Here is a 105,735-nt window from a genome sequence, read left to right as displayed (position 1 = left end):
AATAAATATGTAGCGCTTATATAGTGGATGTAATTATAGTACCGCAGATATTTCCAGAAAAATGTCAGCGTCGCTAGTATTTTGAACATATGACGCTTAAGTTATTATTTTAAAATATAAAAGATTTGAATAAAAAAAGGGGTTTGAATATTTCCGGTGCACAAAAATAAGCCTAAACAGTCTCCCCCTCCACGTTCTTCTAAAGATAAAATAAATACACCACTCGGTTAGTTTCACGTGTGGTGTTTTTTTAAATTGTAGGCGCTTTAAAAAGATTTTAAAAAACCCTCCTCGTGTCTATTCCAAAATGACTTTAAACGCGACCAAATCCTTAGTATTTTGAACTAGTCCTTGACCTGTTGTTAATTCCACAGTTAATCATCAACGTGCCGGAGTCCTCTCACATGGGTGAAGGTCACATTTTGGATTTGGTCGAAAACAAAAAAAAAAATCCACTGTGCTGCTCTTCTATATTATCCCGTTTCATTAGTATTTTTCGTTAATATTCAGGTGTTACACTAATACGCTAATACAGTGCCCTGCTCCACGCGGGTGCTAAAGAGAGTGTGTGTGTGTGTGGGGGGGGGGGGGCTCTGTGGGAGAATTATCGGCCTCGTAGGTCATGGAAAGTTGGGGAAACTGTAACACCTCTGGACTATCACTCAGAATGGGTTTGACATTAGTTCAGGCAGAAATGTATCAGAAGTGTAGAGCCTCATTAATGGAAAAAAAACACACACATTCCTTCTTTTGTTCATCTGTGATTGGAATTACAAGCTGCCAATAGATTCCGCACACGATTAAGCACACAAACAGCACCAAATGTTTCTGAGCTTTCATCAGTGGTGGTTTTTGCTGAAGTCACTGATCCTTGTTTGAAGTCGAATAATGAAGGAAATATCACAAATCCAAATTCATTGCATCTTTCTTAGATGAAACTAATTATTTAATCCTTAAAATATTGAGGTTTCATTTCTGGTGATGAAAACAAATGCTTCCTATAACGTTGGCAACATTATCATTATGGGGGGAAAAGAAATAAGTTGCATAATCAGGGTATTGTAGCCTTTTACTTTTGGAAGCCAGAATATTGCTTCCATGTGGTTTCTAAATCCTCTTATAATTCTATAATGGTCACGTGGATCCTTTGCAATCACGTCAGTGAGAAAATAGCTGCAAGCTGATAATAAAAGATTTTGAAACCCTTCGTTAAAATAAATGAACTCATGTTTGTTCTTCCTTAACAAGGAAATTGCTAAAAATTCAAGCTGGACACGACGTGCCCAACGCGTCTCCCCTGTTGCCACTCGGCTGATCGATTAACCTCCAGCGTTACATTTCACACATCCGGGCGTCATTCCTTTGCTGGTTTTGACGAGGGCAAACGCTAAATGATAAAAGTGTAATAAGTCAGTTAGAGAAGTGAAAGCACAAACACTTGCATATAAGCAAGGCCCCAAAGTGACACTACGGACCAGTTCTCTGGTACACATGCTGTTGGTTTTTTGGGTGCAGGGCAGGGGGATGGAAACAGGCCTGGGAGAGGAAGGCGGAACTCCTGGAACATTCCTTCAAACACCCAGGAGTTGTTGGCAGGAACGTGTTAACTTCAAGTTTCAAATTTCATTCAGGATTTCTCTTTTTTTTTTTTTTTTTAACCAAAATCTAAAGATCCACTTAAGAATGTCTTTTTGTGGGTCCCCTTTGTACACAAAGAGTGCACAAAGTCAAACAAAAGCAGCGCAGGGCAAAGGGTCAAGCATGTGATTCATCAAAATAAAATTAATAACGAGAAAGTCTTCTTCTGAGAAAGAGCCGGAGGGGGAAAAAAAAAAAAAGAAAGTTTGCTGCCAACTTGCCTGTGGTGACAGTAAACATTCCAGAGCCGGGCTGGAGTTCGGACTCGCCATTATCTGCCACAGCTGTGACAACGCCTGTTGGCCGCAGGTTTGTGGCCCGGCCACCCTGTGTTTACCTGGAAATGAATCTGAAAAGCGCCTGGACTGGGAAGGCACACAGAAGCGAGAGTGGTCACTGCAACGAGACGCCGCGTGGGAGGGAGTCCAAAAGTTATTGCACTGGCCCCCAGTGGGTCAGGGCGCAAACACAGGCGTAAACGCACTAAGGACATCCTCAAATACGCACCTTTTGATATTGAGAGGAATGTTGGTCGAGGAATGCCACCCCGATATGGTTCATGTTGACTGTATCCACGGCATTGAAGATTCAATACTTCTCCCCTTGTCATGCTAAAGGAGCCTAGTGTTGACCACCGCCCTTCGTTTATCAAACAAGGTGACAGTTTATCTATTAGACCACAGGAGGAGAGTCGGACGCTGGGATCCCGGGGAGATGCTCGGATCAGATGACACTTAAGAATGCACGTGCACAAACAATCAGGGCTCTTTAAGAGCTCAAACCCTGGTGATACAGTGTTTAAAACCAAAGTGGCTACCACTTTTTGATTAGACACCCTTTATAAATAGGGGTCGTGTTTTAAGTAATCACTTAACAAGTCACAAAAATGATAATCACCGATGAGTTATATCAGTATTGATAACACAGAGTGTGAAATATCTCTTTAACTAGTTTGGCATTGTAATTGTACAAAAGCTCAGATTAAAGTATCTTTATCAACATCGTATCAACATTTATAACTGTGTTACTTGAAAACTGCTGGTGAACCAATGAACATTTATCAATGATTTGTAAACATTGGTACATATATTAAGGCATGACAAATAGGCTTTGCCAACCTGACGACCAAAAATGTGCCTCAGAATGATATGTTATCGTCCATTAACCAATAATAAAACATCTAGGAACAACTTGTAAGCATAAGCATCTATAAGTAAAGCTCTAATTATGCATTATTTCCGGGTGTAACATTTTATTAACAGCATGTATGTGACTTATAGATTTTATAGGTGAAATAAGCAATTGATTGAATGAACTAACTAATATATTTAATAAAATCTGTTTTCCTCCCAACCTGAAAAGCTCAGATGGTTTCCTTGTAATGTCTGAACTTTCTGAGCAACGAGGACGGGATGCGTATTAGAGCCAAAAGATTTAATATCACCAAATCAGCACATTGTTATTCATTAGTGGACCAACTGCAGAGTCAATACACATTTAATCACAGACCGAAGGCAATTAAAACAGGAGGGGGGCCAGTGGTGCTATGTTAATTAAAGTGCCGGTCTCCCACGGGAAGCCCTGCGTCTGAATATCACTACAATCAAGCCCCGTGCCATAATCCAGGATGAGCCATTGCCGTTAAAACTCGCCGTGCTGTCAGATGCACGTCAGCGGAGACGAGAGGGCAAACCCGGCGCCTTGATTAAAAAGTTGAATATCAGTAATGGTCTTTCTAATCCTAATTGACTCACGGCATCAACCCATTTTTCATGGTATAGTTTAATTTAGCATCTCGAGCATCAAGTTTTGGAGAGACGTAATGTTGCAAAATAACAATCCCGTTAATCCCTATCGCCCCCCCACCCCCCTCCCCCCCCGTTGCTCAACATCTGCAACCATCTCTGATAGACCAGAAAAAACACACATTCCCATCTCCGCCCGACAATCTCAGAGAGGCTTTTGGTCCATTTCCTTTTTCCATCAGTCGCTCCGCGAGTGAGGGGCGTATCTGCTGCCGTCTTATCTGTATTCCAGTGCTGATGGGGAAATTCAAGTTTGGGATTACCTCTGACTGCTGACCCCGAACCCATCTCAGACAGCTGGCCGGACCTGCGCTATCGTTCTCCTGCGTGCTTCACAGCACCGTACAAGCAAACACTCCCTTATAATATATGTATTATATATATAGATCTGCCGAATGTGCTGTGATTCATATGCACGAGGGTAGAAGTTAAAAGCCGATAATGCAGAATATATATCCGGTCTGCGTTAGACGAGAACCTGTAAACCCCCCCCCCCTTCTCCGAGGCACGTTGTCTCCTTCCTGTATGGACCGACGGCCCATCCATATGCAGATGGCTAATTTGTAGTGTTTACAGAGGAGCAAAGAGGGGGCGGACAGCTCATGAGGAGGACTGAAAAGAGGCTGCCTACGTGTCACCCCAGGAGCCCGGTGGTAAAGCCTCGCCTACCAGAGCGACAACATAAGTGTTCAATCTGTGTTTGCTTACCCGCGGACACCGATGGCTGAGTCCTGGCCTGGGGCCCGTAAATTGTGCTTTTTTTTTTTTACAGGCACTGACAGCTAACAGCCCATTGGGAAAAGGGGGCCCAATGACACAGCCACTCAACAGATTAGCACCTCATCAGCCTCCTGCAGCTTCGGACAAATACAGTCCCTGCCTCCTCTAAGACACAATGGGGCCCGCCACCGCTGAACAGCCCCCTGCCAAGAGAGCTACCCCCCCCCCCCCCCCCCACCCTCCGCCCAGTCACAAAACTTCCTGGTCTGGCCTTTCTCCGGGCCACAGCTGCATCAAGGGTCCTTACCCGGTCCCCCGAAGGCCCACCCCAACCCCAATTGCAAGATGTGTGTATTTCAGGTGAGCAAATATTGCCACTTGCCTGAGAGTTCAATGGCTAGTCCTTTCAAGGGTGGGGGTGGAGAGGGGTTGTGTATTGCGCTGGCCTCCTTTGACAACGGGGGGGGGGGGGGGGGGTTACATGAGGCCTCAGACACCAACCAGATCCATAGAGGACGGGTCAGGGCAATTCTCCAGGCACAGCTGGAGTCAGCAAATCAAACATACCTATATAGCCCATCTGCATTTCGCAGACTAGTAAACCGTTTCCAGCTTTAGTTCCTTTCTCTCCTCCGCTTTTTTACAACAACAGAACGTCTTGATCTCCCCAACAGCCACACACACACACACACACACACACACACACACACACACACACACCTTTGACCCCCTTTCCCCTGCAATACACTTCTTTTTATCAGCATCCAAAAAAAACCCTGCAAATGGACACACATAACTTCCACAATTCAGGCCATTGAGTAATAGGTAAACACAGGGTAAGGGTTAGGGTTAGATTCAAAGATGATCTTGTTCATAACCTGACACTTTTGTTTCCTGCACATGCATGCTTGAGGGAATGCCCTCTGTGGTTGCATTCATTTTTTTTTTTTTATCTTAATGTGGAAATTACAGATAGGGAAAATACATTGTGTGCGAGATTGTTTAGAGATTTCAGATAGGAGAGTGTTTCTCGGTACTTGTGCCCTTCATCGAGGACAAAGGAAGAAAAAGCCAAACAAAGTCTTGCTTAGTGGGTTCCAGTCAGTCACAGGCAGAGGGCTCTGGACTGGTGATATGGCAACAAAGCCTCCAGTTGTCCACAAGCCATGAATGGGAGTGTAACTTACTGGGAGAAACAGCTCAGCAGTTACACATTTTGCTTCATCGTCGCGCTTTTTACCGACGATGCGATGTCATAGGATGCCGGGTGGCGGTTTTAAAGTCACATTTACCGGCTGCGTGACTGAGAGGCGGCACTGGGAGGATTGAAAGGCCACCAGCTGAATGCAAACCAGCGAGGTCCTCACAGCTAAAGAGCACAGGGCGGCTTAGGTAAAGGCCACAGGCCCGCGGACGCAGCCAGCTGTGTATTGGGCCGGGAGATGATGTGTCAGTGCCCGAGGACCACCTTGATCCCGACCCCCCCACCCAAAGTCAAACAGAAGTGTGGGTAGCCGTGTCCAGGGAGGCCTTCTCTGCCATCACAGTGAAATGGAACTGGCCCAGAAAGCAAACAAGATCTCGCCCCATCTCCTCCCCCCCCCCCCCCCCCCCCCCCCCCCCGCCCCCTGTCACCAAGCCCAGATCAACCGCGTGATGGGTTTCTGTGTTGTGCTGTTTGTTTGCTTGTTTGGTCTGGAGACCATGGATAGCGCAGCATGGCGTGGGGAGGAGAGCGGAGGGATGGAGGACGTAAGGAGAGGTGGTTGTGGGGGGGGGGGGGGGGGGGGGGGGGACGTGGCACATGGACCTCCCCTTGAGGTGACAAGGGATCTGCCCGAGAAGAGACCCGGCAAAGCTGCTCGACAAATACACACAGACACACGCACAAACACTGTTTCAGAGATCTCCGACAAGACTGCGACTATCCTATTAGATCTTTACTCTTTATTCTATTCGCCTACACTTAGTGACACCCTCTGGCTGCAAAGAGAACTGTGGAAACAAAACAAGGTCACGCCACGGGACATTATATATATATATATATACTGTATATATATATATATATATATACATACACACACAATAAGCATGGGCCCCTCATATCACTTATTTGTTTGGCTTTCTGTTAAGGTTTACTGAATCAACGATAAATCTTAGGAAGGTCATCCTAACGCACATCTGTGACCATTTCCCGAGTTGAGGGAGGACTTTAATAATGGCGTGAAAGTGAGGCGTTGCTTCGGTGTTGAGGTCTTGGTTAAAGGTGGCGCTGTGATGGACAGCATCAAATATTCTTCCTGTCCTTCCAAATCATATAAAATGAAAGGGGACTATGTGAAGAAGTTCTCACTAAAATAACTACGTCACTGATTGTATGTCAGGACAAATGTATTGGATTGCTTTAGATTGTCAGGTTTACCCAATAAAGTGAACATCAAGTGTATATGCACCTTTTTAAAATAACTTTTTTTAAATGGCATGGGTAGTTAAAACAATTACCATCTTAGTCCTCCCAGAAGAGGGAGACATTGCCCTTTTTTCCTCCATGCCACTTTGCTCTGGCCTCCTTTCCTTTCCTCCTTTCCTTCAGGTCTAGCCTTCAGTGTTTTTTCGCTATTCTTCATTCACCGCGTAATGTGTGACTAACGACTCAGCGAACTCGAGGAGTGTTGTATATGTGCCTTTCGCTCTATAAAAGGGTTAATTGGGTCCTCTGGCCTGCAATGACAACCCACATCTTGAAAACATCCAGATGCAGGAGCACATTTGGAGAAGAAAAAAAAAAGTTTCATCAACCTTTCATCAGTGGGTATTAGATGAAATCATTGCAATAATGCTAGCCTTGATTGCTAACAGTGGTCAGCCGGTATGGACAGGCAATAGTGGTGGAGAAATCATGGAAAGAACACTTCAATGATTTGGGGAAATGAATGACAGCGCTCTATTCTCTATAGCTGACAGTGAAGTATCTAAAATCAATAGTCCCATTCTGAAGAGAAGTCCGGGAATGAGACAATTTATTCATACTGCTCGAGCTGAGCACACGTCTGATACTGGAAGGGACTCCACGATAGCGATTTCAAAGTCTTCCACAAACCCCCACTTCACCACCACCCTCTTTAACTATGTCATTACTCCCTTGTGGTGAGGCGGCTGGCTCGGTAAAAACGGCGATGTGTGGTGCAACAATCGCATCCAGCTGCAGAGAATGGGACCTGAAATGTAAAAAACACACACACACACACACACACACACTCGATCGCTCACGCACTGTGATGCAACATGCACAAACGTATAAGCCAGGGCTGCTTGTGCATGGATGCACACTGAAATACACAATCTACTGTTAGAGTCGGGGGGGGGGGGGCGTGGGCAGAAAGACATTCACGGTTTGAAGAAAACCTTTTTTCGTTTTTTCAGTTTCAAAGTTTGTTTTTTTATTCCATTGGTAAGTACTGAAATATACAAAACACTGACACCTGCCAATCCAGCGGCAACATAGAGGACAGAAAGAGGACCACAGGAGACAGGAGCACCCCCCCCCGCCCCCACCAAAACACACCAACAGAGCAAACAACAAAACTGCAGTACAATGAAACCCCCATAGTTTCTACTATGTCCAATGTCTAGACAGAAAAGGGCTATTAAAACGGTCCAGACGACGCCATGAACAAGGTAACTCACAACGATATTTTGTTCTACGTAAAAAAAAAACGGTGCCGATACAACACTTCGAATACCTAAAAGTCAGAAACACACATTCCAGGATTGAGAGTGCTTGAAAAGTCACATTCGAGAATACCGTGTAAGAACAGAGAAGGACGCGTAGAAACACGACGCTCTAACATAGAGTCCATGCCGCTCTTGCTTCACGTTGAACACAGAAGAAATGGCTCCGTCGTTGCATTTAATGACTATTCAGTGACTCGGGAGATGAATATCCGGTTAAGAAAAGGCCTGGAATCTGATCAATACTTTTGGGCCCGGTCGGTTTGTCCCAGTCTCAAAGCAAATAGTGTTTCTATTCGAATGCTTCGATGTTCAAATGATCGCATAGTGCAAAATTAGACCGCATTTTTTTTTCTTTCTTAAACATGCAAACATATGCAATAGTTCCAGTTTGATGCCAAAGGACAGTCTCACAAGTAGCAGTGGGGAAATGAGAAGAAAAAAAAAAAAAAAACTTAAATTCTCACACCGTATTCTCTTGTGAAAAGTGCCCTTTATTCCTGGAGAAAGCTCTGTATCCCGTCTGTTCTCTCAGGTAAAGAACGGACACATATTATTGCTCAAAGTTATGAAATGTTTCGTGAGTCTAATAAACTACACGAATACGTTCACCTCCTTTTGGTTTGTTTCTAACGATGAACCCTGCTCGAGGGGATCCATGGAATCTGTTTATTGTGCAAAAAAAAGAAGGCGAACACTCTCTTCTCCTCCGACTGGTTTCTCAATGCGTCTTCTGCGGCGCACGCATCTCCACCTTTTCGACAACCTCCACCTGGGTCGATGGGGCCGGTAAATCCGCAGCTCCCAAAAGTCTCCCTGTGAAAGTTCTGGTCCTTTTATTTTCTTTAAAAAAAAATAATAAAAAAAAAATACACGTGGTGCAGCAAGTTCGCCACTAGGGGCCCTCCTCCATGTCGTCCAGGTTGGGAGCCATGATGAAGTGTTTTGGGTAAAGAAGACTGCGCTCGTCCGCGTACTCCTCCCAGCGCGCGTCGTCGCTCTCGTGCGTGATGTAGCGCTCGCCGCGCCGCGTCTCGAACTCCCTGAGGTCCAGCCACGTCTGGTAGCCCTGGAGAAAAGAGACATCGACATAGCCCCCTTTAAAAATGAGTCCAGTGTGGTGCTCTTTATTTAGGCGGTGTTCCTGATGTGAGGTCATTCAATTCCTTTGAACTTAGAGTTGTTACATCTTCTTTGTCCTACATTTTTAACCTTGGTCATATAGGGTCAGAGAAAGTAAGCTATCATGTCACCTGTAACCAGGGATGGCTGAGACACTTGTCAACGCTGTACCTCTTCCTCATCTTGACTTGGAGAAGATTGTTGATCAGATCGGTGGCTGTGAAGGAAACGAGCAGAATGTATCTATAAGCTGACCTTTAAACCCTCCGCCGTCTCGCCCCCACGGCTCACTTGAGGACCTGACTCTCAAAAAAAGAGAGGCTCAGAAAGAACGGGGGTTCCTGAAGTCGGTTTACCAAACAGCACCCTCGGTTCTTTCAACTTGTCATATCTCTCGAGTGCGGGGGTGGGGAGCAGCAGCGTGGGCCGCCAGGGGGGGGGGTTAGAGAGTGACTCAACCTCAGCCGCAGACACAGTGGGAAGACACAGTCCCGAGTCTGTCTGATGTTAAACTACTACAGGTCCAACCAAGCCTCCAAGGGAAGGATATACCATTTTAACCGCCAGATTAGAACAAGCTTTGGCGATTTCTTTCCTCCGGGAAGACAAAGGTAACAACAGAGTGACTTCTTCGGTCTGCTCACCCTCTGCGGAGATGTCCTTCCACGGCGTCGAGGGGTACATGAAGTCGGCGTTCTGGATCTGGTCGTTGATGTCCTCGTCCTCGTTGAACGGGAAAGTGCCGCTCAAGCTCACGTACACGATGACCCCCACGGACCACATGTCCAGGGAGCGGTTGTAGCCTTTGCTCCGCAGCACCTCCGGCGCCAGGTAGGCCGGCGTGCCGACCACCGAGCGCCGGAACGACTTCTCGCCGATGATGCGGGCGAAGCCAAAGTCGCACAGCTTCACCTGTGGGGGGGGGGAGCGACATGGTCAACGCGTCCACAGACGCAACCGCCTGCATCGAAACATGCACACACACACACACACACGCGTGTGTCTTTTTCTTTCACCTGAGGAAAAGGCTCTGCAGAGGCCAGGAGAACATTCTCAGGCTTCAAGTCACAGTGAACGATGTTTTTGAAGTGCAGATGTCTCAAGGCCACCAGGATCTATTGAAGAAAACAAAAAAGCACAGACTTGAAAAATCCATTTGACAGTAATGTAAACTCTAGCCTCTAAACATTTGAATGCATGAGGTGTGTGGTATAAACAACGCTTGCATGGACGCAGCCCCGATGGAAAAATACCAGCAGCACAAGCCCCCCGATGCCCCTCGAGGGTTTCCATGCCGACCAGTGCCTCCACATTAGGACACATGATCTCATCTCACCATCCCATCTATATTCACGAGGCCTGGCGTAGGAGGGGAGCTGCACGCTCGTTTGCCTACAGGCCCCCCGTACCAAAAACCATAGCGGGGCCTGGCTCCCCGATCCCGCCCCCCCCCCGACTTAAGACAGAAGGCCTCCCGGGGCCAACATCACAGGCCGGGCCCCCGCCGCAGCTAATGGGGCAGACGTTGACGGGCCCCGCTTCTGTTTGGGCCCCCGTGATGGTCCCGCGGATGGGGGGGGGGGGGAAGAGTTGCTGCTCTTCTAATCAGGCCGCGAAGCCACCAGAACCCTGCAGGCTGTAATCCACGGCCAGGGGGGGGGGGGGGGGCAGTCACGTAAACAATTCCCCGCAATCAGCTCACCACAAGAATAAACTGGCCCTTGAGCTGCAGCAGACACCCCAAATAAAGACAGAAACAGAGAGAGAGGGAGAGGGGGGGGGGTTTGGTTTGGGGGGGGTGATGAGGATGAGAGCCGCGTTCCTGCAGCACGGACCTGTGTGACCAGGAACTTGGTGACGCGTTCGGGCAGTTTGCTCTTCTCGCTGGACAGGATCATCTCCAGCATGTCGCCGTGCAGCTTCTCCATGACGACAAACACGCGCTCCAGCGTCTCGAACATGCACTCCAGGTTGACGATGCCCGGGTGATGCAGATTCTGCAGAAAAAGACAAAGGAGGTTGAGTCTTCACCCTCGGGGGCCTCGTTTGCAGAACATGCCAGATCTTTTATTCCACCGATACCTGTAATATGGCCACCTCATTCCTTAGCTGGCTCTCCTGCTTGGTAGGAAACCTCATCTTGTCAATAACTTTGATGGCCACATCTCTGCCGCTCTTTCTGTGTTTGCCTAAAACGTTACGGGACGTGGTGTAGTTAATAACTCTGAACAAAGGCGAAACGATTCACAGCGATCTCACCAAAACATACCTGCGTACACGATGCCAAACTGGCCGGATCCCAGCACTTCATCGGAGAATATTTGGTACACGGAAGCAATGTCCTACGCCGGGATGATTCGCATTGTTAGTGCTGGGGCTTTGTCATTGCTCAACATTGCCAATCCATTAAGGTTACAAAAGGCAGGGATTTTTTTGTTTTTGCTCTTTCAAAATGTTTCTGGTATTGCCAAATCGTTCACTTTCACTCAATGCAGAAGTGCAACCGAGATGGAAATCCCTTTACCAAAAATATGGGCCAGTAGCTTCCCTATTCGTGCAGCATAATAGCTTCCGCTGGAGGTTTTGGTAAAAAATACATCTTCAGATTTTAGCACAACAGATACTTTAATAGCACCAGAATGTGCAGGCTGTGCTCGGAAATTGTTCAACAGAAAGGAAACGCCACTCACCACATTCTCCTGGATCTGGCAGTTTGACACAGATATGCTGATGGACAGCTCTTCTGGAGGAAAAAACACATCATGATTCCGCATTTAAAAACTCAAATAACTTGTTTTCATCAAAGCATAAAAATTGCTCTACGAGCCACACTGCTCAGATACTTTTGCAGCTGCAAGAAATATGTCCCAAGCCCACATAATTAGGCATAATGTTACAAAATAAACCGGCTATAAATTTCATGTGAGAAGCGATGTGTGACTGGATGGTGCAAGCACGCACAATGCATGTCATCACCCGGGAATTTAAACACCTGCAGTTGCCACTTCTGCATGCCGTCCAACACAAAAGCCTGAGATGAAAGAGAGTAGGAGACACCATTCGGCTGATGCTACACCCCCCCAAAAAATAAGTTTTGGTTTGGAATGAGAGATTACAACACTATTTACATCTACAACTACTCTATGAATATAACTGTATGGATGAAGACCTCGTTGTCATTATACAACCTTTAACAAGGTTATACAATGACGGCTTAACAACACCAGACTACTGTGGGGAGGCTGAGTTGTGTCAGTTAAGTTCTCTCATCAAGAAGCCCTGAGTAACTTCTAGTTTCTTGTTGAGTCAGGCGAAAACCCTGGATGACTATGTAACCGAGAGGGGACACAAGGCCCCCCAGTCACAAGCAACATTCTCTGCTGATGTCAGAATGTAGTTGAGTTTTTTATGCCAGAAGAGTAGATCTGGATCCTGGCATTTCGTTACAGACACAACTAGCTAATGACATTTTCAATGAAAACTCGAAATGAAAAAACGACTTGATTAAATTTCGGTGCCCGTGCCGAATTTAATCTGATTGAACGTTTCAATTCCTTCACAATGCTAATAACACTTTTTTAGATTTTTTTTCTCCATCATTCCACAAGAGAGAGCCCGACATCTTCTACTCACTGTGGTCTCTGCCCTGGCCAGCAGCACTGGCCACACTGGGCTGAGGGGTGACGGGCATCAGGGCCTGTCGGATGGCCTTCTCCCAGCCCTGAGCCACATCCATCCCGACTCCCGAGGCGGCCAGAGCCGGGCTGTGATAGCGGCTGCAGTTGTCCTCCCCCACGTAGTAGACCATGGTGGCCGTGATGATCTCAAAGCAGTGTGGGTTGCTGCCCTGGGCCAGATTACTGTAGTCTCCGGACTGTTCGACCTGGAGGATCTCGGACAGGGGAATTTCCTGCGGGGGGGGGGGGGGGGGAGATCAACAAACTGTCCGCGAAAAAACAACAAGATTCTGATGGAGCAACAACAAGTCATTACCTCTTGAGAATGAAAAATGCTCTCATTGAATCATTGGACAAATCCAAAATGTATGAAAGAAGCAGAACTTATAAACAAAAACATGAAAGAAAAAGCAATGTAACCGGTAGTAACACTCACACACTCCACCGTTGTAATGTTGGCTGTAGAGTCCCGGCTCTAACTTTCTCCTATACCTCATCTCTCTCTTATGAGCACATGCAGTGAGCACCGTTTCGCAACCCCCCCCCCCCCCCCCCCCACCCCCTTTCCACGTCCAGCCCACTGTCAAATCAAAAGGGAGGAGGGAGGGCTCGAAAATTTAAAAACACAGAGAACCTCCAGCCAACAGGGGGGGGGGGGGGGGTGGGGGGCCTGCGGAGGCGCGCGCTGTCCCCCTCCGTGCGGCTCACCACAGAGTATCAGATGAAGTGCTTGTGGTCAGAAGGGGCCGGGTCACGTGAGCGGTCCCTGCGGCGGACTGAAATGCTCCGGGTTCCCTGATTACAAGGCAGGGGCCAGCCGGAGGGGGGTGTGTGTGTGGGGGGGGGGGGGGGGGGCTCCGAGCACGAGCCGCTGCCGCTCGCCACCGAGGAGAGAGACACGGCGACTACTGTTCCTTCCACAGGGTAGCGAGTGGGTGGGTCAGGGGTTGTGTGTGGGGGTGCGTGTGGGGGTGTGTGTGGGGGGGTGTTTGAGTAGGTGAAACGTTTAAGCGCGACAGGACTCAATCTGGCAGAGACAGCGAGAAGCCCCCCCCCCCCCCCCCCATGAAAAGGTTCTTCAGAGAAAGCCACAAGTACAGGGGTCTCATCTTCAAACGGATAGCGGCTATGGCTTCCAAATGGAGAAAATGGCTGCCATGCTGCCAAAAAGAGGAGAGGGGAGGACGCTGGCCACACACTGATGAGCAGCACGCTACGAGAAAAAAAGAAAAAAAAAAAAAAAAAGAAGAAGAAGAAGAAGACGGAGGGTTTCCCAAACAGAGCACATGGAGAATATGTGGTTTCGGTGGAAGAACCCCTCAGAGAGAAGCTTCTTTCTTTTTTTTTCCTGTTTCTACTGTACGCACAGGAAATCATCTCACTTTATCCGTCATTGGACGCATATCTGCTACTTTGAAGCAACGGCCATGGAACAAAACAAAAGAAACTTTGGAGCACGTGAAAAAAAAAAAGAAGAATTTATAGCTCGCCTTCAGTTCCCGAAAACGTTGCCGAGTGCCAAGTTGATAAAAAAGAACCTCGTGAAGCTGCCAGTGAACAGAACCGAGGAGTCGGTCCTTAGTGGCAGAATAACTGTTAGAAGAGGGTGAGTGAATCAGAATTTTTCCTTCCCCATACTTCACATCCAGCACTAAAGGGAGGCAGTGAGAAAGGAGGACTTTAACAGCAGCTGCGTATAAAACCACCTGTTTGACACACACACACACACACACACACACACACACACACGCACACACGCACGCACACACACACACGCGCTCAGAGGTGAAACGTGCCGACTCGCTCCCACTCGAAACATCCTGCTGCAGCACACGGCCCCCGAAAACCGCAGCGCGAAGGAGGTGTCAAAGTCTCCGGACGCACAAAGTTTTGCCATGGACAATAAAATGATTTCGACTAAAAACACCAACACACATGTGGAAGTCTTTACGGGCTCCCTCCCTGGGTCCTCAGCGTGTAATTACTGCGCCATTAAGCCCCTGCGGCAGTGTAATGACTGACTACGGCGCTGGCAGCGAGCGGGGAAGCGCCACACACTCTCCGCAACGGATTTTACATATTGAAATTACAATGTTTCACATATACTTAGGAGTGGTGGGGGGGGGGGTTTTCTTCTTCTTCTTCTTCGTCTTCTTTATCATCACAACCACAAATATTACCATGCTATAGAATAACCCGGCATCAAAGAAAAACTTCAGTCAAATCAGTGATTCTCAACTGGTGGGTCGCGACCCGGGCCCGTTTTCAATGGATCGCGGGCCTTTCCATGGGAAAATAAAAAAATATATATATATCACAAAAAAATTCATCCTGTGATTTTATTTTGAAGGGACTTTTTTAATGCAGCGGAGTGTCGATTTTTTTGCCGGCTCGTCCGTCCATGTTCTCAGCAGCGTTGGCCAGGTTGGGTCAAACCATTCTGATATGGGAGAGACACTGGGTTTTTAGGATAATTAAACATCCTGAATATAAAAATATAAAATTCAGCTCATGAACTTGATTTTGAATAAATTTGAGATGTTGAGAATGTTCCTCGATTTGGGTCGCGGCTTGTCATTGAGGGGTGATGGTGGGTCCCGGAGCCAGAACCAGTTGAGAACCACTAATGTAAATCCACTGTTCTTTTGAAACTGAGGGATCCCTCTCTGGTCTAAAGTACGACGACTCTTTCTTCAAAACCCCTTCAATTTCCCCCCCCCCCCCCCTCCGATTTCTAACTAGAGATAGAGAGACACGGGCGAGATGAGTGGCACCGATCATTTGCAAAAAAACACTCGGGTGACAGCTTCATGCTTACTTTGTAGAACTTGGCTCCGGTGTCGTTCTGGAAGAGACTCAGACTCTTGCTGTCTAGCCTCCAGTAATGTCTCTTCCGCTGTAAAAGTGTGTGTGTAGGGGGGGGGGGGGGAGACGACACAAGAACGCAAAGTCAGTCCAAACGACAACTAGCACATCACCCGCCGATGTTACAGTGCTTTAAAAATGTAGTTTCATGAGGAAAATACCTTCTGTGCTGAATTGAACACATGTGAACAGCTTTGGAGAAGGAGTTTTCCCCAGCATACAGGCTATTTTTCAGACTGGGCTCCGTGGTTATCAGTCTTACCAGGTTGTCCCGGCTTGTATAATGAACCATCCAGCCCTCCTTCACCACCGTGGAGCTCCGCCTCTTGGTGTGTTTGATGGACTGGACCACCCGCATCAGAGGGATGTTGCTGCTGGTGGAGGGACTACACAAAGACATTTAAAAAAAAAAAAAAATGAAAATGAAAGATGAAAGAAATATGACAATTGCTTGTACTTGACCTGCAACCAGCTCATGAAACCGCTCATGTATATTCTTCTTCCTGTCCCTTTCTACTCAACCGGCCATAATGTTCAGACTCAGAATGGAGTTGCGTTGGAGAAATGAAAAATGCCAAAGAGGATAACCATAACCCCATACTTCACACCTAATAGTCTTGATGGGCTCCTCGTCCTTCTCTCGATCCAATAAGGGAGAATCCATGTCAAACATCCTCTCATCCGGGGTGGAGGGTTCCTCTGGGTCGTCCAGTCCTCTGCCGCCATCCAGGTCCCCGCTGTCCACCTCCATGTTGTCCATGGTGGTGTCGGAGTCTGGGCCGGGGCTGGCTGGCTCTACACACACGGAACATCAAGTCGGCAAACGCGGCAGACACACACACACACACCACCGCTGCGACGGGGGAATTCGGGGCGTGGGACCTCACCACCGTTGAAGTCCACCTCCCCCAAGCAGTCCCGAGGTACCTTGGAAGCGCATCGCTTGTGGCAGTTGAATCTGCAATCTGACAAATATTTAAATAATATATCAATAAGTGTGTTAAAGCATCACTGGCACCTTTTCAAAGATGATAAAGACCTACCTTTACACTGCATGCCCTGGCGAAAGAGACCCTTGAGCAGACGCTTGCAGTACTGGCAGATGGTGGGGCGGGTGTAGGTGTGGATGGCGAAGGTGTGCGGCACCTTGACCCGTCCCAGCACCATCTTCTCCATCCAGATAGGCCTGCCGCTCCAGGACAGGATCCTCTTCCCCGCCTCCTGATGGGACCTCTGCTACAGGGGTTGGCCAGGGTGAAAGGAAAAGAGAAGATGGAGGGAATAAAAAAAAAAAAACATAGTCAGGAAGGAAGTGAAAAATAAAGGAATAACTGCCTCAAAAGGGAGTATTTGAGTGATAGGGGAAAAACTGAGTAAAATAATGGCATGGCAGTAAAAAAAAAAAAAAAAAAGAGATCCAGCCTTACCGAGCCAGACTTTGCATAGTTAGCGGTCGATAAAGGTGATTAGATTTGTCAGGTTTGACCACATGGGAGCATTTAGTTACGATTTTATAGGAACGAACCAAGATCCTTGTAAAAAAAAAAAGAAAAAAAAGCTTCCACCGTGTTCATAAAAGAGTAGATATATAAACATGGGCTTTTAACGTCATCGGCATGATCGCGTTTCCTCACGATTTATTCGTGGGGGTCGCAGACAAAGGGGGAATATTCCAGAGCGAGCTACGTTTAACAGTTGAGACAAAGCGGCCACACATTCTTGGCCAGTTCCACCGTCTCCCCCCCCCCCGCCCCGGTCTGGCTCAGGACGACGTCTGAACTCCGGGCCTGCGTCATTTTATATGCGAGGACGATAAAAAAAAAAAAAACGTGAGCTATTCTTCCCGCTTCTTCCTCTCTCTCCACTTCCGCCCGAGCACGTGCATTCGCGCCCCCCCCCCCCCCCGCCCCAAACCAAAGGCCGGAAGCTGACCTCGTCCTGGACGACCACGGCATTCTCGGCGGGGGCCGGCCGGGGGACGGAGAGGCAGGGTCCGGGCAGGGAGACGTTGGACAGTCGCCTCTTCCTCACGCCGGTGCAGTTATTTGGGATCTTGAAGGCGCAGCGCTTGTGGTAGTTCAGGCCGCATCCTGAGGAGGTGTGAATTAAAAAAAAAAAAAAAAACGTCACAAAACGCTGAGGCAGCAGAGACGCTTTTAATCCGTTCGGCAAACCAGCCCCCCCCCCCTACCCCCCCGAAATTTGACAAGGTGGGGTTTTTTTGTGCGCTGGGGTCTAACCTTCACATTTGAGCCCCTGCCGGACGAGACCCCACAGCATCTCCCCGCAGTAGTCGCAGAAGGTGGGGGCTTTGTAGGAGTGGACGTAAAGGGCATGCGGCCGGATCTGGAAGTCTTCGACCGTGGCTTGGGCTGGAAACAAAAACACAAGACGGTGAAGCTGAAAGGTTGGTGAAAACCAGACAAATCTGTGAAAACGGTGAAAAAAAACAACAACCAGACAGAGGAATCAAGAAGAGACGCGAGGCTTTTATTATAAAAACCAATATCTAGTCTCACTTTTTGCAAGTGCTACAATAAGAAAACAAATAAACGTGCTATGTCTACACTGCTGCAACAGAGGGCGCCACATCTGCAATAAACCGTCATACGTTGTAACCGTGTGAAATTGACAGGGAACTCCCAAGAGACGCCAGTCAAAATGCCAAATGATCCTGTTGTATCGGTTCGTCTTTGTTGTCGTTCAACACAATCAAAACCAACAAAGCCGAGGACGTGTCCCCATGTCTCTCTCTCTCTTTCTCCTTTTTCTTACACGTCTGCGCTGTTTCTCGTTAAGCACACACGCAAGTCATTGTTGGAATCAAGCGTCGGTTAGTCATGGCTGTGAATCATCAAAGATGTGAGGACGCGTAAGATGTGGAGGAGACAAACCTGTGTGTGTGTGTGTGTGTGTGTGCAGCGAAAACTTCAGAGCGAGCAACATGCCGCTTCTGGTTCCTTTTCAATCATTAATGAGGGAAAAGGCTCGTCCTTATTCTGGCGATGATCCACAATCACATTTGCTTTTGGACCACTGAGGAGACGTCCTCAGGTGCCGCAATGAGATGTCGTCCCGAAACAAGGAATATGACGCGCGGCCTCCACAGACCCAATAAAACAGGTCAACTCAGAGGGGTCATCCAAAATAACAAACCTTGTTTTTATTGTCTGCGAAGGAAATTATCCATAACATTCACTCTTTTTGCACACTATCAACGCACGCTTTCTTTTCCCCTCCTTCTCCATTTCGGGTGGTTCGGGGATTTTCTTTTTTTTTTTGGTTCTGGTTTGGTGCTGTTTTGAGAGAGAGAAGAAAGAACCCCCCCGGGCAGGTCACATGTCTCGCCGGCGAACACAGACTGATGAAAGGCAGCATTCATGTGCTCCCTCGCCACACGTCCGCAAGACAAGTGGCCGCTTCTCAGCCGCCGCGCCCTCCCCCCCCCGTGGAACGCTCGCCGCGTCGATCGGCACCGAGCAGCACCGAGCGAAACCGCCACACGTTGGGTCTTTTTTTTTTTTCTTTCTATTTTTCCCTGCGCTTCTCACGAAATCTGTTTGCCTCGAGGCACAAAGTGTTCGTTCGGAGGCCGCAATCTTGTCGTGCAAGTCATGTAAAATAGCATTTAGCACACTGCCAGCACTGTGGGGGGGGGGGGGGGGGGGAGGGCCTCGTCACGGCGAGGGTTTGAGGGGAGTGAAGATGGGACCCGAACACCTGAGCGTGTTCACAGTCAGCGCGTCTGCTACGCCGAGATGTTCAAACCCAGAGATGTTCAGGAAGACTCAGCGGAAGATGACGGGAGACAAACAGGGGAGGGGTGGTGGGGGGGCGGGGGGGGGGGGGGGGGGGCATTTCCTCTGAGCCCGTAGATGGTCTTGGGTGGATCTCCGGCATTGTTGCTTCTAAAACAAAAAGATGCCTAACACCACACCAAGCGCCTCTGGGGTTTAGCTCAGTTTTTTTTTTTAGCAGTTTTCATCAGCCATTTCCCAGCCTGTAATCTGTCAAGCTCCACTGCCGGGGGCTTACACCTGCAGATGGGATTTGTGGAGGTAAGGAGGGATTACAGTGAGAGAAAGTGAGGAACGGGGGGGGGGGAGGGGGAGAAAGGAGAGAGCGACGCAGACCGACAACAAAAGACAAGACAAACACAGACGGCCAGAAACAAAAAGCAGGAAGTCCTCCAGTCTTTAGTCTACACTCCTCGCGCCTTGATGCTCAGATCCTGAACCCATACGATCATCCCCGTGGCTAAATCCCCGCAAACAATACTCTCATCACCCGGAGAAGAAGGGGGGGGGGGGGGGGGCGAGATTTTCAGCACAGGTGGCGTCAAGTGCTTCCCAGTGGAGACAGATGGAGCAGGAGAACGGATTAGGGCAGAACACAGACCCCCTGAGTCTCAGGAAGCCGGGCTCATTCAACGCAGTCAGACAAGGTGGGAAATGTAATGAAAACTTTGAGGTGGGGAGAAGATGAAGGAGATGATTGGACATCAGAAAGCAGGTAAGCGAGCGGGGGGGTTCACCCGGCAGCGATTGGATTCAATTGAAGAAAAATAAAGGTTTCATTTAGACAGCAGCAAAGCGTCAGGGAAAGCAGAGTAATCAGACCCATCGAGGTCGCTTTGCACAAGCTTTGTCAGCCATGACGAGGTAAACAAAAAAATGAAGCTTCCTCCAGTTTATTGGTTTTAGACCTGCAGCAACGTATCAATGAATTGTCCACTATTATGATACTCAATTAATTGGTTGTGTCATTCCAGCTTCTTAATAAAAGGTGAAAATGTTCTGGTTTCTGAATCTGAACATGTTAAGAGTTTTGGACCAAAAAGTGATATTTGTCAACGCTGATCAACATTTTTCACAATAATCAGACATTTCGTAGAACCGACAACGAATCGAGGAATATCATAGAAAGTTTAAATGACCATGAAAATAATAGTTTGGACTTTGTTTACAGCTTGATGAGTTTTCATCCATCCTTTCCCCTTTTCTAAATACACAGTTCACATCTGCTCGAAGCATTATGCTGCATTTCTGTCCCATTGGTAAGAACGGCATTTAGTGTCAGCAGCTGCTTTTCAAGCTACGGCTTTCAACGTTTAGGAAGTACGTCCCAAAAGTCCCAAATGACCCGAGCTCCCATGGTTAGGGACAAGGAGCTTCACGAAGGTCAGTTGTTGTTGTTGCGTTTTTACCAAAAACGTTGAGCGACAATGATTTTATTTACACAGTTCCACTGCAGCAGACGTACCAGAGAGCACCACCTCGATGAGGTCTCCCTCATGGATGTCCTCCGCCGAGGTCAGCCTCTGCAGGATGTTCTCGTCGCTTAGGTCGTGGCGGAACAGCAGGATCTTGTCGTACATGCCGAAGAAGCCGCACTCCGGGAACTGGAGAGAGGTGGAGGGAACACAAGCGATGGCGTTAGTGGAGCCGTGAGCTTGATGAATAATCATTTAAAAAGGGTGAGCAGAGTGAACGCGCTGTTTGGGGGTCAACATCTGATCCAGGTACTAAAAAGACAAAAGGACGAGACGCTGATCAACACATTTCTGCAGTTCGCCTCCGGTAAATACACAAATAAAGCTGGAGAAAATGGCAATAAAAAGGACCCTTTTGTGAAGGAGGAGTAAGTCATGTGATCATGTATCACTTGTATTGTTTAACAGTGAAGAATCATCTGGATTCCAAGACACCTGAAAACGATGTTCCAAGCCGAACCAAAGTGACGCGGAGCCGAGCGCACCGACGTTAAGTCACGTGATCACGCAAGGGGGGGGGACGGGGGGTGGGAGGAGGAGGAGTAGGTGGTAAACATCCTGAGAGGAGAATCAGCTCGACAGGAAGTCGAGCGGCAGTCAATACTGACTGAGTCACGTCCTGTGCCGAGCCCTCAGCCTCTCAGAGAGCGATGGTCTTGTCACACAAGAAGGAAAGAGCTCCAAGCAAAATGATACGGAAAAAAAAAAAACACGACACAATGCACTTTAAACCGCGAACGGGCGTCGCTTTGGGGGGGTCACGGGGTCTTATATTTGGTTTTTTTCGTGGTTGGTGTCAAAAGTGGGAACTGGGGCGCGGGTCACATCACGCATTGGGCCTGGTAGTCGCGGTGCCATGCAGGCTGGTACTGGAGGATCCACCAGCTGTTTCCCCTCTGAACCAGGGTCAATCACAATGGGCCACAAAGAACAATGCCAGCATCGGGCAGCGGGGGGGGGGGGGGGGACTTGGCAGAGCGTCTCGCCACGGGACACGCAGGACACCTGGAGCCGGCCCGACTGCCAAGAAGCACAGATACAGAGACGCCAGGCGGGGGGGGGGCTCTTCGGGGCGACTGGCGAAGAAACGAACTCTGCGGAGAAAGCGAGGAGTCCCGAGGCGCCCGCTCCGTTCTTTCGGCCTGGTGGAAACAGAGAGTCTCCAACAATGGACCTACCCCCCCCCCCCCCCCCCCCCCCAAACCTACACTCTGCTCTCCCAGCGGAGGCATACATGTTCCCTCGGTTCTTGTACAGCGGTGGGTTTTCCCATGAAGGGCCCTGCTTAGAATAGCATCCATGAATTTGTCTGAAAGTTCACTCTTGGGATAAAGAACTTGCGGCCAAAGCAGCAGCGGTTCTCAGTGGCGCCGCACTGGACCAATCACTGGATATCACTCCAGGAAGAGGTACTCCTGCCTTTGAGGTGTTCATTTCACCAAAACGTTTCTGCTCGTGCTTCTGCGGTGGAACATTTCCAGCTCGACACACTGACATCCTAAACCCCCGTCGCCCTCTGCGGTGATTAATGCTGCGTGGCTCAAACCAGCAGCGCGCAGGCAGCGGGTGGGGGGGGGGGGGGGGGGGGGGGGTGTGGGGGGCATCCTTCCTGCGCCCGGCGGCGGTGTCACAGAGGGCTTGTTCCAGCACGCAACAGCGGCCCAAGGCCCGGACCCGGGGCCAGCTGGAGCAACACTTTCCACTGCACAGAACCGGTGTCACTCCAGAGCTGCGCAGCATCTGCGCGGCAGCGCGTTCAACTGCTGAACCGGGCCCCCCCCCCCCCCTGTGCTCCATTAAAGCGAGAGGAAACCACAGGTGTGCTGGAACAATAGAGGGACACGTTTTAGGGCACATTTTAACACAAGTCATAACTGACGGCCAACCTGTGGGTGCAAAAGCAGCTCCCCAGGGGGAACCATCTGCAACCTCACCCACCACCACCCACCACCACCCGCACGGGCTACTGCGCACGTCTAAGCGCGCAGTGACGAAGCGCGTCTTTTGTCATCTACGGAAGCGAATCCATTCAGCGACCACACACGCGCACCAAAACAGCCCCGGCGCCGAGGATCTGTGTGTGAGGTCCACGAGTCGGGCTGGGAGGACGAGTGGAAAGGGGGCTTTGCAGGAGTAAGCTTCTGTTAAACGAACTAATCCGCCATTGATATGCTAAATCCTGTTATAAGGAAAGAGAGTGAGAGGCAGGAGGGAAGGAGGGAAGGAGGGAGATGAAGAGAAGTGTGTGTGAGGGAGGGCGAAGGGGGGGAAGGGGGGGGGGGGGTCCTATTTCATTGGGAGCCAAAAACAAAATATCTCAAGACAGCCATATGAAGAAAGGTTCTGGTATGAATAACCACATCTGCTCTGTGGCTTAGATGGTACCACCAGCTGCAAAATGGCAAAATTAGGGAAACAAACTCATGAAGCCAAAACTCTTTCACTTACATTCTGTTGAAATGTCTGCTCTGAACCAGAATGTGAAGACAGGTACTCAGTCCCAGGGGGACAATGGAAACTTTGTTGTCAAAAATAGAATATTGTCCACATGACTAACCCGGGTAGGGCGTTGTGTCTCCGTGCGGCGAGGTGGGTGGTGAACGGGAAGCGGCGCTGAGGGCGGCGCGGAGGGCTCTGACAGATTGGCCGTGTGATTGCTGCGAGGGAAAAGTATGCTGCCCGACCTCCGGCTGCCTTTGAACCTTTATCAGTCCGGCAGCCGCCGGAGAGACGGTTGCAGAGAAGCGTCCTGCTCCACATCAGCCCGCGTCCGCAGGTAAAATAAAGCATGCATTAAAAAAAAAAAAAAAATACAGCTGGCAGTGCAAGCTGATGTTTTAGCTGCTACTACTGATTCCCCTCCTTTTTATGGATGAACCTTTTTCATTATTTGATGTTTAAAATGCATCCACAGCTTCACAGACGTCATGTCCTCAAAAAGCTCTTTTTCACTTAAATCATCACAATAAATCAAAATGCATTAGTTGGCGAGCCTTTCATGCACACTAACTAGTTAGAACAACAACTGTTCCTTTCACAAACACTGTGAATGCATTTCATGCATTGCCGGTTTTGTTGTTCACTGCATCACTTCCATAACGTTCTTTTTTTTGTTTTTTGTGGCGGGGGGGGGGGGTGATTCGTATAGCGCTTATAACATGAGAGGGCCTCCCTGCACGGGACAGAGGTACTGAGCTGCTGTGAAACACTGAACCAGTGTCGGGGAGGCCGAAGGCCGTTGTTGATTTAGCTGGAGGAGGCCCGGATAAGAACTGTCACAAGTTTGGCGTGATAAAAGGCCCTTTTTCTCCAGCGGATAAATAAGTCCATTGACTGATACCTAATAGGGCCGCGGACGCGGATCACACTGTCCCAGAAGCCCAACCCAACCAGAAGCCACAAGATGTTGGTCTCTCTCTCTCTCAGTCTGAGACTTTGAGAAGAGACTTCCGCCGAGAACACGCCAACAGGAGAAGCTGGCCAAAATCACACATGCATCCAAACGACTGCCGGCCAAACGACTCGATGGGCGCCGCGTCGTGAAACCCGAAGGTTCCACAGAGCCGTAAAAGAGGGTGTCACAAATAAGAAAACACGCCGAATGCGACGTGGAAAAAACGGTTGTTTTGATTTCTGAGGTGTATGCCCGACGACCACAACAGAGAGACATATTCTATTCGCATTGGAAAATCCAATTATGTGCTCACGCGAGCCCGTGCGGAGGGGTACGGGGGGGGGGACTGAGTAATTACTTTGTTCAAGTCACATCAAACGCTGTGTGGGAAAACTGTGTTCATTTATTAAAGTCAACAGTGGAATTGTATTTGTTTTCGTTAGGTGTCACTAATGCGATGCCCAGCAAAAAGTTTTCCACGCAGCACAGAATGAGAAACACACGCACAACCAATCACACGATTACAAGCAGTGGGCATAGACGCATTTTATTTGTCATCAACAGAAAGCACGGTGGAGACACTGTTGCTTTTATCCACAGTCTTCGTTCAACATCAAGTGCTTGTGGTCCCCCAGTTTGCTTATAATTCTGATGAATTGACCTAGTCCTCACTGTCCTGGGGAGGGAATGTAGCGACCCTAACGACACACACATGGACAAGCGAGCACATACTGAACCGGTTAGGAACTATGAGATGGAAAACGATTGCTTATAAGCATATTAAAGCATTAACCCCCGCCATATGGTTTATATTTCAAGCAGGCTCATCACATCGGCAATACACACACATTTAAAGCATGTGCTCCTCTCTAAGTGAGGCCTTTTCCGCAGAAGAAGCTGCAGATAGAGAGGCTGCACGAGGCCGCGTCATTGTTGAAAACAACGGCATGTTCTTCGAAAACGACAGAGCCGAACGGCATGTGATGCTCCTCGTCGCTTTAGCCAATCGTGGGCTGGAGCTTTACTTGGCGCGACGTTCGAATTCCAACTTTAACCCCCACCCGGGACGAGCTGAGAAACTCCCCCCCCCCCCCCCCCCCATCAATCAGCTACAACTTCTGCTTTGTGCAAACAGGACGCAGCGCAGCGACGGAACAACATCTTGTTATTGCAGCCCAAACCACTCCTCGCCCTTCGTCTTTTTCCTGCGTGTTTGAGAGAAGGTTGAATCCTGCAAGAAGCCTGAAGAACGTCCAGGTGTTCTGGTTCAATTCGTTCACCGCTGGTTTCCTTCTCGGTGTCAGCAGGCGGAGCTTAGGTCCAGAGCCGTGTCCTCCACGTCCTCGGGTGTGCACCTAGTAGAGCTCTCTCTCACCTGCCGGGAGACGCTGACAGAGCTGGTTCAACAAAAGCGTTTTATCCTCAAAGAGAATCCTGCAGTCGTTTCACCTGACTTTTGGTTATTCAAATCCGGGGGGGGAGGGAGAAGCAATACCGTTCTGTGGTCATTTTGAGTTGAGGTATTACAGCACTGGAGTGTAAGCGAGATAATGGGGATGAGGTCAGCGTTTGGTTGCTCGCCACTGTATCACCAATGAGAGCTTGCGTGATAGAAACAGTCTCTCTCGGATGACTTCACTCGCGTGGGTGTTTGCTCACATGCACACGCCTGCATGTGTGTGTGCGTGCGTGCGTGTGGGTGTTAGCGTGAGTATTGCAATGCATCAACATTGTCCAGAGGCCAAGCAGAGAAGAGGAAGGCTGAGTCACAGGATCTAAAGGCCTCTCGGGAAGAGAGCAGTGTGATCTAAGACATGCTCGGCCGGGCCCCCGCGCGCTGCCGATGAGTTACGGCCCCGCCGCGATCCACCGCCTCCCAGATACACTGCACCGCACACTCCGGAGCAGCTGCCACATTCACCTCGATGCAGGGCAAATAAAACAGGTGAAATTGCCGGGGGTGGGGGGGGTGGGGGGGGAGGGACTGTACTTTTTCTTGTAGCAATAGCAGGATGTAGGAACATGCTGCTGTTGCTCAACAGAAACATCAGCAAGTGCTGCGGGTTTTGGTAATCCACTAGTGTTGCACCAGTAGCAGCTTAAGGTTTTTCTTTCTTTCTTTCTTTACAGTTGCACCTACGTAACTCTACTGGAGACTGAAGCAAACACTTGGCGTAGCCAAATTCCAACACTCAAGCCGTCACCTTATTTAGTGCACGTACGGTGCAGTGCGAAGCCGTTTGAACGAAGGCGCACGGGCTGGACAGGCTGCAGAGAGAATATGGAAACAGGGGGGGGCGGCTCTGAGGGGGGAAAAGGACTCGCTGATTGTTTTTCCCCGGTGTTCAAAACGCTCAAAAGTGCAAGTCCAAAAAATATAAAATAAATTAAAACGTGAAATTGTAATGTAGCTACTTATACGTCCATTCGGCCTGTGGTGCTTTCAGGGGCATTTCTGCAAAACCTTTTGCCTTTACAACAGAGTGGTATAAATTACGTAATTGTACTTCCCCCTGCCACCTTCCTATCAGATTGACAGATCGCTCAAAGACAGGAAGGGCAAACGGTGCTGAGGAAACAACACAAAATGAGACATTCTGCAACATGCCCCTGCTGCAGGGATCAATAGAGCCTCGCTGATACGATGATCTGTAACAACAACAGACACCATGTGGTCTGAATTACAGGATGCCGGAAATATTTCTAGCACTATAACACATCTGCTAAGATGAGGACTGTGACACATGTTTGGTAGCGAGCCCTGTGAAGATAGCGACTAACCTGGTCAAACAGGCCACAGCATCTTGAAAAATGGGGGCAAGTGGGCATGTCAATCGACCCCCTCCTCATCGGCATTTGTCATGGTTGATGCGCTGAGGTTGAAACTCGAACCGTTCATGAGTAGATTAATAAGGGACACATGCCTGTGTTACGCTTCAGTTATAAATTCATGAATGGAAACTCCTTCAGGAAGTGGCCCTAAATCACCCCACATGGTTGGCTTCTCAAGGACAAAGTCGCTGGGATTGCTGCGTATTAAACGGTTCAACGTTAGCGCTGTCGAACCACTTCAGCATAATCACAATCAAAGCCCGACCAGCCAGCACTAACAGAGATTGGAGTGATGCAAGATCACCCCCCCCCCCCCCCCCCCCCCCCCACCCGGCATAAGTCGAGTATTGTGAAGGGCATTTGGGCAGAAAATCCCCCAGCAAAGCCACCATTGGTGGCAGAAGCGGGCCTGAAAACTTGTAGCTCTGGCACACGACGGAACTACGGCAGGACACCAGCCGTAGGATGGCCGCGACACCCTTCTGTGCAGCCAACAGGGCCCCCCCCCCCCCCCCCCCTCCCCTCCTGTGCAGCCAACCGCCCCCCCGTCCCCTCCCCTCCACCCCCAACCTTCCCCCTGCTCTTCTACACTCTGTCATTCCCTCTAACGTGCGTGGTCGGGTCCCGCGTTGCCGCTTCACATTGAGAGGAGAGCTGTGTGCACTACAGATGGTAGAAATTACTTCGCTCACTTAACTTCAGAGATATTCCGCCCCCCCCCCACCTTTTTAGTCTCTCCTCCCCCCCTTTCCACAAATTACTCCAAGACCGGGGCAATTGATAGATTCCTTCTGCAAGTACGCCTTTAAGTCGTACACAGCAGGGGTTTTTCAAAAATAAAAAAAATCAGCAATCCCAATTGTGATATCGGTTTCGTCATTTCTATGGCTTTGGAATAAATCCATTTGTGCTTAAAAAACCATTTACATTTTTAAAGAGGCCAGAACCAAGAACCAACAGTGAATGATTTGACTTGAGAAAGAGCTAAATATCCATTCCAGGAAATGTCTGGCCTCATGTACATCACACATAAAGCTCTGTGCCGTTGGGGGTGGGGTGAAATATGGCTGCCAGCTCCATAGGAACATGCAGATGTGGGCTTACGCTGTCGGTGGGAGGGAGCGAGACTGTGGTGATTTATTTCCCAAGTGCTTGAGTTAGTTTTGGTGGATGTGAACTGCAGTCTCTCCATTTTCCATCTGCACCCTTCTTTCTTTGCTATTTTCCGTTCTCATTTTCTTCCCCTTATGACTGTTTTTTGTCTTTCAAGCACTTTTTTTTATAGATACCGTTTCCCTGCAGGCCAAGTTTTCTGACAAACCTCAACCCCTCATACAGATTTTAGGGGAAAGGACCAGTAAGATTGCAGTCAGATAGTAATCCTATAACTGATAACTTGATCACGAAAGCTAAATCTTCGAATGCAACACTATCAAGCCAAACCCGAAAAAAAGGTCTGTTCCCACCTTTTCAGCATCAACGAATTACTCTTGAAGAAGGAATTTTGAGCTGAACTAGTTCTCTCTGCCAAGGGTTACCTGGCATTATCCAAGGGGGTATTACTCATTGGTTTAAAGCAATCCAAACAGTCCTTGAGTTTTTATAATACTCCACTGCTATTTTACTGTATGATATCCAAAGTCGCCCCGTTTCAGACTCAAACGGGCCTTTGTCTGGCTAATTACAGAGGCAGCTGTACAGCCCTCAACCAGAGACTGGGAGTTACAGCACTGACAAAACCAGTGGGGAAACCTGTGGCTGAGGCAGCTGCCTTTCATTGCTTGAGTGAAAATACAGAAACATCCAGAAGGAAAGAGCGCTAAAATTAAAGTATTCATAACAGTAACGTTTGAGGTCGAAGGCCCAACATATTTTTTTCCATTAGCTTTGCCAGAAGAACTTAAAATTTCCTTCATCGGGCTTAGCTTGATCATCTCCTTTGATAGCAACATGAGCATTTAACGATGCCAAGCTACACTCGGACACGTTTGCTGCCAACATTCGGCAGAAACCGTCGACGCAAAAAAAGCGGATCTATGTAGCCTGTCAAATATGTCAAAGTCCCATAAAGACTGAAAACCAAACAAACGCTTGATTCTGCAATCGCCTTCACCGCATCCGTCGACATTTGTCAGATGTTCGGCATTTACCGATGCAAGTGTTTAGCTTCAAATATTTCAGTTTCCTAACGGCCTAATCCCACCCATCCCGAGCAACATCACATCATCCCCCAAAAATGCCTGGGTGAGGAGGAATGTTCTGGAGCCGGCTGGCCGTCCGGGCTGATCAGCTGGCTCACTGGGAGTCATTCTCAGGGAGTCATGAACTCTTGTCGTCGTCCACCCCCCCTCCCCCGCCACTGCTCCCTCGCTGGCTGCACGAGAGGACTTGGGCGACACCAAACAGGAAGCGCTCAACAAGTGGAGGCTATGGATGTTTATCTCGCGCCATTCATCAAGCCCCAAAGCCAGGAGACAGGAGTCGCGATCCGGGGGCCGAGTGAAACAAGGCCGCCCTGACTTCGAGGCCGTGTGCAGCCACTCGGGGGCTTTTACTGTGCCATTGTGGGTACGAGTGGAAAGCTGAACTGGGAGGGTCTCCACCACCCGCTGGCTGCTTCCCTCCACCCTTTTCCACAGTCCTTCGCTGAGCCTGCCTTCCGAGCAGATACCCCTTTTGCCAAGTGGGGCCTCTAGAACAGTCAGTATAATTTAAGTATACGGTAGATGGCGGTAGCATGACTGCCCTAAGGGAACCTATCGAGATCAGGTTCCGTGCACTGAGGTTGACCTTAACCACTACAGGTTGGTGAACGTGGTCCAAACCACTACTATACAAAAACAAATCCAGATCGGCATAGAGAACGGAGAGAAAGCAAATCTGCCCTCTGGATGCCAGCCAAGTCATGTGGTTGAGTCTTTAGCAGGAAAGAAGCATGAGCCGTACAAAATCTGTACAATGAACAGCTATTACAGCAGGCTGTGTGAGGCCCCATCAAACAATGAGACTGATGCAGAACTGAAGGGTTCAGGAAAGATACGAAATGTCAACCTTTAAACCAGGACACATCATTTAGTGCAAACTCAAACATCTGGACATTTTACAGCTGTCAACTGCATCAAGTGAACGTGCCACAGCAAACGGGCTTCATCCTTGGTTTATAATGGTATTATTTTTGTGTCTGTTGGCATCTGGAAGACAAAAATCCATTGAAAAATCTACACAGGTTATCTTGAAGTTTCTGTATGTAAGACTGTGTGAATCTTTAGTTTGGCAAGGCTATAAGAGAACAGGCTCCAAAGAGGAACACTAAAAGAGAAAACTGAAAATGTGCAGCAACCGTGCAACAAAGTAAGCACTCACTTTCAGTCCTGAAGCTGTGGTCACAAGCTTTGAGAACGACTGTTAGCGTTTTCTCCCTGAAGTCCCTGATGCTGGCGCATAATCACCGATGGCATGGCAGTAGTCCACGCTTCAGTAATGAGACAAAGGTGAAATAACTTAAAATGTTGCGTTGATGTTACTCCACTTCTATGGAAGTGCGAGTGGAGCAAAGTGTCTCAACGGATTGCAAATCAAGCTTTACTGCCCCAAAAGTTCAACAGGGATAGTTGAGGTAGTTTGGCTTTGCACCAAAACCAGACAGGATGCAGCGTGAGAACTACATGCCTGCCTGAATGCACTTTGGGTTGATTATCCTACACCTGGAGTCACGGCGACCCAGGCCCGAGGTTATCAGCTACCAAGGTATGATCACGTTTTACTATGGAAGCTCAGAACAGCTGACACAGCAGAAATCCTGACTGAAGGGATGAACCTGTTTGTTGCATGGCTGAGCGGTGAATCACTTTGCTTAAGTGGGCCAGATCCCTGAGCAGGAAACGGTGGTGGGGAAAGTGGGTGGGGGGGGGGTACACTTCCATCCAGACATCTACCTCTACAAAGATACTACCGCATAAAAAGGCAAAATCTTTTTTTCTCTTTAAGAAGGTTCAACATTGTCGTGCATATTTCAGAACGAGGAGAGCGAGGCGGGGGACGGACCGGGGAGCACAGGAGGCCCAGAGTCATATTTTCCATTGACATGAAGCAATGTGCATGAAATGCGTCTTGGCAGAAGAGATGTGGATGAACGCGCCGGATATGTAAAATCATAAAAAGCATGTACACTTTGTACAGCCATAAATTAGACGGATTGGCTGCTTTGTTGGAGTGCATGGTGTCGCCAAATGAATGCACTTGTTATGAAATGACGCGCTGTGGAGACCGTCAGCCCCCCCCCCCCCCCCCCCCCCCCCCCGCTCGCCATGAGCACACCGCACCCTCTGACTTTCATCCAGACCGTTTCCTGCTACGGATTCTTGCAACTATGCCAATGTGTTAGGGATCCATGTAAATGTGCGTAGTGATGAGATTTTCTGCCCCGCAGACCACAACTGTTCATAACTAGCTAGTGAGAATCAGCAGACCTCGTCAAGAAGAACAACATTACCGTTCTCCTCTGGAATGTCAGACAACATGGTTCCACGGAGCCGAAGGACAGCAGGCTGAACGCGGAAAAGCTCCTCCGCTGTCACTTGTTGTTCAACACAGGACGGTTTTCTCACCATTTATTTCCTGTTTTTTTTTACTGCATCAACACCATCTCAGACTAAAACGTAGCTCTGAGAGGCCTGAATGTTTAGATCCTGGAGGCTGAGGGGTGTGCTTTTTGCTTAATCACCCTGTTTTTATTTAGTCAAAAAATAAGGTAATTACAGACACAAAGGGAGTAATTGTCATTATACACAAGAGGTCAGATCAACAGCAACGTGCGGATGCACACGGGAGCCATTTCATTATTGCAACAGGCTTTATGCACCATTAATCCCACACAACTATAGAGCACACGCGCGCATGGGGGTCAAAGAAGACAATGACTGAGTAAGAGGTTTAAAGCACCGGAAACTACTGCACATAGTACATACACACTTTTGGTTATAATTTCCAATACTTATTGTGCCACTTGCTGCTTTAACCCTAGTAGTACTACCAGTTTGTAGTGGTAGTCCTGCAGAAGAAGAAAAAAAAATGTACTTCATATAAAAAAGGCCCAACATCTGCGGTCATGGAGTTCTACAAAGCATGTTATTATATTGAACCACGTTAAAATACAGAAATGAAAAGGTTGCACCCTCGTTCTTGGGGCGCTCGCAAAGAGGCCGACGCGGACCACGATCGGCGCGGGCCCTGTCATTTAAAGTGCAAACAAACATCACGATTAAAGCTGGCGCTTTGGATTTGCACTCTGGATGTTCTCACCCAACCACATATGAGATGTCGCTTGGTAAGATGAGGCTGCACTCCGGCGTCCTCGAGGGCATTTACCCGTGTCACGGAAAAAGAAGTTAGGGCCCCTAACGTCACACAGGCAAAGCAAGAGCACAGTAGCAGTTCTGCATTTGTGTGGGCACGCGGGGCATGTGTCCGACGCGCTTGCGCCACGCAAGTCTGGCAACAAAAAAAAAAAAAAAAAACACAATGTGAATGACTGGCGCGGTGACCGGAGCTGTGGCGTGACCCGCTTCTGCGGTGTTTAACTCATTCTGAGGCGCAAGGCCCGGATGAAACGGATGAGGACGGCAAAAACACCCCGTAACGGCGTGTCATGTGGGTCCTTCCCTGCCTTCCGTGTTCCTCCTTAAGTTTGAAAGCAAGCCAAGTAAGGTAGGTGCGCGTGTCTTAGCGGAAATCCTTTCACTTCGGACAGCGTTAGAGAGGAAAAAAAGGAATGTCCTTTTTCCCCCCCAGTAGAAAACACAGTGTCATCAATATGAAATGGCATTTCAGTGAGGCTCTTACCTTCTGGTCCACTATGGAGCACACCAGGTCCTTGACAGCGGACAGCGAAAGGTCACCGGTCTCCAGGTTCACGGTCTCTCGGGTCAGTCCTATCTGAAGCAGGAAGGACACCCCGTGGAAGGAGTTGGTGGGGCTGGGGACGCTGTGACCGCCGTTGGACAATCGCGCGTACAGCGGCCCGGACGGTTGGTGCGGATGGAGAGAGTGGAGGACGGCTCGAGGTAAGGATGGGGAAGAGTAGGCAGACATTGGGTTTCCTCCAATGGCTAACGTGGCGCGCTGAATGGGGGGAGGGGGGGGGAGGTGAGGGTTAGGGGTGTTTAGTGAGGGCTTGCAGAAGGAAACACAGCTGCCTCTTGACAGGGGGGGCCTGAGGTCCTCATCGGGGGTTTAGTGAGCCAGCAGCGCGATCGTTCTTTCATCAAAGCGACATTGTCTCTCACAAACGAAGAGGGTCCGTCCGCCTGAGCTCACGCGGCACTCATTCACAAGACGGGCAGGTGACGGAGGGAGAAGTCTGGGAAGAATCTTCATATCCTGGAGTGGCGCTCCTTCTCCTTACGGAAGTTGGTAATCCACTCTGACCACAGGAAGCCTGTCACCACAAACACACACACACACACACACACACACACAGGAGAGACACACGCACACTTTTTTTTATTGACCTGTGAAGGACTGGCGCGCATTACAGAAGCTTTCATCCTGCACGGCGTAGCAGCCCGGCTGTATGAATGAAAGCTTCTGTTATCCCCGATGTGAACACCCTTTAGTTGAATTCAGGGAAGCACGCTTCAGCCAATCTAACCTTTTCAATCAAGAGTGTGCCAGTTAGATTTCATTCTTAAAAGTTAAAGCTATTACTTCTCAGATTATCTCTTAGATGGTGGTTGGTTAAGAGGGTCTACAAGGTTTAGCTCAAAGCTAACTCAAGGAAACGCAGAGTGCTTGAGGAGAGACGGCTTCAAACTTTTGCCCGTTAACAGCTTTTTTTTTTTTTTGGACTCCACTAAACCACTACAACAACGGGCCTTTGTGCTCGTGCGTAAATCAACAACCCTGGCCCAAACGACGCGTAAAAGTTGATAAAGCGCACCATGTCGGTGTTTACAGGAATCCAAACTCCACAAACATCTGCACCCCCCTCCCACTTGCGATAGGCTCGCTGGCAGAACGCAACCCGAGACTTGAACGCCAGCAAAACAAGTTATACAAGAGCTGGACTCACACGTTCAGAGCACTTCGTAGCAGTTTCACGCGCAGTCTTCACGCCGAAGCGCGATCGCAAGCAAACGTCGCCTTAAAGGCATCAGAAAAGATGACTTTACCTCCACAGCCGGCGAAGGGCGCTTTTCTCTCCATTGTGAGTTGACTGAAGGAACTTTGTAACTCCATCAGCGGAGGAAAGCGAAGGAGCCCGAAGGTGAAAACGCTGCGCGCACAGAAGCGCAACTTTACACGGAACCGCTGGGGACACGAGTTGCGCACGCGGGCGCGCGCGGGCTGGCCGTGTCGCGCATTTGTTTTTCTCTTTATCTTTTATTCCAGATTGTGAATTCATGCGCATCTTATTATCCTCCCAGCTGTGTCTACTCCCCCCCCCCCCCGCACCCCCTCCTCCTCCTCCCCCTCCTCGACGAGAAAAAGGAGCAGCCACAGTCGCTGGGGGATGGAGTCTTTTTATTGTCTCCGCATAACTGACTTTGCAAGAGCGGGGAGGACAACTTGAACTACACTCCGTGGGAAGCAATGGCGCCTCCGATGGAGCTCAGACCAATGCGCATGTGCGGTTTCTTTTCCGTTATTTCAACTTGGCCATGCCGAGAGGGAAAAAAAAAAACTTTATTCTACATTCTACCCGGGTTGGTTTGTTTTAAACTGCTTTCAAAACGGTGGTTCGGGAGCCCCTCAGAAGCCATAGAGATGATTGCTGTGTCCCCATCAATAATAAAGTACAGGAAAACATGTGCATTCCGTTAACTAACAACAACAAAAAGTTAAAGTCTGCCAAAACCTGTAAAACCACCAGCAGAGGGAAAATAAGGATGTGTAGGGTTACTAAGGGCCCTTATTAATGGAGCTATGCGTCCTGGAAACCATTAAGCCACTTATTCTAAACACCAGCTGATATTTTTCAATGAAGGGTTTTACTACACATTGGTAGCTGGTCCATTGTTACACACTATGTGAGATTTTGCTATTTATTTATTCCAGTAAGCATCAATTGACCAGACAGTTTAGTGATTACATAAATAAGAAAACAAGTAAACAATGCAGAAAAAAACTGACTTTATTGATATAGAAAATGGTTTAAAATAGATTAATACTGTGGAAATGTGGGGTCTATTCTCTTTGCCCAAGCCATGAGGCCTCCGCTGATGTCTTTCACCGAGACACTGTCCACTTCTGATCCACTCATCTTCTCCACAAGCTGCACTGCCTTCTGAGAGTCGTTACCCAGCTTACAGATCACATACACTGGAGGAATCAGCAGAGAAAGGGTTAGTTAGCTTGGTGACAACAGTGGATTTAAACATGATATATGCATCATATACTTATTATTGACTATTATATATATATATATATGATAGCACAAATAAACATCTAAAGTGACAAGATGCTGCACAATAGTTTGAATCCTCCAGAATTTGAAAACAAAGAAAAGGTAAATGGTTTAGAGCGTGTGTGCAAAAGCTGACCACACATAACTGTATTAAATACCGCTCTAAATTTAGCTCATTGATAGCTCAACACAGTGAATATCCAGAACATCACAAAAATAACATTATGAATATATGAATTTCTCTAAAAGGCAGGCCAGCTGCTTGGGTTGACCGTACTTGTTTTGGAAAAAACGGTTACCTAGCAACCCCGTTACTAGCCGCCCAAAGCAAACCAGCGGTACGAGACCACGCGGCGGCCTGTGAATATGCACGAGTGGCTCTACGTGCCGGTCCATTTTTAAACAACACGTGCGGACCCAAAGCCTCGGCTCGGGGGGGGGGACGTTACCTGGAGGCCGGCGGTCACCCTCCATCTGCTGCTTCAGCTGGCTGATTCGCTCCTGGAGTAATCGGAGATGTTCGCTCTTCCTCTCCTCCAGGCTTGCCAGGGGAATGTCTGGCAACAATATAAGGAGAATAATCCCCCCCCTCCCCCCCCCGGGATTGGAAATAGGAGACTGGTGTTGTGCCTCGGCCTCTAAAAAGGATACTGAGGGAGAGCGGCAAGTGGCATATGTCCACCTCCACAAGAGGGCGCACGTCCAACAACAGATGGGGCTCTGCATTGTCCATTATAGATTTATAATCCTGGAATGACATCAAAGCAGAAAAATCACTTATTTTTTTAGAGAGAGGTGGAGCTTCCTCTTTCCAGAAAATAAATAATATCTATAAAAACAGGTTAACCACAGTTGCTCTCAGCAAATGTTGAAACGTTGCCTGGATTTGGGTTTGTGGAGTAATATGAACAGTTTAACTGCTTTTTCCTTAAATCAAAGAGGAAACAAAACTGTTTTTGTTGGGGCGGGGGGGGGGGGGGGGGTTAATGGAGCCCCTCGCACAAATCTTGATTACAGCCCAATCAATCATGATCCCAATCTCTGGGCTTAATGACTCCGCTGGTTTGAAAGCACCAATTCTCCAGAAAGTTGACGCAACCCCTACTCCCACAGCTCTCTGCACCAAATAGAACATGTTATTCTTTCCCATAGAAAATCTACAGGCACATTTCAAGTCATTTCCCATCTGGGGCTGGGTCGGCGCTGAGATGCAATCACTTTATGAACACACATGAAAACTGTGGCGAAAATTGTGGGTAATCATACAATAAACGGCACTAAATGCACGGAGTCACGCGATGGGCGACTGTTCTGGACGATGCGCGTTGCTCTACCTGCACCGAAATCCTCTGGTCTCTGGAAAGCAGGTCGAGTTTGCGGCACTGGAAAACACATGGAAAGATCCAGACAATAAGAGACTCATTTTCCTGCGACTACGACAGAAGGATGACGTGCCCCGCTTCCAATTGAACGGGAAACACTTCCTAAATGCTCCTCGTGACCAACCTTATCTGTGGCAGCGCAGCCGCAGAAAGCCTCGTAGTCCACCAGCCGGGTCACAGCGGGCCTCTCGCCGCACACCGCACAGCCCGCCTGCTTGGGCCGCAGCTTGATGGACCGGAATCGGGCGTCCTGAGCGTCAAACATCAGCAGCTGCTGGCCGCAGGAAGCTGGCCCGACGGGGTCAAGGAAAACGGCAACAACGGGGAAATCGAAATCGCATCGGCGGCGGCGCTCATGGGATTAGGCGGATGAAGAAGCGCCATTCTGGGGTTTTTTTCCGCTGCATTCCAGTCCGACGGGGCACAGAACAGCCGCCGCACGCCGCAACGTTGCAACAAAGAAAGAAGGGCACTGTGTGAAGAATGGGAAAGGATACAGCCTTGTCCAGAGGCAATCTTGAGGACTTCCAACGCTTGGAAGCAGCCCATTATCCCCGGAACTTGGATGGGAAAAAAAAAAAAAAAGAAAAGAAAGAAAATCAATTACATGACTCATTACTGAACTCTGAACAAGAGTCACATGGCTCCCTGGGGGCAAGTCTCACCCACTCCTAACACCCCTCCGTCGGAGCAGTTGGTCACCGTCTCCGGGGGCGGGGGCACCGGGTACAGACATCTGTAGCAGGGGCCTCCGCGGTAGTTATATACTGTCAGCTAAAACACACACACACACACACAGATCGAGAGGGATTTCACAGACCTAAAGTCACATGAAGACTGTGGAGGAGCCGCTGGACCCCCGACCCCTTTTCTGCCTCACCTGTCCCTCCATCCGCAGGGCGCTGGCCGACACCAGGGGCTTACCCCCCAGCACGCACGCGTCGTTCACCAGGTAGCGAGTGGGGACGTTGTCCGAGCAATCCGCCACGATGTCATACATGAGGTCAGCGAAGTCAAGGGGTCACCGAGAACGTGGTGGGTTTCATATACTGCACGTGCTATCGCAGATGCATTCGCGGATGAACCGGTGCGTGGTAGAGGATACTGCTGAATGAGTTGCAGGGCGTTCTCCGGCGAGAGCTGCAGGTGGTACGGGATGCACTCCACTGTGGAGTTCAACCTGCGTGTGTAAAAAAATAAAAAAATAAAATTGAAGTAAGGTCAGAGAGAAATGGTGCCCTCGTGTGGTGGCGGCTCTACAGCGTGCGCGCCGACCACAGAGAGCCCACTGTGAGGTGGTGTCTCTGAAATAACATGTTTACGCAATATTTGCAGACTGGGGAGAAAATACACAACCGAGTATAACCTCGCGGTGAGACTGGAGAGCGCCGGCATTCATTGCACTGCGACTGAACGCTCACAAAATACACAGAAGTACCCCCCCTTATCATGGCTACAGAACTGTATACTACTAATAATACCCAAATACTAGCTTCTCTGTTTCAGGTCGGGTTTCGGGCACTAGCGCGTGCGGGGATTTACATTTCTCAATCCGTACCGTTTGATGGCGTTGGCAGCAGACAGAGCCTTGGCTTGGCCCTGGTTCTCCTCGCCGTGAAGCACCTGTCTGTGCAGGTTGCTGAGCTCCACCTCGTCGTAGTCCAGCAGGCCCAGGCGCCCTGCGGAGACCAACAAGTCAAAAATAACGACGTCTTAACCTGTGAATATGCTCTTGACTCCTAACACTAACTGTTCCAGCCCAACAATGATTGTAATCATTAAACAGCACAAAAATGGGTAGTGTGAATTATTTATATGGTGAGTGGAGATTAATAACTATAGTTCAAAACCTCCTCCCCGCTGTTAGATTTATTTAGTTTACCAGCCAGCCGGGGGAGGTGAGCCAGATTGCTAATTTAAGACCCTGCGTGAAAAGGAAATTACCTTTTGATAGCTCAACAATTACTCACACCCACAGAGCACATTTATTTAAAGGTTAACGGTTTGATTTGCTTGGCAACGCGTCATGCTTTGAGGTAATCAACTGGACGACCTACCGATGCCTGCGGCAGCAAGATACTGTGCCAGGGGGCAGCCCAGTCCTCCGCAGCCCACAATCAGCACGGAGGTCTGGGACAAATTAAGCTGACCTGCGGTCAAATGAAAATTGTTAATCGCACCGGACAGAATGCTTGCCGCGGGGCACATCGGCGTGACGCCTCTCGCCGTCCCTACCTCGCACACCCAGGTCGGGCAGGAGGAGTTGTCTGCTGTACCTCCGGATGTCCTGGTTGCTGAGGGCCGCCTTGGCCTTCAGGGGGCTCAGTGGGGTCACTTTCTCATGCAGCTGCAGCACTGAGGCATGGCTCTTACACACCGGGGGAGGAGTTACACCACAAGATATAAGCGACACGTTTAAGCAGGAGCTAGAAGCCATGTGGCATCCCAGCCACGAGCAGCCCGGCTCTATGATATCATGAGCTACATTTCTACTGTACACAGTACATGCGTCTGACATAAGGCACTATTTGGGAATTAAGTGGACTAGAGCGTGCTTATTTATTTCTTAACTGGCATTCCAGACTTAGTGAATGAGTGTGCTTAATCGCTTTTTCACAATTTCCAAATATATTTTAGATTTTTTTTTAAACTTCACAATTAATAGTAATTAGGCATGCGTTGCTGCATATCTGGCATTTCTTTTGTAAATTCAAAGCCATCTGAATTGCATTTTATAGCACTGCATTCCAGTATTTATCATACAAAATCATAGTATTTAATTCACATTTAATGCAATGTTAATAGATATTAACATGGATATTTGTGATCCCTCCATGTAGTTAATTGGGCATAATTGCTTTTTTGGTATTTTTTATGGTTCATTTGTCATTCATATGAATCGCAGGTTCACGAGCTAAGCTATCGAGTATGCAATTCATTTTAAGAAAAGAGTAAACTAAAGCATTACAATGTAATGACGTCAGAAGCACCAGTATGTTTCACGTCAGATCAAACGCCACACGGCTAACTTTACACCACGAATCCCGAACTGCAAAGCAAGAGGCAGACATATCGTATAAATGCATATTTCTACCGTTACCGTTTCCAGTTTATTCTTGAGAGCAGCGATCTCTTTCTCTTTCTCCTCGAGCTGAGCCTTCAAGCAGCGCACCTCGTCGCTCATGGCTGCTCGCACCACGACAACACGAGGGGGATATTTCACAGATAAACTTTACAGCTCTGACTCGGGACTTTGTGAGGTGAACATGTTCGGCATGTCGAGCGCACGGCGGAGACTTCCGGGTTGGCCACGTGACGGGGAAGCACGTGGTCAGTGACGTTGCGACGAGATACGCATCAAATAACAAGCTACTAAATTCGAATTGAAATCAAAATGTACACATTTGTAGTGCTATTTAAACGTAGACAAGTAAAATACAAGGTATTACATTAAAGCAAAGGGCGATGTATTATATAATTACATTTGAATGTAGCTACTTTACCGAAAATGTTGTAGTCTTTTTTTCTTTGCCTGTTTAGTTTGTAAAATACAAAGCTCACCTTTGTTTTAAAGAAAAATATTGGGTCAGTGTGTCACACTCATGTGCTTCTAGGAGCGCGCGCACGCGCACACACGCACACACACACGCACATGCAGGCGTCGACATGGCAGTGACGCGCAATGGTTCGCGGAGCCTCGGGTCCTCCCTCCTGCTTGGCACATGATCTGTAATCTCGCACAGAGGAGAGACCCAGTAATGGTCAGAGGAGCGACATCAACGAGGACGCAGCGAATCCACGGGGCCTCCAACATGCGTTTGTTTTACACCGTGACCATCTGGGCGACAATAGTCCACTGCACAGCTGGAATCCCCTGGACCCAACAAAAGGTAATCCAGTCGTCTCTGTTCACGCTTTGTCGTCTTGGCAAACATGTTGTACATAGAAAAACTATCTCCAAGACTGAATTAAAAGTGTTCTCTTGAATAACAGTTCTCCAAAATCTGTCTCTTTAAAGTAGAGATTCATTTTGAGATGTCACAACTGTGATTTCCTAAACACAGTTGTGACATAACATGCATAACATGCATAACCTTTTTTATTCCCGATATCCCACAACCCTGAGCACAGTTTCCCAACACGGTTGTGTAATTCTCCTGAGACGCACCTCTGTATGCCTGGCCATTCATATTCCTCATTCATGTGCTCTTCTTCTCCTCTCCTTTTTTCGCCTGGTTGCTATGGCAGCACAGCCATCGTCATTGATCCTCCAATTGCAGGTCTTGGTGTATAATATAGACCTTAAGTGGACCCCCTTTAAACCTCTCTGAACCCAGCGAGCCCCAGCGCTTCGTATGACTTTGTGCAGTCTGCGTGACCAAATAATGACATGTTTTGCACGGTATGCTGCTCCGTAATGACAGCCGGTCAGAAGGGCTTTTTAAGAGGAGGCTGTGTGCTTGAATGGTAATGAACAGAGTTGGAGGATGTCCCCTTCCCTGCTGTCTGAGAGAGTAAAAAAATAACTTGTGTCCTTTTTGATTTCCCATAAAATATTATATTAATATTATAATCAAAATAATTGATCATCCAAATAATGTGGATTCAACAACAAAAATCACAAATGCCATTTGCCAAAAGGTCATTAGAGAGGTCGTGCTCTGATATTCTTCATCGGCTCTCTTCTCACTGTTCCCTGTCCTGGTCGGTTCAGTTTGTTACCAGGACAACCATGGCGCTCAGCAGGTGAACTTTGAGACCATACAGGAGAAATAGAGCCATCGGATGGAAGAATCAATATGTTTGTCCCAACCGATGGCTGTGATTTATCACCCCCAGAATGAACACCTGAATCCCAAATAATTCCCTCATATCCCATTATCCGGTTGATTGCTTCTTTTTAAAGAATGGAGAGAGCGCGGTGATGAACACTTTTACTTTCATGCTTCTGCATTCAATAGATCCCTCCTTTTCCAAAGCAGCCCCCGTGCGTGTTTGAAGAAAATCAATGTCTATTCACACTGGTCTAATTGGCTGCATTGTCTCTGTCTGAGGAGGTGTTAAAGCGAACTTCCCACCCCAATGTGAACGCAAAGAAGAAATACAATCTTACCACAAGGTCAAATTGGTTTCATGTTCCCTTTATGTCAATATTACAATCTCTAAGATGGCGCTTTTGACAATAATTGGTCATTTGTGTGTTTGTGGATCTCACTTTAGCAGCAGGGCTGACATCAGCATTCCGTGAGAGAAATTGATTTGAGACAGACATTTACTGACATGCAACTCTCATATACTTTAACATGTATGGCTTTATTTAGACAATGCGATGTGGTGTGATTGTAGATGACAAAAAAAAATCTCCTCAGGCCATCTGTCGGCAGGAGGGTGTTGTTTCTAGAAACACGAGAGAGTGTTGTGACACACTAAAATCAGTGAGTGTGTGTGTGTGTGCCGTGTCATCCACACTGCTGCTCTATGCAAACGTGCCTCTTTCCATGTGCCACTGACTGAAAACAGAAGAATATTGTATGTTTTTTTTCACCGTCCTACACTGCTGCATCGAAGCAGTAGTACACCACGATGCCACCGGGTCGGAACACACTGATGCTACCCGATGCTGTTCCTCACCCAAGTTTGTGTTGTCTCGATTGTCTCCTCCGGGCTACGCTCAGCTCCATCACCGAGCCGTCACTCTGACACAAGACGAGATCCACGCCGGTCTGTCCCACACTGACCTGGAGAACATGTGGCAGAGGGACTTGAGGCCGCTGCTGGTCACCAGGTACCCGGGCTCTGCGGGCAGTCAGGCCGTGCAGGAGGTGAGCTCACAGTACTTCCAGAACAACATAACTGGATCCCCTTCAAATGCACAACACATGCGACGCACATAATTGACTGTGTGGATGGACACGGGTCAAAATCGTGATGAATGCTCTTTACAAGTCATATATATATATTTTTTGTTAATTCCCAGCATATCAAAAGCACCCTGGGTTCCCTCGGAGCAGGCTGGGAGGTGACGGAGGACGCGTTTGTGTCGGAGACACCTTACGGCCAGCTGCCTTTCGCCAACATAGTCGCCACCCTCAACTCGACGGCCGACCGGCGCCTGGTCCTCGCCTGTCACTACGACTCCAAGTACTACCCGCCACAGTGGCACGGCAGGGAGTTCCAAGGCGCCACGGATTCGGCCGTCCCCTGCGCCATGATGCTGGAGCTGGCGCGCGCGCTGGATGAAGAACTGAAAGCTCACAAGGTGGTTGGCGCCCCCCCCCCCCCTTCTCGAGTTCAGTCTGCATTGTACAAAGAGTTCATTTTTACCAATGCGTTACTGGACACGTGACGTAGATGCGCCTCTGAGCCTCCGTGGCTGCGTTCAACGGGCGTTTGATTCGGGGGAGGTGGTGAATCAGTCATTAGCGGTTATTGCACGATGAACGACGGACGAACGTCACGGTGCGAGTTTCTTCATGACAGCCAAACAAGAGAAACGACCGCACGAAGGGAAAAGGTGGTGCTAACGAGTCATTTAAAGCATAAGGCTGGTGTCATCCTTATCTTCCCTGTCTGTGTCTCTCTGAAGATGTAAAAAAAAACAGTCACACATGGTCAGTTTCATTTATTTTCTTTTAATGTACTCTCCTAAAACAAATGCCTCGTGTGTTCTGGACTATTGAGCTCCAGCTTAAGACATTTTCTGTAATTTGTTCACAAATGACAAAGCAGTGGACTATTCCCAGTTTTCCTCTTATGCATTTTCAGACAATCAGAGGTTTATTTTTTCCTAAGAAAATAAGAAAGAAGATCAAATTAAATTGTATATCATATAATTTATATATGCTGACAAACCGTTCTCATACACAACATTATAGGCAAAAACCACATGTTGCAAAATGCGTTGATTCACAAGGAAGCCACTTGGTATTGATCTAACGTGCTCGTCTGCACTGTGGCACAGTGACAGGTCCTGTGACAGGTCCTGTGACAGGGAGACGTGCTCATCAGACTGAACTGTCCGTCACAGAGGTCCTGGTGAAAATCCCGAAGGAATACAGATTCGCCGTTGAGGAGGAGTCCCAATCAACATCATAGCTGATTAATGACCCATTACTGTTACAGAAAAATATTTTTGGGGGTGTTAAAAAAAACATAAAAAAGAATATTTCACTATATAACTACCTAAGAAAACATCAGGCGGTTTCTGTCTAAACCACTAGAGAGCGGCAAAACTCTGCAAGTGCCCTGACTGTGTCTGTCTCAACCCCCCCCCCCCCCCATGCAGAGCACCAGTCCTGACCTGACGCTGCAGTTGCTCTTCTTCGATGGAGAGGAGGCTCTTTTCCAGTGGACCTCCACAGACTCCCTCTATGGCTCTCGCCACCTGGCCGAGAAGATGGAGGTCACCCCGCATCCCGCCGGAGCCACGGACACAAACCAACTGCACGCCATCGTACGCCACCGTACTGCCCCCCCACACACATACACATCATCTCACATCATTTATTATAGCGTCTATAATAACAACACATCAGTTTAATTGGTATATGTTTCTGTATTCCAACAACAGAGAGGTACTCAGACTACGTAGATGTTCTTGTGTGGACAGACAGAGATAAAACAGCACCTTAAAGAACTGTGTGTGTGTGTGTGAGTGTGTGTTTGTGTGTGTGTGAGAGAATGCATACATGCAGACAGACGGTCAGGTGTGATTAGTCTGTCCTGCAGAGATAGCACGGAGCATGTCAGCGTGTTGCCTCTAAGCAGCCTGTGAGGTCTGATTATTATGGGACCTGGCTTCCTGTCTTTACTTATCATCAGGATGTGTAGAGAGAGTTTCTCATGGGAGCTCACCGTCATCGCACCCTCTCCCCTCCTCCTCCATGTTTCTTTTCTTCCAGGATCTGTTCGTGCTGTTGGATCTGATCGGGGGCCCCGGCCCTCGCTTCTACAACCAGTTCCCCAGCACAGTGCACTGGCTCTCCAGACTGCAGAGCATTGGTGAATGAGCAAAAAACCCACTAGGTTTCTTTACTTTACTTCAGTATTGGTGATTTTATCCTCACTTTTCTCATTAAAATGAAAATGGACTTGGCTTGAAAACGCGAATGTCACGCATGACCAATCAGAATTTTGATCATGAAGACAGTTCTGCGGTGTGCCAGCTCTTTCAATCAGAAATCAACAAATGAAATGAAATATTCAATGAAATGAAATTATGTCTACGGTTTAATGTTGTTGTTGTTCTGTAATCCTGACTGAAGAGATGCAAGTTTTTTCCATTCTTTTGTCCTCCTTCTTACAACTACAGAGACGCGTTTACACTCCATGAACCAGCTCGTGGATCATCCTGACAGCGTGCACTATTTCTGGCCCAATCAACCCGTTGGCCACATACAAGACGATCACATACCATTCCTGAGCCGAGGTATATACACCCGCCGAATGACCCAACCGCCGTAGATCTGACTACACATGTTGTGTAGCTGTTGTTCGCCGACCTACCTTCGTCCTGTGTCTCTTTCGTCAGGCGTACCCGTCCTCCACCTCATCCCCTCCCCCTTCCCGTCGGTGTGGCACACGTTTGACGACAACGAGCAGAACCTGGATCGCTCCACCATTCAGAACCTCAACAAGATCATGCAGCTTTTTGTCCTGGAGTACCTCGACGCTAAACCCGCCGTCCCTTCAAACCCACAGAACGCCCCGTGAGGGGAAAAAAGAAAAGAAAATGGCCGCACCGATTTGACGACTTTCTTTCTTTTGATGTTTCACTGCAGTAGAGATTTTAACCTGTTCAACGGGCTGAAATATTAGACTTGATTTCATCAAAATGTAATACTTGATAATTAACACCTGAGGTTGAGACTCAAATCTGCACATCAAAATGGATGCAGCTGCAGAACAGATTTTAGATAGCGAATAGATTACAAAAAAAATGTATTCTGAAATCTTTATCTAACCATATTGTTGATAATGTGCTTAGAATGGGCAACATTAAACGTGTGCATCTCTTCAAGTTCCCAGCAACAACATCGGCACACAAGGCGTTCTGTGTGTGTGTGTGTGTGTGTGTGTGTGTGTGTGTGTGTGTGTGTGTGTGTGTGTGAGTGTTTCTTATTCACACTGCTCCCTTTATATCAGCCTGAAACGCTCCCTCACGCCGCGATGAGGCGTCTTAGCGCCAAACGCTGATGTTTGAGGATCCGACAACCCCAAAGAAAGGGGAAAAGGACCAGGACCAGGGCGTGAAGCAAAATAGTCTTTCTGGATGAGTGTCCTCTCTGCAGTGAATCTGTTTCGGAGCAAACAGGAAGTGGGTTCATCTTTAGCCCCTCGACGTCCATTTCTTTTTGAGAGTAAAGTGGATGTTTTGCCTGCTTTTGTTTGTGTGGGATTTATTAGCCACATCTAAATGTAGATCCCAGAATAATATACACTGCCGAAACTGAACGCCCTTCATTTTGAGGCCGAAATAAATGTTGTTTGAGAATACAAGCCAGATCACGCAGCGTTTGCTTATCTCTACCAGTCTTTGTTGTACTGTTTTTGGAGCTGTGAAAAACAAAGTTGCTCTGATGCGTGGTTGTTTTTGTGAGTCTCCATTCTGACCTTTAGCGCGAGGAAGTTGCCGCTATTCTTGTAATTCGAACCTAAAAAAAAAAACCCTACCAAAACCGATCTTCCTGTTTCCCAGGAGCCACCTTCCCCGTCACCCCGCCCCATCATCCCCCCGCCTCACCTCGACAACAATCCCATGACTCACTTAATCCTATCACCACCCGGATCCCCTGCAAACCAGCCCACTCCCATGAGAACTGACCATGAGAAATGTTTGGGTTGCCCCGGCAACAGTGTGCACGAACAAACTTTACATCTTGACCTGAAGTAGATAAAACGTCCAAGAGGGTCATTAGGCACTTAAAGCTGCAATTTGTTGTATAGTTTCTGACCAAACTCTAAAAAGATGCTTTTTTTTGGTTAGAGAATACTGAAATTACTTCGTTAACCTACAGTCTGGGAAATATATCTATTTAACTTGATTTTAAAGAAAAGAGTCCTATTAAAAATACATCTTGGAGGCAACTAAACCTCGCAATTGATACGCGCCCAGGTATGATCACTGCCGAGGTTGAATCTGAAGCTGATTACAGAAGAGTGTACAACAGCTGCCATCTGTTAAGTAATGGAATGACAGGAAGGGCCGGCACCCTCACAGGCAAGGTGTGCCTCGGATTATTAAAAAAACAATGAGCCCGGGGAGGTTACTTAACGTCATAGACTAGTAAAACTATCAACATTGCAAAGCCTTTTAAGGAACCCAGTGAAGACATGCTTGGGTATGGAATAGAAATACACACAAAAATTAACCCCAAGAAGAAGGCCCCATTTTATTTTGCTATTTTCCAACACTTAGGCGTCCTCATGTGATTTATAATCTTTAGGAACCTGTAGCTGCTTCTACTCTACTTGTAAAGTGGACAGTCACCAACAGAGAGCAGCACTGAGCCACCTTCAGTTTGGTTAAAAGTTCTGCAGTTTTGTTCCTGCATGAGATTGTATCTTATTGACTGCAAATCAGCTTAAAAATGAAATAAGTAATAAAAGAATGATGACATAATATCTTATCAAGTAGGGGTTACCAATATGACCGGTGAATACATACAGATGTTTAAGGCACTTTGATGTAAAGCTTTGCTCGGACATTTTTAACAATATTATAATAATTATATTATTATGTTTACAGACTCAAAGTAGAATATGTGTTCACGAGCAGCAACAAAATATTAACTGTGCACGCCGTTTATTATATTTGGTCTGCACACCTAAAATTTCAAATGAGGGCGGCGAAAAGACACCTACGTCGGTCATCTACGCTACGTTCAGGTCCTCACTGAAAAGTCTTGCCCCTTTAAAGAACTGGTATTGAGTGTTAAAAAATAATACATAATTACAAAAATCATACAAAGACACAGAAGAGAGAAATACAGAATAGCAACTTTGATATTATGACACGACATGAGATGAGTTATAGCTGTCTTACCCCGAGGGCTCGCTCGCTGACTTCATCTAGACCCTGATGGTGTGTTATCCCAGTTTTCCAGAGAGCACTTGAACGCAGCATTGATCCCCAGAGCCGGGCGCTGAGGAGCTGCGTGGGATTCCAGTCCAGCCTCCACACACGCGTGTACAGAGTTTCTTTTTTTTTTTTTTTTTAGTAGTTGAACACAAACAGACGAACGACACCGAACTGTCGAGAATGTGACAGCATTTTTACTCCTTTTACTTTTTTTAAATTTAAATTGTAGAAACCTCGTCGCCAAACTTTGGCGCATTTCTGTGTGCCTGCGCGACCGTGTGGACGAAGCCATGGAGCCGATAACAAAGTGGACGCAGAAGCAAGTCATCGACTGGATGAGAGGTAAGTCCGAAACACTTTGTGATACGTTAAAAAAGACACAAAAAAACAAATTAAAATACAAAAAAAAAAAAACTAAAAAAAACTCAACTAATACGAGTCGCTGCTCGCTTATCACGAGCTAGTTTCGTAGAAACTGCTCCGGTGTGACAACATACCTCCGCCAACAACAATGGCTCTGCCTTTCCTTTTCCTATATCCAAGATAAAGAAATGTTTCCGTCTCAGGAACCCTGAAGTCCGCGAAAAAGCTTCAGACCACAAGAGACTTACTGTGAACCTCTTTTCTAAAAGCAGTTTCCATGGAAGTGGGGACTAAAGCCAGGGGACACAGTCACATCCTTGTTCCCTGTCTCCTCTTACCCATTGGCTTTAATTAAGTAATACCGGTGCTTAACCAGGACCCTTTTAAAAAAAAATCTTTTTTTTTTTTTTTTATTGACCTCCTACTTCATGAAGCGATACCAGTTTCAGATGCTCAGAAGAATGCTGCCTCCCTCATGACATCAGCGCTGTTTAGAGTTCAGAGTCACAGCGAAGGTATGTCTAAGTGAGAGGCACCCAAAGCTATGCGAGGTATGGACGGTTCAGAGGGTGTGATGCTTCCCAAACCCATTAAAGTCAAGAGTGTGTGTGCATTTCAAAGGAGCCGTGGGATTTTTTATGTTGGGAAAGCCGGTTGGATGACGTTCTTTGTTTTTGCTTACTCCATGGGGACATCTGGAAACATCCCAGAACAAAATCCTCGGTGACTTCCTTTTTAATCCCACGCTCTGCCTCTCAGGGCGAGCTTTTTGTTGGTGGTGGTGTTGTTGTTGTTGTTGTGATACAGTCTGTGCGGATCGAGTCATGCCTGCCAGTGCTCATCTATAGTTATGAGCTACTGAAGGTGATTGCGGAAGGGAGAGTGTCAGCGTGTCCACTCAAAGGAGTCCGCCCAGGGGGCACGCGTGGAGGGAGGGGGATCCGTTTTTTTCCCCCAACACGACCCCCCCCCCCATCATTGCTGTCAGTCAGGCTGCATTGCTGTCCGTCTCCCGCATGCATCGCTGACTCAGCAGTTGTGTCTGTAGGTCTTTAACCAGTGGCTTTGCAGGTTCCTACCAACACCGTAGAAGCGAACAAACTGACAAAGTTCAAACAAAGCCCGTACACCTATTTTTCCATGTTGAACACGGGGTCCACGTTTTTCATAGTAGGGTAAACAGGCCAATTGGGTTTAGTTGTCTCGCTCTCTAATCAAGGGCTGTAGCGAACTGAACCCACTGCCGCTTTTGTTTTGTACCTTCCGAACCCAAAAAGCAGGTGACGCGGCCTTGCAAAGTCACCCGCGACATCCAAACTTTTCCTCGTTGTGGTCTGACAAGGCCAAACAGCCATTTGCTTTGGTTAGGGGCGTTGTCGGCGGGTGCAGACTACAATTACTTGGCCTTTAAGCAGTCAGAGCCACAAAACAAATAGAGCGTCTGAACTGAAGTTCATAATGCGGCGGCGCACGTTGCCGTGACTTAGACCCCCTCCCCCACCGGGCCCCTCCACCACGGGTCACTTCATCGGTCTGCTCGCTCTGCCTGCACGAGTCTTGGCGGACCTTTTTAAAGATTTCGCCGCATCCTGGGGTGCGAATTTGTTCTTGGTTTAACAAAATCCTTACGAGTCCTCAACGGGGCTGTATTGTCTTCAGGGTCCAGTGCCCAGCACACAGCCCCAACGTCACATGTGAGCAGTGCTGAAGACAACTTGTGTGATTCCTTTCGTATCTTGACGCCAGCAGCATCACACCAGAGCTAAATCCACTTTGGGAGCCGGGTCGTGGCCTCACGTTGACCTCTTTACACCCATCGACAACACAGGTGTTTCCGGAATGAAAGAATTCCAATTAAAGCTTCTTGAAAGCCCCGTATGGGCAAGATCTGCGCTGTCGTTCACCCGGGGGGGTTTTCCTCACAGGGACAGCGACGTTTATTGTGTATTGAGGCTGTTGTTAATCACTTGCATTGTTCCAGGAGATCAAGCAGTGGTTGGTGGATGTTTATTGCCAGTGAAAGGTCGTTGGGTTCTTTCATTTGAAACACTGTTGTTGGGGGGTTTTTTGTTTGGGGACTTGTTTTCCCTGTAGTGCATTCCCTACATCGCAAGCTCTGATCTTCCAGCTGGACCTGGGGTGTCCTGTGATAATCCATGTGTCATGTGTGGGACTACTTACCCTGGAGGGGAGGGGAGGGGGGTGGATGAACTCTTCTAATGACTGCATACAAGTCACATGGCGGATTTTTAAAATCCGTAAATCATTTTAAAAAGATGGGTTTTTTTGTGACGTTTTAAAAGGGAAATGTTCAAGGAACTATCTGCAGTGAGATTAACACGGTGACCCACACGTTCACAAAGGGAAAGTTGAAGTCATAAGCTGCTAATCGTTTTCCAAATATAGTGCTGAATCCACATGCCAATGGCAGAGCCTCAGCTGAGGTGAACGGCCGCCACCGTTATTAGAGGAATACTTTCTCTTCTTTTCACCTTACCTTGTAGTTACAACGTTTTAACACGGCATTCCAAACATGAAAATCTGTACAACATCTGTCTGAGTGGCTTTTATCCAGTTCCAGACTCTGCCATTTATTACGATCCTGGAAATCCTCCAACAATTTCTATCCCGGGCTAATGAAATTTCCCAGCACATGATGGGTGTATTTTGAGCGCGGAGTCAAACCCTGTTGATCTGGTGGCCCAAATCTGTCTACCAGGCCCTTCCCCGTGCCCGGCTATGCTCGCAATATAAAGTCTCAAAAAAGAGACATAAATGGCCGGATGCAGGAATGAACCTGTGTTCCGTCACCACGTCATAAAGCGTGTTTGATGTCAACCCTAAAGAGCAGCGCCACGTCTGCGCGTTGCCTCTCGAGTGGCACCAAAGTGCAGAGGAGGCAATTAGCTTGTCAGAGAGGTGGCAAATGTGCCGAGTGGGCCTTTTTGTATTTTGCCCCAGGATGACGGAAAAAATAACCAAGCAGCGCGCCCGGGTATCCGTACCAGTCGTACCAGTGATTCCACGACCGGGTACCTTCAGCAGCCTTTTCCGTAGAGATGATAGTGAGGTGTGGGCAATGATGGCCTGTTATCCTTATCTGGCTAAAACGGAGACTTCCTAAATCAGGAGTGTTGAACAGACGTGTTGCAGACGCCTCTGCCTGTGCCGTGACCTTTTGTCTTTGGGATGGCCTCCAAAGGCATCATGAATCCGTTTTGGCAACTCGTGCTGTGTGTGTGTGTGTGCATCAGAGAGGACAGGTGTTCAATTCAATATATTTTAATCGATTGAGAGTCGATCTTCCCTCGACATCTAGCAGTTGAAGCTCCTGTCTTTGTCACTTACCAGTCATCCAGGCATTCAGCTTTTAAAATCGACCCATTGTGTTCCATTGATGGGCAGATAACCAAGTTACCTTTCCATAGAAAATGGGCTGCAGAGTTCAGGGGGAGTGCTGTAAGAGGATTCCCCCTGGGGAGAGGAGACTGAAAGGGACTTCTGTGGTTTCGTTCCTGTCAAACCCCCCCCCCCCCCCCCCCCCCCTCACATGGCCTGGTGTGGCAGCCTTATAGCCCCAGGAGGAGCTCGACCATATGGGGGCTTTTTAGAGAAATTATCAATAGTTAATGTGGCTGTTCGAATCTCTCAAGGAGGAGACAGACACAGTGTTTTTAACAGATCTTAAGGTTTACGAACGCCGCCGATTGAAAGTTGTCCTTCGAAGCAGCGCATTCTGCATTCGTTTTATTTTCTATTTTTATAGACCAATAACAGATCTTCGCTCGGTATGAGGAAAGAAGACAGAGTGTCAGCTCGCGCGCGGCGTATGCCTGCCAACCTGGGGCTGGACCGGTTTGTTTTATTCAAATCTATAATGTGCATTGCAAATCTGATGATCTCGGCTCAGCCGGACCTGCAAGCTACTTGGCCTTGCTCTTCCCCTAAGAGCATTGGCCTCGAGAAAGTGCCACGCTTAAGCCCTATGGCTACAACCTGAGGCGGCGGGGCGGCTGCGAGGGCAAATGCGCGCCACATGCCGAGCGACCTCTCGGCGCAGCGGTGACTCACCGGTTGGTTTGCGCGTCATGAGGTTTACTCTCGCCACGGCCACGTGATCCGGGTTTGTATTGCATACGTCGAAATCTCCTCTCGCCACCGCAGCGGATCAGTGCCGCTTCGGGGCTCCCGCTGTAGAGAAGAAAAGCCGCGGGCCCTGTTGGTACTGCTACCAAAGCGCTGCTGAGGCAGTTGCGCTCCGATGACCACAGGACACGAGAGGAATGCAGCCGCCCCGACTGAACCAAACCAGCGGCTCTGAGCAGTCAAAACAGGTCCCACATGTCCTTTGTTCCACTTGGGGACACCAGTTGCTTTTAACGGATTTAAAACGCAGAACTCAGTGGAGTGGACGCCCCCCCCCCCCTCTTTGGTTTACACACAAAGCTCTTTCATCCTGCCTACCAGCTTACACTGTAATGGAGTGTAACGTCATTACGATTATGAAGTGATGTGTGGCTCTATGAACTGTTACCCATTTTTCGGGTTGAGCCGACTTCTTGGGCGGATGCCAGGTCGTGGCTTGTGTGGAACATGTTCAGACAGGTCCATGCGGAGGACCGACCTGAATTCCTGTCCTTCGATGTCCCCCGCAGTCTAGTACAGTCGTATACGCGGTTGTCCTTTAAAGGCTTTGGTTACGCACCGGGTGTTCGTACATGCATTAGTACATTGTGTTGGAATGACACTAGCTCAGCGTGTTCTGGTTAGACGGTGCTCGTGTTTCCTCCTCTTACTTTGGAGGCAGCTGATGGATAAGGCGGCTGTAATGGGTTAGTCGCACCAGCAGCTCGGCGCCCCGTATGGATTGTTAAAAAAAGAAAAAGAAAAGGGAAGGCCCGTACTCTCTGTTGGTTGTTTTGATGCTGGTTTTTACAACATGCAGGTACACCTTACACAAAGGCGCACATGACCATTACGCGATAAGGGGCAACGACCTCGCCGAGCTTCTGTTTCCATTCGTCATGCTTGAGAGTCACCGAGGGAGCGCGCAGAAAAATTCCACAAAATAATTGCAGGGAAGTCAATCATACTGTGCCTTTCCTTTTTTTTTTTTGCACCTCTGAAATTCCCCATCACAGGTCGCTCCTCAAGAAAAACACACACCTGTTACTGCTTCCTTGAGTCTCTTCCAACAGGCAAAGCCTCTAATGTGCAGGTAACCTGTGAGAATACAGGCCGGCGGTGACGGCGCAATCTGTCAACCCGCTGAACCCTAAACTCATCCCGCGTGTTTCTGCCAGAGGCTGGAAAATCACACGTCTTATAAGCATAGCTCAGCTGATCTCAACAGGGGGCTGAAAGACACATTTAAGGTACATTGTAGGATAGTCGAGCCAAATGTGGGATTTCTGTTTGTCTAAGGAGGGGAGTGGTGGCTCTTTCTCATTTAGAAAATGAAAAAGAAGAAGGAAAACAATGACAGGGGATTCCGTCTCTTTTGTGTCCACCCGGGGCAGAAGCCCATCACCTGCCCTTCACCTGTTTGTACACGGCACCGTTTTGTCAGTCAACAGCACGTTTATCATTCATAGAAACACGATTGTCCCTTTCTTTGCACGTCATGGCGGTGAGAGAGACCCACAACAAGTGTCGGCAGGAGCACAAACGGGCCTCGCCTGGAAACGGGCGGTGTGTGTTTTTTTTTTGCGGTGAGCGATTTAGCACGAATGTGCGAGCGAGCTTGTGATGGAAGGACACCTTAAAGGACATCTTAAAAGCCCCCTGTTTCTGTACGGTAACACGACTTGTGGTTGTGTGTGTTCCTGTGGTGCCGGCGCCCTGGCCTGCAGGTCGCTCATCCCCACCTTTTTGGGAAGATGCATAATTACTTTGAGTGTACTCCGCAGCCGCTCCTCGCTGTCTTATTATGAGAAGTGAGTCATTGCGAATTTTGGTGGGAAGGCCGACTTTGTTGATTTGTGTTCGGTGTCTTCAGGTCTTTGTTGGCAACAAGTGTGACCTCTAGAAGAACTTTGCGCTGCCACGGTAAAGCGCTCCTGATGGGTTTATCCCGGGTAGAAAGCAGGTAGGGGGGGGGGAGGGGGGAGAGGATAGACCCGCTGTGAGTTTTTATCTGGCAAATCCCCAGCTCGGCTTGGCAGCTTTCTTCCTACTATTGAGTCAGGCTTTCTAACAAGAACGAAGCGATCTTCAGTATAATTACCAGCTTGCTTCTGTCTGTCTGTCTGTCTTCTGCCCACAAAAACACTATCGTACAACATAATAGACACAATGGATGCAAAGTCAAGTTTGGCTCTGGAAGACAAAATGCCCACATGAAGCGTAAACCTGAGCGCCAGCACGCCGTTCCCAGGGCAAACTGAAGGAGTGGGGGGGGGGGGGGGGGGGGGGGGCACAAATCCTACCGAAAAAAACGCGTTCATCTTAATTTGTGGTTTCCATACGCTGCTATTATGGTGCTGGTACATTGCTCTGTAATCTGTGTTCTGGGGCCACCCTGATCACACACACAACACAACACAAGTGATGGAATAAAAGCACCAAACAGAGTTCCCTGTGTTTTGGAGGAGCCGTTTGCGCCTCGTTGGCCTTTGGATTATCGGTGCGGTTTGATGGGGGGGATGCCGCTTCTTGAAAGTAGTAATGCTCGGTTTACGGCTTGCCTCGTCTGTGCCTTTTTTTGTTCCTCCGCCTTTTATGCCTGTTTTCCCCCCTTCTCGATCTGTTTTGTATAGAGCGGCAGTCCTTAATTATAGTTTTGGGAAATAATGTGTAGGCTGTAGCAAAGTGAGCGTCTTAGGAATCCTGTTGAAACACAAACGGCCTGTTGAGCAACAGCTGATGCATTCTGATGAACACCCATTGGGGTGAAAAACGGGAAAACTCACGGGACAATTCCCGGAAGTGACCTTCCCCATTGAGCTATCTGAGCACTTTCAAGACCGCAATGTATCTCGGGAAAACATCTGTCTGGGTTTAACCGCCGCTCAAATGCCATTGTCCGATATTACAGCAGACACACAAAGCAGGAAGACTACAGGTGAGATTAATATCCATAATTTAGGGATGCAATAAAGCTCTTTCTTCACTTCACTTACTGGCATGGCTTTACGCACCACCCCAATGGAACAGAGCCACGTTAATTAAAGGAGTTAGCTGGCTTAGCTTAGCACAAAGGCTAGAAACAAAGGGAAATGGCTAGCCTTGCTGCGTCACATGGAAGAAAAAATATATTTTAGCAGGAAATAAAGTTATTGGCATTTTTATATTTCCTTAATTTTAAGGTAATGCAGTTTAGTAAGAGCTGCATCTTAAACTAAACTAAAACATAACAAAGTCACAGGTTGTTCAGTTGCCCAGAAAACCAGTTTTTTTCAGTTATTTTTTCACGCCCTCAGCATAAGCAATAGCCGTTGTGGTTGATGCGGGTGTGTCTGCAGCAGTCCGTTTGATCTCTTTCTCAAGTGTTTGTCCCACTCCATCCTGTTTTTCCTTTTTTTTATCGCGTTAATGACCAGACGTCATCACGCGGCAGGTCATAGGACATCCAAAGCTTAGCCTTTACTGCTCTGATCTGCTTTACCTCCAGTCAATATTAACCAAGCTACCCCCCCCCCCCCCCAGTCCCCAGCCCTCTCTCCTCTCCAGCCCTCAAGAAACTCCTGCATAAACCTCAAAAATCTGACAAGTCAGCAGTGTGACTGTGGCCATGTGCTGTTAGGCCTGAGGATTGACTGAACCCAGGGGCTAGTGCTCATAGCAACTGATGTGCTCCAACCCTGACAACCCCACGATCTTTGACCCCCCCCTCCCTCATTCTCTCATCAGTCATCGTCCGTCACCCTGTGAGAGACAGAGCTGCTTTTGTGTGAGGGACGAACCTCAGCTGCTTTTTCTTCTCAGTCGGCAAGCTCGGCCCAGGACGCGTCACAGCCATTTTGTAGTTGTCTGTTTTTAAGATTAAGGTACACGAAGTGAAAGACTCCTTGTTAGCCCGGAGGAAGCAACGATTAGATTAAAACACCAGTTGAGCCGTGTCCGTATTCACAACTATCTGCGTCGCAGTTTTTCGCCTGCTGTCGGAATATCTTTGAAACTGCGGCCAGTATCTTAAAACATGGCACCATGAGCGCTTTTCTTTGCTCTTTTTATCATAGAAAGCAACGAGGTGAAACAAAACTAGATGATTTAGCCCCCCCCCCCGAACTGTTTTCTCAGATGAGGACACAACATGCTTGATGGAGAGATGTGGAGCACCATTGTGTAACGCCTATTTCCAAGCTCCCATTGGCAGGGCCAGCCGTGTGTGTGTGTGTGTGTGTGTGTGTGTGTGTGTGTGTGTGTGTGTGTGTGTGTGTGTGTGTGTGTGTGTGTGTGTGTGTGTGTGTGTGTGTGGACAGGCTTTGTTGTCCTGTGAAGTCATGCATTAGAGGGGGGGGGGGGGATAGCTTAGCAGTCGCCGAGAGCAGCTTTTTCTTTCTTTCTAATTACAGCACGGCCCGGTCCCGCAAGAGACCATTGTGCCCGGGTGCTGTGAGTTCCCACAATGGGGCTGCTCAGGGGAGAACAATGACTCAAATTCCTGACTGTTCCCGGGCAGGTTCAGAGGCCGCGCTGACAAATAAAGGCAGCGGAGTTACAGTGGCTTTGCTATTCCACACCCAGTAGCTTTCCCACTGGTCAGCCCAGTGGGGGTATTGGTTTGTGATGTGTGTGTGTGTGTGTGTGTGTGTGTTGCAGGGTGGCTACGTGTCCCGCTGGGAGCACAGGCAGGGGTTGAAAGACGGGGGGAGGGAACTTGTTTGGTTGCTTCTGTTGGAGGTGAAAGACTATTTTCTGGTGTAATCAAACCCCTGAGAACCAAAAAGTTGGCAAGTAAGAGCAGCATTGAAAGCATTGTCGATCAGAATTGATCACAGATCAACACTGGACTTGTGTAAGACTCCGTGTACAGACCGTGCGCCATCCCCCGAACACAGCGGGGTCCTGAGCTCTCATTTACTCCGGCCACATTCGACTCAATCTGCTGTCTCTGTGCTTGGCCAATGTCGAGAAGGGGGCGAGAACAGCCCGGCCATTTGCAAGCGGAAGGGTCCTGCTGTTTACATGGCCAGAAATGTGTGCTTGTACAGCCTTTAAGTAGAGCTCCAAGGCCTCTGACGAGGGCTGGCTGCAGTAGTTGCATCCAGCCTGGAGCTTCTAGGGTTCTCGCTTGCCCAGCTGTTCAGAATCATGCCTTTCTGTGTGTGTGTGTGTCTGTGTGAGTGATTGTACGAGTGTCCATTTTTACCCTGAAACTTCCCATAATCGCTGTTTACTGAACGGGAGCCGTGGGGTGGTATCAAAGACCCCACAGTGAACAACAGGTGCACCACTGAGACATGCCACACCGTATCTGCCAGTCAACTCTTTTTCTGTGGTCACAGATCCTGTTCAGACACCCGCTTGTAAGGGAGGGCTTGTTTAAAGTGCGATCACTGGGACTTCATTGCAAACAGGTCGTCAAAAAAATTGCTACAGTGTGAATTTTTGTTGTGTGCAGCCGACAACTAATTAATAGATGGTGAGAACTTTAAATGGCAATTACCGGACAGACTAAAAGTCATTTATGGTCATTCAATTTTCAATCATAAACTGTACCAAATTGTCTCATTGGAGGAGCTGGAATAAGACATATTCGTGCTTCCTAACGACCTATTCAATTCTAAAAATGAGTGTTTTTCCAGCTATTTGGAAATCCGCCTGGATTGATGCTGCCCACAGTCACACCCGCTTGCTTTGGCTTTGGTTGGAGGAATTTGCCAAGTGGTTCACAGGGGCCATTAAACTCCTCAGAAAGTGTTCATCCCATGCAGGCTTTAAAAAAAAAAAGCATTCACACAGTCCCCCCCCCCCCCCCCCCCCCCTTTTCCCCCTCCCCCCCCTTTGCTCAATTCACAATAACGTGACACTCCATCTCCTTTACTGGTTACACTACCTTTTTTAATGAAAATTGATAGTTTCACACACACACACAGACCACAGCTGTCATTGATCAGGCCTCATAAATGTTTTATAAGCCCACTGTAAGAACACCCTGCTTTTATTCAGAAGGTGTCAATGGTGGAGTCCAGAGAGAAAGATGGCCCCTTTGCCGTCTTCTTACGGCCCCTGAATTCAGTGGGGGAGTGACGCGTTTTCTCTGCAGTGCATAATCACCAATATCCTCAATCGCTGGAGCAGTAGGTCCTATTGAACTAATGCATGTCAACACACTTAAGATGCTTCCAACTCAAAGCTAATGCAAATCAGTTTGGACCCTTGAGGGACCCGGAATTTCTAAGCTTTTCTGAAGTCAGACGTCTAGGATCAGGAATAGGATATAAGGGGAGGGGGAGGGGGGGGGGCTGGTAAGTGAATGAATGAATGAAGGTGGAAACAGCCCAGAGGAAGGGTATGCCATTCATTCATTAGCGGGTGGAGATTACATCCAGAGATCTGTATCTGGCGCGTCTGGGTGACGCTGTATTCGTCAGGCTGGTGAGAGAGAGTGGCGCCCTTCTCTCCCACACCCCCCCCCCCCCTCCCTAATCCAAGTCTTTATTTTTTATCTGATGGCATTAAGACACTGGCCCAGTGTGTGTTTGTTTGGCTCGTGTTGGGTCTGTTGTGGGTCAGGCCAGTTCACTCTCTTTAAGTCCCACAAACGTGAAGACGATCCCCCCCCCCCGCGCTGTCGGCCAGTCGGGGTTAAGCTTAAAATTCTCCGAAGCGTCGCGTGCCAAGGAATGGCAAGAATCCACCAGCGTAACCGACTTGACTGGTGGAGGCTAATGGTTAACAAGACATGGTGGAATTTCCCTTCGATTCAGCCGAGGTGACATTTACTCTCAGAGGATCAAAAATGTTTTGGGGGGGTGGGAATTTGATGCCGCGCTGGAATTTGAACTTAATTGAATGGAGACCTATGTAGGTAGTGTGAGCCCAAGGGCAACACAATGCAGCAGGTTTTGATGTCTGGTGGTACTGTGACTATATATATATATTATATTTGGAAGGGCTGCAGTACTGGAATTTAGAGGAATCACAAAGCAACTGCCTTTGGTCCGGTTCTTTTTTTTCTCTCTTTCTTAAGTCTGTTCATCCTGTGCAATATTTCAGATAATTTTTCAAAATGGTATTCTGCAAACCAGTGACAAGAGAACAGATGACCGCATTAAAAAAGTAGATGATCTTGAGGTTAGCACTCGTCGAAACTGGCAGAGGAAACCATTTTCCTGGTGAGAATTGCAATGTCGTATCTTGTTTAGTTAGCATTTGACTACAAAGATGCGCACACACACACACACCTTTGCATCCTCTCTGTAACACATGTAGAGACTGTCACAGATGCATGAAGATGTGAGGGGCCATTCACTGAATGGTCTGTGACCATGGAACACACCCAGTGACTCCTCAACCACAACTACGTGCTCATGTCACACGGAGGCCGTTGTCTATAGATGAGCTACGGGTTCCTTTAGGAGTCCTTTTTGTGACTTGTTACTGAGTGTGTCTTTCAGAAGAGCGAGGCACAGGGCCATGTCTCTGCAGCTGCCCCCTCTCTGTGCGCTCTTTGATGGGTGAGAAAGATGGCGTTGACTTCCACACACACACACACACACACACACACACACACACACACACACTTGTGGCAGTGTACTGTATATAACTCATTCTACAGTATCAGAAGAGCCTGTTGCAGTTCCGTACAGTAAATCCTATTTTCATGGGGGTCACATCTTCGTATGTCTCATGACCAAAGGCGTTGGAAGTGTGACGCTCATTTGTTGTTGGAGCTCCAACGCCCCTGATGCTGGCACACAAACACCCCCCCCCCCCCCCCCCCCCCCCCCCCCCCCCCACACACACACACACACACACACAACTATAGCCATCCATTGTTTAACCTGCCAAACTGACTTAAAGGTCTCAACCGTTACTCTGTTTGTGGTGTGTTTGTCTAGGAAAGATAGCAGTCCCACCTGTTACTTGTGTGCACTGTACCTGCACACACACACACACACACACACACACACACACTATTTGGACACTGACTGAACTACTGTAATCCACCCTACTTATTAGTTTATGTAGATTTTTTTATTTGAATTAGTGATCCTGAAAATGACGGTTGAAGTGAACCTTTTTATGAAAGAGCAGACCGCTGTGTATTTTTCCATGTAATGAATCCCTCTAATGTTCCTCCCCTTGTGCGTCTTTGTGTGTGTGTCCAGGTTTGGACGACAACCTGCAGCAGTATGTCAGCAACTTTGAGCGGGAGAAGATCAGTGGAGAGCAGCTCCTGAAGATAACGCATCAAGACCTGGAGGAGCTCGGCGTGGCCAGGATCGGACACCAGGAGCTGGTGCTGGAGGCCGTGGATCTGCTCTGCGCTCTGGTCAGTGGACCCAATGTGACGCGTGTCCAGATATTACAGACTATGTCTTTCTGGAAAGGTTGTGTGTGACGAAACTGGCGGCGCTCTGTCCCTTTCCCTCGTCCTCCATGTCCGCATTCACCAATAAAAAATTAAAAGAATTACAAAACTGCAACGGGTGATTTCCCAACACAGCTCAGTGGGCCCGAAGGGGGGGGGGGTGGGTCAAAGGGGCCTAGGGCTCCATTTTGGCCATTTAGAAAGCGTGCGATCATTGTGTTGCAACAAGTGGCAGTTTGATCGGACCGATAAGAGCTCCCCGCCTTGTGTCTCTGACACGGCAAAAACATACATAAAACGGTGAGGTGTGTTTGCTTTACTGCTGCAGGCATCTTCTCACCTGAGCCATCTTTCTTGGTTGGACCATAGACACCCCCCCCCCCCTCCCCCTCCCCTCCTGTTTGGATGTTACTATTCGCTGTGGGAGCAAAGAAGCTGACCCTTTGTTATTCATCATAGCACCCAAAGGATCTGCCAACCAAAACCTGTCTGCCTTCAACTAGCGAGCATGTGTAAAGAGTGATGAAAACCGTCCGCGCTCCCATTGCTGAAGGCCAGGCAGGTTTTCCAGCAGATGGGATTGATTTGGAGTTTTAACACTTCCTGTGCCATAAAAGCCCCAGATTGCGGTCCCCCGCGTTTTGATCAGAGTCAGCGTTTCTGCCTTTACGCTCTCTTAAAATGCTTTGCATTAATCGTTTGGGGCACCGTTTATTTTTGTACTGAAGAAACGAGGCGGCCTCTTGCAAAGATGTAGCTCCAACGGGTTTGGTTCCAACAATCTTTGGGCCCTCTTTAGATTTATTTAGTCGGTGATCGGCCTCATGGGCACACTGAAAGCATGCATGCTTTTGTTGGGGGGGGGGGGGATCTTGTACAGAGCAGGCACCCACGTGAGCTGCAACCGCTCTGCACATCCACAAGTGCCTTTTTTTTGTTCTGATAGATTTACTCTTCATACAATAAAGTACCACATGGTACATCTGGTGGGTCATAACCTCTTTTACCATCACGCACATCAGGCCCGGACTTTTATTCACCCCGAGAACCTTGACATCATGGCAATGAATTCTCAAATAGTTTTCCCTCTGGAGCGGCTCCATAAAGTGCTTCCTCACCTTGGTGTTGTTATTTTAAGTAGAACCCTTTTCCTTGCATGTGAACTTTAGTCTCCCTTTTCTTTATATGTACTGTTGCTATACTGTGACAGTGTGCGCTGACACAGTATAACACCGCCCCCCCCCCCCCCCCCCCTTCTGTCCCTTGGAACTTAAGGAATGCTGGACTCTCCACAGCCTTTCCCCCCTCACCCAAGCAGTCTGGCTAAATGTTTTTTGTCCTTTAAGGGTTTCCTTATTAAGCAGGAGGCCGTGGCCTTCCACAGGTCCCGTGGGAGGAAGTGAGGCCCCCGATTCAATTAACTTTTTACAGAGGCAAGGTCACAGCTACCGAAAAGAACACACGCCACATCACCCACAGAAGCGCCCCCCGCACATACCCCCTCCTTTCTCTTTTTTTGTTTACTGTAAGGTCAGACTCTTCCCGTTGCTGCAGTCACATTCGTCTTTGTGACACTTTGCTACTAGGCATTGCCCCTCGATTCGATTAACAGGCATGAGCACGCATTGTAAAGACTTCACCTTTTTATATATCAGGGACCCTCTTAGCAGTTTCAACCCCATATCCAATGTCCAATGGCCTAACACACACACACACACACAACGCCACAGACCTGCAGGAAACCTCTATTCTCACCCGAAGGCTATCGAGAGAAAACTGCTGTCACTGCTGGGGAGAGAACATTTGAATTCATTGTACTGGACTCCTCTGAGCCATGATGTCTTCTGCAGAGTCGGGGGGGGTTGAAACCCAACACGCGCTTGTTCGTTCTCGGACCCCCGGCAGCCCACACAGAGACCAACACACATAAACATTGAGCATAACATATACGACAGGCTGCTGTAAATGTATTTTACCGTTGCCTGAGGGGGGGGTTGTTATCTATCCCGAGTTATAACATAAAGCCTAACCTTAGGTGACACATCGTAGCAACAGATGCACAGACTCGGTCTACGGTACCTACTTTTACATCTTTCGTTGTCAGGTCAGATCCATGTCATGTGCGTGTGGCGCGGGAAGGAAGTGCCGTGTTGTGATAGCCGTTCTTTGTTTCCCCCCCGAGGACACTTAATCGAGTGTGTACACTCCCTTCAAAGAGTTCACACAAAAATAAGGCTTCTGCCGTCTTGATTCTAGGTTAATTAATGGCCATTAAAAGAATGAAAATGTAGCTTTAAATGCTCCTACGAGGGTGAGAAATTGCACATTTCTGCTGGTCTATAGCTGTTTGACTGGTCCCGTGCTTCCTCGAGGATTGACTGGGTGGATTTGCAGATTTCTTTTGAGCTCGTTGTTGGATAGACGCAGTGGAAAAAATAAAAGTCCCTACTGGGCGCTTGCAGATCCCAGACATATGTTGTTCTACTCCTCGCTATGCATATTTAGCTCCTGGCACGTGGCGCAGCGACAGCCATGTAAGCCGATATTTCCCAGGACCGACGGCCTCTTCTGCCCCGTTCTCTGCTCACCTTTTAACCGACACGTTAGGCCCGAACACATTTGTTCGGTCAAAACGCCGCAAACAGCGAGCTCTTTAAAATATTTTAAAAAGTGCACGCGCTCGGACATACGCGCTGAGCCGAGTTACTACGCAGCTGGGCACGCGGCGTAGTGACCCTTGCAGAAACGGGAGCTCCGCTGCTTCATGCCTCTGAACAATCTATATATATCAGAGGAGGGCAGAAGCAGGAAACGGACCCCCCCCCCCCCCCCCCCCCGGCCCAAGAATGCAAACTTTTGATAGGAATCGGGGTGATTGAATAGGCGCACGCCTCCGAAACAATCCTCGAGACTGGAGGCGGGAATCTCATGCCGGAGCTGTTCTCACTTAAGTGCACTTAAATAATATACGTCAACTACATGATTACAGCTCTGCATTGTGCAGGAAACCACACGCTTTGCCCGGTAACGGGACACCACTGTTCCAGGACTCCAACAACAGAGCACCTCCCAGGTGTAGACTGCGTGGAGAGGGGTCGATTGCTTTGATCTAGAGTTCAATTGAGAGAAGAAAAAAAAAGGTGTAATTTTGCATTCAATCATGTATTCACTTCCCGCGTGCAGAACTACGGGGTCGAGACGGACAACTTGAAGAATCTGGTGGTGAGGATGAGAGCCGCGGCCAGCAGCCTCCACGTGGCCACGTCGGGCCGCAGGAAGAGCCCCGCGTACGACGGCAGCATCTCGCGCAAGCCGGCCAACGACTTCCTCACCTCCGTGGTCGAGCTGATCGGCGCCGCGAAGAGCCTCCTGGCTTGGCTCGACAGGTGATTTATCCGATCAGGTGTCGGGGAGGGCATGGGGCGACTGCGGGAGGACACTCGGGGCATTTATCTTTCCATTATTCTGTTTTCGTGGCCGCGCTCGGCTAAGTTTAGGTGACGTCATGATTTTAAATGGCAGTTTTCATGTTTCAAATGAGAGCAACGTAACAAGTGTTTAAAAGCGCCGTAATTGCGTCTGCAGTTCACATTTATACTTGTTTTCATTTTTAATTTGCACTTAGGGTTGGGTCTTTATTTTGGGACAGCTATTGCAGAGTTTGTAAGCATATGTTTTAGGTGAAGAAGAAGAAAAAAGGGTACCAGTTACAACCTTGAGTTACAACCGCGTCTCTGGTCACCCAATCGCAGCAATCGGAGCAGGGTGCACCAAGTTTATGAAGGATAATGTTAGTAGCTGATGGCTGACTCCACAGTAAACCACTTGAGATCACTTTGTTATGCACACCAGCCAAATTAGATGCTTTGTTTCTTAACAAAGATTTGAATGGCTAGTTTTTGTTCATACTGAAATGTGTCAATGCAACATTATGATTTTTATTAGTCTTAGTGACGATGATATACACAGAATTGTCGGTTTCCAATATTATTCTCTATTGTGCACTAGGGTCACTCAGTAAAATCCAGCTCACTTCAACAAACCATGCAGAGTTAAATAAATACTTATCTGATCGTGTCAATGAAAACTGAACATATTCACACGTATTAAATGTGTGACGGTAGAATTTGTGGATGTGCTTTTACGGGTTACAATTTAACATCAGAGGTCAGAATCTCAACCATCCGTCGCTGGCTCGTAACGCTCTCCCTTTGTCTGCTTGCAGGACGCCTCTCATCGGGATCAGTGACTTCACGGACACCAAGAACAAGATCATTCAACTCTGCCTGGAGCTCACCACCACGGTTCAACAGGTCTGCGCGCTAGTTAGCTCCACAGCACACATGCAGCAATCTTCCCCCCCCCCCCTTTTGGAAACATACAGACAATGGGTTGTTGTTTTTTTTTTTTTTTTTAAGCGCGTACCGGCCCCGGGGGCACAGACATGCGAGATAAAGTGTTGGAGAAGAGGGTTATTGGACATGTGGTCTGGCTGCCGCGGCAACAGCCTGAAGCCAGCAGTCTGAGCACATTATTGCAAATGCTGATGTTTTTTCCCTGGGAACTTTTTCCTCTTCGTGCCGGCTAATGAGGAGACCCCCTTAGTGCGGGGACTTTTAATGGTAACCCTCGCTGTTGGGTCTCCAGTTTCATTAAAACCCGGTGGCGTGGTCTTTTTTAACGGCTGGCACCGCTGACCCTTCCCCAGGCCGCCGTACCCTTTCAGACACGTGGTTCCGGTTCTCCTCCAAGCGGGAGACCGAACCGTCTGGAAGCGTTTCCGGTGCGTTGGTTTTAGCGCAGGGACGCAGGAGGAGGTCCATGCGTCCACTGGGTTCCACAGCTTTCTGCTCCGCGTTGCTCCGGCATTGCGTCATGACACGTGATCCAGAGTGGGTGTCGACTTCCGTCGATCTCATACGACCAAAAGCGGTCGGCTCATATGTCTTTGTTATTTTTTTTTTAAACAAAAGGGATTCCTTCAGTGTCAAAGACATTAGCTTGTATGTGCAATTTGTTCTCCCCAAAGGGTTTGACTTAAGCAAAGCCCGCTCAGCGACTCCTTCTTAAGCTGCAGAGACTGCAGGTGTCATTTTTAAGGGGTTATTGCATCAAAATAAATTCCTTTCCCAGAGTGCCCATTTCCTCGCTAGAGTCTGGGATTTCAGCGCCTCCGGTGATTTACTGTGGGTGTTTCGGTCACGGTCTTCCAGGAGAAGCGTGTGTGTGTGTGTGTGTGTGTGTGGGGGGGGGGGTATAGGTTTCCCACACTGCCCTGTGAAGTGGAGAGGTTTTGGTGTAGAATAAACCCCTGGTAGGTGCTGAAAGAGTCTAGTGAGACTGGAGAGATTAGTTCCCTCCAACAACTGGAGGAGGGATGGCGTTTGGTCTTCCTCTCGTGGCCACGTATGCAACTGGAGGCTTACGTCCAACTCATCACATCCTTCATTGCTCACCTCTTCAGATCATGTACTCCCCCTTTTGTTACGTAGAGCAGATAATAAGCCACTGGTTAATAGAATAGATTGTGCAGGAAGACTGGCGCGGTGATTAGTTTAATGATGGGGGAGGTGCGGTGTGAGGTCTGCACGGCTCCATTCGTGAACTGAGCCAAGAATCAGGGCTTTTCAGATCACGCGATTTATGTGTTTCAGCCTGAATGAAGCCTGTGTGCACGCATGCACACACACACACACAAAGAGACACAACCATAAAGCTGTGAGCGCGTCTAGCCATCGGGGCTGACCCCGGCGGCGGGGTGGAGGTCGTTCTTTCAAAGAACGCACTTTATAGATTCCCTCCTTACTTCGTTGGTTTAGATATTAAGTTTATAGAAGTTTACCTTCTATTGCAAAATACTGCACTTATAGACATATATTCAACATATTTTGATTCATGTCTGAATGTCTGAAAGGGTTGGGTCTTTCAGTGTGAAGGCAGCCACTGCGGGGAGCGAGTCCACGACACGCAGAGCATTGCCCCTCAGCCTGTCGCAGCGCACACGCCCCACTATGAGGATCCGGTCTGCTAGAAGGACTTTGGATTCGGAACAAAGATGTATGTGGGATTCATCTGGGTATCACGCACAGATCTGAGAGGGATCATCTGCGAGTATTGTATTGTTTTGGTACTGCGACCAGACCAGAGAAATGTTCTGTGACTGTTTAAAACTGAATGGGAGGAGCCGTGTCCGCAGCACACACGGATACCGTTTGGTTTCCACGACCTCTAAACATTGAAATATGTATTTTTAGCTCATCCCTCTTGGCTCCGTCATCCAAACATGGGCCAGTCTCTGAAAGAAATATGCAGTAGCTGGTTTACACAAGCATGAGCAAATGCTTTCTGAAACCACCATGTGTTCTCGGCTGACCGCAGGGATGTATTTGATCTAGAAATAATCAAATAGTCGTATTCATTCAAAGTGTATAAGTCACGTGTTTATTGCTTTAGCAAAAGAGATTAGACGCTAAAAAAAAACAAAAAAAAAACACTCAAACGCATTTGGGTAAAATCGCACTTGGGGAGCCTCGGATGTGAAGCCATCGCTCGCGGCGACAGGCGGCCGTTCGAACCTTTCCAAGGCAAACAAACCAACAGTGTGACAAGCGGAGTGCATTCTCAAAACAGACACCCCCCCCCTTTTGGCCGGTGGAATGCGCCTGCTACGGAAATATGGAAAAACAGGCTCGACCCCCCCCCCACCCCCCCGTTTGCTGTCTGCACAATGGATATTCAACGAGCAACAGAGGCGGCTTTGTGCGCGGCGCATGTCGGTGCACGCCAATGACACTGCTGATGGCCACAGCGCCCCTCAACACCAGAGGACCCCCCCCCCCCCTTTTTTTAATTTGTGCATGGTGGGGCCTCCGGAGAGACGAAGGGACTTCCTCGCGCTCTCTAGTCATGACCGAAGCATTTCACCTGTGTTTTCATGGGTGGCCTCCCTTCGGGCTTGTCCAGCCTAAAGCCACTTTCAGGAACCCCCCCCCCCCCCCACCCCCTCACAAGGGATGCACCCCACCCGCCCTTAGCTGACCCAGGGCCCAGTTGTCAGGGGAAGCTGTTGCCTCAGCTGTGGCCGGTCCAGCCGCAGCCTATGAGCGCCGTGTCGGGACACGTGGAGGTTGACGGCGCAGAGCCTGGACAGCCGGCCAGCTGGCTTTGCTGACTTTTGTTGTTGGATCCTTCCCACGAACCACCAGGATCACAGCTACTGGGCTTCTTCGACTTGCTTTTTTTGTTTTTTTTTTCCCCCCCACTCCAAAGGTGATATGGTATTCACGGTGCAGTGTGTTCCACTGAACCACATAGGACCTTATGCAATTATAGCCTCCCCCAGAATTCGGGCAGAGAGGTGGTTTGAATTGAAAAGCTGTTTATTTGAGGCTGTTCTACATGCTCAGGTCTATATGTGGAATGCTGATTATATCGTATTTACCCAACCCCTATACTTTCTTCTTGCCCGTTGTTTACTGCTCTCGAGCCTGATCTGTCATCCCCGTCCTCCAACAGGACTGCAGCGTCTACGAGATGGAGGAGAAGATCCTGGAAGTTGTGAGTACACTGAATCTCTTTGCTTTGCTTCTCCTAATGTAAACTATACACCCCCCTACATGTGGGTCAGTGTTTCCTGTTCCCGGCGCTCTCCTGACCCCTCGGGCTAATACTTCGTCTCGCTCTCGCTCTCCGACAACCTAAGTGGAGTGCACTTGTGTCGTGCTCACCTCCTCTACACAAAGTGTCCGAAACAAAACGCATGTGACCGAGAAGCACTTGTCATTCCCAGTGAGGGGTAAAGAATTGTGCTTCTCATTTTATCCCCCCCCCTCTCCCCCCGCTGACCTTTCCTTTGCCCTTTCCTCCGCAGTCTAAGATTTTGAACAGCATCTGCGATCAGACCGTGAGAACCACCTCTGACCCCCTGATGAGCCAGTCGGCCTGCTTGGAGGAGGTCCAGCTGACCGATATCAATCCGGGAGAGGGTCTGGTAAGGAATGCTACTTTTTTTTTTTTCCTTGCTTCCTCCTCTTTTTTTTCACCCTAATGAGGATATTGTATTTTAACTTAAAAATATTTTTTCCCTAGGGGATGTACATCAAGTCTACCTATGATGGGTTACATGTCATCACAGGAACTACAGAACATGTGAGTTTTTGGAGTTTTCTTTAAAACCACATCTTGCTATTCCCCTCACGCTCTTTCTCATCTTCCTCTTCATTCTCCTCCTCCTCTACTGTGGGCGCGCATAGTTGTCTGAGGGAGTTAAGAACCGCTGATCCGTACAGCGAATTTGTTTTTCTCATATTTACCGATCACCGGAGTGCAGAAGCCTCCGCTGCCTCCACAATAAGACGTCCTACCTATTCCCACGCCGCGACAACCAGTCAGTGACTAATACACCGCCATCACCGCCATCACGGTGGGAGCCTCACGCCTCCGTTCGTTAATTGTGAATCAGGCCCTGAATCATGACCAATAGTGACTAGTTAATCCTGTTTGACATCCGTGTGACATGAAAAACAATTCAACTGATATTCACACACGGAGAGAGTGTTTGTGTTTTTCTCCCATGTTGAGCTCTCAGTGTTTACTCAACAGATATTTGCTCTTTTGAAGAGAGAATTTCAGAGGCAAGACAGTTGAAACCAGACAGGACCGGCTCTAAAAAAAAAAAAAAAGGAGCTCAGATTTCTACTAGGTTTTTGGTAAATAGTTGAGTTGATGTTGAAAAGTGGTTCATCCAGCTTTGACCTTTTGCTCTCGTTTGTTCTTTAGTCCCCTGCAGACATGACCAGAAAGATCCACGCTGGAGACGAGGTGATCCAGGTCAACCAGCAGACAGTGGTAGGAAACATTTGTTGTTGTTGTTGTTGTTATTTCTTTGAATAATTACATGTTATGACCACAGATACTGTCGATTTGAGTAAATGTCAATGTGCTACTAATGGTGTGTTTTGTGCTAATCCTGCTAACCAGGTGGGCTGGCAGCTGAAAAACCTGGTTTTCAGACTGAGGGAGGACCCCAAAGGTGTGGTCCTCCTCCTTAAGAAGAGGCCCACGGGCATAGCAGGTTTCACCCCCGCCCCCCTCAAGAACATGCGCTGGAAGCCCCCAGCACAGCAGGTACGTGCACACACACAAACACACACACACACTCGTTCCTCCTTTCATTATGGAAGATCAACAGAAGCCTTTGCATCTAGTCATTGTCAGCCAATTATCAGCTTTTTAGGGAGTTGGATCTAAAACGGCAGGTTGAGACAAGTGTCACAGAGCCACCCTGACTGGCTGAATCAAGCCTTGAGGTTTTCTTCAAGCGCAACACCAGAGGAAAACAAAGTCCCATGATGTCATTCGGTCGCGCTGCCTGCCAATTGTTTATTAGAACTAAATCGCCCCAGATGTTGCCGTGTAAAGAAGACAAAGAGACTTCAGATCATTTGGGTTCAACAGTCTTTCTTTCTTTTTTTGTCTTTTGTGCAAAGAAGGGTCACGGTTAGCTGGTAAATATTGTGCTAATAAGGTCACGCGATCGTTCTCCCTCATGTGAACACATTAGGCTTCACTTAGCTTTTTTTTTTAACCACATCACCGCACCAGAGTCCCGTTTAACTCCAAGAAGGCCGTTGTAAACCAACACCGCCCCAATCTCAGGCTCTACTATTGTCTAATCACAGGCAGCCTGTTTTATAGCCGGAGAAGGCAAGATGAGGAGATTTCAGATAAGGTTGAGTTTCCCAAAACAACAGAGAGCCTCTTAACACAAAGGTGACCCGTGTCAACATCATCACCAGCATCTTGTTTTAACAAGTAGTCAGGGGGGGTGGGTGGTGGTATCAGAGTCAGACATCTTGGTTTACCTGAGATAACAGGGCTGCAGAACAGAGACAAAGCATACACCTTAATGCTGGCTTTGTCATGCTGTATAATTTGGACAAGGGGAGGGAAGTGGATTCATTATGTCCCAAATGGGATGTTTAGTCTGTCATTAATGTATTGCACAAAACATCGTATCATTTGGGTTTCAAAAGTATGTTTTTGAGTGTCCGGAGGCATAACTGTGGTAAATGAGTACAGTTTTTAAGTACTATGTGTCGCTGACTATTTTGGACTTCACTTACAATCTTTCCGTACCTCAAAGAAACGAGCTTTCTTACTCCAGGAGACGCGCTCGGGCACTAAAACGTCTCGCCGCACGCGGTAAACCCCTCCCAGTCGCCCGCAGGAAGCAACGACGGCCCGGGACCCCCGACGTTGATTTGTCGTGTTTTTTTCCCCAGAACAACTCCTCCCCGGTCACGATCCAGTCCCCCTGCGGCTCGGCGAACGGATCGACCAAGAAGGAGAAGTCGGCCATCCTCAACTTGTACATCCCCCCTCCGCCTCCAATGCCCTACACGCCACGGTGAGCAACGCAGAGGAACCTTCGCCACCGCCTCTCCTCCCGCTGCACGTTCTGTTCTGTTCTGTTCTGCTCGTGCTCGGCCCACTCGGGTCCCCACTGTAGCCGTTACGCAACAAGCCATTTCATCTCGCACCTCAGCCGGAATCTGGTGAAAACACGGCCACGTTCAAAAAGTGAATCTGAAATGAAGAATATGTAGCCTTTGCGTCTAAGTTTAACTGGACTTTCCAGTGTTTGCTCACTCGCCTTCCTCCTGGTCGCACTGCTTCAGGCTTTAAAAATAAATAAAAAAACGGAGGTGTCGCAGTGAATGAACGGGCGTTTGATTTTCTCCGCGCAGAGAGGAGAGAGCAGACGCCTTCCGCAGCGTTAGCAAAAAACCCAAGGGCTCCGAGTCGCCCAACTCCTATCTGGACCAGGAGAGCCGAAGGCGCTGCACCGTCGCAGACTGCGACAAGCTGAGCGGCGGCTGCCCCATCGAGGCCAACGTGATCCTGCCCAGGATGCGGGAGCAGAAGTCCTCGCGCGGTCAGTGGTTCTCATTCAGGGAGACTTTAGAAATAACGACTTGCATAATGAATCTCATTGATCTAAACGCGAAACTCTTGCCTCCAGCTAAGCCCCGCCCCCTCTCCATGCCGGTGGACACCTGCCTCGGAGTGGTGGATGCCTACGCCAAGCCCTGGAACCAGGGGAGGAAAGGTACGCACGCAACCGCTCTCACTCCCAGGGAAACACCACCCCCCCCCCCATGATTCATTTTCACGCTCATTGTTCATACAAATTATGAGCATCAAAGAAGCACGGCACTCGACACTCATTTTACCCTACGAGGGACATTTGAGCACAGTTAAGAAACTGAATGCCATGAAGTTATTACATATTCACTGCCAATAATGGTTCATTTCCATCCAATTAAACATGACAATCGACCATTACATGCATCCATTATTATGAAAGATCATGTTTGAAATCTTCCTTAATTATTAAAGCATCTCCGAGGTTAAGCTAACTGCTTTCTCCAGCTATATATTGAACGAATAGATATTATATCGGTATCGGGCTTCAAATCAGCATATATCCAAAAAGATTCAACCAACACTAATGAACTAACGTCATTTACGCTTCATCCTAATATCAAGTGAATTGTTTGTAGGTGAACGTAACATTGCAAAAAATACAAAAAAATTAAATCCCCGGAGCTTGACCCCTTGTTATCCCTCCGCCTCAGGTGAGGACCTCCTGTACAGGTACCTGAGCAACGAGAGGATCCCCACCATCGCAGAGGAGGTGCCCTCGGTGTCGCCGCCCTACAGGCCCGCGGGGGAACGTCAGCTGGTCCGGGTGGACCACATCAGGGGCAGCCGCTACTACTCCAACTCCGACCTCCACAACAGCTCCACCATCCCCTACCAGGAGGGCATCAAAAAGGCCCCCGTCGGCCCCACCCCCAAGCGCCCCGCGGCAGATCGCTCACTACTGGTCAGTTGGATCACGCGGCTTAAGCTATTGACTCACTGATGATGCGCTTCCTGTCCGGGCCTTCCTGTTCCTGTCTTTTGTCCTTCCTTCCTCGGTGCCTTTCGATTTTTTTTTTTTTTTTTTTTTTTTTTTTTTAAAACGCCCAGCTGTTTTTTTTTTTTTTTTTCACACTCTTCTCCCCCCCCCCCCCCCCCTCAACAACCTCCACATTTCCCTGGTGTCACTACTACTACTACCAACTACTACTCTTCAGCCGAACTCGCTTTAGTAGTACTCACCACGTCACATCATCGCCCCTTTAACACTGCCCACCTGGTCTCTGCCCACAAGTCCCAGTCGCTGCCTGAAGAAGAACCAGTTGGTTCGGATTCTATCTCCTCTGTACATATATTTACTTTTGTCATGTTTCAGTTTTCAAAATGTTTTCTGCTACCGTTATTTAATACTTCAGAAAACTCGCCTGCTGTCGCTTCGGCTATTTGCTTATTTTGATTTTAAAAAATTGCAGAAATAAGTTGTAGGATTACGGCATATTTTGTTGGTGAAAGTGTGCTTTTACTATTCATGTTGCTTCTACATGTTTTTCTCAAATGACACTTTTGTGATCAGTCGGTTCCATTGCCCTCGACCAAAGGTTGCCTCTTGTAAGCTATGCATGTACTTCAGAGAGATTTCTACCGTCACTTTAGTTGACAAAATGCTGCATCGGTTGGGGAAAGGATGTTTGTGCTGGTTTTTTAAAAGATATGCACTCTATTTCAGTAAACTTTTTTTTATCCTGTGTTTCAGTTGACTGACCTAAAAAGGGCCTACGCACACAGCTGGTTGACAGTAATAAATGGTCTTTTTCGGCCATGTCTTAGGGGCACACTGGTCAGATGGCCTTCTTAGCTCTTTGGTCACAAGAGACGCAGCGACAGTATTATTTAAGAAAATACGGGGGAAGAAGTGTCTGTTGTTGCTCAATCTGCCTTTTTGTAAGTTTTGAATAGCGTTTTATTAAAAACTGCAGTTCATGTGAGTGATCTTTTGTGTCGTCTTTATTTTACCATTGGAGTGTGGAATTACTGCTTAATGTGTAACTATAATGGAGCATATGGGGTGACGCTCCAAAATGGGACTTTGAGGGGCGGTCGGCTTCGGGGATTAATACAGGCCCGAGCCATTGAGCCGGCGGGCTCTCTGACCCGCTGCGACCTTTAAACTCGACCCTTCTGTTTCTTTTTTTGTTTTATTTTTTAAACCATGCGGGGAAACCGGATAGCCGATGTCGAGTTACCTTGGTGTGTCAGACAGCCGATGGTTATGCAACTGCTCTCTTCTTTGATGAACTTTAAATTCCAGCTGGGCGACCATATGGTCAAAGCAGGGGGGGGGGTGGATCTTATTCCTGCTTATATGTTGCCTTTTAAGCATTTAAAAGCCAGGTGAGGAATACTATGCCTCTCATTGATTTTGAATGAGTGTATACCTATGAAGGATCGGACCCAGAGGTGTGACACCCCCCCCCCCCCCCCCCCTCCTACCCACCCCCCCCCACTTCACCTCTTTGTGCATCAACTCTACTAATGCAGACGGGCCTCTCTTCCCGTCTCTCCTCCACCGCTTGCCGAGCCGTAGTCGCCTGCGGTCCTCACTAATTTGCGCTTTCAGAAAAACCGGTGGTCTGCCTAAATACTACCTGCAGTCTGCTTAACCTTCTGCCAACCACTAACATCTCCTGCCTGCACATCTCAAACGCTCACATGGGAACGATGGGCTCAATTATCTGTGTTTTTTGTTAACTTATCACAAAAGGACATGTATGAATGTTTAGGTTCTCTTTTTTTTTTTTTCGGAGAGATTCAAGGCCTGCAAGATAAAATGCTGCTTGCCACTTTAAGTCATACGTTATCATCCTAAAATAAGTAGTGATCAAAAGCAGCAGCTTTGAGGGAACGTAAAGTGCATCTCGGGGGCAGCCGAGTCCTTTCGGATCAACCCCGCCGGCGTAGTCCGACTCCATCACCGGCGTGCGATTAACACATGAATCTCTATGTATCGCAGGGATCTGACTGGCACTCTAGCAGTGACTTCCTCAACCGGTGAGTCCCTTGCACGCACGCACACACACACACACACACACACCTTATGAGAGACATGAGATCGGGTTGGATCTAATTTTCCTAAAGGGAGTGACCGTGAGCGAGCCGTGGAATCCTTTAAAAACAAGCCACTGGGTGGAGGCTCGGGGGGGGGGGGGGGGGTTGCCATTGATAACCAGGCTGCATACAAGGAGAGAGACAGATGGAAAAATAAATCCTGACGGTGTGTCACTTGTCTAATGGAAGGGTTTTAAATAGTCACAGTGGGCTTCTTAGGAACTGCGACAACTGTTCTCCTACACAACAACAACAACAACAAGTGCAGGGCGTCCCAACGAGGTCCCACACACCAAGGAGCCCGTCCTTCGCCACGCAGCCCCATCTTCAGCGAACTCTTTCAGAAATGTCACCGTCATGACAAGTCGTGACGATTCTACGCCTCCCAACTATTTAAAAAAATCAGGGTCACCCCTGAAACCGCGGCCCCTCTGTGTGTCTCCTCCTGGGCCTTGGATCTAGGCCCCCCCCCGAGGAGGTGTGACTCCTCGCATTAACGCGGGCGATCGATGACTAAACGCCCCCCCCCCGTCAGGGTCTATTCTCGGAGTGGCGCACGCTCGATCAAAACACATTACTCACATTTGAAGTGAGCACGGAGAGATGCGATCGTGAATTGGGGGGGCGGGGGGGGGGGGAGCAGTTGACTCATCGAAGGTGGAGGTTTCATAAACCTGTGACGTCAATGCGTGCGGCGTGATTGACGGCGGATATAATCAAGTGTCGTCTTCATTATGGCTCGTTAACCCGTAAAAATTATCTCAAAAAAAAAAAAAAAAAGCAAACCGGTTTCTCCCTCATGACAAAGCAGAAAATCTATTTCATTTTTTCCCAAACCGTCAATTTGGCCATAAAAATAAGCCTGCACCTGCAAATATGTATATTATTTCAACATATTTCCTTTAGCCAGACAAAAACTTGAATATGGATGACAGGAGGAGGAAAGCACCAAATATTTTTGCAATCATAAGGCAGGAAAAAAAAAAAGGGTCAGAGACAATTTCCTTCCCTGAAATTGCAGGGTGAGGCCCGGCTGAGGTGAATCGTGTATTTTAAGCGTTGGGAACTGGTTCGGTGGCTACCCATGCTGCTGCGGACTGGTTGCCAAGTCCATTGTCAGATCCAAAGGCCCACCGATGATGTGGATCTGTTTTCGTTGGGCGGCGGGGGGGGGGGGGGGGTCAAAGGCTAAATGAAGCTCCTCGGTGCTGACTGACATCATTCAATATCTCCCTCTCTCCACTTTGTTCCTACAGGTATAATCAAACACAAATACGATCCTGGTCCTTCTCTCAGGCAGTAAGTATAGCATGTGTGTGTGTGTGTGTCTGGGTGTGTGTGTGTGTGAGGGGGGGGGGGGTCATTCTGTCAAGGAAGTGAACACTCAATCACTTCGGCTCAGGGAAGAGTGGCGTGCGGGCGGGCCGTGCCTCGTGCGATGTGAGGAATGCCACCGGCGTCGGGCCTTGGCAGGAGGAGGTGAAACTGGGAACCACAATTAGAGGCCCATTACGTTTCCACACACAGTCGTGAAAAACACACACATTTTTCTTTCTCGCGCTCTCTGCCAGAATAGAACAAGGCAACGTGCAGGTATCGCCACGGATCGACTTCACGAAACTTTTTCTTGGTCCGACAAAATAGAGAGTTTCCAACTACCCGTTAAATTAGAGGAAACAAATTGAGATCATTTGACATTGGATTGTTGTTGCACAAACTGCTGTCATATCCACTTCCACTGGGGGTCTAGTCATAGTCAGTGGTGGCATGTAAACAAATTCCCGTTGATGGTGGGACGGCATCTTGTGGCGCCAAACAAGAAGAACTTTGTTTCGTTTGTCAGTCAACGTGTTGGATGGAAAAAAAAAGGGTGAATAGAAGGGAAAACTGTCAATTACTACAAGCTAGGATTGTTTATCATTTTTAGCCCTGCACCCCCTCCCCCCTTCCTTTTACACTGTGAGAGATCCCCCTGCAGAATAATAGCCACTCTGTTTGCCACCCCCCTCACACATTTTTCTCGGTCACACACACATTATAAGGTTGGGGGGGGACACTTAAACTAAGTGCCGTGACAATTCTCAGCATGGATCGTGATGGGAGATGGAGAACACGATGGTGTGACTAATTTGCATCGCCGTGAATCCTTGGGGCCCTTTTGACACGAGTCGCAGGCAAAGTGACACAGCTTCAGCCAAATGCCCCTTTTAAATCCGACGTGCTGAAACTGAAAGTTAATTGTGTTCAAAGCCTTCAATTGATTCAACACGTTTAAATTAAATAGCAAAGGGGAAGCTTTTTTTTGGGGGGAGGGGGGGGTATAGGGGTAACACAAGGGAGTTCCTTGATGTGGATGTGAAAGATGGGGTGACAAATAGGTGGGGCACAGAGGAAGCTACAGTGTGAGAGTTTGAGAGCTGTAATGGGGGTTGGGGAGCGTGAGGGGGGGGAGGGGTTTCCCCACTTGCTGCAGTACAATGGCAAGTGGAAAGAGCGAAGAGGCCCTCGCCTGTTTAAGCAGAAATGAAATGGAGACCACAGTAACGCGGTAACACAAGAATGAGTCTGCGGGTTCACCGCCATCCCAGCGCAGGCCGACCTTGACCCGGAACATCGTCGGCCCAGATGCAGCTCGCCGATGTTATGACTGCAAACCCAGCGCGGGGGGTGATAGTCAGGCCACAGCCTCCTAGAGCCAAGAGCAGGTTAACGTAAAAAATATATATATTTTTTTTAACACACATTTCTCATTACATGTCTCATTACTACTTACATGTGTGAACTTAAAACTTTCTTAAATTTTCTTTTGGAAGAGTAAAACAAAACGTTAAGGCTCAGTTCATTCGCCACTGCATTTGCTATTGCTTACTGCCATTGTTTTGGGTTTTGTGTGGTGGATCAAAATGCTTTCACATAGCGGTAATCTAGCGACACCTAGTGGCCATACTGGGGAATTACAGGCATCCACTATTCATTTAATTCAATCAATAATTTAGAGAGAGGAATACCCGATGCAACAATACCGTTGATTTATTTATGTAAAAAAATAGGAGAGGAAAAAAAGTGACCTCATAATTTCTAGCATGGGTGTCGGCCTTCTTTTTTTTTCTTTTTTTTTTTTACCTGAAACCGGGTGACACCCAAAGAGGCCCCGGACCCACCGGAAAGCAGCCGGGCTTCCGTTGTCTTTTCCCCGACATGCTCACGGAGGTTTGGTCCGACTTGGAGCGGCGCTTGCGGTCCAGCCTTCAGTCGTTCAGGTTGTGGTGGCAGGTACGGCAACATTCTACCTTCGTTAGACGTGTCCACGAGATGAGTCATTTGCTAAAGGTGACGTTTTTATTGAGGGGGGGAGACGGCAACAGCCACAAAATGCGCGTGGCGCTAACCGACTACAGGGTGTTTAAAATGTTGGTTTATTGAGTTATTTTGGACTTATATATTATCTGGCTTTAATTTAATTGACAGCCGTTTGAGTGGTTGAATTACATATTTAAATGTCATGATCAAGTCATTTGACAAAACGTTTTCTAAGTCTAACGTCTCTTAAAATGAGTCTTACACAGACGTCCTAATCACACCTTTTACACATTTTTAGCATTCGTACTGTATCTTACTTATTTTGCATTTTCGCATTGCCATCTGCTGGAGTACACACTCGCAACCTTAAACGTGAACTTCTATTCTGACCATTGTGGGCCTTGAAGGTATTTTTTCCCCCCACAATGCTCTGCAGGTAGTATGTTGTGGTCAGATAATTAGCTGCCAATGGACCCGAGTGAAGACGCAGCGGTTACCACACACTCACAGATTAGATTTGGATCTCAGAGCTACTGAAGAATTATGGGTAACCTTTCACATCTGCAAAATAAAACAAAGCAAAAAGCCCAACAGAACAAACAAACAAACTCTCTCTCTCTCTCTCTCTCTCTCTCTCTCTCTCTCTCTCTCTCTCTCTCTCTCTCTCTCTCTCTCTCTCTCTCACACACACATATCTTGAGACACAGGCTTGCTCTGCGGTTCATGTGGTGATTGTTGCACGGCTCCCACCGTAGATATAAATCTACGGCTCCCACAGTCTGTCGGTTAACTCAAAGACCCGGAAACAAGATGTGATGCAACGTGTTGTAAGTGTTTGTGCAAAAACAGTAACACTCGTGCACAGATGTGTCCAATGAGTGTGTGTGTGTCATCGTGTGAGCTTTTGGAGTCAAATAGGATGCATGTTGGTAACTGGTCGGTGTGTGTGTTTGTCATTTTCCCTTTGTCCCTCTCAGGCGGCTTTAAAAGTGACAAATAGGGAACTTAAGTGAGCAGAGGAAGTTGGTCCATAACGTCAGCTAAGCTTTCTCAATAACTTGCATGCCATTTAGGTCGATAAATTGACCACATGTACTTATTTTATTTTTTTTGACACTGCCGAAAAAAGCCATTTTATTTGAGGTGCGATGCCACAAAGAAGCTTTTTAATCACCGATACCATGAGGCAGTGTGTGTTCTACTGTGTGTGTCACCGGCTGACCTGCTGACCGTGACGCTGCAGGTGTGAGTCACTGCTGTTCATCAGAATTTACCAATTCCATCTTTTCTTTGCTCTCTGGCTTCTGTTTCTGTAGGACACGTCTTTTTCAACTCACTTTCAATTCACATTTCTGTGTCTGTTCTTCCTTTTTGAAAAAAAAAAAAAAAGAAAAAGAAAATTGCGAAACCATGCCTTTTGACGGACATCACTTCCTCTGGTCCAATGCCTTTTTTGCTCCTCCGTCACTAACGGTGTGAACCGACGGATCGTAAGGTGCATCTTTTTCTTGTCTTCCAACAGGCTGCCTTCCCCATATCTGTGCCCCCGTCTATGGCTGCCGATGACTACAACCCTGTGAGTGTTTCCTCCTTGTTCTCCCCTTTAATTAAACAGAAACCCTAAACTGAACTACCTCCACTTCTCCTATTTCCTTTTTTTTTTTAAATTCATTTTGAGGAGTTTAAAGGAGACGGAAAAAAAGAGTGCCTTGAAGGTATTTTTTCCCCCCACAATGCTCTGCAGGTAGTATGTTGTGTTCAGATAATTAGCTGCCAATGGACCCGAGTGAAGACACAGCGGTTACCACACACTCACAGATTAGATTTGGATCTCAGAGCTACTGAAGAATTATGGGTAACCTTTCACATCTGCAAAGTTAAAAAAAACAAGGTTAGGACGGAAAAAAAGAGAGTAGACGAGTCACAGATGAGGATGTTGTAGAGCGGTTGTGGGGGGGGGGTGTGCTCGTTTGCGTGCGGGGAGATAAGAGAGAACGGTAGCGAGAGAGAGAGAGCGAGAGAGAGAGAGCGCGCATGTGACAGGATGTTTCCGCAAAGCTTCGCCTTCATCGCCGCGGGGCCCCTGAGGAACCGAGGCCTCGGGTGCGTCTCTCCAGTCTGACGTTTGCCTCCTCTGCTCTGCTTCCCCGAAGGTCTCCCTCCGCCACAAGTCCAAGAGGAAGACCCGAGGAGGTAGGTCTCCACCCTTGGTGCCGTGTGTGGGAACTGGCGGGGTGTCCGTTTGATCTCTCGGTGTCTTGAAGTCCGTCTGTGCCGACTCTTTGTGTTTTAATGCCCTCCATCTTCTGGCTGATTCATACGTGGAACAGGTAGGCGGAACGTGGCTTTGCATTCAAATCAAGGACGTTGTTCAGGGGAATAAAAAAAAAAAAACTGGGGCGTAAAACTGATTTCGGTCTCTGCAACCGGTCTGCTTCCTCCAGTGCTATACCTGCGTTTAACTGTGGCTTTGCTTCTCCGCGGACAAAAGGAAAGGAAGTGGACGGGGACGGGGGGGGGGGGGGGCGGGCGGTTCCCAGTCCATTCATGTGCACGTTGTCGTTCCTTGCGCAGGCGATGGCACGATGAGCAGGAGACGGATCTCGGTCAAAGAGCTCGGCGCCCCCGACCACCAGGGCTGGTTGTACAGGAAGAAAGAGAGCAAAGGCTTCCTGGCCATCAAATGGAAGAAGTACTGGTTCGTGCTGAAGAAGACGGCCCTCTACTGGTACACCAACCAGCTGGTGAGTGATACCGCTGTTGACAGAAACTCCCGTCAGCAGCTCTTGTTCCTCAAAAAACCCACCGGGTCACCAGGGTAAAGGTTTCCCTCTCGAAATGTGCTCCTTCTTCCAGTCAAGCCCTCTGCTGAGCCTCTGCTTCATGGACTACTTTCACTCTTTCAGAGGACAGGGCTGGAGGTTATCTATATTTCTGCAAACCACTTCCAACGATGCCTTTTTGTTTGGTCTCTCAATGTCTTTTGGCAAACAATGGAATTTAATTTAAATGACAGAGGATTTATTCATCAGAGGTAGGAAGGGGGGGGGGGCAGATGAGTCACGCTCGTTTCTGCCCCAGGGTGTCATGATGCCCGCCTGTCGCTGCGGCGTCACGGCGCGTTCCAGGAAGGCGTCGGTATCACTGTCTGTTCCCCCCCCTCCCCAAGATGGGCGTACGCAACTTAACCGACGACCTGACAACCCGCTTCGGGAAATAGAAGAAGTCGCCCCCCTTCCCCCCCCCCCCCCCCCCCCCCCGCTGCAATGCGAGCGGGCAGGTGTCCTCGTCAGGAAGTGGTCTGACCTCATCCGCTGTTGTTCAATCTGTGTGTTGCAGGCGGAGAAGGCTGAAGGCTACATGGACCTCACCAACTTCACCATCGACAGAGCCATCGAGTGCAAGAAGAAACAGTAAGCCAGTGGTTCGGTGCCGGGAAGCGGAGAATGAGCCGTACATTTGTTTGTTTGTTTGTTCATTTATTGTGGCAGCTTGAAAAGGAACGGGAGGGTTCACCCTCGTACGGTAATGGGGAAGTGCACGGGTCAAGTGATCTGAAACTGATCCATGAAGAACAAAAACCAGCGAGGTTAACTGCCAGCGTACATACAGGTGAAACTCGAATTTTGATGATTATGGCAGCTTACGAAAACCCCACCATGTTCTGAGATTTTGAATTTGGGGTTTTCATAAGCTGTATGCCATAATCATTGAAGTAGCTTGAAGTATCTTACTTTTCTTGTAATGAGTCTATATATTAGTTTCACCTTTTTAAGTTGAACCACTGAAAGTAATGAGCTTTTGCACGATATTCTAATTTTTTTGAGTTTCACCTGTACATTCCAGTTTGTTTTTCACTCCCGTCACAGCTGCTCTCCGTGTGCTTCTCCCCCCGCGCAGTGCCTTCAAAGCGTGCCACCCACACGTCATGATGTTTTACTTTGCTGCCGAGGGCCACGAGGAGATGAACCTGTAAGTCGTACCTCCATTCCATGCGCTTCTTTTTAGAAAGTGTCTTGTCAAACGTTATATTACAATATTTTGTGTTTTGTTCTTTTGTGGCAGATGGTTGAATAAGCTCGGCCTGGCCTCCATTAAATACCAGCCAATGGATCCAAACGCCGCAGTCGGTGAGCAACTGCCCTCAACTTTGTACACACTGCCAACATTTTTATAATAACCATTTATTAATTAGACTTATTTAGAATAAGTGTTTTCACCTGGATGTGTGTGTGTGTGTGTGTGTTGTGGCGTCTGACTTGTGCATGTGTGTCTTTTGGGTGTCCAGAGTGTTACAGTGAAGCCAGTGACCACGAAGAAGCCGAGAGCACAGAGATCCCCCCCCCACCGTACTGTGAACAAACCCTGCGGGACTCCGTGGACTCATCCGGTCCGCCAGGGTCCTCCAATCGGGTCGGTCACGTCTCCTCGTCCCTCGTGCATTTTCTGGAGCCAACCATTGAAATTTGACGGCGTGTGATTTTTAAATTTTTTATTATTGCCTCCCCCGTACGTTGCGTGTGACGCCAGTGCGTTTGTATTTCAGGATACCCTCCCTCCCCCCTACTCGCCCGCGGCCCCCGGCGAAGCCAACGGCTCGCTCTCGTCGCCCGTCAGCACGATGACGTCACAGAGCTCCGCCTCGTCGCTCGCCAAGCAGCGGCAGTCCTGGTTGGACCTGGTGTCGCAGGCGGCCCCTCCCGGCGCGGAGGCCGGGCCGGTGGTGGCGGCGGCGGCGGAGGCGGTGGCGTGCTCGGTTCAAGTGCACCTGCACAGACCGCCGCGGGAGGGGGCGGGACACGGGGAGGAGCCACAGGTGCTGGGGGACTCGTCTCATTCGGGGCCTTCGGGGACGGGGTCCCCCGAAGAGAGCCCCGCGGCGCAGGGAGAGGCTCGGGTGGCGGTTTCGGGCGCTGGAAGCGAGGGTGAGACTTTATTCTCCTCCTAGAATTGGTCTGGGGATTTGTATTATTACACAATGTGTGCGTTTTAAAAATATATATATATTTTCTTTTGAAGTTATTTCCGTTGTATCACTTTCGCTTTTGTAAACAGCAGAGATGTGTCTCACACATTTGGCTCTGCAGCACTGATGCACCAGAGATTTATGTTGTTGTTTTTTTGCAGTCTTTTGCAGTTAGTCAATGCAATCTTTGTGAGGACGCCCGTGGTGATGACGCAGTCTCACCTTATTCGTTGCAGGGGATGGTGTCAACGGCTCGGATGAGATGGAGAAGCTCTACATTCACCTCAAAGAGGCCAGCCTCTCCCCAATAGGAGATCGGAAGCCATCTACCAAGAGGGAATTCAGGGCGTCCTTTGTCAAACGCTGTAAAAACCACGCTGTAAACGATAAACTTCACCTCGTCAGGACTCTCAACAGCACGTTAAAGGTACATTTTGGGGTTTTGTAATCGCACTTTGGATTTCGTGTCACACCATTGCGGTACGCGCCTGGTGTGTGTGATAACTTGGCCAGCTATGTGCGATCGTTTAATTTCCCCCATTTTCTTAACTCCCGTGTTTTGCGGCACAGTCCAAAGAGGCGGACCTACAGGCGATAGATCAGGTGCTGTCGGAACCGGGGCTTACCTCAAGAATGTTCAGAGAGTGGAAGGACAACAATGTGCCTTTGGTGCAGGAGATCTGTCTCAAACTGGACCAGCAGGTGGCATCGGAGGCCACGGAAGCTGCAGCATCAGTCATTGCTGCTCCAGTGGTGGAGACCAGTTTATAAAGACTCCTCCTGACTGGTTTTACTGGGTTTGGACTCGGGAAGGACTTCACATATTTCGGAGGCACGCACTGCTGTTTTCCATTGAGACTACTGTTCTGTATCAGCAGACGTTAAATACTAATAGACAAGTAACTGGATCAATGAAGAAGTGTTTTTTAAGTTCCTAAATGTATATAATGCAGGTATTTACATGATTAGCAGATCACATTAAAATGTGAAATGTGTCATAGTATTACTTTTACTGTTGAATTTGGAATGATAGCAAATTTTACAAGTTTTTGTTTTTACCTTGTAATTTCCAAGAACCTTTTCATGTAATGTTTTAATATTTGAAATGATGGCGTACATTGTGAAAATGGAGCCATTGTTGTCTTTGCAGTATGTTTTATGCTTTGGTTTCATCAGTAGTGAACCAATTTGAAGTGTTACTGTTCAGTCAATTACTGGTGCCATGTACCATCACTGCCTGATACACATGTTTTATACAGCAACTCTTTCAAATTATTGGTAAATGTTGTTTGCCCAAATGAAATTGTGTCATCATACTTGAAAGCTGAACACCAGGGTATGTGCTAATTGAATAAATGTTGGTCACGAGTCATAATTTCAGTTTTCATTTTTTTTTAAAGTGGCTAATGGCTACATTTGCGTTCCACTTAACCGAAACAAACTATTTTAAGAATGGAGAATTCCAACCTACTCAACATTGACAGTACCATGCAACTTAATATTGTATTGCAAACCAATGCTGTGTACAGTCTATTGGGACTTTAGGCTGGGTGTAGTATGATTACTTAGCATTTAAACACACGATGCGTGGGGAGGGGGGGGGAATAAAAAATAGCGCGCCATATATTCCGTAAGGGCCAAACCACCTCAGGCCCCTGCAATCAAGTCCAGCCCTCACCCTGCACCAGTTACACATGAGAAGCAGCACGTTATTCAGACATGATGGAAGGCTGTGAGGGGCCCAACAAAGCTGTAGTTCACTCTGGGTTTTGTTTCACATGTTGTGCATGTTAAACAGGACTTCAGTGTATAAAAAAAAAAATAATTAAAAAATGTACAGTTGGTGTACTGTAATTTCTATTCTGGTGTGACAGTTTGTGAGTTGTTTGTATACAGGGAAATAAAGTGCTAATACGAGAACAAACATGCTCAACTTTATCCAAATGTCACCATAGGAGATTGTGTGTGTGTGTGTGTGTGTGTGTGTGTGTGTGTGTGTGTGTGTGTGTGTGTGTGTGTGTGTGTGTGTGTGTGTGTGTGTGTGTGTGTGTGTGTGTGTGTGTGTGTGTGTGTGTGTGTGTGTGTGTGTGTGTGTGTGTTTTCGCAGCAACCGCGTCTGTGAAACGAAAGGAAAAGGCGCAGGGGATTATTTTGGTGCCACTAGTAGTGTCCCCAAACTGGCGCTAGGAGTCGTTGCTCTGTGCAGATTTCTTGTTGGGGTTATGCGCCATATTGGCAGTCTCCTCCATCTCGCCAAGCGTCGAGCATGCATGCCTCTAACCGGTTATTGAGGAGAAATCTGTAAATATTTACAGTCACCTGCGAGCGACACCATGGAGGCCGTCAAAGCCTTCAACAATGAGGTTTGTTGGAAACCGTCGCACCACTCGGAGCCCGTTGAGATTACAATAAACGTTGTATTCTTCACCTTTTTCGGTAGCTAGTATGCTAACTTTAGCATCTAGCAGCGGGGAGGAGGGTAGCCTCACACAAGGCCGCTGTTTGTGCACAACAATACGGCGTTTACGTTAACGTTATTCGCTGGCCTTTTAAACCGGACGCCACTGACTACAGCTATGAAGATAATATGCTTATTAACACACACACCGTGCGCGGTCGCCGGTAAATGAGCCGATATTTCCCACGGACTATTTTAACGTTATTCCCCTACGGTTAACGTTAACCCAACCGCTAACGTTAGCTACACGTTAGCAACACCGCCTCAGTTGTGCGGTAACTTGGGCTAACGTTAACTAGCATTAAGTGAACGCTGTGTGGACGTGGAGGGGACGGGGTGCCGCCTCACAATCACAGTGCCATTTTTTTTTAGCCAGGCATTGATTGCCATGTTACGTCTGACCAAATGCGTTTCACACAGACTACGGGTAGCCTGGTTAGCTCACGGCTACAGTACTAAGGGTCGTTAGCTCACCGTAGGTTCACCGTTAACACTAGCATTAGCCACCCAGGGGGGGGGGAGCTCAAAGCTAGCTATGCTAGCGCATCTCATTTGTCTGCATTGACACTGATGTTTGTCTCCTGGTGCCAACGCTTCACTCAGCATCCACTCGTAGTTATTCAAAAGTAACACGAATTGGATAACGCAATTAAACGCGGACGGTTATTTGAATAGTGCCCAAAAAAAACAAATGCATCATCTAGTGATGAACAAAATGACGGTTTTTCATACGGTGGATGATGCTCTCCAGGCTGTTTGCTTGTTATAACGCTTGAATTGGTGTTTTGTTTTAGTAGTTAATTACATGTAATTTACAAATGTGTTTTTCTGTTACTTTCCAGCTGTACTCATTAAATGAGTACAAGCCACCCATCTCCAAGGCCAAGATGACCCAGATCACAAAGTCTGGAATCAAAGCTATAAAAGTAAGTATGTAGTGTTAAAGCTCAAGGCAGGTAATGGGGAGTAAAGGAATGGTTATGAAAGAGAAATCTCTTTGATTCTCCAAAATATCTGCTTAACCATCAAGGTAGTATGATTTTTCTGGGTTTTAGTTTTAAAACTTTGGTAAAATTAGTCAAAACAAGTCTGATTTTCAAAAAAATTTGAGTCATTAAAGGTGTTTTTCATTCACAAATGACTGACTATAACCTATATAATAGGTCTTGACTTCTATTTCCAATATAAAACTTGTTTTTTAAACCCAAACTAAACTATAATATTTACCTGCATTAATAAGACACTTCCTTACATACAACAACACAGTACTACTTTATTTAATGTCGACCAACTTGTGGTTTGATAAATTAAAATAAATCATAAACTCAAGCTAACCTGGACACCCAGATGAAAATGACTCTTTGATCAATATTGAATTATTATGTCAGTGTCAATATGCCCTTGTACTTTTCAACTAGCTGTCTGACGAAATATCAGCTCAGATTAACTTTAGATTTTCACATCTTTATTCCCTTGTGAATAAAAGACACAGGGGTTTGTATACATATTTCATCTTCAGATGACTTTTCTTTGATTAGTTCCTTTTAGATATCACATTAGTTACACAGGATTCTGTTACACCTCCCATACCTCTTTGTGTTCTGTAAAGCCTTGAGGCCGAAGCTCCCGTCTCACCAGATTGTAGCTTATTTTTGGGCTCCAAACTAAGGGAGGCAGTGAGAAGGCACTATGTTTAGTGGAATAAATAAATGAAGGTGATAGGTTAACATGCAAGCCCAAACATGTAAAGATTGATGCATAACGGTCCACGTTTGAACCAAGATCAAATTTCCATATGGGGAGCCCACACTATGCTGGGCCCTGGGCACGGATTAATACTGCTTATGTTGAGGTGAACAGAGTTTTGCTTAAGTAGAGTTTTGCTGCAGGAATCCGTCTTTCATTGTTTGGGACACAATTAAGCGTTTAAAAAAACATTTAACACGATAGTGTGGTTTTTAGCAGTTTTGTGATTTCATGTAAAAATCATATCATATATAACACAAAGAACGATTCTATGAATTATTATCACTATTTTCTGGGGATTTTAGTATTGAGATATAGTTGAAGGCACCTATTTATTTTTGGTCGGATTACTGTCGCACCCTAAACATGCCGGTTTTAATTACTGTTAAAATTGGAAACACATTCCAAATTAAATTATCTTGTCAACTAATGTTTGCAAAATATTATGTTAATTATGGCTTCAAACAGAAAAGGGAATAATTCCACAACATCTGTAATGACGGCACCTGGTCCAAACCGACAGCACCGCGTTGTGTCATGTAAATAAGCCACTTACCGCTCAGCTGTGCTCTCTTGATCAGACCCAAGAAGTAACCACTTAACACTTAATAAATCAGCCCCATCGCCGTCTTTTGCCTCTCTGTTTAAAGCAAACGGCCGGGAAAGAGAAAAGAACCAGGGCGTCCGATAGGTTCAGCGCTGCCTTACTTGATGCCTGTTGGATCGCTGCTCACTGGACGTAACGCGCAAACATAGAGACTTAAATAATTGGAACCTGTGTGCTTTTTGAAGGCCGTGTTCTTTTAGGACAAAACATTTAACAGCTTTACGCATGAAACAAGCGGCCTTTTCACTCACTTTTGATTGTGTGCACAGCTTTGATGTTTCTAATAGCACAAATAGAATGATTTAAAGTGAGGAAAGGGAGACAGCAAGCGCAAAATATAAGGGCCCCGAGGCCATCATTCATTTGATCATGTTCACTTCTAAATCGCCTGCTGTCACACGTCCACACGACGGTGCTTCAGAGATGAAGATAAAGGAATAATCCTCCCGTGTTTTCACAAAGAGTTTACACAGCACTTAATTATGCATTTTATATTAAATTCTCACTCTTGGAAACGTAAGAAAATTGACTGAGGCTTTTTGTGCGACCCGTGTGTCGACACGTGGACATGACAAACCAAAGAAATACCGCTGGTCAGTTTGTGATTCCAATACTTGGTCTCAGGAGGGAATCTGTCACCGATGCACAAGCAAAATCGTTCCCCTAATTTAGTCTAAAAAGCTTCTTGTAAAGCTTGTGAGGCCATTTGAAGGACACCAGTCCTTGACCTCGCCTCCTCTGATGCCTCCCCCCCCCCCCCGATTCCTGTTTGCGCTCTTGTCTCTGAAGGATCTGCTGTGCTTGTGCTGTTGCTTGACAATAACTCCCGTTTCCCCTTCCCTCAGCAGCGCTCCCAGCTCCCCCAGAGCACTGAAAGGGAAGCAGGAGGATGGGGTGGAGAGAGTTACACAGAGATAAGAGAGTCCCTTACCGGCTTAGGTAGGAGTAACGGGTTGTTTCCCCACGGAGATGAACAAAGACTTCAAATTGTTCCAAACTTGATTTGGGTTTTTTTTTTTTGTTGCTGTTTCAGTTGTTGGCTTTGTGCTCTTGGCGCTCTAGATGGCGATGTCTGTGCCGTGGTCTGATCGATGCACCCGCCCCCTCTGGGCGGTCGGGTCGGGTCGGATCCGCAGTGGCTTCGCGCTGAATGTCGATGGTGTTTGATCCGTCATTAGCTGATGCGAGGGGGTTTAAATGCAGGAGCGATGAGGATGCAGATCAGACAAGTGGCCTTTGGGGATTTATTCCTGTTTAACCTCTGAATTGGAGGCAAAAAAAAAAAAAAACCCTACACCGTTTCAGCATTCGTCCTCAAGACACCAAACATCACACACGCAGTGTAATAATTTCACAATTTGTAGTCTGAGCAGAATCTCAGTCGCTGGTAGTCGACGAGTTGGTGTCGTGTTTATTAACATGGGGATTTTTTGTCCCCGGGTGTTGTCTGTCTCCAGGGGGATAAACCCAGAGTGTTTTCTTTTGACAGAGTTGATTTTTGACAAAGTGTCGAATCGGCTGATGCTGTTTTGGTATTTTTTTTCTCTGTATTTCAGTCACTGTTTCAAGTGCTGATTTTTACAAACAAACGAATGTATTATTTTATAAACACATTTACAGCTTTACCTTTATTCACCCCATGTCCATTTATGTCCAAAGTGCTTTTATGCATTGCCTCTTGAAAGGTTTGCTATCGCTGTCTCTTCACTCTGCATTAGTGGAGAGGATGAGACTTTACTGATGAGACAGAGGGGATTTCTTTCTCATCCCGTTGTCATTACTCAAGTTGCTTTGTAGATTCGGATTATTTAAATATAAGTATCTAAATATAAATCAACTGATATACTATGATGTATTATTAGTCATTAGGTGTATCCCGACCTAAATATACCCGACAGTTTTAGGTAGTTAACGTGAAATGATTCACTTCAATGTCCCTTGGAGTTTTGCCAGCTTTGCACTAAAGGTCTTTTATTTTCGGAGAATACACACGTTTACAAACTAAACTATACTAAATTGTGATATGACTCATTATAGGATATGTCCTTTATTGTTGCACAGCCGCACCACAGACGTGGACTGTCTCTTTTATTTTTGCGTGCTGGGGGTCCGGCCTAAATTCTTTCTGTCTTCTCCTCTTTCCTGAAATCCTGAGTCGTGAAATTGTATTTGGATTGATTGTTTCACATGTGGGATTTATACTTGTTGCTCTCTGAGTAGTTTGTGCATTTTGTGCATTTAAGGCAACAATCCTTCAAATTGTGGATTTTATAACTCATTCGGTCTCACTTTGTAATGCTTTGATAGTAAGATAACATGATCATTCATCATGAGCTCATCGAGGATCGATTTTGTCTTTTTCTTTTTTAGAGGAACTTCCCCCACTTGATACCTGGAGCACAATGTGTCCATCAAACTCCATATTTTATTGTTTAATTTAAAATAAACAACACCCCCAAATAACTTGTCAGACAAAGCTTGTAATACACGGACGAAAAGTCTGGGATATTATTTATATAAATATATATATATTTCCACCAATTATCACATCATTTTAACTGAGTAGTCCAGAGCAGTAATTAAGCAGCACACAACCATTTTCTATGTAAAATATAGTTGAGTAATGATTACCTGATCGAAAGATACAGTACTTTGATGCTACTCTGCACTTCAATTTAAATAACTAAAGATCCCATTTGGCTGTTACTTCTGGCTGTTGGCTTCTCTTACTATTATTACATACTTTTACATATCTTTTTAATGCTGTCCTCCCACTTGTAACTTGTTTTACTTTAGTCAAAGATCTTACCACCTCCTGACGGGAACGTTGTGGGCGCCTTTGACAAATGGAAATAGTGTTGCACGCGGCTGTTTTTTTTTTTACATATTCCAGTTGTGACTCTAAAGGAACGTTTACATTTCCTATAACTCTGCAATCTGTACGGATCACACGTCTGAGCCGGGGATTATTCACGCCGTTTACCCCCCCCCCCAAAAAAATCACATTGTGGAATGAAGTGTTACTGTCAATCAGCACATCGTCTCCTATCTCTTAATGACGTTCTACAAAGAACCACCACTCCGCGTGGAGAGTTGCATTACGGTGCGTTCAGGGTCTGTCTGTGTGCAAACAGAAAAACAAAACAACGTGATCTGTATGTGACCATTTATGATCTGTTGCACCAGTACTCGCTGAAGGACTCTGCTCGTGTCTTCTAACCAAAAGCTCCTAACCGTACTGTAACCAGCAAGACCACAGAAACCCCAAAATAGTCGCACTGTAGCCGTAGTTGTTGAGACGACAACCAGCTTTTGACGCAGAGCTTCACTTGAGGAGGAAGTCGTGGAACATTGGAGTGGATGTAAAGTGCATGTTGTCCCCTGTGTGGATGTGCAACGCGCTTACTCTTTGTCTTCATGTCTTTGTTGCACACACCGGTTCGATGGAAGCTGTACTTTGTTGCAACGGGTTTACAGATTTATTTTTGTAACTTGTGACTCATTATACAGAAGTTCTTTCGCCCTCCTTTTTTAAACCTAATGTCCCCAGTTTAAACTAATAATCGGGAGAATCCCTCTTTGTTTGATGTGATTTGACCTTCTGTTACCTTCCGTCCTAGATGGGGAATTTTTCCTCCCGTACATTTTTCCTTTTCCTCATTACAACTGGAGAGCTTAAGAGTGCGCGTTCTTTATGGTGGACAACTTTGCTGTGTGTTACTTTTTCATTTTTTAACATTCCTCATACTTTAAAAACGGGGGGAGTAGAGATCCCAAAGTTGAAGTGGAGATGACGCTGTTGAAAGCAGCGACAGGCTTGATGAGGATTTATCGATTTAAAAAAAAAAAAAAATGTTATGGTGTGCGTTTGTTTTGCGACTCGTCATGTGATGGAACCCTTTCATGTCATTTCCAAATGCATTAGTAGTTCTGTTTTGTCCTGTTCCTGCTAAACAAAGGACTGTCAATTTATTTTAATTCAACAAAGTCAATTTTTGAATAAATTCAGAAAAATGATTTTATTCAACTTGAGGATAACAGGCTGACAGCCGAAGCAAAATCTGAAAAGAAACTAATAAAATAAGATCTTCAAATATATTTATAGATTTATTTGCATTGATGAAAAATCCAGGAATGGCTCTTTTCCTAATGATATGTTGGCCAATACTTAATCTAATTATATCTTGTGTTTGAGGGTGGAACAGCATCTAATCTCCACTTGCTGAACTTAGTACCCACTGAGTGGTCTATTTATCTAAGCTGGGTTTTTGAGTATTTAATAACTTGCTATCATCTCAAGTATCAATACGGGCTGTTGAGTTATTGCACTGCGATCTTTTCACTGACTTCATTGCAGACTTCAGCCAGGTTTACTGCTTATTAGCAAGATAACTGGTGCGTCTTGTCAATACGCCCGCGACCCAAATCAATAATGTCCTGTCACGGCGAGTCTTCCTCGTGCCTCGGTGCCGGCTCAGAGTTAAGTAGCCGAGCAACAGAGATGCTTTGGGACATTACTCAGCATAGCTTCTGCTTTTAAAAAAACATTTTTTTAGCTATGTTGTTTTCTTTCAGTTTGTGTTCTGAGTTTTAATTTGGACATTTATTTTAAGTGTTGATTGGAAAAGGATAACTGACGACGCCTTTCCTCAAAGACGTTGTTTTGTTTTTGAGAACGTGCAATATTAATTAACAGATACTGAAACGTCACATCACTCTGGTTCTAAGCGTCTGATGTCCTACGCTGCACGTTGTGGTTTTTGTGCTTTTATACAATTGAAATGAAGTGTCCCTGAGCAAGACACCTGACCCCTAATTGCTCCGCAGGCAAAATGTAACGCATGGGTTATGATGCAACGCAAGTCGCTTTGGATAAAAGCGTCAGCGAAATGACATGTAATGTAATAATGTTGTTCCAGATGTTCTGGTTGATGAGGAACCATAAACTGTGGTCTCTGGTTCTCTGACTCCATCTGCTGGCTGATTGTAGAACTGGAGCTTTTGATCAGATCATCTTGTGAGGCTAAAGAGACGTCATTTGTTTTCTTTAAAAACCAAGTGTAATAAAAGTCTGCACAGCAATGTCCATTTTTCTGCAATATCTAAAGGTTGAATGTGTACTACTTTATTGTCATTGTTTTAAACTTTAACGTGCATGGTTTTTGAACCTGTGCTGCACATTTGTCCTGAGCTTGGGCCACACGACCTGCTTGAGTCGTGCATCTGCACCGCTTGCATTTCATTTCATTTTTTTAACACCTAACATGGAAGTATTTTTTATTGTTTTTATTCCATGGACGGATTCCCTTTGTTATAAAATATTTGCACGTCATTGTATTATGTGTCATTTAGGTGTTTGTGTTAAGGAGAACTAAATGGCCAATAAGTGGGTTTTATGATCAGAGATTTTAAAGAAAGTAATCTACAAAGAAATGTGTCTTCTTTATTAAATCTTTTCACATAGCAACATTTGAGCTGTATAAAGCAATGACTCTACGCTGTTTGCACAAATCAACACGTGTGCATGTTGGCGCTGGTGTTTTCCGGGATTAACAGACCAAAATCTGTTCAAACTGCTCTGCTTGTTTTCATCCTCCACCACGGTTCATTGATGTCTTTTGAAAAAGTGTGGTACAATATTCCAAAGCAATGAGCCCAGAATCAGAGTGAATCGCAGGGCCTCCCGCGCGCATCCTCCTCCGCCGACATTTGTCCTGCTAACGTGGGAGGGGCTTATGCACAGTCCCGCCTCTACCTGTCACTCATTATCCACAGCATCAGACCAGTTTGCAGTCCGCTGATAATATTACTCGTCGTAATCCGTTATGTCTTTGTGACATCAGGAGCATTGAACTGGTTTCCCCCTTGTGGGTCCGGTTGATGCCGGGGGCTTATAGTGCGTGTAACTTTGTGTTTAATCCTCTCGGTGTGTGTACTTCAGCACACACAAACTTAGTTTTCTTCTTCCCACTCAGATGAAGTTTGTCGTTTTGATTAAAGTTACAATGTTTACAAGATGATCAGTTAAGTGCAGAGACGTGGAGTCCACCAGCTGATTAGGACTGGCTGTGACGGTCAATATTCGTCTCCTGACCTTTAACAAACTGGCCATAGGGGTAAAACTGTTAGGTGTAGTCTTCTCAGTAATAGACAAGGCACAGCACACCAGATGGAAGCAGATCTGCCCCCCCCCTTACATACACACATTATGCAAGGAGAGGTGATTTTGCAGAAAAAGTGAGCTCCATAATAATTGGCTAATTGTTTATTAACTTCACAACTGCAGTGAAGTCCATGTGTACGCACGCAGCTTATCAATATGAGCGGAAACTAGTCTGTCTTCAGCTCCAGTTTTGGACAAACAATGGATGATTTTAACGGTGTCTGCAGAGCTGTCGGATCGCCTCTTGCCGGCCGGCTTGCTTTTATGTTAAAACGGCTCCTTTTGAATGAAGAGCGCACCGACTGGACCAGTAATGACGTTGACGTTCTGGTCGTTCAGATTTGAGTTTTAGTTACTTTTTCGTTAACACACGTGGGTGCTGAATATTTGTTGAATAGCGGGTAACATTGACCAGAAGAAGATTGTTGTATGTTTTAGAAATGTTCACCTGTTTGTGGCCTTCTGTCTGACAGCTGCTCTGGTTTTCTGTTACACGTGTGGATTAATAATAACAATCATCTTCTACACTCCCTCTTACCCGATGCAAAAAGAATAGTTTTTTCTCACAAAAATGTATTCCATCTCTCTCTCTCTCACCCCACGACACCAAGGAATTTACCTTCAACCACAATTACATGTCGCCGTCGACATGAGGATAAACGGCTGGCAAGACATTATCTAAAGTTCACAGAACTGCAGTCACTCAAAATGTCCCCTTTCCTCTGCTTCCCTTTCAGTTCTACAAGCATGTGGTCCAGAGTGTGGAGAAGTTCATTCTAAAGGTGAGCTCGGGAAGAAAAAGGAAGACGATGTGACTTTGAAAACACGCACAATGCGTCTGTAATACATTTCATGAATTGAATTGTATCAAAACATCCTCCGCTCCTGTCTCCTCAGTGCAAACCGGAGTACAAGGTCCCCGGGCTGTATGTCGTCGACTCCATCGTCAGGCAGTCGCGTCACCAGTTTGGCACGGAGAAGGACGTTTTCGCCCCGCGCTTCAGCAAGAATATCATTGCAACGTTCCAGCAGCTCTACCGCTGCCCTTCAGATGACAAGGTGCCACCTTTTTTACTGGCCACGTGTGTTCATCTCTGTCATCAGACACTGTGATGCATGCCACCGGTTTACAGAAACTAGTACTTTGAGCAACAGATCAGGGATTATATCAATATGGATATTTTCCTCTCGATTCTATTGGTGGAAGTGAAACTAACCGGTTCACTGTATCCTATCATCTTCTTACATTATACATGTGTAGGGCTTTTAGTTCTTGTCCCACATTACCATGGGTTAATATGTCAAGACAAACAACAAAAATGCCTTGGACTTTCTTTAAAATCACCACTCCTCTTCACCGGGCCTCGTGTGTTTGCATTTTATCGTCATGCGAAAGCTGCTTTTTTTTCACCCCTCCTCCGTTTTCAGAGTAAGATCGTGCGAGTCCTGAACCTGTGGCAAAAGAATGCGGTCTTCAAGAGTGACATCATCCAGCCCCTGCTGGACATGGCGGCAGGGATCGCCCCGCCCAGCATCACGCCCGTCACGTCCTGCAGCTCCGCTCCAGTCAATAACGCCACACCTGGTCAGTCGGAGTGCACTGATTAAAATGGTCACATCACTGGCTTTCCTCAAAGTCCACGTTACCACGCCTCTGTTTGTGTGTGTGTGTGTGTGTGTGTCCAGGCACCCCGGCTACCCCGGCTACTCCGGCCAACATAGTCCAGGGTCTGCCAGACTGGGCTTCCCAGATCACCAACACAGACACCGTGGCTGCTGTCGCTCAGATCCTACAGAGTCCCCAAGGACAGCAGGTTAGTGAGCATTGACAAACCCAGCGTCTGAGACCACGAACCCCAGTGAAACCACTGCCTAGTCCTCTTTGCTGGAGTGGAACGTGCACTTTTCCGTCCTACATGCCGTGCGTTATCGCCTGCCGCAGCTGCAGCAGCTGGTGCAGAGTCTCCAGATGCAGCAGCAGAAGCCCCAGCCGTCGCTGCTGCAGGCCTTGGACGCCGGCCTGGTGGTTCAGCTGCAGGCGCTGACGGCTCAGCTCACCGCGGCCGCCACTGCAAACAGCCTGAACCCCCTGGAGCAGAGGGTGTCCTCGTTCAATAAGGTAGCGCCGCAGGCAGCAGGTAAAAGTTTCTCCTGCGCCGCGTGTCGGCGGCTGCCTCCTCATGCGATGATTTTTCATCCCCCCCCCCCCCCACCCCCCCCCCCCCAGAAGCTGCTGGGTCCATTCGATTTTGGGAATGATTCAGAACGCGGGGAAGATTCCAAAAAAGACTCTTCTTCGTCTCAGTTGTAAGTTTCAGTTTCAATTTCTCCCGCACTAAAAGTCACCAGTGGAGTCCTTTCGTTGTGTCGACCACATTGAGTGACCTAATGGAGCTGCTGACCACTTCCAGGCCGATGGTGTCAGAGCCCATCAACAGCTCCCTCTTCCACCAGCTGGCCGAGCAGCTACAGCAGCAGAACCTGGAACAGTTTCAGAAGCAGCTTTTGGAGCACCAGCAGAAGGTACACACACACACACACACACAGCCTGATAACGCCAATGACATACCATTTCAAAACTTTGTCCCCCCACAACACGATAGGACTAAAAAATAAATAGTTGTGATTATAAACATGTCTAGACTCTAAATACACATCAAAGTTATACTTTTCTTTCTATTGGGCCAGGCGATGAGTGGAGATGGGCAGGACTCAATCTTTGGGCACGAAAACTCTGTTGCTTCTGCTCAGAGCAGCAGCAGCCAGCAGCAGCTTCCTGAGCCAGACAACAAGCTGGATGACACCATCGATAACCAACAGCAGGTACGCAAGCCCAGTAGCACCAAAACCTGTGAATAACACTCATTTCATTTCGTTTCTAAATGCATTGAAAGTTTGTTCATTCCAGTGTAGGCCCAGACTAATAACTGCAGCATATTATATTACATGGTATTTCTGTCGAGACAGGTGTGATCTGATTAGGGGTGCTGTGATATGAGATCTTTATTTCTACTTTAGGACATGGATCTGGACGAGGGCCCCGACGGTATGGAGGAGGAGATCTTTGAGTCGGATGAGAAGAAGAACGCAAGCACGCGTTCCCGAACGCGCTCACGGTCGCGCTCTAGGTCAGTTCCACATTGTTTTGTGTCAAAAATCTTTTTATCTCCAATAGTTCTTGTCACATTTCTGGATTGTCTGTTGGTTTAAGTTGAATGAGCTGGACAGACGCTCCACAGGGGCTGCCCCCGCGGTGTGAAAACATGAAAAGAATGAAACCTTTTCTTCCTCCAGGTCTCCCAAGAGGAGAAGATCCAGGTCCCGCTCTGGCTCGCGCAAGCGCAAACACCGCAAGCGCTCGCGCTCGCGCTCCAGAGAGCGCAAGAGGAAGTCCTCGCGGTCCTACTCGAGCGAAAGGCGCGCTCGGGAACGAGAGAAGGAGCGGCAGAAGAAGGGGCTTCCTCCCATCCGATCCAAAACTCTCAGTGGTAGGTGGAAGCCTTTTGTGATTTTTATGTACGTAGTCGTATTGTTTCATGGAGATTAACCGGTCTCCCCTCTTACCTGTGTCCAGTGTGCAGCACGACCCTGTGGGTTGGCCAGGTGGACAAAAAGGCCACTCAGCAAGACCTGACCAATTTGTTTGAGGAGTTTGGCCAGATCGAGTCCATCAATGTAAGTAAACTGTCTGTTTTCTGCGACCCATGTACGGCGTAGCGTAATCGCTCTGTGTGTGCGCGCGTGTGTCATCAGATGATCCCTCCTCGAGGCTGTGCCTACATCTGCATGGTCCACAGACAGGATGCGTACCGCGCACGCCAGAAGCTCAGCACGGGCTCCTTCAAGATTGGATCCAAAATCATCAAGGTAACCATTGATCATGCCCTTTGAAATGTCTCCACTAACCCCCGTCACATGGATCCTCACGCTCCCTGCAATAAAAAAAAAAAAGGGCATTTCTTGACCTTCTTGTGTGTGTGTGTGATCCAGATTGCATGGGCTCTGAACAAAGGGGTGAAGCAGGAGTACAAGCAGTTTTGGGATGTAGACCTGGGCGTCACCTACATACCGTGGGAGAAGCTGAAGCTGGATGACCTGGAGGACTTTGCCGAGGGAGGGATCATCGACCAGGAGACCGTTAACGACGGTGAAAAGAAACCCATTAACACACTTACTCATTTAAAAAAACAAAGTCTGACTCCTCCGTAGTGCTTGTGCAGTTTATAAGTAGGACGGGCTGGCAGGTTTGTACACACGAAGAAGGCATGAGACAGAGGTTGGACGACGGTTTAAATGTTTATTTCTGCAGAGTGGGAAGCAAACAAGAATGCTGAGCCAGCCAAGGAAGTATCAAGTCAGCCTTTAAGCGCGGAGCCCACAGCAGCATCCAACGCGCAGACCGAGACCTACAACCAGCCGGCCGCCATGATGCCCGTGCAGGTACCGTCTCCACCCCGCGGCACGACATTGTCTATGTTTGTCAAAAGAAAACGATAGAATAGATGATTCCGTTTCTGTTATGTAGCTCCCAGTGGCCCAGTCCGTTCCCAATGCCGTCGGCTTGGTGCCGCCCACCTTCCCCGTCACCATGGGCATCCCGCCGCCGGGCTACGGGCCGCCGCCCCCCTTCATACGGGCTGGCTTCAACGCCTCGCAGCCTCCGCCAGGTAAATTGACGGTCGCATGGAGACATTGTGTAAGTGATGCATCCGACCTGCAGATGATCCAAAGGAACCTTTTTTCTGCCTTCCAGGTTTTCTGCAGGCGGCCGCCATGGTCTCAGCAGCTACTTGTGAGTTCGTACGACACGTCACCCTGATAACTAGAACACGCTTATGGTTTTTATATCGGTGCTTTCAGCTGGTTTTTTTTTTTGAGTGAATCGGTTTTGTCTTTGGGCTGTGATCACATCTTGTGGTTTTTCTGCAGCGTTAGTGCAGCCTTCGTTGGCGGCCAGCCAAGACGCTGTCAACGAATCGCCATTCAGTGGTATGATTCCTCCGTCCGGCGGCTTCATGGCCGGAGTGTTCAACCCAGTGGGAGTCCACGGTCAGCAGGCCACCAATGAGAAGGCGTTGCAGTCTGCGGACGCCATGGATGCCGCTGCGGAGCTGACCCTGCAAGGTGAGGAGCGGCTCCCTGCACGAGAGTTCAGTTTGTAGTTTGTACATTTTGTCAAGCTGAGCGGAACCTAAACGTGTACCTCGGTCCCCAGGCATGCAGAATGCGGTGCGCAGCGGGATGGGCCTCCTCGGGATGCACCCCACCGCTTCGCTCACCCACCAGCTGCATCAGTCGGGTCTGACCGGACCGAGAATGTCCGGCCTGCTGCCTCTCGACGTGCGACCCGGCCTCCTCCAACCGGGGGCCGCCGGCCGCTTCCCGCTGCTCATGCAGCCGGGCCCCGTCCACCAGGCCGCTGGCCTGCTCGAGAGTTCCCTCCAGGCTCAAGCCCGCGCCAGGGCCCCCTTCTCCCAGCTGGACCCCTTCAACCGGGCCCCCAACCATAACAACGAGAATATATCCAAGCCAGAAGATGAGTCCTCCTCAGGAGCTGATGAGGGCAAAGACCAGGACTACCGCTTCCCTCCAATGGAAAAGCACGGCACGGGCCTGCTGAGGACCCCTCCACCAGAGCAAAGGGAGCCTCTTGGAGGTGGCGGCGGCGGCGGAGCAGCAGGAGGAGGAGGAGCAGGAGGTGGAGGAGCAGGAGGTGGAGGCGGAGGAGGAGGAGGCAGGCCGCCCTTGCTCCAGACGCCCGGGACGCAGCCAGCCAGAACCAGCCTAGTGGGCCGTCTGCAGGCACTTGCCGGCTTCACTCCTGAGAGCCGCTGGAACCAGACCAGAGGGGACTTTGATGAGCGGGACGGCATGCGGGGGGGCCTACAGGCCCCCGGGGGCTCAAAGGGCTTCCAGGAAGAGAGGCCCACGCCCGGGCAGAACTTCCCCAGCCGCTTTGAAAGCCGCCCTGGGACCGCGGCAGCAGGGGCAGCGGCAGCTGGTGTTTCGGGCAGCGGCGGGGCTGCTGGGGGGCCGCAGGCCTGGAACCGTAGCGGCGGTGCCGTCGCAGCTTTCGACAGCGAACTTCACCAAGACCTTGATGAGCGAAGACGCCCGTGGGACAGGCAAAGGGACAGAGACGAGAGAGATTTTGACTTCAGGAGGGACATGAACGGCAACAGCAACCGGCACAGCAGAGAGCGGGAGAGAGAGCGCGAAAGAGACCGGGACCGGGACCGGGAGCGAGGCAGAGACCGCACCAGAGAGCACGAACGCGACAGAGACCGCGACAAAGAGAGGGAGCGCGAGAGGGAGCGGGAGCGCGGGGGCTGGACACCGCTCCTCCCTCTGCCCACACCTCTGCTTCCCACCCCGCCCCTTAATCCCAACCTGACCCTGAACCAAGGCAAGCTGCTCGCGCCGCTCAAATTGAACCCCCAGATTCAGCCCCGATTCCAGTCCCCGCTGCTGGCCCAAGCTCAGGCCAAGGCACCGCTCTCCGGTCTGAGTCAGCCGCCACCGCCCCCCCAAGCGCAGGCCGAGTCTCCGCCTCCATCGCAGGGCCAGGAAGCTCCGTCCGAGACGTGCGGGGCGCAGTCCCCCCCCGCGGCGGCCCAGTCGCCGGACGAGTCGTCCGGCAAAGCTCGAAGCCCGTCGACTCGAGCCGAGTCGTCGCCGCCGCAGCCCGAGACCCCTCCCCAAATCGACTCCCCGTCCCAGCCCGAGACTCTGTCCCCCGCCCGGTCCAGAGCCAGCGCTTCTCCGGACACTGAGACCCCGAGCCAGGCCTCGCCGCCGCTTGAGGCCTCGTCCCAGGACTCACCACCCGTGGCCTTCGCGCATGCTGCCAGCCCCCTCGAAGAGACTCCCTCTCTGGGGGAGGGGGACGAGGACGAGGACAAGGACGAGGAGGAGGAGGAGGAGGAGTCGTCGCAGGAGAAAGCCTCCTCGCCCCAACCCCGGTGGGTCAACGGAGGCGGGATGGACAATAGCACTGCGGCTGAATCTACGCCCGAGAGCTCCGCCGAGAGCTCCCCCCGCCGCTCTCCCGAGCCCCCCGGTGGAGCCTCCCCCGGTGAAGCCTCCCCCGGTTCCGCGCTCCCCGAGAGTGAGCCGGAGCCGCTCGCCTCCCCCGAGGACGTAGACAATGCACAGAGCGAGCCCGAGGAGGACGCTGCGAGTCAGCCAGTGGTAGACACTGTCACAGACACTGAGGGGACATAATCATCACTCAGTAGGTAAAAGATCATTTTGTAAAGTTGTCTCTTCTTCTCTGTGCTCGTGTCAGCAAACCACCACACGGGACACGCCGAATACTGACTCACATCAGTTACTGTCTTATAAAAAATGATTTTATCTCTCACAAATACCAGTGTAATTAAATAGAAAGCTTGTTAGCTGATTTATTGATAGACTATTTTCTTTGTGTTTGTATTTACATTTTCATTTACAAGTTGTAATGCCAACCCCACTCGTTTTTAATTGATCCAAACTTGGCAAATTTTATCCAATAGCCGACCAAAATGTTTTGAATGGTTCATGGGGGAAAAATGCGCTTTGACCTTCCTATGGAAGAGAGAAAAACATCCCGGCTGTCGGACGAAGGATTGAACACAGTCGCACACAATACTTGGGCAGTTTCTGGTCCAATTCCTGTCTCCTCTTCTTTTAAAATGCTGCTGCAAAGTTTTCAGTGAAATGCTTTTGTGGTGTCCTGCTTTTCTGTTTCTACGCAGAAAAAAAAAAAACCGAAACCGAATGGCGTGCATACAGTGAGACGAGTACAGCTGCTTATAATTGGAAAAGATGAACATTTACAAAAATGAAAACGTGACCATGTTGTATTCCCCCAAAAATAAATGTCTGTAATTTGTTTTCCAATTACACAGTGAACACAAACACCAAAATACAAGCCAGGGGGCGGAGAAAAAGAACTGAGGGAAATCTCTTGTTGGGTGCATTTTGTTTTAGTTTTAAATAAACATGCTTTGTCTGTTTTAAAACCACATGCTTTAGGACTGTTTTCTGACCCGAGGACGAGTGGAATCTGAGGCTGCTTCACAGGCTCATGCTCGGTCGGTTGGGTTTTGTTTTTTAGTTTTAGTTTCTGACTACTTGAGCCTGTATATCCCCCCCCCCCCTCCCCCTCCAAGCTTTTTCGCTGGGTGACTGTTGAGGACGGGATTGTGCCTTTCTTTCTTTTTTTTTCTCGTTTTGAACACGGTGCTAACCGCACACAATCGACTGACCTTCCGGTCGCCTTGTACGCCGCTCGTTTTTTTTTCTCGTGCATGCAGGGCCTGCAGCCATGTTTTAACCTCTCTTGTCTCTCTATTGTCATTTCTCACTTTGCTGTCGAGACACACTACTAAACAAAAACCCCATAGTGTGCTGCTGTTCTCTTGGAACACAATGTCTACTACAGGAGTTGTGATGTTGAATAAAAGTTCAAAAGGTGCACCACGGTTTTACCCCTCTTCACTGTCGGCGAATGCCGAGCCGATAAAGACGCCGCCGAAGCCTCAGGCCCGAGATAACCGAACCGGTCAAAAATGAGATTAGGAGACCAGGGCTCACTAATAGGCGGAGCTGCAACCCACGGCTAATTAGGGATTGGACGTTTAACATTCTACAGACAGTTTGTTCTCGCATGGCGAGCTACAGAAAGAGACCAGAGCCTTTATCCAAGAACCCAAGGTGTAAAACCGGTTAGTTTGTCCTTCCCACATCTGTCTCTCAAGCTTGTGATTATTTAAGAGGCGCCACTAGTCAATGTTAGAGCTGGTTCCAATGAGCACAGATTACCTTATTCTTCCAGCCGAGTAAAAAAGAAAGATGATAAATATCCAGATGTTCGTTAATTAAATGCTCTTTATTTAATTTGACTACATACAGATGTTGACGTAAATGGCCCCAAATCTGCAATGATGTTCCACACCCTTTGCAAAGGAGGGGGCTGGGGGGGGGGGAGAATCTCTCGACCCCTTTATTTGAATAACCCACATTGGTTCTAAACTTCTTTAGTCTCTTACAGACAACAACAAACTACCCGCGAGACCTGAGATCCATTTCCACCGCGTCCAATACACTCCGATGGCCTCAATCCACACCTAGCAATAAAGGTGCCGATGACCCCCCCCCCCCCACTAAAGCTTCCTATAGTAGAATATAGATATGTAGAGCAGCCATCTGGCACTGAACAAAAAGGGGGTTAGTAAATGAGTGGTGGGAGAGATGCTGGTTCCCCCTTTGCCCCCCCCCGCCCTCCCCCACCCCACCTCTCTATCCTTCACTGCTACAGCGTGAGGAGGTGCTTGCGCAGCACATGTGCCGGCGCAGAGCGCTGCTGATTTACGGGGCCGGCTGGCGACGCGAGGCACGAGCCGGGAGGATCCGCCCCCCGCACCGCGGCGTCTGCTGGCGCCCATTGGGCGCTCGTTATTTTTACACAGAAGAAGACAAATAATAATAAAAAATTGAAAAACGACGGGAGAGGAGCAGCTCGACGCGCCGCATAATACCTTTTCCCTCCAATTACACCCCCAGTTAATCCTGCAAATCCAAACATGAAAACAAATGTCACCGCTTGGCTCCTGATTTGGCATCTGGAGACCTGTGAGAGGGGATAAAGGCCGGCTCATAAATACCCCGCAGTGACTCGGGTCCCTGTACATTTCCAGCTGCCAAAGGCCCGTCCGGCCATCCGGGTCGGGGGCCTCCTGCTGACCTCCCCCAACAAAGATTTGACAGGCTGAGGACTGTCTAAATCAAACCCCTATCTGCCTCGAAACAGACACGCACTCTGCGGCAGTTAAAAAAAAAAAAAAAAAAATCCCCACTCCACGGAGCGCCAGCATCCTTTCGGCGATTTATCTCCTGGGGAATAGAGGACATGAAAGCTAATGTGGATTAGGTTCCCTTCCCCTGCTCCCCTCAAACGTCAAAGACAGGCGCAACCAGCGGAACCGGTCCCTCCCGAGTCCAGCGGGTCTCCACACGTTGTACAAAACCCAGAGCCAACCCCGTGGGAACCGAGCAAAGCGGGTCTGACCTTTTAGTTGAGCATTAGCCCCCCCCCAATCCCCGTGCACGTGCAACCAAGGAGACCGCAACGTTTTAACTGCGCGTCCACGTGGTATCTGCTTATTGCTGTTAGAGGGGCCGAGAAGTTCCCCGCTGCAAGGAGGTCAATCAGTCAGGATGAAGCAGGAAGGAGAGTGAGCTTTTTTTTAATGTGACGTGTGAGAATTGTTAAATTTTAGGACTCTTTCTGGTATAAAAGAGAGCGGTGGTGCATTTCCACAGCAGCTACTGTTCTCCTGTTGCCGCGCACACCTCGGCGCCTGCAGTACCGCGCCCGGCCACCGGGGGTCAGTGTGGCACCGCAGCTCTTTCGGCCGTGTGTGTCGTTGGTGCAGACTGGCGTCTTGAAGTGCGACAATCTCAAAGAAATCTGCAGTGCTCACCTCTTTCTCTCTCTCTCTCTTACTTCTTCCGCTTCGCCCTCGCTGAAACAAAGACATTTTAAGAAGGAAAAAAAAGAGCCCACCAGTGCCACGGTGAAGCACGTGAGACCGCGTGAATTTCAAAAGGACAACAGGCGGGACGACAGAGCGCGTCACAATGTTGCCACGCGAAATCTCCGCGGTGCCACCGTGCGGATAAACGCTTTCCCGGGCCTCCCACGGGTCGATACCGGGACGCTTTGATAAATGCAACGAGGTCCTTTCAGCGTGAGACTTGGCCCCGTCTCTCTCTCTCTCTCTCTCTCTCTCTCTCTCTCTCTCTCTCTCTCTCTCAACTGCCCCCGATGCCGCATTCTTAAATGATTAAAGCTATCGATTAAGTCCTCCCGAAGCCTCCCCACCAAAATCAGCCCCTATCTATCAGCCTTGGCCAGATACCAAGATATCACATTCGCACACCGCGGCGTGGTGGGGGGGGTCGCCGTGGCCCACTCGCGCGAATAAGTGCGCGCGACAGATGGAGGAAATAAGCAGAGCGATCCATCTTCTGTCTACCTGGTTATGCAGGAGACGAATCCCCGTATCTCTGCGCGCTCTGCAGTCCCAGCAATTACTCACGTGTGTGTGTGCGTGTGTGTGCGCGCTTCCTCAGCCCGGCTCCCCCTTATCAGAGCCACCACACTCCTACAGAGGCAGGCCGGGGGGGTCCATGGTTCCCTTTCACCCTTTGGTGCCTTGTTCAGGGTCACCCGCAGACTGTCAATGTTGGTCCACCTCTTCGGTGGACGTCTTTCTGCCCAGAGCCGTCCGGTATCCGTGGTGACCCGATACTGACTTTAGTGGTCCCCTCGCGTCTCCTCCAGAGGCCCCCATGAGCTTGACAGTAGTAGGTTGTTCCTAAATGTCCAGAAACAAGACTCTTAAGTGTTGTCTTGGCCTGACAACACAACGTCTCACGTGGGGACCAAACGCATCGTCCAACACAACGTAACGCACCCTTCACGTGTAGGTCGCCAAAGACCTTTCTAGACCTTTTAACACCACAACCCATTCCCAACTACTTTACCACAAACGATGAATATGAAAGAAAAAAAACCCAGGACTGTAGACATGTTCTTTTTAGCATGTGTGTACATGCAGTGATCAGCAGGAGTTGACTCAATCCACACGAGTGTTGCTCCACTTTTGTTTTCGCAGGTAGCAATATGTCATCGTCCCTTCGTTTCCTCCT

At 48.2% G+C, this 105,735-nt stretch overlaps 5 protein-coding genes across 8 annotated transcripts; 3 read left to right on the top strand and 2 right to left on the bottom strand.

Moving 5' to 3' along the window:
* Positions 1-8,756: 8,756 nt before the first annotated feature.
* prkd3 (protein kinase D3) lies at positions 8,757-34,495 on the bottom strand. Of its 4 annotated transcripts, none has more exons than XM_037485876.2 (19): positions 34,227-34,495; positions 32,899-33,493; positions 20,822-20,960; positions 17,800-17,931; positions 17,492-17,649; positions 16,603-16,795; positions 16,447-16,524; positions 16,168-16,354; positions 15,822-15,945; positions 15,513-15,590; positions 12,651-12,927; positions 11,708-11,760; positions 11,287-11,359; positions 11,100-11,206; positions 10,853-11,014; positions 10,034-10,132; positions 9,662-9,929; positions 9,149-9,234; positions 8,757-8,964 (listed from the first exon to the last, which is right to left on the bottom strand). In XM_037485876.2, the coding sequence occupies exons 2-19, from the start codon at positions 33,145-33,147 to the stop codon at positions 8,791-8,793; spliced, it is 2,637 nt and encodes an 878-aa protein (XP_037341773.2). In that variant the 5' UTR covers positions 33,148-33,493; positions 34,227-34,495; the 3' UTR covers positions 8,757-8,790. The 4 variants fall into 4 exon arrangements, with proteins under 4 accessions (XP_037341773.2, XP_037341776.2, XP_037341775.2 ...); XM_037485879.2 differs by having other exon boundaries at positions 11,708-11,757; XM_037485878.2 differs by having other exon boundaries at positions 16,603-16,792.
* Positions 34,496-35,170: 675 nt separating this feature from the next.
* On the bottom strand, positions 35,171-40,075 carry mocs3 (molybdenum cofactor synthesis 3). Its single transcript, XM_037485928.2, has 13 exons — positions 39,944-40,075; positions 39,079-39,211; positions 38,901-38,993; positions 38,402-38,522; positions 37,949-38,023; positions 37,724-37,841; positions 37,509-37,617; positions 37,341-37,403; positions 36,968-37,131; positions 36,796-36,843; positions 36,113-36,209; positions 35,911-36,018; positions 35,171-35,376 (listed from the first exon to the last, which is right to left on the bottom strand). The coding sequence occupies exons 1-13, from the start codon at positions 40,025-40,027 to the stop codon at positions 35,219-35,221; spliced, it is 1,371 nt and encodes a 456-aa protein (XP_037341825.2). The 5' UTR covers positions 40,028-40,075; the 3' UTR covers positions 35,171-35,218.
* Positions 40,076-40,491: 416 nt separating this feature from the next.
* qpct (glutaminyl-peptide cyclotransferase) lies at positions 40,492-46,345 on the top strand. The gene is made up of 7 exons (XM_037485929.2): positions 40,492-40,733; positions 42,519-42,665; positions 42,821-43,102; positions 44,129-44,296; positions 44,745-44,844; positions 45,155-45,271; positions 45,374-46,345. The coding sequence occupies exons 1-7, from the start codon at positions 40,566-40,568 to the stop codon at positions 45,553-45,555; spliced, it is 1,164 nt and encodes a 387-aa protein (XP_037341826.2). The 5' UTR covers positions 40,492-40,565; the 3' UTR covers positions 45,556-46,345.
* A 1,441-nt stretch (positions 46,346-47,786) lies between these two features.
* LOC119227281 (connector enhancer of kinase suppressor of ras 3-like) lies at positions 47,787-84,663 on the top strand. The gene is made up of 25 exons (XM_037485927.2): positions 47,787-48,265; positions 60,565-60,728; positions 63,951-64,153; positions 64,993-65,080; positions 68,283-68,324; positions 68,638-68,757; positions 68,856-68,915; positions 69,546-69,614; positions 69,747-69,893; positions 71,051-71,175; positions 71,516-71,703; positions 71,791-71,877; positions 72,407-72,657; positions 74,704-74,741; positions 76,055-76,097; positions 79,621-79,674; positions 80,252-80,291; positions 80,673-80,842; positions 81,438-81,511; positions 81,999-82,070; positions 82,164-82,228; positions 82,387-82,511; positions 82,645-83,023; positions 83,301-83,491; positions 83,635-84,663. The coding sequence occupies exons 1-25, from the start codon at positions 48,214-48,216 to the stop codon at positions 83,833-83,835; spliced, it is 3,048 nt and encodes a 1,015-aa protein (XP_037341824.2). The 5' UTR covers positions 47,787-48,213; the 3' UTR covers positions 83,836-84,663.
* Positions 84,664-85,270: 607 nt separating this feature from the next.
* Positions 85,271-102,496, top strand: scaf8 (SR-related CTD-associated factor 8). The gene is made up of 20 exons (XM_037485985.2): positions 85,271-85,427; positions 86,365-86,448; positions 94,776-94,820; positions 94,936-95,097; positions 95,467-95,623; positions 95,725-95,852; positions 95,981-96,157; positions 96,266-96,345; positions 96,450-96,561; positions 96,727-96,861; positions 97,057-97,166; positions 97,333-97,526; positions 97,613-97,713; positions 97,792-97,905; positions 98,029-98,185; positions 98,348-98,478; positions 98,564-98,705; positions 98,792-98,830; positions 98,968-99,162; positions 99,254-102,496. The coding sequence occupies exons 1-20, from the start codon at positions 85,398-85,400 to the stop codon at positions 101,260-101,262; spliced, it is 4,302 nt and encodes a 1,433-aa protein (XP_037341882.2). The 5' UTR covers positions 85,271-85,397; the 3' UTR covers positions 101,263-102,496.
* Positions 102,497-105,735: the final 3,239 nt, after the last annotated feature.

The sequence above is a fragment of the Pungitius pungitius genome, chromosome 14 (assembly GCF_949316345.1).
Source record: "Pungitius pungitius chromosome 14, fPunPun2.1, whole genome shotgun sequence".
Classification (NCBI taxonomy): domain Eukaryota; kingdom Metazoa; phylum Chordata; class Actinopteri; order Perciformes; family Gasterosteidae; genus Pungitius; species Pungitius pungitius.
The sequence above is the reverse complement of the archived record's forward strand: the minus strand, read 5'-3'. Positions and strand labels throughout refer to the sequence as shown.

What these genes read in the sequence shown, in the direction of transcription:
- mocs3 (XM_037485928.2), bottom strand. Translation starts at nt 40,027, where the DNA reads ATGAGCGACGAGGTGCGCTGCTTGAAGGCTCAGCTCGAGGAGAAAGAG. An exon ending in GATTGCCTCTGGACAAGGCT is followed by an intron (nt 37,132 to 37,340) that starts GTATCCTTTCCC and finishes CCGTCGGGCCAG; the next exon opens with CTTCCTGCGGCCAGCAGCTG. An exon ending in GCTGCGCTGCCACAGATAAG is followed by an intron (nt 36,844 to 36,967) that starts GTTGGTCACGAG and finishes TGTGTTTTCCAG; the next exon opens with TGCCGCAAACTCGACCTGCT.
- qpct (XM_037485929.2), top strand. Translation starts at nt 40,566, where the DNA reads ATGATCTGTAATCTCGCACAGAGGAGAGACCCAGTAATGGTCAGAGGA. An exon ending in GCAGTCAGGCCGTGCAGGAG is followed by an intron (nt 42,666 to 42,820) that starts GTGAGCTCACAG and finishes GTTAATTCCCAG; the next exon opens with CATATCAAAAGCACCCTGGG. An exon ending in AAGAACTGAAAGCTCACAAG is followed by an intron (nt 43,103 to 44,128) that starts GTGGTTGGCGCC and finishes CCCCCCATGCAG; the next exon opens with AGCACCAGTCCTGACCTGAC.
- LOC119227281 (XM_037485927.2), top strand. Translation starts at nt 48,214, where the DNA reads ATGGAGCCGATAACAAAGTGGACGCAGAAGCAAGTCATCGACTGGATG. An exon ending in TGGATCTGCTCTGCGCTCTG is followed by an intron (nt 60,729 to 63,950) that starts GTCAGTGGACCC and finishes TCCCGCGTGCAG; the next exon opens with AACTACGGGGTCGAGACGGA. An exon ending in CGCCAGGGTCCTCCAATCGG is followed by an intron (nt 82,512 to 82,644) that starts GTCGGTCACGTC and finishes TTTGTATTTCAG; the next exon opens with GATACCCTCCCTCCCCCCTA.
- prkd3 (XM_037485876.2), bottom strand. Translation starts at nt 33,147, where the DNA reads ATGTCTGCCTACTCTTCCCCATCCTTACCTCGAGCCGTCCTCCACTCT. An exon ending in CCGTGGTCGTCCAGGACGAG is followed by an intron (nt 16,796 to 17,491) that starts GTCAGCTTCCGG and finishes CAACCCCTGTAG; the next exon opens with CAGAGGTCCCATCAGGAGGC. An exon ending in GCCAGATCCAGGAGAATGTG is followed by an intron (nt 11,360 to 11,707) that starts GTGAGTGGCGTT and finishes ATCCCGGCGTAG; the next exon opens with GACATTGCTTCCGTGTACCA.
- scaf8 (XM_037485985.2), top strand. Translation starts at nt 85,398, where the DNA reads ATGGAGGCCGTCAAAGCCTTCAACAATGAG. An exon ending in GCTGCCCTTCAGATGACAAG is followed by an intron (nt 95,098 to 95,466) that starts GTGCCACCTTTT and finishes CTCCGTTTTCAG; the next exon opens with AGTAAGATCGTGCGAGTCCT. An exon ending in AGAGTCCCCAAGGACAGCAG is followed by an intron (nt 95,853 to 95,980) that starts GTTAGTGAGCAT and finishes CGCCTGCCGCAG; the next exon opens with CTGCAGCAGCTGGTGCAGAG.